The 126,804-nt window shown below is 40.0% G+C and overlaps 5 protein-coding genes and 1 long non-coding RNA gene across 19 annotated transcripts in view; 4 read left to right on the top strand and 2 right to left on the bottom strand.

Annotated features, from left to right (window-relative positions):
* Positions 1-6,494: 6,494 nt before the first annotated feature.
* Positions 6,495-18,713, top strand: DCAF4 (DDB1 and CUL4 associated factor 4). 2 transcript variants are annotated; one of them, XM_042815109.1, is made up of 14 exons: positions 6,495-6,584; positions 6,905-7,082; positions 7,530-7,627; positions 9,262-9,419; positions 10,533-10,615; positions 11,252-11,354; positions 12,330-12,473; positions 13,153-13,202; positions 14,497-14,576; positions 15,931-16,026; positions 16,134-16,231; positions 16,919-17,095; positions 17,328-17,442; positions 18,314-18,713. In XM_042815109.1, exons 2-14 carry the CDS (start codon positions 6,973-6,975, stop codon positions 18,505-18,507), a joined length of 1,506 nt encoding a protein of 501 aa, XP_042671043.1. In that variant the 5' UTR covers positions 6,495-6,584; positions 6,905-6,972; the 3' UTR covers positions 18,508-18,713. The 2 variants fall into 2 exon arrangements, with proteins under 2 accessions (XP_042671043.1, XP_042671044.1); XM_042815110.1 differs by lacking the exon at positions 6,495-6,584 and having other exon boundaries at positions 6,867-7,082.
* A 6,493-nt stretch (positions 18,714-25,206) lies between these two features.
* ZFYVE1 (zinc finger FYVE-type containing 1) lies at positions 25,207-48,805 on the bottom strand. Of its 5 annotated transcripts, none has more exons than XM_042815104.1 (12): positions 48,720-48,805; positions 47,421-48,275; positions 36,651-37,155; positions 34,514-34,728; positions 32,381-32,487; positions 31,321-31,429; positions 30,675-30,772; positions 30,443-30,560; positions 29,906-30,076; positions 28,939-29,119; positions 28,316-28,429; positions 25,207-27,325 (listed from the first exon to the last, which is right to left on the bottom strand). In XM_042815104.1, the coding sequence occupies exons 2-12, from the start codon at positions 47,913-47,915 to the stop codon at positions 27,093-27,095; spliced, it is 2,346 nt and encodes a 781-aa protein (XP_042671038.1). In that variant the 5' UTR covers positions 47,916-48,275; positions 48,720-48,805; the 3' UTR covers positions 25,207-27,092. The 5 variants fall into 5 exon arrangements, with proteins under 5 accessions (XP_042671038.1, XP_042671042.1, XP_042671041.1 ...); XM_042815108.1 differs by lacking the exon at positions 48,720-48,805 and having other exon boundaries at positions 47,421-47,957; positions 48,042-48,554; XM_042815107.1 differs by lacking the exon at positions 48,720-48,805 and having other exon boundaries at positions 47,421-47,957; positions 48,094-48,554.
* A 3,731-nt stretch (positions 48,806-52,536) lies between these two features.
* On the top strand, positions 52,537-85,768 carry RBM25 (RNA binding motif protein 25). 2 transcript variants are annotated; one of them, XM_042813863.1, is made up of 19 exons: positions 52,537-52,641; positions 59,289-59,409; positions 62,472-62,521; positions 63,513-63,683; positions 63,995-64,052; positions 65,040-65,200; positions 68,289-68,471; positions 70,651-70,704; positions 70,964-71,047; positions 74,620-74,906; positions 75,793-75,991; positions 76,291-76,380; positions 77,582-77,655; positions 78,346-78,496; positions 78,808-79,132; positions 80,095-80,369; positions 81,313-81,411; positions 83,600-83,647; positions 84,270-85,768. In XM_042813863.1, exons 2-19 carry the CDS (start codon positions 59,304-59,306, stop codon positions 84,360-84,362), a joined length of 2,508 nt encoding a protein of 835 aa, XP_042669797.1. In that variant the 5' UTR covers positions 52,537-52,641; positions 59,289-59,303; the 3' UTR covers positions 84,363-85,768. The 2 variants fall into 2 exon arrangements, with proteins under 2 accessions (XP_042669797.1, XP_042669798.1); XM_042813864.1 differs by lacking the exon at positions 70,651-70,704.
* Positions 85,769-87,581: 1,813 nt separating this feature from the next.
* Positions 87,582-112,172, top strand: PSEN1 (presenilin 1). Of its 6 annotated transcripts, XR_006167979.1 has the most exons (12): positions 89,113-89,204; positions 90,297-90,431; positions 94,938-95,194; positions 96,438-96,579; positions 99,465-99,532; positions 100,262-100,482; positions 102,589-102,687; positions 104,595-104,681; positions 105,508-105,681; positions 107,661-107,779; positions 108,062-109,776; positions 111,398-112,172. XR_006167979.1 is itself a non-coding variant. In XM_042813539.1 (11 exons), exons 2-11 carry the CDS (start codon positions 90,348-90,350, stop codon positions 108,215-108,217), a joined length of 1,407 nt encoding a protein of 468 aa, XP_042669473.1. In that variant the 5' UTR covers positions 87,582-87,670; positions 90,297-90,347; the 3' UTR covers positions 108,218-112,172. The 6 variants fall into 6 exon arrangements, 5 of the variants coding, with proteins under 5 accessions (XP_042669473.1, XP_042669475.1, XP_042669471.1 ...); XM_042813539.1 differs by lacking the exon at positions 89,113-89,204 and adding an exon at positions 87,582-87,670 and having other exon boundaries at positions 108,062-112,172; XM_042813541.1 differs by lacking the exon at positions 108,062-109,776 and having other exon boundaries at positions 89,111-89,204.
* A 5,101-nt stretch (positions 112,173-117,273) lies between these two features.
* The window catches only part of LOC122157633, a 14,785-nt gene continuing 5,254 nt past the window's right edge, over positions 117,274-126,804 (bottom strand). The window contains exons 2-4 of one of the 3 annotated variants that reach the window (XR_006167982.1): positions 122,772-123,029; positions 122,178-122,262; positions 117,274-121,908 (exon numbers count right to left, since the gene is read on the bottom strand). This is a non-coding gene — a long non-coding RNA (uncharacterized LOC122157633). Of the gene's footprint in view, positions 121,909-122,177; positions 123,030-126,804 lie in introns of all 3 variants that reach the window. The other 2 variants (XR_006167981.1, XR_006167980.1) reach the window with 2 other exon arrangements.
* Positions 118,153-126,804, top strand: part of PAPLN (papilin, proteoglycan like sulfated glycoprotein) — a 63,487-nt gene continuing 54,835 nt past the window's right edge. Inside the window, exons 1-2 of the mRNA XM_042813519.1 lie at positions 118,153-118,344; positions 120,917-121,012. The gene's annotated coding sequence lies outside the window, so the exon portion shown is untranslated. The remainder of the gene's footprint in view (positions 118,345-120,916; positions 121,013-126,804) is intronic.

Raw genomic sequence — 126,804 nt, 5'->3', positions numbered from 1 at the left:
AGCCCCAAAAAAATGCTTTCTTGCAGATTCTGACAAGTTCTTTTAACTGATTTTTTTAAATACAAAGCTAAAATCAGTCTTGTAATCGTAAGCACTTTGTGTATTAGATACCCATGAACTGAACAAATGAGCCTGGAAGAAAAATGACAAAGTTGTTAGCTGCTACCACTCTAAAAATGGTATTATTTATACCATGAATGCAACCTTCCAACACTGATTCCTAATTTGTCCCCTACAGATATGCAGGACAGCAGTATTCAAGAGAAGTTTCTTCAAAGACCAGAGTCAGAATATGATACTCTACAACATCTCCACAAGGAACAAAAGGTCCAGTGCCAGTTGTGTGTTCTGGCAGTGTAAAATTTTACCATCTTTACCTGCTTGACAAGTGATTTTGCCATCTGCAAATGTGATCTTTCACCAAAACCACATTTTCAAACAAACAAACAAACCACAAATTATTAACAAAGAGGCCAGTTATTGTTTTGAACTGACAAACAGAAGACCTACATCACCAGAGGAAACAAGGCAGAGCAGGCACTTCTGCCCTGAAACCCAGATCCTAGGTCTTCAAAATAGTATTCTCTCTATGCATACAAAAAAAGGGTGGTGTGGAATTCTTGATTTTGTAGATTGAGATACATTCACATGTGCATACATATATAATTTACACACACCTCCATCTCCTGCAGAAGAGGTAAACATTGCTACACCACTTAATAATTCTTGAATTGCACCCACAAAGAACAATGACAGACATCAAAAAACAGCAAGGGACATTTTAAGATATTAGGCAACTGATCAAAATGCAGATAAACTATATTTAAGACATTTAGCTAAAACATCAGAAGTGATCAAAAGGACTTTACAGATATCTAAATCATTGCTATCTGAGAGACAGCATACTATTCTGAAAGAAAAACAGCACTAAAGCACAGCTATTTCTGCAACAGAGACTGACAAAAACTGGCTGATACACAGAAGACAGCGTTACATCACAAGAAGAGTAAGTCTGAACCAAAAGAGCAAAGAAAATCCTTCTTTTGCCCAGAGAGAAAGTGTTTTTTTTTTTTTTAACATCACTCTAGAACCAGAGTCAACAGGAGCAACTTGAAGACATACACAGTAACACGTGCAATATTTAACACCAGTGTCTTAATTACAGCTTAGCTTCCTAGGGAGATCTCAAACAAATCTACATGTGCATAACAAAATGAGCAACCATCATGGTAGAGACACTTATATTTTGAATTCCTAAACTTAAGATTTATTTTCACCGAAAAATGTTGTTATTGTTAAAATGATGTTACAAAAGAAAAAGAAAAACACCTGTCTCTTGAAGATCAAGGCTCACAATAGAAACTTCATAAGAGAGGGATCTCCAAGCAGAGATCCTTTCCCGCTGGCACTCAGCCCTTAAATGGGGTCTAAGAGAGGCGCAGCCAGGCTCCACTCCTTCTGGTCACACAGCTGATTGCCTTCACCTGTGCTCCCAGGGCTGCCTGGCTCCTTTCCCCAGGTGCTCAATCAGTGGTTCAGGCCATGACTCAGCAATTCCCATACAAGTGGCTTTCCATAAAACTTTTTCCATAATACTGTAGACCATGCTCATCCTGCAAAAACAGCTTTCATACATAAGTACAACATACCATACCATTTACCTTGCATTCTTGAGTTCTAATACCCATAGAAGTGACAGCAGTAAATCCTTGCACATGACAAAGTCTCCCTGAAACCATTCCTTTAGAGGTCAAATAGAATTGGGGCAGGTATTTTGCTGTTGGTTTTTTTCCTCCCACCTTCTCTGAGCAGCAGCAGTAGCACAGCTCTGCCCTGGGCTGAGCAGACACACAAGTGATCTGCAGCTGCTGATGTAGCAAACAGCCCATTCACTTGTGCTTCTCACAGGAGAAAGATGACAAGTGAAGATGGCATCTCAGAAATGGGCCTTTACCAGAGAACATCTCCCGGAACACAGTTCCCATGATGTAGGCCAGCATAATAACATAGCTCAATTTCTGCCAACATAAATTGTTGGTAACTACTTATGCTTGCATAACTATAATAAAATCACCTTGTTAAGCCAAATTCATGAAGTCCATCCACAGAATTAATCAAAAGTATGAATAGAACCTAAGTGTCTTTCAGTTCAACATTCCCAAGCACTTAGGTAATTCAAAAGTAGGACCTGATTATAAGTTTCACATAAAGTAACATTATGACTTTTTATTCTCTTTAACCCTGCAGGGAAAACAAAAACAAACACAAAAACAAAGCTAAACTCATTAATCAACAGAATTCTCAACTCAGGAAAGCATATCTGAACATTTCCAACAGCACCAAAGAGAAGGCAAAGTCTGATCAAAGTCTGCTAAGAGTAACAGAAAGAAAAACACTACAGATAGTCTCAGAGTGTAGTCCGAACTTGTATCAACTGGTAACTTAAAAAACAACCATATATACAGGTGTGAAATGCTAAGAGCTGATAGGCAAAGTTACCAGGAATTGCTCATTGGCATAGAAATACTCCTAGCCATACTAACAGCCAAAGTACTGTATTAAAAATAAATAAATAAATAACCAGAAATAAGCACTCTTATTTAATTCAATGACAGACTGTAAAAGTCCACTTTCATTTGTCAATTTTTCAAGTCTTTTCACAACCTTTAGAGGAGACAAAGCTGATACCTCGGGAGAAAATTTCACCTTCTTACGCAGAGAGAACTCAAGTAATCAAATATGTAGCATCAGTACCCCTAGACCTTAAGAGTTATAAATACAAATAAATACACCCTAAGCAGCATTGCAAAGAGGCTTCCTGGTGTATTTTTGCTTCTTAAATTGATTTTTATAGAAATTCAATACTTGCTACAAAAGAGATCTTAACAAAATACCCTTCAGAGCTGAGAGACAGCAGTTTTGCCTAAGTGCACTGCTGCTCTCTGGTGGGCCTCATCAGATCTTCTTCCTTATTAGTACGCCACCAAGCAGACCCTGGTGGAGCTGCACCTCAAAGATCATCAGGACTGCTTTGGGAGCTTGAAATTTAAAAACAAATGCAGCAAGCTATTGGTACTTACAAAAACAATAATAATTCATCACCTTAAAATCCTTGAATGGTGCAGCAGTTTGTTCCTTCCTCCACGACCTGATGCAGGAGATCCCAAAAATGATTTTCAGCACCAACAGCAGAGCGTCCTGTAGGACAACAAAACATTCTGAGAACCAAAACAAAAGTCAAGCGGTAACTTTTATAAGCAAAAACGTCTAAAGCTCTGCATGGTGTCACTGCAGGGCTACTGCAGCTCCTAAGGTATGAAGCATATATATGAAGTCACATAGGATCTTTTTCACTGGAATTAAATTAAAGCTAAGTCGTGCTGTCAGACACACTCCTGCTTTTGATTTCACTTTACAAGCAGATCATGGGGCCATGTGCATATTCCAGTTACGGAAGCTTACTGAGTTGCTTTGTGTAAGTAAGGTTCTAACTGGCAGAAAGCGCAGGATTTAGTGCGCAATAAGTGTGAGGTAAAACATACAGCTTAATCCTCAGCACAGAATTTGCATGCAGTAATTACAGTTTTCAAGTGTACCAAAATGCACACAGGTTCAGGTACTGCAGCTCAGCTGAGCAGCAGCACACTGGCCTGCAATAAGCCTAACCCAGCATCTGAAGTACAAATCCCTGCGTGATTAGCAAAGCGTGCTTGTTTTCTTTTGGCTGTTGCTGTGTTTTGTTTTTCAAATATATATAATAATATTCTAATGCAATTCACAATTATATTTCAAATTTTACTAGCAAATAAACTAAGTATAGCCCTACATGCATGTGTTTAATGGACTACCCAGAAAATACAACCATAGCAAATGAGGGACAGAACTTGAGGGCAGGCTGCATTCTGCAGTCTAGTCCAAGATCTGGCCTGAGAAGAGCAGCACTCAATGGCAACCAGCCCAAGCTCAGCCAACTACATTCATCCAAAATAGATATAACTGAACATGCAGCAGTTCTCAAACTGAAATTCCCCTCATCCTTTTCAGTCATTGAGCTTCATGGAAGTTAACGCTGTTGGACCACCATAAATGCAACTCTTATATACCTGAGTACAGCCTACAACACCCTCAGAACTAGGAAATCCTTAATAGTGTGCCCAGGTTTTAGGAACACAGTTCAAGGGAACCTTGTGTTTCCCACCATAAGGGTACAAAAGAGCAAGTAAGCATGATTGGACCCAGAAGTTGCCACCTAAAGGAATTGGCATTCTTCAGCCACTGTTTAATCTAGAGACTTTAGTGAGACACCATCATCAATTTCCAAATATCTAATAAGGTTGCAGAGATAAAGGGAATAAATTGTTGTCTATATATAAGGCAGAGGAAGAAGCAGCGATTCAAATTGCAGCAATAAGCGTTCGGGTAACAGATCAGAAAAACATTTTAGGTAATGACTTAATAAAAAAAGAGGTCTTAATAACACAGACCAGGCAAATGATTGCTAAAGATCAATGGAAGCGTGATATGTGTACATGTAGAGGGAGTATTTTACTTTATATATTTTATTTGCACACATATATAGACACAGAGAGCAACCCAGTGACCTATGAAATCTCTTCCAGTCTATTCATATGTACAAGCTTCCATAAAAAGCTTGCAGTACAAGTGAAAAAACAGATCATTTAACATACTTCTCCCCTGATGGAAATCTTACTTCAGTGGAGTCCAACTCACAGCTTACAAACAGCACATTGGTCACAGAACCTTCAGCGTTGCTCACAGGCACCAGAAATTAAAAAGCTGAAACCAGGCCAACAGAACAAGCAGGTATAACAAACACTGTTTGTAAAATGTTTGACATTCTGAATTACTACCTACCAGCCAGGAAACAAGGAAACAGGGAGAATGGTATTACCTAGACTCTTGTTTACTGGTGTATCAAGCACCAAATTTACATCAAGTATCAACACCACGTAAACCATACTGGTTCCAGTCTTCACCAGCCACAGTATTAGTAACACACTGGCTCACAGAGAGGACTACTTATGCAGATATCTACAAGGTCTTCTATTCTACTCCTGCTATTTCACGAAGTTCAGAATTATCTCGTGAAAGCTGAAAATCAGTATCACCACTATGAAAAACAGACACAACCAATGAAAAGATGCCTCAGAACCAGACCATGCTGGTCATCTACCTTTTAAGGGCAAAGAAATAGTGCTCACAAACTATACAAGCTGCATGTAAGCTTTCCACCTGCTCCCACTCTCAAAAGCATGCTTTCTTTGGCCACTTAAATCCATGCATTTTGGGAACTTAAACTTCAATTCACTTAAAACACAGATCAGGTGAGTAAGGGACAGATTGAAAGAGCATCTCAAAATTATCCTCATAAGTACGCGCAGTAAGCTTGCACAAGGCCTAAACATTCAGAGGAAGGAATAAAACTGTATCGCCCATTTACCTGGAATATTTAAAATTTGAAAGTGACAAAACCAGAACAAAGGGGTTGGAAGGGACCTCTGGAGATCCATCACTTCAGCTTTCAGCAGGTTGCACAGGAAAGCATCCAGGAGGGTGAGAGACTCCAGAGGAGACACCACAGCACGGCCTCTCAGGGCAGCCTGTTCCCATGCTCTGCCACTCCCACAGCAAATCAGTTTTTTTTTTCTCAAGTTCAGATGGAACGTTGCAGTTTGTGCCCATTGCTCCTTGTCCTGTCGCTGGGCACCACCAAAAAGAGCCCAGCCCTATCCTCTCAGCACCTGCCCATTAGATACCTGTAAGCATTGAGAAGCTGCCTTTTCAGTCTTGCCTTCTCTTCCCTGTGCTGAACAGCTCCAGGTCTCTCAGCCTTTAAAACCTACATCTTTTGTTTGCGAGGAAAACAGCCACCACACAGTTTTTCCAGTTGTTTGGGGTATTTTTTGTTCGGTCGGTTTTCACACGTGAGACGCGTTTTGCAGTACCAGCAGCCCCCACTAGAGGGAGGAACACATGCACCACAGGCTTTTTGACGTTTCGCCGTACAGCAGCAGGGGGAAGAGGGCGGCCGCTACACAAAAGGGCGTTAAGAAAAGCTTCAGCAGAGAGATGTTTCCTTACAGTGAACACGAAGCAGCGGCAGCCACAACTGCAAGCTCTGCGGCCTCTGAGCGGCGGAGGTGCCCAGAGCCCACCCTGCTGCTCTCCGCCCCTCACACACTTGCTGCGTGCTTTCCTAGCTCTGATAACGCTACTCAGCTAAGCGCTTTCGGACTAGTAGAAAAAGGCTCAAAACCATGTTTAAGAATTAAGAGGTCCTTGCAGAGCCATTTCGGAATGCGAGAAGCCACAACACCAACCCCACAGCAGCTTCACCACCTGAGGGCCACCTTTGCCCGCCCAGCAGCTCTTAATCGCTTTTCCCGCCCAACAGCCCGTGTCCCCGCCCCTCCGCGCGAGAGGTGCGTGCCACGCGGCGGCCTGGCCTTCTGCTATTCGGTGAGGGAGCTGTCCATCGAACGACAGGTAGCGCGCGAGGACCAATCCCGCGCCTGTCGGGCCAAGCTCTGGCGCTCGGGTGGAAGCAGTGAGGAGCGGTGTTGGTGAGGAACGGGGGGGGGTGGTCGGCCGCGGCCTCGCTTCAGGGCACGGCTCGCGGCACCCGTCTCTCGCGGATCCGCGGGCGGATGCCTCGGCCCGCCGGCCGCGGGAAGTGGCAGGAAGCGGCAGGCCGCCGGCAGCCCCGCGTTCTGTTCCGCCCTCCCGAGCGCGTTGTGCGGGGTGGTTCGGAGCCGCCTCCGCGGCCGTGCTCGCCGGAGCGGTGCCGGCCGCAGCGCGCTCCCGTCTGGGCTCAGGGCGCCGCCCTGCCCGCTCGGAGGCGCGCCGCCGCCTGGGCCGTGTCAGCGCTTCTGGCCTCTGGCAGGAAGCGAGCGGACTGCGGCCGGGCACGCGGCTCTGAAGTACGGACCGACGTTTGGCTTACGGACAGAAATGGGGAGAAGCCACGGCGGAGGCAAAGAGAAGCGAGGGTGGGGCTACCGCAGGCGCTGCCACCGCCCCGCTCGGCGCCTGAGATCCGACGGCGGTCATTGGAGCCACAGGCGAGTGCGGGCCGGGCTGGCGTCGTTTCCTTCTCATTTATTTTAAGCTGTAAAGAGTTACCGTGCTTTCGAGATGGGCTTTTCCTTTAAGCACGGGTCTCGGTAACACGTTCAGAATTCATCTTTTTTCTGAAAAGAGTTAGAGGCAGACAGGATCAGTAACTGTCACTAACGTTTTAGCAATAGTTAAGCCTTATAAGATACTATTATCTCTAGTGTTCATTAGAGGTTTTAAGCTGAATACTTTTACTGTTCCTTTTCCATTGGTTAGTGTATGGTGATATGGCATATGGTGTGCTTATCACAGACCTGAAAAATAGTGCTGTGTAAATATGACTAACAAACTGTTTTAAAGAGGCTCTGTGCAAGAGATGTGTAGGAAAATCGTGAGTCTGTCTTGAAGGCAATACTACTTTTTTTTTTTTTTTTTTTTTTTTTTTTTTTAAGGCCTGAAGAGGAGGAAGCACAAAGCCCAGTGAATGCAGGCCCCAGCTACAGTGGACATCCTTCTTCTCCCAGTTCAACACAGAACTCTGCAGTTCCAGGTAAGAGATGCCATTTACAGGTCAAAAACCAGCATCTGTATGTTGACTGTATGAAAAACAGAGTAGTGGGTGTGCTAATGGTATGGTGTTAGAGGATGAATATAAGCAGGAAAGTTCGCAGGAAAAGATAATATCTGAAAAGGTGATCAAAAAAAGATGTAGTAAGTGAAAATCTGGAAAGCAGAACAAAATACACTTTTGGCCCACAAATCCATCTTTTATGTGAAAACTTGTGAGCTTAGCCAAGCTGATATAAACTGAAAATAAATATTTGTTTCTCTTAAAAATCAATGTTGGGGAAGAATACTAACTTTGTTTCTTTTGTATATACATTGAAGGTGTTATAAAATACATCTTCAGTAAAAATATTAAATAAGCAAAGAAAATAAGACAGTATGTAACAAATATATAACGTAGATTGAATTATCCAGCCTTTTAAAAGATGTGTTTGTCTTCCACTTTGGGGAAAAAAACAAATGCATTTCTGAGCCTTCAGTACGTTTGTCATCTATAAGATGTAAAATCTGGTTAAATGACCTGTTCATCCACTATTAGAGAGTCAGCTGGCAGAACCAGACTTGATACAGTAGCAGTGCCACTAAAGATGATGCCCCATTTGCACTCTGGTTTTGACTCATTAAACATCCCCAGGAAAAGCTGAGCCTGTGGGAACTTGAGTACCTCCACAACAGGGGAGTCCTGAAACGCTGCTGGCTCTTAGCAACAGTCAAAGCCAGAGCGTAAGGCTATCTTTTTTGTATATCACCCTTTTCTGATCAAGAGTTTGTGAGCCTGTTGGGAAATAGTACATATAATCTAAAACATGTATTGCTATGTGAGCTGATTCCATGTACTAAAGCAGTGTGCTTTTGCCCACCTCACTGATAACAGTCACTATATATATATATATTTTTTTTTTTGAGGTAAATACATATTGGTTGTTTGTTGCCAACCTGTAAGGGATGATGACAGTGAGCTGAATTGCAAGTAACATCAAACACAATTTGTAGTAGTAGATAAAGGTTTAAATAAAAATTCTTGAAGACCTTAATGTTCACCTTTTCTGAAGTAAAATTCTTTGTCTTGAGACAGCATAGTGTTATCTTGCCTCTGTCCTCAGTTCCTCTTCAGGAGGAGCCCCTGTATATTGCCTAATTGTACTCTTGCTTATATCAAGATCTCTCCTTGGTGGTGAAGAAAAAACGGTTGGTTCTGGGCAGGGAATTGCTTTGTATTTGGTTTGGGTGACACTTAGTTGCCTTGTTTGTTTGAGACCACCCTAAGTAACCATAATCTAGAGCAGCCCCTCATGATTGATTCATAAAGAAAGGTCATTTTTGTTATACAGCAAAACCTTTCTGCTTCTCTGAAGTGTGAAGTCTGTGTGAAATTCACTTTGGTCAGTGGTAGCATCCCTTCTGCATCTGTGTAGCAGCATTGTAGTTGCCAACTATAAACTTTATTCCTTTAAGGAGATGCCCTCTGTTCCCAGTAAGCATAGATAGCATCCATGGCACCAACAGGGGGCAAGAACTACGAGCTGTGTGACTAACATTTCCATGAGGATATGGGATGTCAAAGAGTAATGAATAAACTTGGTTGTCTGTCTGATTTTTTTTTTTTGGCACTTTAAGAACTGCCAGGATTTTACTATGACCCAGAAAAAAACCGCTATTTTCGCCTCCTGCCTGGACATAACAACTACAACCCACTCACCAAGGAGAGCATTCAGTACAAGGCTATGGAGAGTAAGAGACTGAAACTCTTAGAAGAGGAAGAACAACAAAAGAGGGTACGTTCTGAAAAAGATTGTAATTAGCCTTTAGCATGCTCTGTCTTGGGACAGATGAGCTGAAGCCCTTCAGTTTTTTCCTATGGTACAATCCCATAAGCTATGTGAAGAAACAGAAGTTTCTTTTTGCTGAGAATTTGTAGCTCTTGAAATCTCTTGGTTGGTTTTTTCATGCAGGAAGGAAAGCAAGTCACTAAGCAGACAAACAAAAAAGCTCGTAAAGAGGTGAACTCTCAGAATAGCAAGTTGTCTAACAGTTGCACTTCAGTCATGACATTGGGTGCCTGGTTTCAAATCCCTGCTTTGAATTGGCAAAGTGGGATGTTATTTGTAGGCTTTCTGTACTTTTGTATGCCTAAACCATGAGGAAAAGATTTGTTATTCTATAACTCTGCACAGCTCTCTGTCCTTTGCTCTCCCTAGTATTTATGAGGTGTTCATATGAAGTCTTAGAAAGGGATGAATGAAAAAGTTGTTTCACACTGCTGTACAACACTGTATAATCAGTGAACGTTAAGATGTTATAATTATGAAATAAAAGAGAAAGTTTGGCAAAGCAGATAACGATAACAAAAAGAGAATAGATAGAAAGCTTACCCGTATCCTGGGCTCACTTACAAAACTCCAGAAGAGATCATTTCCCACTGGTAGCCAGCTCTTAAATGGGTCTAGGAGAGGTGCAGCCTGGCTCCACCCCTTCCAGCAGCACAGGTGAATTGCCTTCAGCTGTGCTCCCATGGCTGACTCATTGCTCACCTCAGGTGATCAGTCAGAGGTTCATGCTGTGACTCAGCAGTTCTCACACAGACATGCAGTTAGTGGTAGTCCTGCAGTAATAGAGTTTTGCTATGTAATCAGACTTAGTGTGTTAGAGTGAAGGTGATTTCACACCTTAAGGTAATACTGTTGATAGCATGAAGTAAAAAAAGAGCTATCTGTACTTCAGCAGACCTGGGAGATGGTGCTGGAATGTGCTTTGTAGACCTGAAACATTATTATACATAGGCTAGAGGAAAAAGTTACCCAAATATCCCAAACATCAAAGACCCATAGCCATGTTTGAATCATAAACAAGCCAAAAACTGAGTACATTTTCATCCTGTTCTATTCCAGAAAACAACAAGGGCTGGACTGAACTCATCTGTGCTGTTACAGAAAAGGCAGCTAGGTTTGCTCAGCTCCACAAGTTATTGCAGGTACAGTGATTTGAATTGTCTTCTGTCTGCTGTATCAAGTACTGCTGTCAGTACAACCATTGCTGTCAGTTTTGTTTGTTTGTTTGCAATTCTCACTTTTCCACTAAGGACAGAGTGACATTATTTATACTGACAACAAAGCAGTATTTTTTAATAATCCAATTTCTAAAGTGATGAGAATTCAAATGTGAAAGATGCTTCCCAGTCTCAGATGCCAGGGGTTTAAAACTTCCCATTTTTTTTTTAGTATTTGCTCTGTTGCTATGTTGTTCTGTTTGAATACAGTATAGCATTTCTTTGGATCAATGCCCTGGGCTGACAAGGACATTTTCCCCTGGGTTAGAATCTGTGTTCAGATTCGGTAACAATGTAGGAAGCAAGTTAGGGGCTTGCTATGTTCCTGCTACTGAAGGTGTGCGGAGGTTCTCAGTGATGGGGTGAAATACCACGGATGTGGAATGTGCTGTACGGTTTTGTGGGATATATAAATGAAATTGCAGCATGCTACTTTTCAGGCATTTTATCTTCTGTGATTAAAGAAGCAGTTCTAGCTGTCTTATCCAGAATTCTTTTCATTGGCATTTAACCTAGGCTTACCCAAGTTCTTTCTCTCCTTCCTCGCCGACTGTTTTACAGGCTGGTCCATGAACTAAAAGTGAACTGCATGCAGAGGAGGAAGATAGAAATTCACAGTCCAGACTCCTCAGTTGCTGGAACCAACAATTTTAAAATAATTGTGGTATGTTACAAGAACTGATACATCTTTAAAAAGGTTAAAAAGAGCCTGTCTTCAGCAAAGATTGAGAATCTTTTAATCAAACCTCATGGGTGAAATTTGCTTTCAAATCTGCTTTGTCCCCATTGTGTCAGTTCTCCAAATATGAGCTAAGTAGTTTTGAACAGGTAGGAAGAGACTGTTCCTTTCCTAGAGAGGAAAATGATGAAAAGATTGGATATGTAAGTGATTTTTGGAGCTGACCAGTGTATTCTATTGGGAATAAACAGGAATCAAGTGAATAATTACTGCGGTGGCTTTTTGAATGGGAAAATTAGGAAAATAAAAGAGGAATCTGGGGAGTAACCATTTTGTGGTCTAGAGGTTTTGTATAATCATCAGTAATGATTTTACATCTCATGCTATAAAGGCAGTTTCTACTGTTTTTGGTTGCAGTGTGTATACAGGAAAGATCAATGGAGCAAGTAGCTTCCATTTGTCCATGTAGAAAGATCTGCAGGAGAGAGAAACAGAGCACTGCATAGATAAGCTGAAGCCAAAAGGGAGCTGGAAACCTACTGTCACAAATAAAAGTTGAAGTACAGCACCATCATTTTGTTGTGATTTGATCCTACCCAAGGAGAATCTCCACAGTTGTGTGGTGTAGCAGAATTGCATATCCACTTTTTATAAGATTTCCTTCTGTCTTTAAGTGCTCTACTGATACCAGTCTGTGCTTAATAATTAACCAGAGCAAGTGTCTGGTATAATCGGAAAGACTGTGTATTGTTGGCTAAGGATGAAATATTTTCTTACTGATATTTTTTCTTTGCATTCATAAAAAGAGGCATTGACTGCTGTTTTAAAGACGAATAGAAAGTTGATGTTGTTGCTGGCATCAGAATTAGCACATTTCTTCCTTTTAGACAAAATGCAGCCACCTCGAGCCATCGTTTTCAGTCAGTTTCCACTAAGTGCAACAGTGCTTCTGTTTTACAGGCAGACGTTGCGTGTGAGCGGATATTTACTGTGAACGACGTGGAGCATGGAGGATGTAAATACGGTATCATCAACCTCAGCGGTTTGGGGAAGGAGTCTCTCACTGTGGAGATGTATGACAACCTCTACTTCACCAACCGCAAAGTACTGTGTTCTGTTCCTGCTTCCTTCAGTTGTCACATTCACAAACACTATTGCTGGGGAGGCACAGGTGGAAAGCATGAGGGCTGGGAAAGGGTTTAGTAGGAGAGAATGGAAGAATCTAGCAGTGTGATATTTGGATAAACACAAAATTGCAGTAGACTCGTCTCTGATAGTCTGAGTACCAGCAGTAGTTCTCCAGAATGCTGTGCTACTATTGGAACAGAAGACCACACTGAAGTACCACCTTCCAAAGATAGTGCTTACTTCAGAGTTGTGTGTAGCCATAGCTGACAAAACTGTGTTGAGAAATACACGAATTTATATGCTTCTTTCTTAAAGATAATTTTGGGAAAATGTATTTATCCCTGAACAGGAAGAATATTTAGAACAGGCTTTGATAATCTCTTCATGTTCAGATCTTTTAAGGATGATCCTTTAAATAATAGGATGTGCTTGATGGCTCAGTCTGTATCTGGACGGACATCTCAATGCTTCCCTCTCTCCTGTGCATCTAAGAGGAGTATAAGGCTAAAATGAAGTATCTGTATGTCACTGCTGTGCTATTTCGTGGGCTATGGAAGTGTGCCCACTGCAGTTTCACATCATCTTTGCATGGAAATACCCATTCATGAATTGAGTGTGAGGTCTACAAAAATAGCATGTCTTCTTGTGTCTGAAGGTGAATTCTGTGTGCTGGGCATCATTGACTCATCCAGACTCTCATGTTTTATATCCTTTTAAAAAAGCAAAATTTCAGTTCTGTTTTGACTATCCTGCACAGAGCAGTTGACTTTCAGGAAGACCTCTTATGTAGTAACTGTAAAACTATTGCTTTCTGGAAAACAGGGAAATTTTAAAAAGATTGGAAGTTGCTGCATGTTGTGAGGCAGATGCATGGTGCTGTTACAGATGTGTGTAGTATTGTTCCCGTGCAGTAAAAGGCAAAAGACTGCTTTCCCTGCCCTGGAGACTTGCCAGCCCATTAATTGTGCAGGTGCCAAATCAAAAGTGGTCTAGTGGTTAGAAATTGATTGGGCAACAACAAAAGAGATTTATGGCAACTAACTTTCTCTTCTAAGAAGTGGAACATTCTGAAGCAGGTTTGGTTGGTTTCTGTTTTAAACCATCCTCATATTTATTGGGGGAAGATGAAAATGGCAGGAATTCATTGGCACTGTGCTCTGCAACTTTGAGAACACGTTCTGCAGATTTGTCTCAAAAGGAAGGCTGATGGTATAGTAGAGGAAGCAGCAGTGGACAAAGCAGAGTCACAGAAGAGAGGAACGAAAGGGGATTTAAAAGTGGGAGATGGCAGGCAACAGAAATGCTATTAAAGTGCCATTAAAAGTGGCCAGTAAAAGAGAAAATGAAAAAAAAAGCTTACACCTATGTCATGGCTTATGGGAAAAGCGACACAGAGTCAGAACTGGTCCAGAAGGTGGCAGGAATTCATCAGCTTGCTTAGAGATGGTTAGGAGTTGGGGACAGCTAGCTTAATCAGTGCTTTCCCCTACTCACCTCACAGATTTAATCAGCTGAAAAGCAGCTTTCAAAACCAGTTTATGCCTGGTATAATTTTTATGAAGTGTTAAATGAAATCTAAATTGACTCTTGAATCCTTCATATGTGTACTGCTTTCTCAAACCCATCTCCATGCAGAACATTTCTGTATCAGTGCAGTGTTATCAGCATGTAAAGATGGAAAGAATAATCCATGTAGGTCCTGCAGGTTTTTCCTATCTGTAGAAAGATGCCTTAGTATCTCTCTCAGCTTATCTTTCTGGTACTGAAGGTACAAAATCTAAAATTGGAGATCTTTCTAGCTCATTCCTATGAAAGAAAGGAGTGTCAAGACCTAATGGTAAAGTGTAAGGCACAATAACATTCTTGGAAGATGTTAAAAAAGGGAAAGTATTGAGAGTTTCAGCTGTGTCAGAGCATCTTGCCCTTCCCAGCTATAAATACTATGCAGCCTTTTCCATTTTAGGAAGAAATCTTTGTTTTCCTTAACTCACTCCAGCACGCTGTGTCTCATGGGAATTGCAGAAACTCCAGGCTGTGCCAGTCTGCTTCCAGCATCATTGTTCAGCAGCACTAATCCAGGTAGGGTGTTGTTTGGGTTTTTTTCCCCAGTTTTGGATAACAGGATATGCAAAGAGTACAAATCATGTCCACACTTCAGTAGTTGATGGGACTGTTGTGTTATCATAAAAATGTAGCAAGTTTGAAGCAGAATAAGAAACAAACAGATTAAATAACTTACCTTGATAATTAATTAACAGACAGTATTCAAAGCTCTAGTTTATTTTTAACTGCTGCCGAAGTAGTACTTGACTTTGGCATGAGAACACCTTACTTGAAACTAAACATTTGAGATTATTCATTTGAGTAGCTTGGCCTTTAACTAACATACAGAAGCTGCACACAAGAAATACTCAGATTTCCTTATAGACTATCCAGTGTCATTGCAGGATACTTTATCATAGTAGCCACTCGAGCGTGCTCAGTAGATTAATCATAGGCGGAAGGCTGGTAGAAGTCTCACCCCATGGCTCCTTGTACAGTACTAAATATCATTCTTAGTTGTGTGTAAGCATGACTCGTTTAGAGAATCCTATCTTTATAGAACAAAATTATTCTATGTTCCTGAGGGCAGCAGCTGTGCTGATACCTTCAGAAGGTACTGCACAGTCATCTAACCTGGTGTCCTATTCAGACATGATCAGTTAAGTTTATACAGATTAGATGTGGGTCTGTGCTAGAAGAGTATGGACCCATTTTAAATGTTTAATGTTATGCTATTTATGGAGCCTTGGGGAAAAGAATAAAGGAGGGATGGGGAAAATGATGCATAGAGTTGGTGTGAACTTGAAAAGTCACTAAAGATGGATGGCTACTAGGCCAGTGTGCTCTGTAAAATGTTTTAAAGCCTGCACAAATCAGGTGCCCCTAGTTATGCTCAAGTTCTTCTGTCTAGTATTTTCTGCTGACTGTTTTAGGTATTTCTAAGGGTCTTGCCTCACCACAATCTCCTGAATTCTTGTTTTAAGGGAATATTTCTAAATAGATAGTGTGAGCAAAGTAGAACTTAACCCATCTGAAACATGGTTTTAGACGTGTCTCCTGTTCTGCCTGATATCTGTAAGGTTGTGGCAGACGTGCCATAAAAGTGTTTAGTGTAAAAGTGCTATGAAAGTGTTATTTTTCTCTTCCCTGTTTTTTTCCTGCTATGAAGACTTTAACAGTCTCTCAGATGTGTATATAGACAGATAGAGTGTAAATACTAAGCTTGCAATCATGAAATCCCACTTTTGTTTCCTATATCTTGAGTAGCACAGGGATATTAACGTTGATTCTGCTTCTAATTGTAATGTTCAAAGTAATGTCCAGAGAAGCTTTCTGTGTTATCCTGTCCTTACATTTCATGGATGTTCCACATGTGGTTAATTTCTCCTAGGAGATCGACCTGGAATGCTGTGCAACTTCAAGATATCTACGGCCTGGTCCTGTGCTTGGTGCCTGAATCCACAAGCAGACAACTGCTTCAGCACAGGTGATCTGCAAGGCTAGCAACCACTTTTATCTCTGGCAAAGACTTCTTGCATAAATCTCCCACCTGCTACTCAAATCATAACTAAACAAATACAACATCTCCCTTAGGCCTGACACGACGAGTTCTTGTGACCAATGTAGTGACAGGGCACCGACAGACATTTGGAACCAGCAGTGATGTCTTGGCACAACAGTTTGCCACCCAGGTACAAAGAAACATACACCCTTTTTTTTTTTTTTCTTTTTCAGAGCACTGATATTAGTGGTCTTTCTATACTGTCTGTGATAAGACTCATCACGTTGTACAGAAGGTTATGACTACAATTATTGTTCCTTAACAGAGGTGATATGGTCCTATGCTGGCACACAGTGTAACAGCAATGAAAAAATAACTGATTTCAGTCTGTGGCAGCAGGCTAATTTTTCTTAAATATTCATAGATAAAAAGGAAATGATGAAAGTAGAAAGTGCACAGCAATCATGCACTGTAGGAGTGTTTTGTTTTTGCCAAATGACCTGATTTCATTAACACTCAGTTTATTGTCTTCATCAAGAAGAAAACAGCTATAAAATTCTAACTGACTTGTAAACAAAGACTTAGGGGGAGGGGTCTAATTGGAACATGAGAATTCCAGTTCTTATTCTGCTGTTATGTTAAACAAAGTTCCTGCTAACATTGCTGAACTTTTACAACAGAGATAAATAAGTGAGGTTTGAACAGAGCTAATGAGTTAGCTAAAAAAATGATGTACTAAAAGTTCTTGTCCTTAGTGCCTGCATTAATGATTTCACAAATGCACCAGAAAGCTCAAAACCTTGACATAAGTAACTTCTGCAGAACTCGTACGTCCTTTCTGGTGTTGCATACACCTCTTTCTCTTGGATTCTTCCAGACCCCAATGCTGTACAATGGCTGCCGTTCAGGTGAAATTTTCAGCATTGATGTACGTCAACGCAACCGAAAGGGCCAGAACTGGAAAGCAATTCGTCTCTTCCATGACTCAGCAGTTACATGTATTCGCCTTCTCAAGGCAGAACACTACCTTATGGCATCAGATATGGCTGGAAAGGTACAGTTTTATCATCTTTAGGGTATACTGTTCTTTTTCGTATCTGGGCAATAACTGAGTGCTTACCTCAGTCCTGAAGATGGATGCTGGTTCTTTGCAGAGTAGTGTGGAACTGAGTGGTAGTTCCCTGCTTGGGTCATTGCTTCTCACTGCTAAGATCCAGTTATTTACCAACAGTTGAGTGATCTCTATTCTGTTAACATGCTTTTGGAACAATTTCTTTAACTTGCAGATAAAACTGTGGGATCTGAGAACAGCAAAGTGTGTGAAACAGTATGAAGGTCATCACAATGAATATGCTATTCTCCCTTTGCATGTAAATGAGGAGGAAGGACTTTTTACAGCAGGTGGGTTGACTTTTTCTCCTTTACTTGTAAGTGCAGATTTTTTTTTTTTATCCCAGAGGAGTGTTTCTTATCTACAGATGTTGGAAGTTGTAGAGCTGGTAATTCTTTAAAATTCCACAGAAATTTACCTTTAGATGTACTATAATCAGCTACAAAATCTAAAATAAGATGTTACAGATGCACACCTACTGTAATCATTCCCATGGTGCTCTCAACTGCTTTATCCTTACAGTTCCTTTATCCTTTTCCCAGTGTAGTTTAAGAGTAGAGAAGAAGATACTTCAAAATGAAGGTCAGAGAAGCAATGTATTAACATAATACTCAAAGCAGTATTTTTATACAGAGACTAAAGACCATAAATAGGTTTCTTTGATGCTGAAGTGTGTCAATGGACGAAAGCTTGTAAGAACTCCCTGTAAATTGTCTCACTTGGGCTTGTTATGAATATATGCAGCTGCAGGTTTTGTTTTTTTTTTTCCAAAAAGGAAACATAATAAAAGAAACAAAATCCCTAAATACTTTTTTTCTTCATACTTTGACTAGGTTTCTTAAGGTAACTTTAAACATGATCTATTCTCCTTGGATTTCTCAGTAAGTGATGGAATAATAAGAGTAATTCAGTAATTTTAACAAGCTGAGTTTTTCCCCACTTTGTTTTGCTCAGGAGCTTAATAATAAGGAAAGCACTCTTAGCATACCTTTTATTGCCTAATAGGAAATACATAGTTTTTTCCTCTTTGCCTGTAAGATATGTCGAAACAGTCAAGTATTTTCCCCCCATATGCTCCTTCAGTCACTGTGATGAAAATCTTGCAGAGCCATAGAAATTATTTCTGGTGTGATGCTGACCACTGATGTCCTTCCTTTCCAGTTGGTCAGGATTGCTACACCAGAATTTGGAGTCTTCAAGATGCCTCTCTGCTTAGAACCATTCCTTCTCCCCACCCATCCTCCAAAGATGCTATTCCCAGTGTGGTGTTTTCTTCGAGACTTGGAGGTAGACGAGGAGTTCCTGGCTTGCTCATGGCTGTCAAACAGGATCTTTACCACTTCTCCTATAACTGACACCACTGATACTCTCTTCTGACCCAGTATATAATGCTGCTAGCCTATACCTGACTTGGGAATGTTTACACAAATGTTGTTGCATAACTACATGCCACGTTTGCATCTGCTTTACCTGAGAAATTCTGAATTTCTGTCAGCAGGTTTGGCAAATCTTGCTGTATACATCTCAGGCATTTAGTTAATAAAAGCTGAATGCTGATTAATATCTTGTTGGCTTTCTCTAGTGCTCTCAAATCCTTGCAAGCGTAGGGTCAGCTGCATCCTAGAAGGAGACCAGGAAAGCATCAAGTAGCAGCAACTGTTTCAAAGAGAAGCAAGAAAGGGAGGACCTGCACCCTATGCACATGCAGAGGTTAGGGATAGTGGTAACTGTCATTACCCTGAAGAGTTACTGTTCTGCCACAGCAGGCTAAGCAGTCCTATTCCTGCACTCACGGAAAATCTTTACCACCATCCTAAGCATGGTGTAATGATATTGTGTTTCTCAGCAGCATATTCTTCACCTAAAGCTTTTAGCCAGAGGAATCTAAGAAGGAACTGCATCCTACCACCTTCATTGTGATGGGCCATCATTTCCAGTCCCCCCTCACGTTGGTGCATATACAGGGAAAGCTCTTAAGCTCTAACTGAGGAGAAGGAATACTTGCAGTTGAGCAAACTGTTCAGTCACAAAAAGAGATTTTTCCTGTGTAAGCTGCAGTGTGAACACAAGTACTCTCAGTTGTCAGGAATGAGGCACTGGCTTGTGGCTTGAGCCTTCTAAGCATGCAGTATAGTTGTAGCATTGCAGCCTAGCCCTCCTTATGCAGCCCTGCTAGTGGCCTGAGTTCAATGAGCACACTTAATGAGCACCTCTGGCTTGGCTTTCTCCACAAAGGAACTGAGTTCAAGTAGCTCTGCAGTGTGAGTCCAACAGAAGAAGATTCCCTTCACAAGTGCTATGCAAACTTGAGCCTAGACTGAAGTTTTCAGGTTTTTTTGTTTGCTCACTGATTTTCAGTGCATTTCCCCTTTCAAGTGGACTTGGAAATGGGAATTACATAGAGGTGCCACAACGGGTTCTGCAGGGCTCCACATTCAATTCTCCCATCTTCACACGACCTTCAGGCCTAAGCAATACACTATGCTGGGAAACTGTCTCAGCTCTGTATTGAGCTCCTGTTGCTCAATACACTTAATTTTTCTGCGGTTATCTCCTTCCCTTTATAATTTCTTACCCATTAGTCAATACAGAAGACAAAACGTTGTGGCAGGAAAACTGGCCTCATGGGAGCAGCATGAATATATTCTACAAGAAATATGTATTGCTAGGGTACTTAAGATGCAAGATAAATTCCAGCAAATGCTCAACACAGTTTCTTCCCTGAGTATATGTTCAAAATCCTCTAAATTTTCCTTGTATTCCATTAACAGCCAGCTTCCCTTCTCTTGACAGCTCCCCTGATACACCTGGCTTTAGCATTTCTCAGCAGAGTATTTTATTCTTTCCTCACAAAGTGGAGCAGATACTGCTTGCAGCACACTATGATTCCACTTCTTTCTACAGAACACATTTACAAAGCTAAGGGTCTCCTGCTCTCATCAGATGATGAGTCCAACCTCACACTGACTTGCAGGCTTTTCTCAGTTGTTCCATTTTGGATAAAGGACCAGTTTGGCTACCATGGTCACCAATTCCTGGCTTGCCTTTCTTTTCAATTTGAGAGCATATTCTGCAGCTTATCTTGTTATCTTGGGACATTTTCTGTTGCATGCACAGCAGTCACTACATGTAGCACAAGTTTCAAAAGTATTTGCATTGGCTCTGTTAATAACAAATGCTGCAACTAAGCACCTTTTGAAAGAAGAAAACAGAACTGTAACTAGTCTTGTCCCACTGCAAACTCCAGATGTTTGCATTTGACAGTCAACTCAGGGGTGGGCAGGAACATGCTCTATATTGATATTCTTGCTAGCAAATGTATGGGGTTCAAACACTTGCAAGTGGCAAACCACAATGATCATGAACTCCCTTCAGAAGAACTAATTCCAGAATGTCTAAATAGCATTTAAACTCTTCAGTGTTCTTAACACCAGTAGGGTCTGCTCTGCAAGAACAAGACCCTGCAATAATCATGTCCAGTTGCTGTGGGAAACACAAGCTAAGAACTGTGTCAGAGTTATGTAACTAAAGAGTTTGTTTTCTTTGCTCCTTTTTAGCCAAAGCCAGCAAAACAAAAAGATACTCATTTGCTTTCTGTTGTTTCCATGAACCAAATGTGTACATGTCCCTCCAACCCCCCCCTTTTTTTTTTTTTTTTTTTTTTTTTTTTTTTTTAAACTCAACTAGTGCTTTTGCAGCCAGTGCTTCTAATGAAGCCTGCAAGAACAGCATGAGATGAGAGGGGAAGCAGAGTAAAGAGAGAGCTAATTTGGCTTCAGTAACAAACCGCAAGCAGCATGCAGGCACTGGTTGATACAGTAAAATCAACTGTTTATTTATCATGCAGAAGTAGCTAGGCCCCTAAGGTACCTTAACAAAAATTAATCTGTGCCACCCTGTCTCCAGTTTAAGTATCAAAATATCCTATTTCTTTGCCTCAGGTTCTTTGCAAGCACCACATCTAGTAGAAAGCTTTAGAGAGGCCAACCTTGCACTCCAAGCTAAGCTGTATTGTGTCTCTTCCATCCAGCACAATTTGTTTGCTCCTTTTTGCTCACTGTAACAAAAAGAGCTCAGAGCAGACAACCAGGCTCTTCTCATCTCTCCTCATAGACCACACTTGACTGACAGGTAATAGAGCAAACCTTCAGGGCTGACAAAGAACTGTACTGACATCCCTGAACACTGAGCATCTTTGTGCTTCTCCCACTGTAGCCCACAGTCACCAGCAGCTCTCAGTGCAAATATGCTACATCTTAGAAAGAAGAAAAACTCTTCCTCTAGAAAACTTAGCAAGAACAGCTACTGAAGAATGTTCATGTCGTGAACTAGCTACTGTTGCTTCATACATCTTAGTTACCTGCACTCAGGCAAACACCAGATCGTTTATGCAATTCACGGGCTCAGCACCACGCAGTGAGGCTCAGCAGGCTCCTACAGAAAATGCAAGGCCTAGAAAAATCAAGGTCATGCTGCACTTGTCACCTCCCTCAAGCCAAAGTACAGAGTGTTATTGACCCTTTTCACAGCTGAGCTAGCTTTTTTTTTTTTTTTAAAAAAAAAAAAAAAAAAAAACTTTTGTACAGCCCTTTACTAACAGTTCCTTTCTGGTGGGAACTCCCTCTACAGTTTAAAACAGGATGGGACACAGCTGCCTTGTCTCTCCTTGGTAAAAGAGCAGCAGGATTTTCCTTGTTCCTCCCTCCAGAGAAAGAACAGCATTTTTTTCTGCTAGTGGTGGACTCCCAGAATGCGAGAGACGAAGAGGAACTGGGCCACCTTTTTGCATTAAGAGCAGAAGTATGACATGGACAACAGCCTTCCTGTTCCACTGCAGTAAAGTACTTTAATAAATGACAAAAGAACTTGCAGATTGCTGGCCCCTCATCACCATGATTGTTTTGGAAACCACAGACTTGTTACACCATATAGCATTGCTCCCATTATCATGCATCTCCACCCTTTAAAAGCCCTCTAGGTCACATACAGTGAGCTTAGATTAACAGGTAGAAACTTCTATTACTCTAAGTTCGTGCCTAAAGCAAGGAGGGCATTCACTCACTTTCAGGTTTTCTGGGCAGCAGTAAGGGATTGTTTTCCTGTTGTCCCCAGTTTACTGAAATATGTGGCTTCACGGCCATCCCTCCTCTACTATCCTGAAGAAAGCCAAAATTAAGAGACTAAGCTAAGCCATTTATCAAAATTCCGCTCTGGCATTTTTACATGTTGAGCTCAATCATGACTTATTCTAATAGCACCAGAAAACAAAGCATTTCTTGCAAAGAGATGGGAATTTACACCACTATGTGTGCAGTCTTTAGATGTCCTTCTACAGCTCCTTCCAGAAAAGTTATAATATGGTAGCAGACAAATCAGGTTGTGTCCCCAAACCTTGAGCTGCTGGTAACTGATTCGGCTCAGAGAGAGTGCGTGCATGCAGTCAACATCAACCCAAAAGAACTTGCAAGACAGAGGATTCTGGGGAGAGCAGCTAGGGGTTGAGAGATGGTGGAGCAGAAAGTTTAAAGCATTTTACAACTAGCTTCATGTTTCAAAACCAGAAGCCATGGCATAAAGCAGAGAAACCATCATAGGTGAAGTATGAAAGTATAATCAAGATCACTTGGCCTTTTCTTGTTTAAACAGCTTTTTTTTCTATCTGCAGTTCTATCATTCTGATACCACATTAGCTTTCCGATTATCACAGCATACTGCTGATTTTGAAAGCTCTCATAGTAAGTTCTATTTATTTTGGCACTGCCAGTTGATCTGCCTGCACTGCGAACAAAAATCTTCTATGACATACGCTGCTATGTGCTGTGCTGACAGAATATACGTGTTGACATTGCTTTACCAAGAAAAAGTGCTCAGCTAAAGCAATAGGGAACAAAAAAACAGACGGCTCAATCGCTTGTCCAAATCACACTGTGTTCTCAAATTACTGGCAAAGGCACACCCGTTAGTGCCAAATTCTATTACAGCCATCAGCGATGAATTAAATGCAAGGACAAAGCCACAGTATGTGACACTGTATCGACTGAAACATCAGTTGACAACAAAATACAAAAGCAAGATGCTGCAAAATCTAAGACAGTAGTACTCAAATCTGCTTATGGATGGTTATACTGGAAGCAAAAGGAGAAAAAGTTTATATCAGCAGGTGGGAAGCCAGAGTCCTGCAAACATTTAAGCCCAGACTCCCCAGATCAGTGAGGGGAACATCTCAGCACAGCCACAGTAGACAGGCAGCCAGAGCAAATGCCAGGCGGACCTAATATCATGAGCATTCATTTCAACAGAAACTATTACTGACATCAAAAGCCAGTGATATCACCACATTTACCAGAACACAACCAAAACTCCAGTTCCCAAGTGACAACAGGGAGCGTATGTGATACATTGGCAAACTTCAGCAAGTGCTACCTCACCTGCAATGAACTGGGCAGGAGGATGAACAAGCATGAAATACAACAGAAAATAATATAAAAGGGTGAAAGACAAAGGTAATTCTTGTTGTGCAAGACCCCAGCAGCAGCTACATGTCACAGCTCTGTTATTCGGCCAGCTTCTTCCCTTGCTGCAAGTCTCAAGTACACCTGGTATGTATGTAAGCCAGGTTTGGATCAAAGATTTCGGGTAGATACTCTAACTGAAAACATCTGTATGAAGCTTACATATCTGCTTCCCAAGAGATGGAAACACACCACTTGTTTGAAGGTGAATCTCTGAACTGGAGTAGATAACTATAATGGAAACAAATCCATCAGAGCAACCACAGACATTTCTCCCTCTGGAAATCCTGTCCTGTTTTGTGGTATTTCATTAGTTTTTCACTTGGGAGTGCTTTCAAGAGTGTTTTGCACATCAGTTAATTCACATGATTCTTATTTTAATGTGTTTTTTTGAGAGCATTTTCTGATCAGAGGAGGTGCAGATGATGTTTGATCTACCAATAACCAATCTGATATCATTTTTCTGGCAAAAGATTTACATCAGACTGTGTAATCATTCTGTAACTCAGAACATGCTTTTATCGTGCCACATCCCAGACCAGTTCAATTCATTATCTTCCCAGTACAGCATATTCATTTTAACTACTGACATAAGAATTTCAGTGAACTCCATTTGATCCAAATGACACACTACTACCCTCCCTGATGGGTATTTAATGGTAACTCATTAATTCATCTTTGGTGAGATCTTACACAATGATCTTGTGGAAATTTCCTGCAAAACAACCCCTTCCCATCCCTGCTCTTGTCATCCTGCATTACAATTTCATTCCTCAGTTACATCTTGCTAAACCTAACCAGTAGTCACATCTCGCACAGGAGTTATACTGAAGTATCAGACCTGTCTCGTAACGCAGTAATAGCATTATGAAACACAGTTTGGGCTTCCGCAGTGCCCCAAAAAGGCTGCTGTCAAGTGCAGACACTTTGCAAAGACTCACTCTGGTTAGGAGCTCCCATACTTCCACAAGCAAAGCCTCTCTCCCAGTAGCTCATGAATACAACTGTCACACGTTTCTACTGCTAGCATTAACTTTTGTCTTCAAGCAGTCCCACTCCAAGCACAAAATGCTTCCCTGTTAATTACTTCAGTGGTCCCCACATCACCCTCAGATTTATTGACTTTAAGTTTCCTGGGGAGCTTGCTGTCCAAAGACACCATTTAAAGCCCTTTTGCTTATGGAAAGAACCCTGATAATCCCAGCACACAATAAAAGCAGAGTAGGGAAAAACTCTTATCCACAGAAAACTGCAATGAGCTTAAATCTCACAGGTATTTTTCTCCTCGTTTTGAGAAACAAAGACCCAAACAGTCCCCTCAATATTTCAGCCTGCTGCAATTTAGCCACAAAAAAAAAAATAAAAAATTGATTCAATGAGCAACAGCATAAAAGATTCAGCTTCAGGATAATTGATCAAGAATGTACTCTTCAGTTGCTGAATTGCTAAGATAGCATATGTACTAAAAATGTTTAGACAATATTTCCTCTTAGACTGAGCAGTAAATCTGTTTGTGACATGGAAAGACAAAATCAGACAAGGTGTTGAAACAGATGCCAATAATTTTATACAAGGAATGTCATGGCTGCTTTCTTTGTGCATTAACATGATAGTAAAGGCTCATGCATAAACAGCACACAGGGCACAGCCTACAAACCAAGAACACATTGCTTGCCCATTAAAATAATAAGACGACTTTGAAGCACACAGTTATGCTGGATGTGCAGAATGTGTTTTAAAGAGAGGATTTCTACCTACTCGTGCCCTCTGTTGGGCAACTGTCAGTTTATGGCAGACTTTGCTTATTAAAATGTTAGATAGTCCCCAGAAAACTTGGTCAGTACAGAAGGTGTCCTGGAAATCTTCAAATCTACTTCCACGCGCAGGCTGGATGTAGTTGCGAAGGGGCAATCACTGTACATTCTTTCAGAGACAAGTGAGAACTACTCCTTACAAGGAAAAAGTCAGAATGCTTGTTCAGAAGATAAAGTCTTTTATAGCAGTTAATTTAATAATACAGGCCTAAAACAGGTTGTTGGGCACTCATCTACACAAGAGCACATTTAATAAGCTGGGGAAAAAATACCACAGTTTCAGGACATTGCATCAAACTCCAGCCACTCCAAGAAGAGACAAGTCTCCTGTGGTAGAAGTATTCTTGACTATATAAGCCAACAACAAATAATTTTAGGCAGTTCAATCCACAATGGTCTCTTACTTCTTATAACTGGAACCACAAATCCACAGTACAAGACAGTATTAATTAGGTTAAGTCGTGGTTTTGATAATAAAAAAAAAAAAAAGTGAATTCAATGCGGTCCTTTAATAAAAGGATGAAGTCCAGTGAGTGCCAGTTGCTAGGAGCAAAGAAGAAAGGTTACCATTTTCCAGGTGGATTCGCAAGTTCATATTACTAGAAAAAAAAGTATGTCAAATCTGTGCATTTTCTATACAACCATGTCTGAGAACCCAGAGGTTCCATAGAATCAGAGATCTTTTTCAAAAGTGGGAAAAAAAGAAAAATCACAACCCAAGCAAATCAAACTTCTTATCTCAGAATTGCCTACACAACTTGTTCTCTTGTTCTGCTCTGTACAAAACTTAATTGCGACAAGCTGGCAAACCTGAAAAAAAAAACAACAAACCTGAGTATATGAGAACACTGCCAGGGAGAGCAAGACCCTGCTACCTTTTGATCTGGTATTGAAGTCAGAATGGCAAACTCAGAATGCTTTGCCTTGTGCCATATGATTTGCTTTACCTTTAAAAGCTCTACTGGTCTCTACCAGAGGGTCATTTCAACTTAATACCTCTTGCATTGCAAGACCACTGTTCATGTCATAGCTCAAACCTTCTAATGAACAGCCAGGAGCACGGCACATCCAGATGCAGGGTTGCTTGAATTACCAGGTGTAATTCATACAATCGGCGTTGGAGCTGCCTGTGATTTCCTGGCAACACGGAGTCCAGACCTTCCTCATCATGTAGCATCATGATCAGAAAGACATTCCAGAAGCAGAATCAGAAGGCTGTTCATCTGATTCAACATAGCAAGGAACACCATCATCCATCATTTGAACTAGGAATACTCAAAGCTTCATTAGCCAACTGCATTCTTAATATGCTAAATTATACCTATATATAGATATACATATATAGCTAAATTGGAATAAAATATAGTGGATTTTGGTTTGCTCATTTACAAGGGAGCTCCTTCCCTTCCCCAGTTAGTTTGAAATTAAAACCTAACAGCTGAACTGAAGTTCATTCCCAGCATTCCAAGATGGATATAATACATGAGAGGAGGCCAAAGACTGGAAACATGCACTCTGGCTGCAAAAGGTTAAGAAGTGAAAGGGAGACCAAATATTTTCATTTGTAACCCTGAGAACATAAGGAATTGCAAAGATCTGGAGATGAGCCTGGGGCTAAAGGTCACCAGGCTTTTTATTGCAGTTAAAGCAGACTCTGACTGGGTGATCCCATCCACGAGAAGGAACCGCTCTGCGGTCATGAGAGCACTCGTCACAGAATCCCTGGCCACAGGCCCGACAGTGGTGTTTAGAGAGCTTGATGCTGAATTCCTTCCGGCAGTTGTGGCAGTGCAGGATTTCATGGTCTGGTACCCAGTATGCAGGTCGAGCAGCATCTTTTACCAGACCTATGGAGGAAATGGCACGGGGAGAAGCTTTGTGAAAATAAGCATACGAAGAGCACCTCCATACCTCCTCTGCTGAAGGTGGAAATCTTCACACACTGCAAGTCATAACACTGCCATTATGGGGAATAAGATCTACTGACACTACCTCAATGTAACAGATGGACAGAACAGCCTAATGGGTAATTCCACCCCTCCTCAAAGGAACAGACTGTTTTTCCTTAAGCTCTGGCATCTTCCCTTACTCGCACTCTTTCAGAAGTTGAGACAATTACTTTTTCCTAACTTCAGTTTCAACTGTGGCCAACAAAACAGTCATCCAGCCAAACATTCAGAAACAAGTGTGCTATCTAAACTGAGGAAGATATTTACTCTTTCTTTCCTTGAGTTAACCAACGGGCAGCCCACACAGCTGGTGGTGGGACACACCGTAGGCAAAATAACAAAGTGACGATATGAGCAGTGAATAGGAGGAAATTCCAATGACAGAAGATTCAGATGAAAGGTGTTTGATGACATACCCGAACTGCTACCCAGCATATGAAACATTACTGACCACATTTCCATCATTACAAGCTTGCACAGCTCAATTCTCAGCTCCCCCAACAGAAGTACCAAATGACAACAGTTTCCATGAACACACTTGAAGGCACTCTGCACCTCTAGAATAAAATCAAGCCTGACAAAATCCTTCCTAATTGGCCATTCCTTAGGGAACTGACTGGTAGGTCACTGCAGAGATGCATCAGGGCAGCATGAATTATTTGCAGTTTACACACACAGCTTGGAACTACAGGGAGAAAAGAGAAGGTACAGACTGAAGAAACAGCACGCTGAAAATGAAGGAGAAATATCAGCTCTAGAACTCTCAACCAACAGTGGTATCATAGTGGAGATGCAAGTGTGTTGTAACAGTATCTTAAAGTTTAGTCTGAAGTTTTATCTTATTAAATCAATTAGACATAAGATTTATCAAAAGAGAGCAGAGCTCACCTAAGGGAATGTCCATGGCTGTCACCACTGCTCCAAGAGTGTTCTGCACAGCTTCCCCCACCTTCCTGGCAATAAGTGTGCCCCCTTCTTCATCTGAAGGCAGCTCAGCCACATCTGCATGGCACAAGAATAAAGGGCTCAGTGTCTACTTCTAGCACAATTTCTGCCAAATTCCAGTTCATTTGCATCACAAAAACCCAAAAACAGCAAACCCAAGCTCTTGCTTGGGATCTCTCCTCAGTCTTTATCACCTAAATCCCCAATTTTTGAATGCAGAGTTTTCAATTTTATTTCAGAAAAAAGTACAAAACACAGACTACTGAATCAGCAGCATCTCTGCTCTGATGGTCAACTCCGCACCATCAACAGGTGTTGGAAAAAGGAAGCAAAGATCCAGTGTGAAAGTAACTCTATCAGCGAGTGAAATATCTGATAACTTGTTGCAAGGGTCATCTTCCTGCCCAAAGTCATCAAGCTCTTGGGCTTCTATACTAAAAACTCTAAGCCAAATCCAACTTGAACTATGCTGTTCACACCCAGTGAGAATTGTGATCCAGGAGCCAAAGATAAAGACTTCAGACCATTTCCCAGGGATAATTCTGTCACAGTCAACTCAAAATTACCTAACTGGATGCCCCTGTTTTCATAGCAGTTGTCACACACGCGCACTGGTGCTGGTCCCCAGCCTCGCTCAGGCACAGGACGGGTCTTGGAAGAACAGCCATCACAGAAGCCCTCTCCACAGGCCCGGCAGTGATGTTTAGTGTCATTATCTTTAAAAGGCGTGTTGCACTTATTACAACTCTGATCAGGACAATGTAGAAAGAAAAACTGTTAGCTTGTTCTTCCATAAGGTTCTCATAGCAGAAAAATAAAGAGCAGAATCCCAGGATGGCATTACTCAGACTGAAATTGTGATAAATATAATTACACATAAGACTTGTGTAATGTCAGCCCCATATCAAGGAAGTGACTCAGATAGGTGTATATACAGCAGATAAGACTATAGGTTGCTACGATCCCTTCAGTCACAACCACAAATAATTACAGCCACATCATGTGGGGCTGAATGGTGGGTACTAGGTCTCATTGGGTTGTAAGAATTCAGAAGGTTTTTATCACTGAGGTAGTTAACAGTTTCCTTTACGACACAAAGAATCACTTTCTAGTTCAAATGTTGGGTCCAGAACTGTGCAACTGGTATGAAACCAGAGTTAAATCTCTGCACTTACAAAAATGCACTATCAACCACAAAAGCGAGATTTAAGATATTGATTCTTTGCTTTTAAGAGCAAGTTCATGCTAGCTAGGATTTTTAATGGTGGTTCTGCTGAGAGAAGAGGTAACAAGAAGAAGAGAGAAAACTGTTTGTATGGCAGGGCTGGGCAGAATCTCTGCTCATTCTTCCTCTGGCTAAGTCAAGAATGGGAATAGTTGAAAGCAATTCAGTTTTTCCAAAACTGTAAGACAAGGGCTTGGTGCAGTAAAACAAGTAGTATTTGGAATATACAAAATGCAAAAAGATAAGGAAAAAATTTTAGCAATGCAAAGCTTTTCTCTATAGTATGGAAGTAAGCAGCTGCTACTTACCAGGATCTGAGAGTTGGGTCTCCAGTAAGCCGGGGCAATCTGGTCTGTCAACCAAGAGGTCACAGCTTTCGTGGGTCCCAGGCTAAGTTCAGATACTGATTGTGCCATGAAATTCATCCCATCCAGTAAACGCTGAGCTGCATTGTTGTTGTCTTTCAGAAAGCCATCCGTCTGGAATACAGCAGGCATTAATTTGAGAATAAACTCAGAGAAACCTGATTTTTTTCCAAAGGCAGATGGCTCCACTACGCACTGCTGCCGTAACACTGGGCAGCAGGCATGATAAAAATTTCACCAGCTCCACTCCGAAACATAGTTGTAATGGTGCAATATTCATACAAAGTACGCATGAAACAGTTGACCTGCCAGTTTTAGAAAGCCAAAAAATGAGAAGTCCCTTGCAAAGGTTCTTCTAAACAACACAGAGAAGAGACCTGCTCTAAGAGACCTGCTCTAACGAGCATGGAGCCATTTTCTCCAAAGTACAGAATAACCACCACGCATGCTAGATTCAGAATATCCAGCAACCAGACTTACCCCTGGCCAGACATGTTCAATTTCTGTCCTCACCACAGTATTTACAGGATCTTGGTTGCCAAACCAGTACTGTCGGCTGCGGTACACCACTCCACAGTTGGGGCACTCAATCACATATCTGCAGGAGAGTATTTAAAGGAAGACAGGTGATCTCAGTGAGATACTGAAAGTCCAGCACACTAGGCAAAGTAGGAGCAACAGGCAGCACAGAGATCTTAGCTGCAGTACTCACCCTGACCAAGCATATTTGGCAAGGCCTAGCCAAGGTGAGTCAGTGGAAGCAGAGGTCTTTGGCACCACGCTAACCTCCATTCCTCGTTCATAGCAGGCCTATAACATAAAGGATCAATCAAAACTGCATTCTTTGGAATCCCAGACACTAGGTATTGCAGCCGTTTCGTCACAAAAAGCATGCAGTTGGCTTATAGTGGTCTCCACAACAAAAAGGCCACTCATTAAACCTATGAAAGAAACCACTATCAGTTATTACATCTGGTAAATATCTCTGCTGTACTGGAAACCACGACGATGGCCAAAAATCTCTCTTATCCTGTGCACATCCCACAGGAAAATTACCTAATATCAAGCAATGGGCGTAAGCAAGTGAAGAGAATAACTGCATAGAAGGATAACATCCCCCACGTTTAGAGCAGGTGGTCTCTCAATTTAGCTAGCAAGGTGACAGTTACTTGTAATGATGATGATCTTTAAGCAAAAAAAATACAAGCTCAACAGGAATTAATTTTCCTTGTCAAAGTCAGGGCAACTCTCCCATTCGAAGTAATGCAAGAAAACAGGCCCATGCCTGTGATGTTCCTCATTCATTGAGGCATCCTTTACTTCTTTATTCTTCAGACTCTGTTGTTGTCTCTACTCACCTTGCAAGTATAGACTCTGTTGTCATACTGGTGAGAGTATCTGCATCGACTTTTGGATTCATGAGGGATTCCTTCCTTTGTGTGGTTCATGCTCTTCTTACAGCCACACCTGAGTATACAAGAGCAAGCCATGAGCTGACATTGTTAGATACTGAACAGAGGTCACCAAGAGTTCATTTATGTTACTATCTTGCATTTGTATAGGTGTTACACCCCAACAACTGTACATAAAGCAACACTGTCACATATCTACTGCTGAAAGGCAGCCTGTTTGGAAGGAGCTGTAGCAGCTGTTTTGCAGTACAAAGCAACGTCACACAACAATTTAGTGCAGAAAACGATCACTGTAACCAATTGTACTTTCACGGATAATTTTTAGTAGGACAAATCAAGCTTGGAAATTGGCCAGAACAGTGTTAATACTGCAGCCTTTCTAAAGAGCTGCTAGGAATTCTCTAACTAACATAAAAAAGTACGAATATAGCACTACAGTATATTTGAGAGAGAACGCTTCTTCAGCCATAGTAACATTGTACTGCTATAGTACTTTACAAACTCAGAACACTTGCTGGCTCAGACTCCAGGCTTTTTCCACAGGGCTATGAGCCAGACTCTATTCAAACCTGGGGCTTCTCTTGGAAATAGTCACAGTGTAGTCCTGTAATGATGTGTGCTTTAATAGTGTTTATTTAATAAAAAAAAATCATCGTAGAAGGTGTCAGGTCAGATTTTCTTAGGTATTCTTTCCTTCTAAGCCCCATGTGCAGTTCTCAGTCAAGTTACTCATGAACCAACTGCGGAAAGGATATGGGCAGAAGAGGTCTGTAGCAATTCACAAAAATAGAGTAGGCAAAGGCCACACATCATATGCAGCTGGGACACAGCAATAGCAGCCATCCAATTAACATGTGTCTAATCTCAGAAGAATTCTGTCTGGGAGTACTACCTGTTATCAGACATGTCAGTTGTCAAAACATCTACAGAAGAAGAATATAAAGTTCCTGTGACCAGAGCAGCACTGTCTTCTATAAGAACGAGGGTGCTTTTGTTATCCACTTACCCACAGCTGAGACACACAGAGGAGCACGTGAAATATTCATCTGGAAAGAAAGAGCTATGAGCCATCTGGTCATCAGGGATTTCCCCACTAAACCGGTCACTTAGAGCCTATGAAACAGAGAAGAATGGATGAAACTGGAATGGACTGAGAGCAATACAAACATTTTACAAAAATTTTTCCCCACAAAAGAATGGGCGATTCTTCTGAAAGCAGAGGCAGAGAGGGCATGCAGCTAACAAATTCTGTCTTGCTAACCTGGAAACTAAGACAAAAATTAGAAACCAAGCAAGAGAGACAATTTTGTGCTTGTATTGAAATAAGCTGAATGCTTCCAAAACACTCACTGGTTAAAACTGGGAGACACCTCCAGAGGTCATCCTATTAAACACCCTGCTCAGGCAGGGCCTTTCAGAACAGTGCCCAGGATCAAGTCCAGGCAGCTTTTGAACATCTCCAGGGAGGAGACTCCACAGTCTCTGGGCAACCTGTACTATTACTCAGTCAACCTCACAGCAAAGAAGTGTTTCCTAACGTTCAGATAAAACCCTGCATTTCAGCTCTAGTCCATTGCCTCTAACTAAAAGGGGCCTGTACTGTGGAAACTTATAGGAGACTTTGAAGATCCATGAACATGTTAGAAAACAGAACACGAGGAAATGTTCTGTTCCTCAGCTCAAACTGCTGCCTTGACTTTTCCTCTGGCTGTTTGAATAATTGTTCTTCTCTAGGCTGGTGAAACTACAAAAGAAAGACAAAGGGATTTACTCCATTTCTTGGGAGCACCTTAGCCTTGACAGACAAAGATTTTTCAGTTTTTTTGGGTGTTACAACAAAACCAAGTAGATATGTAAGCACTGACAAAGCAATTTTCTGATTTCACAAAACTTCAAGGAAATCATCAGTAAGATCTCTTTCAAGCTTGACTAATACTGGCCAAAGGATTCAAAAGTTACAGGGGACGGACAAGGATGTCGAGCAAATCTTATGCCCTCAAGAAGCAAAGCAAAAATGTGAGTTTGTGTTCGGTAGCGATGTGAACACAGCAACCATCTTAACATGAACTGAGCTGTACATCAGCTGTACCCGATACTTCCTTCCTTGACTATTACAATTAGTTCTTAGAAATTCCAGTTTTACTAACCACTCCAGCTGCTTTCCCCCTGTAGACTGTCTGCACCCAGCACAAGGAACTGTGTATATGCTACCCTAATGCTTCCTTCTGCAGTTCAGCTAACTCAAGGACCACACAGTTGGAATCATCTGTTTCAGCGGTCGGAAGGCCACCAACACTGTCACCTTCTGCAGATATGCTCCCAGTGACCCCATCCCTGGCTAACAGGGATGCTTTTCCAGGCCAATAAGAATACGCTGCCAATCAGGCAGACGTAGCAATATGGAGAAACCTGTAGGCCAAACTGCAAATTTTTAAGACCTGAAAATCCCTCCTTCACTCTGGCAAGGTAAACCTTCTAAGAAAATTACCAGCTCTTCTCTCCACCAATTCCTTTTCACCAGCTTTCTGATCTGATGCTGCATTCTAAAATAATACAACATTTGGCTTAATCCTATCTGGTTTCCTAGCTACTAACATGTCTCCTTCCTCCTTTTTGCCTCCTAGCCCTTGGGTTACACTACGCCCAATGCTATGTTTTGCAAACCATTAACTCCCTCTAAGTTACTTGTGTTCTCTCCCCTTGTGCTGAAGAATTTCACCAATAATTCCTTCTGAGCCTCCTGTTTGTAAATAGCTGTCATTATATGCTCACCACTCACAGCATACTGTTTGTTTTTTCTTCTCCAGTAAGTTTCTTCCCAGCTTGCTTTTTTTGCTTTAACTTGGGCTTGCTCTTCAACTTCTCTTGACACCACAGGGCCTCAGTTATGGTGGATGGTTCTTGCTTTTTGTTGGCTGTTTTTATTATTGTTGTTTGCTCTTTTAAAGTAAAAGCTACCTAACTTACTTGGTTGTTACACAAAATCGTTACCTTCAAAGACTTGCTTTATTTCCAGATATCTGCCATTCTATTACACTGGTTCACTTACTCTAGCTTTATTAGCTGCAACTAACAGTTATCAGCAACAGTGACAGGAATAAAGATCATAATGAACTGATCTCCAAACTAGAAGACTTACCTTTAATGCTTTGTAGATAACACCAGGCTGTCTAGGTGACCGAGTTGTATTGTTCTCCAGCTGCTGCTCCACAGCTCGCCTAAGTCCAGAGAAATCTGTTGGAGGATTGTATGTCCTTGTTCCCTTGTAATGAATTGAGCTGAAAGCTTCAGGAAAACAGCTTAACTTCCGAAACCGATCTTGAATGAGCTTCTCGGGAACTTCAGAAGGATGATCTGTATTTAAAAGCATCAGGAAGTATATAAACAACTGATGGTTTAAAATACACATATTTAAATTGCACAGTATTTTCATATGCAACACTGCGCTAGCTCTCCTAATTAATTTTTCTAACACATCTGGATTGCAGCTATCATTACATCTTATGAGTAGAGAAAGAAAAACAAAAACTGTTTCCAAAAGCAGACTCTTTTCTGATATGCAGTTTTAGATTCTAAGATCAGGTTCCATAGAGACTACAAATCCACAGGTAGAACTGGAACATCTAGATTTGGAAACACAGAATCAACTTATAACATGATATAACACAAGTCCATGTCAGCACACTTGCTATACTAAGTTACAGTCTGGTGAAAAGAGCTAGCAAGCCCTAGCACCTGATAAGTGGAGGACATGAACCTTATATGAGCAAGGAAGACTGAGTCTCCACCAACCCTCAGTACAAGGTGAAGCGCTTTATAGCCTGCCACAACAGCTCATGTCTGATGGAGCTGACCACTGTCTTCTGCCTGCTGTCAAGCACCTGCTGTACATATCAGAATAAAACAGGTTTCTTCTTCCCTGTCCTGAAGCCATAAACGCGCTCATGTCACAATTATCTGTCAGGATGGATGGTTGCAAACCCACATACTATAAGTTTTCTTTCCTATTTCTACCATGATCAGAGTGATCATGAAAACTATTATTTTTTTTTTAATCCACTCCTCTGACTTTTCACACAGGAGCAACGATCATTGTGAGTCACTGAATCCGACCTGACGAAGTGTCAAGCTTCAACAACTATATAAAATTCTCCATTGCTAATAAGCAGCTACATAGCAAAAGAAACTGCCATGGCAGGTAAGTTAAAGATAATTAAAAAGGCACTCGGATAATCATCATATAGAATTTCAAGTTCTAATAGCTCAAGATCTCACCAGTTAGAAAGGCCAAAATGAGAGTGGGCCAGCAGGGAGCTATTGTGGCATTACACAATAGAAGACTCCCAGATGTTCACAGGTGGCAGAACTGAGTCTTACTGCAAGTTCATTAGGGCTTTTGCTCAAAGAATCAGAAATGGACAGAAGGAATGAAGAAAGGTTTCACCATATCTTTTGAAATACAGAAGAAGTGAGCCCAGGAGAAGAAGCTTACATTCCTGATAGTCAAAAACAAAAATCTACCTTGACATGCCTGAGTATATTTCACTCAGACATGCAAACAAATAATTGAAATACACATAATCCAGTAAAACACAAGTTAAGTTGAAAGCATTGGTAAAGAACATTGAAAGTGATGGGAATAATACTGTACCAGTCCTGCTGCTTTGTCCATGCCAAATACGCACGCAAAGAAAATGACATCAAACCATCAACTCTGCACTACCGCAATCTCAGTCCCAACCTCATACTGGCCTCATAATCACTCTGACTCACAGAATTTGAAAGAGTAGGTTGAAGGTACTGTATTGATACTCATCAGTTTTACTATTCTTTCTCTTCCCAGTATCTACATATATTCTGGCTTTCTGTATTGCCTTTCTCCTCCCCCCCCACGATCTTGTGTGTGGGTGCGTTGTTTTTGCAACAGGATCTTCTATATCCCAGCCAAAATCCCAGGGTGTCAATTTTCATCTTTGCCTGACATATCACCCACACTCAGGATCGTGCATTATGACCCCTCCCAAGGCTGGCAGAACTCCCATCATGACCAGCCAATGCCAACGCCCAGCTGGCTAAGAGGATTATTCTAGCTGATCTAGGATAGTCCACCATTATGGAACGCTCTGCTGTTGCCACAGCCTGGCTCACAGACTAGAACTACTGAGAGCAAAACTCAAACCACATCTGCTACGTGGTAGTAAAGAGCACTGAATATTCAACGCAACCTGGTAACCTATTGATAGCATCTAGCACATCAGTTTTTACTGCCTACTTACCAGAGCCCAGTAGCTTGGTGTACACAGTCTCATGGAAGATGATGACACCTGGACCCAAAGTTGACAGAGGAACATCTAGGCCACACCGGGCTGTGGTAGCTTTTAGCTCCTTGGTGAAATGTTTTAAATAAGCCTCTGAGGCATCACCAAGGAATTTGAAGAGATCATTGTGGAGCCTGTCAGCACGAGTACGGTAGATGACAAGGTCAGAGATGGCCAGGACCTTCAGCAGCAGCCGTGTTCTCTGGCTGAGGTTCACGGTGGCCCCCAGGAGGCCCTCTGTATCAATTACCACCACTTTGCGGACAGGGTCATAGGCTGCCCAGACTCCGACCGTGCAGGACTCTTGGGCTGGAGATGTCTTGAAGACTTCCCGGCCATAGAAGAAAGCGTGGTTAAGGGTGTGAGACTTGCCATCCCCTGTGTTCCCAAAGATGGACACTACCTTTAGATGCTGGTCAGGACTACAGTCCAGTTTCTTAATAAAGTCTTCCTCATTCCTTACCTTCAAAAGAAAACAACAACATCAACAAAAAAGAAATATTATAGCTATGCAATTGGAGCAGACAACTCAGACAGCATAGCTGGTTCCAGGATTCCTAAGACTAATGAGTGATTACTTTGTGTTCAGATTGTCTGAAGTTTTTGAAGCACTGAGAATTCAAAAGCAAAATACTAGAAAGCAGCTTTGTAACACATACACATCAATGGGACATAGGCAGTTTCATCACATTGCTGTTCTGAAGGTGATGCCTCACTGTAACTATCTGCCTCTACTATAATGTCACCTAGCTCGCCAAGGTAGTCTCTTTTTAGAGATAAGAGCAAAAACCTACTGCCAAGCCTGCCACATCTACCCGAAGCGTGGCAGATGCCCCCAGTAGCACTGGGCTCCTGGCAAACCTCTGAACTCAAGTGCAGAGCAGTTAAATGCTCTCATCACTTTATCTTGCACCATTCAGAGTCTGAGCACCTGTTCAAGGAAAAGAAGCTCTTTCCTTTGTTCAGCCATGCAGCATCAGACACTGCCTCCCCTTGCCAAGCACAGCCTCTTAGAGGCTCTCCAGCTGGCAAAGCCTTGTGGGACAAAAAGGAAAATGAAAGAAGCAGCAAAGCTGTGCCCTGAAGTCAGGTGACTGAAGAAGGTCAAACTGGCTTTTGCAAGTGTGCCACAACAACTGCAATAATCCATTTCATAATTTACTGTACTGTTTTTTCACAAAAAAAAAAAATAAATAAATAAAAACCATACAACAACAGAAACAACTCTCCCATGACAAGCACCATGGTATTTACAATCGGGAATAGAACATTTTCTGTTCAGATACTAGAGCAACAGGAAACAGATAAACCCAGCAATGAAACAATTTAGGCCTCTATATGGGAAACTCTTGTTTTCCTCACAGAGTCCTACCTTGACTATCAAAGATTTCATGTTTCTAGTTATGGTTGCTTAGCACTTGATGTTCCATCTTCCAACAAGCTTTTACTCCACATACTACATGACAGAGAAAAATATGATGATCATTTTTTGAGGATTTGAATGCATCTCCACCATCACAATCCTCATCTCAAGGAATCCGAGGCAGCCAGAAGGCACAGACTTCAGACTGCTTCAGTGGCTGGAGGTTCCTTGGCTACTTGCCCTCCACCCCCTCAGCAAGCAGTCTTGGCAAGTCTCATGATACCAGAGCCACACAGGCCATGAGGTAATGAATGGTTTCTTCCTGTAAGTTTATTCTTGGATCTCTAAATGAGTTTTAGGCTCATCCAGCCTCTGGTCAACTCCAGAGTCCAGACTTTGAAGGAAAACAGCCAGTGCACCAGGCTGTGGTTGGGAATCGTGTTCAGAAAGAAAAACAGCAGATTGTGGAGCCACAGTAGCTACTGACTGGCTCAAAGCATTCAAGACAGTCTCACAGTGTACAGAAGACAAGGAAATAAAGAAATAAAAATGCATTAATTATAATCTTTTCTTGTATCTGTGGGAGGCCATGGAGACACTCAAAATTTACATGCATAAGAGAGGGTCTGCTTTTTTGGTAGCTGTGATTATTGGCTTGTTATCATTACAGTAGCTGAGATGACAGGTTCAGTTTCAATCAGTACCTCTGGAGATGCCTCTGTCGATAAAAGCAAGTTCTTGACTCATGAGATAGCTCCAAAAAACAATCACTGATGTGGCTATATAAAAATATCAGTGTACATAAGCAAAGAGGAATATGATCAAAAGCAACATAATCTGGACCTCCTGCCTCCCAAACTTCTTGCCAAAAGGGTGGCAGGCTTTTTGCCACAGTCAGTGTCTGATCAGACCTAATCACTCCAGTAATTCACTCTCTAAGCAGCACAAGGAAATGTCAGTCTTCTCCCAAGCAGTTTAAACATAGGCAGAGCAACAGCTAAGATTGTCTAGGCAGCACTGGTCACTATGCTGATACCAGGTTGAGAGAACATCTGCAAAGGGCTAAGTCAGCAATGCCAAAAGATAAAAGAACCATAGAGACCACAGAGATAAGGGTAATCTGCAAAGCATTCCCACCAGTAAGAAATGCTAGTCAGCTTGCACAAACTTCACCGGATCTGAGATGGTCCCAGGCCAAGCTAATGCAAATCTTTACAACACGCATTGTTCAGTCTGCTTTAACAACAGACCCTGCCAGGGCAACTTAATGCAGAAGAAGAGTTGGGTTGCTGAGCCAGAGGGAGAGTTGATTCTAGGTCAATAATCAGCTGACTTCAGGAGCAATTCAAACATCACCTAGGAGCACACGAATACACGGAAGTGCAGCTCGTACAATATCTCATAGGCCTCTAATAGCTGAGAAGGAACTCAGATGAGAAAAGGGTGCTTTCCTGCACACTTTATCAGCTCTCGGGCCTTCCTGAGTAGCGGCTGCATCTGGATGTTCACATCTGACATAGAACCAGTAAGCCTATCCTATAGGGGTTGTCAACCTCTTCGCAACCTCTGTGCGGTTTCATTAAGACCGTTAAAGACAGGATGGATGCAATATGTGTGTTGAAGCACTTGGGGCTTCAGTTTTTCCCCCTCATCTCTAAAGAACTTTGCTGGATACCATCTTCTGCTGCATGTGCAAAGGACTCACGCTTCCATTGCTATTGTGCTCCCCTGCTCAAGAGCTCCACATCTGACATAAACAGCAGTGTGTAAATATGAGAGCTTCCTTAAATTCCATAGCAGTGACAAACAAGAATGAAAACTTTGTACATCTACCTAACATGAGTCATCTCTCTTCAATTCCTTTTCTATTTCCCTGAAGTATTTTGTCATTTTCAGTGTCAGAGACTCATTTGCACTTCTTGTTATGGATCTTAGAAAAAGATTAGCTTGTAGAAAGAAAAGTTTCTACACCGTCACAGGTTAGAATCTTGGTCAGCCTTATTTTCCAGCTTGGACCACATTTCTTTCACGATTGTCATTTGGCCAGAGTTGAATCAAACTGGAAGTGAAGGCTTTCAGCAGGAAGAAATGAAAGCTTTAGTCTCCTCTCTAAAGAGGATACAAAAACCTCACACCACAGTGCTGTGGAATGCATTTAGATCTCAATCCTCCTTGTCACTCATACTCTGAGATGCATTATGTCTAACAAAACACATTTCCTAGCTCCAGGCCATAGTAAAATTAGAATTGTTTAAGAAAAGTCTAGAAACAAGAACCGATAAAATTACATTCCTGACCAGGAATTTCTTGGAAACAACATTATTCAAACAATAACAAATTAAAGCTTAGGAACAAAACGCATAAAGTAGACCAGAGTTTCCAAAGACCTGTACTCATACAACTTTAGCTCTGCCTCTGGGCAAAACACATTAAGTGAATCTGACATTTTTAACCAGTTTTCTCCACTTAAAACTATTTATGAAGCCTTAACATTGGCTGACATTCATGGAAGTGATGCACAAAACTACAGCTGTGCCACGATGACACAGCAGTTGAAAACAAAAATCTAGGTGCACGCCTAGAGGTTGAGGTCTTACATATTAATTATAATACAATATTATTTCACCCAGCAAACTCTTAAATATTGTTACCATTTTTATTTTCAGTAATCTCATTGATTGTCAAAACAACAGTGGGTATTAGCGTTTTCAAGATCATAGTCCTACAAAGCCTCAGGACCAAAACCTGGGTGAGCCAACACTGGATGCAAAGAAGGAAAATCAAAGGTGGGGACTGACAAACCCTGAGGATTTAAGGTGAGATTCCAACACTCCTCAGCTGCTTACAGTTTTGGATCTCATTCTCTATATTGGGTGCAGGTCCAGCTCCAGTGTAAAAAGCACTTATGTCTGAATTTTAAGAAGAAATTTTTTTGGACACACTGATTTTGCCTTGACTGCAGTACCAGCCATGAGTTCTTTTGGGATTTGTTCTGTTAGGCTCTGTACTCATCCATGAAAACGCTGTTACCCAACTAAAAATCCTTTTCAGACAAAAACTATCCTGTTCCTTCCCACAGCTCTGGCACAAGAATGGGCAGTGACACGCATGGGTTTGTCCAAAGACAAACAGAACAAGTTTCAACATGACCTACAGGTCCCTGCAAAGGGCAGTAGTCGTCCCTTGGTGAAACCTTTGTCTAACAGGACTCTTACCTCTCTCTCTTTCAGGAAAGAGTTAAATCCTGCATATCAAACCTATCTGAGGAAATAGGCTATTTCAAGGGCTTTAAGACAGCATACATTTGGGGGGTAGGGGGAATAAAATAAAAGCAACTTCTATGTGTGGATGGGAGGTAATTTAATTTTATTGGAGCCCTCTCTAACCCAACAGGGAATATTGACTGAAATACTGTTTTTAGCAGATAATCTACCCTTGTAGATAACAAATGAGTTGAAAAAACATCTGAAAGCAGATGACTATACAAAAGCCTGTAAGGTGTTTGCTAGCTGAAAACCTACATTTTCCCCTCTTCCTTTTGGAAGATCTCAAAATTAACAGACTTCAAGGTAAATGCAACTGCAAAATAACGTTATTTCAAGAGTGTCATCGAACTCTTACAGAGAACTGTAAACAAAGCAGTAGAGATCATTATCCTGTTCTCTGAGTTCTCTTTCAGTTCTGTCCAGATGTTCACTTGCTCACAGTTACCATCCTCGTGTCATAGCTGCAGCAGCAGAGGCACATCCAGTTGGAGAGACATGCCCAAAAGACAGCAAGTCAGCGAGTTGCAGCCATAACAAGTAGCTTTGCTAAATACTAAGCATAATTACCTGCATGGACACTGTGATACCGCTGTCTCTGTTACAAGGGGAATTCAGAAATTTACTTACATTACAATTGCACTTTCCAGAAAATAGTTACTTATTTTCCCAACTGCAGGGTGTTTTGATGGACAGGTCAAGGGAATGTGATCATCTGCCTTTATTTGATCCCAAAGCAAGGCAATAATAACCCAAAAGAAAAGTAAAAGGTGCACTATAGTAATATCTGTGTCCCAGTGACTTGTACAAAGCAAGATGGTGCAGGAAATGGAAGTGGTAGAGGGGCTGGAGGAGAATACTGTGCCAGATCCCTTGACTTAAAGGAGCTGAGCATTTGTTGAATGAATTACTCTTTTCCTTCCTTCTAAAATCACTCTTCAAAATACTGCTGTAGGTCTGGGGAAGAAAGAGCACTCCCAACCTACTATTGCAAAGTAGTCATCCAACTGCTTTATTCTGGGGACAGAAAGCTAGTGCACTGAATTGTAGAAGATGGAACTGCAAAACTGGTAACACAGCAGGAAGGGAAAAATCCCAAAAGCACTTTTGCAAGAAAAGCTCTCCAAAGTGCAAACAGGAGGAATTCATCAATAGTACAACAGAGATCAGGAATACAAATTACAAGTTCTGATCCAACAGATCCAACAATAGATCCAACACTGACCTAAAAAATACAGATCCTTCATCATTTCTTCTTCCTCCTTTATATCCATGGCAAATACACCAGCTGTGATTCTTCTGGCTACAGGACATGGACTAAAATCCCAAGAAACCCACAGGAGACAGTAAAAAAAAAAAAAAATAATAATAATAATAAAAAAATAAAAAAGGAGAAAACAAGAACATTTTCCCAACAAGTTGAGCAAGACTGCAAGACTGTCATAGAAACTAGCAGTATGTGTTAGACAAATGTTTGGGGTTTTTTGTTTGTTTTACTACAAAGCAAGCAACAAAACAAACCAGCTCATACTGACCCACAAAAAACACTTCACTAGAAAGCGTAGCTCCTAGTGACTCTCCACTGTCTCATTTCCAGGGCTGGCCAGGCTGAAGTCAGGAGGTAATAAGGAAAAAAACAACAGTGCTTTCATCAAGTTTACAGCAGGTGCAACAGGAGCAAAGCAGGCAACATCCTGAGGAGCTATCATTCAGTACATGCAACTTCCTAACAAGAGGTGACACAAAAAGTATGGACTGTTACACTGTTAGAAGTCGGTTATTGTACAAAATGCTCTGTATTTAAATAAAGGCTGTGGGTCATTTTGTCATCTAAGCTATCTGCAGAGCAATAGATAGATCCTGCTCAGTATTTGCTGAGGGAAAGAGCTTAACCCTTTAAGTGTCTAACCCTGCCAGCCAGAATAAAAAGAACTCAGGAATGGGGCTGCATCCAGGAAACGCAGCTATCTATGCCCCACTACCTAAAGAAACAGATCAGAGGGGATATCACAATGCAGATCCAGAAATAAATGTATGGTCCTTTCTCCCATATTAATTACACTACTGGGGATGTTAAAGACTTTTTCTCCCTGTCTCCTTGATAAGACAGGTTGCAAAGTCAATTCATTTTATTTTCTTTGGAACTCAGAGAATTGATAACTTCATGTAGTAGAGAGTTTCTAGTCAAATATCAGTAACTCCAAGATAGACTAGTAACAATGAAGCATTTTCCCTGTCTGCTCTAGTCGACAAAAGACTTTTTGCCATTTGCATACATTACACATCCTCAATTACAGCTTTGGACACAGTGTTACAGCAGAAGCCACTGATGGCACAACAACAAAGTTCTGATCCTGTGGTAGCTCTTGACATCTGTCCCCCAAGATAAAGCTATCAAGTTGTTGCTATGCCTCGTTAAGCATTTCTTCTCTCTTGCTTCAGAAGTAGCAGCAAGGAGCTCACTGTACAACAAACACATAACTCTCCCCTCTATTGCAAACACGTTGTATAAAGACCAAGCAGAAACAGCTGCTGTTCCAGAAACTACGTAAACACGAAGTACAAGGAAGAAACAAAGATCAGCATAAAAGTATCACGGCTCAAACTGAAGATTCCAACCTCAATCATGAATTCATTGTTGCATTTTGTTCCTTACCAATGTAAGTGTAAATAACATTTTAAAGTGTGAAATAATTGATTCTCTAAGTTCTCTAAAGAAGTGCCTCCCACGTGGAAGGGACTGACCTAGTGATCATACAAAGGAGCTTGTTTGAAAATTAGCAAGTTTGAGGCAAGAGATGAAAGTGGGCACCTCACCAGAACAGAAGATTCAGTTGGGGAGATTTACACTCATAAGCAAAGTAGGCACAGATTTGGTATTTGTTCTAACATAGCAAAAAAGGAGAGTGGTGACAAGATCAAAGGAATTGACTAAGGAAACAGTCACCACAATATCACATAGAAGATAGAACATGTCCAAAACAATTAACAAATGGATGCTGCAGTTATCAAGAACAATTAGACTGAAGTGTCAGCTTCAGATATGTGACAGACAAGGCCAGAAATGTAATACTGTGCAAAAAGAAACTGCAAAACTATAATATAGCCTGAGGAAAAAGACCAAGAATGGGGTCCAAACAGCAAAAGATGCCAGTTTGTAAAACGTGGACAAGAGAGTTTGTTTTTTTCCAGTTCTAGAAGAAGGAAATATCAGTAGTATAAGCCAAGATGGCTGGGGACTCAGTCACAAGACATAGTGCTGTGTGGTGTGTAAGACAACAGCAGCTGGACTCCAGGAGGAACAGCCTCTCTCTGGTTCTTTTACAGATATGCAGAATGAGCTTGGATTTAACCTTCAGAAGCACTTCCTTAACAAGAGATAATAAATCTCTTTTTGAGGCACTCAGATACAGTGCTGTGATATGAACAAAGCAGCCTGCACTTCACAGGGATAAACTTAAGCTAATCAGTTCTCTCCAAACTTCTGCTGCAGCAACAATGGTTTGAAGTGGGACCTTTCCCACCCTGAAGTGAATTTCAGCAAGTCCAAGAACTCCTCAGCTTTTTGAGCTTACAGTTATGTCTGCAAAGTGCAAAAAGCTCAAAGCTATCCCTGAACAGGCTAGCACATCTATACAACATGGCACAAAGACAATTATGCAGAATGATGATAGCTGAATCAGGCTAAGAATCTCTACCTCTCAGCTAAACTAATTTACTCCTTATAGATGAAGTTACACCACTTCTGGAATTGAAATTGTTGTTGCTGACAGACTGTAAACATCCTCCAGTTTCAGAACCACCAGCTCCTGGAAGCCAAGAGGAACTATGAGATGGGACACAACTTCTTGAGCTGAAGAACTCCAAGTTTCACAAGGTAATAAAGAAATCTCTTTGTCCTGTGTTTCCACATAATTGTACTACTTTCAAGTAGCGTACACCAGCAAGTACCTTGACCAGCTGCTCTTGCTCAGAAGCAGAACCTGTTCTGCCTAATTTTGTAGGACTACCTGTGAGCATTTGCAGAGCCAATGCACCATGAACAACAAATAAGCTGTTTCCTCTCCAATTTCCTAACAAACTTCAAGTTCCAAAGGTCAGAGAACAGACAGTTGAAGATAGCTGGACTCCATTCTGATAAAGCCTTCTCCTGTCTGCCCAAGCTTATAAAGCTGCACACCCTCGAACTCTGAATATCCACATTTAAAGTTATTATGGCTTTGGGTGTTTTTTTTTTTTTGTGTGTGTGTGTGTTTTTTGTTTGTTTGTTTTAAACCACTTTTGTCCAAAAAAACTACAGACTTCCTCCACAGTAATCAGGTACCATTCTGCTAGCACAAAAAAAAAAAAAAAAACAGAAGATGACTTACCTACAGCTACATTACCTGTTCACTATTATTAAGAGCAAAAGATGCTACAGAACATGTCATCAGAGCTAATCATCTGACATCTGAGAATAAAGGTTCTCATGCTCACTAGCAGAAACACCACCACAACAGCAAGAACTCTAAGTTCCAGCTGCTAGAAAATATGTTAATTGAAAACTTACAAACTGCTTGGAGACTTGGCTGTGAGCCATCACATAAGCAGTCAGCTGTGAGAGAGAACATCACTCAAGATGGAAGAATTGACACAAGACCTCAATAAGAAGCAAGATCATTTTCAGAGAGCTTTTTCAACCCTGTTCTGATCAAGTTGTTAACACCTTATAAAGGACCATTACAGTTCCAATAAGGAAGTTGGCTTTATTGCCCATGATATTTAAATAGTAAAGCACTTGCTTGCAAGATGTAGCCAAAGGTCTGCCCCAATAAGGCTTACAGATTCATGAGTATAAAAATAACTTAAAACAGTACAACCAGAAGCAACCACAGCTTGTGAGGAGTCCTCCAGGACAGCCCTGTTCTAAGGCATTTCAGAGATTGCTCTAGAAGCTAGATGAAGACTATTGAAAACCTGCATCTTGAAGAGATAACTGCACCTGCCACAAATCATATGAAAATTTATGTGTGCTTAGAGGAAGCACACGGTTAGGATTGCTTCTAAACCTGAAACTCAATCATCCAGTCCACAGTTACCATCATTCTTTCTTCCCTTAAGCCTCAATACACCTATTTTTTATGACTGGCAGCGTAAACATGTTAAATTAAGGCACAGATACAGCCATCAAGTGAGTATGCAATTTTATTTCAGTGTCTCCTGAATGAGGTTTAACAACGAAAGCAGCAAATCAAGCCAGAACATGAAACCAAATTTACAGTTGGGTAATTAACTGCTCTGTGACTTTTACATGCTGCTGTTTTTACAGAGCGGTTTTACATTTGTAAAGTGCTTATGCTTACCAAAAATAAAGACCAACAGAAAAATGAAGTAAATGCATGCACTGCCTGCTAGACCTTAAAATAAAGTCTCCTGAGAAGCTGTTCCTAGTTCTGTGTCTATCATTACAAACCAGACCCATACCAAATGGATGGCCAAAGGCTAACACAGAACAACATTTGTGATGAGCAACATTGCTTAACCACCATCTGTAGGATTCACCTGGTCCACAGTCATGATTCCTTACCAGACCCTTACTTCTACTTGATCCTGTTCTTAACCATCAGATGGATTTACTGGTGGTGAAAGAGGTAGTGGGGTGCTTCCCACTAATGCTGCTAGGTACAGTGCCCACTCCTCGTCATATGTCACATCTGCTGTCAGCACTCCCATTTGCACTTCCCATTTGCAATCCTCTCCACACAATTTTGTTCAGGAATGACTAACACCTTGCATGTAGAGTTCTTATTTTAGTTGTGTATGGCCCAGTACAGTCAATTCTCTCACCAGCTTCATTTGCCAAGTCTCAAAGGAGGCTCTTGCCATTCAAAAGAACAAAAGAATTCTTCATGAACTTGCCTTTCAAGAAACCAGTGAGCAAGGTCTTATGCACTGGGTCTCCTTGGCCCAAGACACTCATTCCGTGCCAGGAACCAGCCATTCACAATTTGTCACTGTTGCAGCCAGTAACACCTCAAGCATTAATCACTCATCTCCCTAACACAGCAGATGAAAATACAAACAAAGGATCTCAGCTGTCAAACAGGCTACAGTACCTCTTACCTGAATCTCCTCAGTTTCATCCACCAAGAGGAAACTCACAACTTTCTCAGCCATCTTCCTTCTCCTAGTCTCCTCATCCATCTCCTCCTCTTCCTGCTCCTGGGCTTTGCCAGCATGGTACACGGTGATAGGGTGCTTCCTCCTGTTCCCCCCAGCATGCGTTCTCTTCTGACATTCTACACAGAGGTTGATTTTGCACACCTGGCACCTCACCGCTGCTATCTGCCTTGATCCCGTCATGCTGGCATGCATGATGTTCCCATTGGCACCTTTGCAGGAGTCACAGTAAGGGACATGGCCAGGCCTTATGCGGGTCCGTTCATGGTTCCGCAGCCTTTCTGGCTGGTGCAGCTCCTCTTCGCAGCGCTGGCACTGCAAGCTCCTGCACTCATCACACTCAAAGACTGCTTCATCTGTCCCACTGCAAACGTAGCTCTCCTGGCAGAGCAGGGCCGTGTTCTGGCCCTTCTCTGCAGTCTGTGTGTGGGCGCTCATCTTCAGATTTCTTCAAAGCAGCAATCTTCCCTCCTGGTTGTGCTTTAAGTAACAATATGAGGGAAAGTCAGTTCCAAATTCAGTATTTTTCACAGGGGAAAGAAACAACAGGAATTCTATCCGTACTTAATTCTAAGTTACTAAGAGACGTTTCTGTGAGATTCACACATCAACTTGCCTTCCTGGGAGCTCTCTCAGGCACAGGTGAAGTTCTTCTCCCACCTAAGCTGAAAGCATGCAGTTGGTTTAATTTGTTGTTATACACAAATGCTGGCACCTGTTCTTTCACTCCATTACTTGCTTTCAGCAGTAGGACAAAACCAGCCAGGTGCCCCTGGACAGATGAGGGCAAGGATTTCCCTAAAGCAAAGAGCAGACAGAGATGTTAGTAACACAGAAGAAAGAAAGGCATTACAAATGCACAAGTACATATATATGTACACACGGGGTTGTGTCAATACTAGAAAATTCTTTCACCCCGAGCTAAGCTCCTCCTTCAGAGTTCACAGTATTTATTTATTCGCCGGGAATTTCCCGATGCGCACTGCCAGCCCCAACTCTCCGCACACCCCGGCGGTGCCGAGCAGCCCCGGTCACAGGAAGCTTCTCTCCCCTTCCCTCTCATCTCATCCCATCCCTCCCCCGCTGCCTCACGGCCCCCGGAGACGCGCCCGCCGCCTTTGTCTGTGCGCGCCGCGCTCCGGGGCTCGGCCTCTCCCTCTGTCCGCGGCCCCGGGGCGGCGCCGGCCGGGCGGAGCGGAGCCGGCGGCCCCGTTGCGTAACGGCGGTGCACCCAGCACCTACCTCGGGCCGCGGCCGGAGCACTGCCGGGAGCCGCGCCGCCGAACAAAGGCGACCCCGAGCGGGGCGCCGCGGGCCGGGCTATTGTTTACAGTCCTGCGGCCGCCCGCCTTCCCCTTCCTCCCCCTGCACCCGGTGACCAAGGAGTCGGCTCCCAGCCGCCGCTTCCTCCGCCCCGCCTCGGCGGCCGCGGGGCGCCCGCTTCTCTTCCCCCGGCGGCCGGGGCGGGCCCCGAGCATGCAGGCGAGGCGCCCGGCGGGGCAGGGAGGGCAGGACCGGGGCGCCCGCCGCCACCGCCCTGCGTCCGCTCCGCTGTTGTCAGCGGGATCAGCTGATCGCAGGGGTCCGCGGGCTTGTTGCTCACCGCGGAGACAGGAAGCGGCAGCGGGCACGCCGGGAGCTGTAGTCCGGCCTCACGGGGCGCGCCTCGGCGCTGCGCCTGCTGGGAGTTGTAGTGCCGAGCGGCCCGGCCCACCATCTTGTCCGCGACAGGGCGGCGACGCTGCCCTCACGTCGCTTTGCTTTATGTACGTGGCCTAGGAAGGCCTGACGAGGAGCAGCGCTTGCTCTTCCTCCTCTCAAATAGATTTTGGCTGGCTGGCTGAAATGCCAATGGGTGCTCAATGGAGAAGGATCTGAGGCTTTACTTCAGCAAGCTGACACATCAGTATTCATAGAAAGGCAGCCAGAAATTGCTCTGCTACTTGTTCTAGTGGTCTGGTTGGATACAAATTATTTATAGAAGGAGTTAATTACATAACTGGATATCAATGTTGATAGCAGTGACAGAGACTGCACCTTTTGTGAAGTGAAGTACTGCCATTTCACAAAACTCACAGCACATCCAGTTCTAACACCAACAGTAGCCAAGACCTTCCTATGCCCTTCTGCATCACCAGGCATATAGAGTGGATCCACTGCTCTTCTGTGTGTTTCAGTGATGATGAAGGCAGGAATGGGCTGCCTAGAGAGGTGATGCAGTCACTCTCCCTAGAGGAATTCAAGAAACATGTAACGTGGCACTGAGGGATGTGGATGGTGGGGATGGGTCGGGGTTGGACTTGATCTTTGGAGGTCTCTTCCAACCTGGATGATTCTATCATTCTAAGATTGACATGATGTTCATTTTCCCTAATCTCCCTCCTACTGTTACGTTGATACATTTATGATCAGTATTTTGCATAAAGGATTAATCAGAAAAATTAACTGAATAGTCTGATGTCTGTAGGAATAAACTGTCGTGAGCCAAACACCTTCAGAGTGAAAAATGTAAAGATTGTGCATATATTCAATACAAAGGAAATTGAAACTTAAATGCTGCAGCACTATGGAAAGCCAGGGAGCCAAAACAGTGAATTTGACGTCTAAAGGATCTTCTTCAAAGTGTCTACGTTCAGACTTCATAGAGAGAGATTTTATGGTATGAGGAAGAGAAAAAAAAAAACTTATTAGCTTTGTAGCATTAATGAAAGCACAATTAAAGGCTACATTTATTTACAAAAAAAAAAAAAAAAGAAAAAGAAAAAGTTGCACAAAGAAACTTTCTACATTTTCAACAGTATTTGAATGCCTAGGCCTCAGTTTCTACATGGCATACTTTCTGAATAGAGCCTAAATGTTCTGCCCCCATTTTTTTTTTTTCTAATTCTCCCTTAGAAAAACTGCAGCACTACTCTCTGCCTGGAATAGGAAGTGTACGCAGTATTTCTGTACATAGCCCAAGCTGTGTTCCTCTGCCACAGTCAGGTTTTTGGCTGTGCCTTAAACAGACAGGCGGTGATGATCCCAAATCCCAAAGCCTGTACTCTTATACCAGTACATCACCACAGTGGATCTTGTTTACCCGGTGATTTTGGAACTGTGCACCCATCAAATATTTAAAATGTTGAAGAGATGAAAAACAATCTGACCTTTTTACTCTGAGAAACCACCTGGTATGTTTGGAGTGATCTCTTACACCTGAAATACAAAACAATCTGCAGACATAAATAGTCCCTATTTATTTTCAGTCTAAATCTTTGAAGGTCCATACTGGACCTTTTTTGACTGACTTGAGAATAAAATTCTGAAGTCAGCAGTGATGAAGGAAACCAAGTGAACTGAGATCAGTAACTGGAATACAGCATCTCGATTTCATGACTGAAAGGTAAAAAAACAGCACAGATAGACTTAAGTGGGAAATTTTGAAATTCGGGAGTAGAAAGAATAGAGATCTGGAAGTAATTATTTTTATTGGATACTTTCTTGATTATGAAGGGAATTGGAGGCAAATGTTGATAATTTGTATAAGTAAATGCACATTGGTAACTTTCTCCAGCTAAACAACTATGGATGAATATCTACATGATGAAAGCTATTGTCTCAGACTGAAACTGTTATCTACTTGAATTTGGATTTCACATTTTTCACGCAGATAACAATTTCTATCTGAGACAACTGCATAGAAACTGGAAACTCAGTGTTTTTTTTCCTTCTTCTCCTCCAAGCTGAAAAATGAGTGCCGTTTTTACCTACATTCCTTTAAATATTTTTAGATTATCCAAAAGATTAATAGCAGTCAGTATTGACTAAATTCTGTTAGTTGAAGGAATATATGTAGGACATACATATGAGCTGTACTTAATAGAGCAAAGACGCTATTCTCAAAGAGGAAGGAATTTAATTGAATCTTGAAGTACTTTGTAAAGGTGAGATCTCTACCCTTGCACATGAACGCTTGTAAAGCAAGGTAATGAGATGTACCTGTTCCAGTTCAGTTGTTGTCTGGTCAGTAGCAGGTATGAAATCAGTTGGGTAGATTTCATCTCCTTGGTATTGAAGAAATCAGTAGTTTCTGTGCTGTTTCCAGGTGGAGGAGATGGTTTGTCATTACATGTTCCTTTGAGCATTTTTCTTTATATGGTATGTGTGAGCAGTGGGAACACATGGTACGGAGATAACAGGACTTTCTCCTTAGCCAATCCAAACGTTCACAAGGGCTTATCTTTTGACCCACATTGTAATCACCTTCCAGACTGCCTTTCTTCCATTCACAGCTGCTTGCTCTTTCCATGTGCAACCACCTGCTGTCAGCAGCTGCACGATCTGGAGGGGAGGTGTACAATTTTAAGTTTTCTAATGCGGGAGGTTTAGTTTGAATGCGGGAGGTAAGTTGGGAAAATCCACCAGACAAGCCAAGTTGCCATACAGCACAGAGACTTTTTTTTTCTTTTTATCGAGAATACAGCATCCTAGAGCACCTGCTCTTTGTGCTCGTTATAAATCTTTTCAGGTGAGGTACAGCCTTCCATATATCGTTACGCCTACGTACTTCATAAGACTGCTTTTCTTTGCAGGCCCCTAACGTTGGCTACACCGTAACGCACCCAAAACGCGCGTTCCCTCACAGCGCGCCCACGGGTGCAGCCGACACGACCGCCGTCACACCTCGCTCACAGCCGAGCGCGGAAGCTCGCAAATGGCGGCTCCCGCCGGCGGAAGCTCTCGGGACCTCGAAGCGCCTCTGCCTGACCTCAAGATGGCAGAGCTCCACGCTAGGTCAGGCCGCCGCGGTGCCAACCACTTAGCAAAGATGGCGGCCGCACAGGCGCCGTTTCCCTCACGCCGACCTTCTAGCCACTGCATCTCTGTGGTTAGGCGCCTCGCTATCTAGGCCCGGAAGGAGGGGGCGCTCTGGCGAGCCCGTCTCTATTGTGGAGAGGCGCGGTGCAGGTCGGGCCAGTGCCGGAAGGGGAGGGTCACATGACCCCGCGCAGCGCGGCGGAGGCGGCTCGGCGCGGTGTGTTCGCGGCCTAGCGGCGCCTCGGGCCCTACAGCCCGGCCTCCGGCGGCCTAGCGGCTTCTCCCCGCGCCATCCCAGGCCCGCGCCTCTCGGAGGGGCCGCGGCGGCACTCCGAACGCGGCTCCTGCCCCACAGCGAGGGAGGGTGAGCGACATGGGGCCGCGGCGGCCGGAAGGGGGTGGGAAGGTGGCGGCGGCGCCTCGGCCGCCCGCTGAGAGGAGGCGCCTCCGGGGCCGGGCCTGACTCGCGCCGCCGCGCTGTCCTTCTGCTCTTTGGACCGCGGCCGCTCCTCGGCGGGAAGGCGGCGCGGGTCCGGCACCGAGGTTGGGAACGAGAGCGGCCTCGGGGAGGCGCTCGCGGAGCGGCGGCGGGGCCCTTCGTTTCCTCTCCCGCCCAGGAGGCGTGCGGGGCCTTCCATCCCCCGCGGCCGCGGCGGGACCGCTGGCCCGGCGGAAGGCGAGAGGAGGCGAGACCGAGAGGGAGCGAGCCCGCGGCTGCCCCCGAAGCTGCCCCCGGCCCGCGCCTGGCCGCCCCGGTCCACTGCGGCTTCGTTCGTCGGTGCCACTTCGTGCGAGAAAGCGCTTTTCGGCGGCGTCGCGGCACGGAGGGTAACGTCCCGAGCGCGGCCCGTGGCGGTCATCTCACCGCACGTGTCAGCCTGTGCTCGAGACAAGCGGGCTGAGCCCGTGATACCACCTGTGTTGTGCAGATAGGCGCGTTCTTTTCATGTTTAGGTTTTTTTTTTTCCTTCCTTAGTGGAGAAAGCCCTTTTTCTGCCTGAAGTTTGACTGTTTTGTTCGTGTTTGTTTCTCTTTTTTGTTTATTAAAATGCAGACTAGCGACATCCTGAACAGAACTAGTATTTTTTTTTTTATTTTTATTTTTATTTTTTTTTTAAATGACAGCAGATCTTACGTGGCCTCGCAGGAAATAGAATCTTAAACTTCTGTCGTTCTTGGTCTGTTCTACTTAAAATGACTGCACACAGATCTTTATTTATTCATCTGTAAAGTAGCAAGGTATTGCTACTGGTATTGCATCAGCATTTACCAAAGGTGGCCCAGAACAGCTTGAGTAGGGAAGCACTGGCTATTTTCTTCCTTCTCCTGTGGAGGAGCTGCTTTGCACATTGCTTCACATTTCTCACTTCTGTCTCTTGACGTTCCCTTACGTGTAGCAATGTCCCAGCCTTGTTTGTCTTTTGGGAACAGTCAATAGCAAAGTGAAGATGGAAGGCCATTTATTTTACTGACAAGAGCTTAATATGAGCTCAGAATTAAAAATGAAATCCAAGGTTAGAAATTCTGATAGTGTGATTAGTAGAGCTCTGGGTAAGGAGCTTTCAGACTGAGGCTTTGTTTCAGGTAAGCAAGTTGCTTTTTCAGTTTGTATTTTACAGTAATTTGGTTTCCAACTTAACTTATTACAGTGATCTTTTTATATCATTTCCAGTGCACAGGCTTAAGCAAGTACTAGTTTTGTTTGGAAACAAATATTGAGAGAAAAGAAGTACAGTGATTTTCTAACTTGACATGTCTGTACATTTTCCACTGATGCATCACTTAGTCTCAAGGTAATTTTGGAGAAAACTGTAAAGCTTTATAAGAAAGTGCTGAGCATCATCACTTAAAGAATCTGATCGCTTGAAGGAAGAGAGCCTTCATTTTTAGGGACCTTTCTGAGATGCAGTAATATAGGCAGTATTTCCAATGAGTGACGAACTGTTAAAGTTCATTTTTATTTTGGAATTATTTTTATGATGGAGTGGCTTAAAAGTCCACACACCGTGTGAAGAATGATGTTAGAAGTGGAAGTTAGTGCGGAAGTAGTGACTTCAGTAGGCTGGTTTGCTGTGTATGTTTTCTTCAGTTGTTTTTGAAAGTGTGCTGCTCAGCTCCACCTGTCCTGCCATAAAATGTGTAAAACACTTTGTTATAAATTTATATGCAGGCAGCAACACAGAGTAGACAACAGAAAAAAAATTGTATAGGAATGTTCGGTGAAACATTGGGATCAAATACCTTAGTGACTCAGGGTGTTACTACGTAGCATGCTGTTATGCAACAAGCCTGGATTTTGTCACGGCTCTCTTAATCATCTGGAAGTTAAGATTTTAATCAAAGCTGGACTTTGTTTAAATTTCTTTAGGCATGTTTTTTGTTTACTATCCCCCTGTTTGAGGGATTAGGCAGTATCTCAGTATGACTTGGTGTAAAGTCTTGAAGTGCATTAATTTTGTTTTTGCTTTATTTAGGGTTTCTGTGGTTGATTTTAGCTTTGTTTAGTTGGTAGTTGAACAGTAGATGTCATAACTGTTTCATGAGGAGCAACTTCTGAAAGCAGTGAAAATGTTTTACAGGTTTTCAATGAAAGTGATGATGTGTTAACACAGTTATAAACACTAGGGAGGTGAATTGTGTGCTGGGTGAAATTAAGATGCTGCTGAGCAGGTGGTACAGCTGCCACTTCTAAATGCAGTAGTTGCCAGTGTCTTTCACTAAACTTGTGTTCACCATATGGTGTATCTCCTCACCCTCTTACCAGAAAAAAATAGGAGAAACCAGAAATATGTTTAAAAAAATGCTATATTTTAAAAAAATATATGTTTGCAATGCTATCTACTTGTGGTTACTCTCCTCTTATCAGGAAATCTAGGAGTTACAGATAATGCATGGGGCAGCAGTACTTGAATGATAGCGACTCTTGTTTCACGGTACCTCTGAGCTCTGTGTAGCCCTGGACAGGAGCCCGGCATAGCCCCAGTCCTCTGCCCTGGACATTTCATTGTGTGCCTCAGAGCAGGCATGTGGCTGCCCAGCAGAGCTTAGGCTCGTGGGCAGAACACTCAGAATAAGTCTCAGGAGGTTTGGTAAAAACCTTTGGGCCATGAGGGCATTTTTGCACTCTGTGTTTCAGAAGGTTGGTGCTGTGGACTGCAGTCAATGTGTGGTTCCATCAGGACTTAGTAACTGGAATAGCACTGAATGAAAGCAGCTGAGCTCCTTCTGGAGCATTGTAGCTGAGCTTGTGTAGCTCCTGCCTTAGTTAAGGAGCCAGGCAGGATTTTATCTGGGTCTGCTTAGAGTAAGCTCAGATGTTTTGCTGTCCACGGCATTGTTAATTTGCAGCTTATAAAAATTGTCCAAGTGTAACAGCATGCTGCTACATTACTTTGTTAACTGAGATCAGGAGTGTGCTGTTTGAATAAGACTCACAATCGTCTTCACTTGGGAAGCCTTTTGTCATATCACCTTATACCATAGTAGTGAATGAACTGGATTCTTTCCATATGAAAACGTATTGAAAACTTACAGTTTCACCTGCAGTTTTTTGGACCTCCTCAAAGTGTAGTGGGAGCTTTGAGGTCTCAGCTCCATCTGACCTAGCAGACCCCGTGTTGTAGTGCCCTTCTTGCTGATGCAGGCATAGCCTAAATTGACTACATTTAGAGTATGAGGTTCATCTTTCTGGGTGATGATTTCAGAATTTTTAATATTATCTGGCCAGATACTTGCTGTACAGCTGCATCTTTTTGGCCACCACTAAATTCATGCAAATTGATGTCTCCCTTAAAGTGCTGCTGCTTCTTTGTAGTTGTTTTATACACCTGACTTTACATGAGCTCATACTTCTGTAAGTCAACCAAGATTTTAAGGATTCCGAGACTTCAGTTCCTTACTTGAATATTTTAATATTTTAGAGGAAATGTGAAGATCACCACAGAAAGTACACCAGACAGTGGTAACTGTGCTGTGCCTGTGGGGTTTAGGACAGTCTCTAAGAGAAAGGTACTGAGATTTGTACCACTGCTCTCCCTGGATCTAGCTTGGAGTCTCATTCCATGCTCAAGCCATAGCTTGTAGTTCCTTATGAATACATAATGCAAGTCTCCTCTACATGCTGGAGCAGAATATGTAGCTCTTGTGCTCCAGCTATTTGCAGCGAGAATGTGCTTCTTCCTTCCTTCCCTTCGTTATAGCTTCTTGTCTGCTGCAGGAGTTAGGTTACATCTTATTCTCACATCTGGATCTCTTGTGTCTTCAATGAGCAGTTTTAAGTCTTGGTTCCGACTGAGTCACAAAGTTTTTCTAATGGAGTCTGAACTAAGTTGTTTTGTCTGCTGATTTCACGTTAGTGGGTGCATAACGGTAGCAGGAAACGGGCCAAGGTTTTCTCTGCATCAGTGTCCCAGGCAGCAGAGGTGCTAGCAGTGGATCATGCAAGATTTAAGGCAGCAGCAGAGTGCCTTGCTAGCTGTTGTCGAAATAACCATACAGATATTGGGGGGAAAAAGAGTGCTTCAAGTAAAATGAAACCCTGCAGACAATTGTATGTTTTGCATCCACCTGACAAGGTGACTGAAAGACTACATTTGATCTCTGCTTGCTGCTGTTACTTTTGTGTAGTAATAATTACTTGTCTGACTCTTTGCTTTTTGATTCCAGTAAAAACTTGAAGAAAAAGCCCTCTGCCTGTGCACATGTGAGATGTCCATTAAGCTCAGTACATTTCAGCACTTCTTAATTCAAAGAACTTTTTCACTTCTTATTCCCTAGGCTTTTTTATGCTTCCCTAAAATGGTGTCTTAAATAAAGTGCTTATTAGAGCAAGAAGAGGGACTGTACCTACTGGCAGCTTGGAAAATTCCTTTCTCAGTTATTTTTGTTTGTTTAACAGACCTCTCATTTATGTCCTGTGGACCTCAAATTGCATAACTTTACTGCAGCCACTTTGGAACGTCTGACCAGCAAGATAATTACTCTGGCATCCTGTTCCAAAACTGCTTTGAATTTTTGTCTAGTTCCCTATCAACTGAAATATAGATAAGGACTAAGGACAAGGATAGGCCTTGAAGATCCTGATTTCCTGCCTTTCTGGGACTCTTGACAGATTTTGCTTTTTTATTTGCTGTTCTTGTTGAAACAGCATAGTGTAGTGATACAAAGATGAATAGTATGGGAGTTCTAGACTGTTCCATGCCATCCAAGCTTCACATTATAGAGGAGAACCTGCTGGCACGTAGACTCTTCAGTCTATAAACAACGTTTTCACATTGTATGGAATGTGGAGGAAAGATTTGCAATTTTGTTTTTTACCTTCTAGTACCATCGTAGAGACCTTGTGTAAAAGGAGTGTGTCTTTTCTCTTGGTGTGATGTGGATGAATGCTTTCTGGGGCCAATTAATGAATGCAGTCATTGCAAACCTCTTGTGACTGAAGCAATACATCTTCAGGCAAATTGTGCTATGGGGTCACAGGTGTGCTCTTGTGCTCAAATAAATAATTTCTGCAGTTCCAAAGATATGAGCGAGAACATCCAGGTTTCTCTCAAGTCTTCTCTAGTAGGCTGTATGCACTTGTCCCTCACAGCTGTTTATCAGCTTTTTGGGAATGTGGTTTTGCTACAGGGTTAACTTCTTTTTGAGCTCCTTTAATTGCATCTGCTATTATGGTAAAGTACTGATACTAGCTCTTACTTCTACTATTTAAGATTATCGTTAGGTACTTGCTCTTTATACATGTGTGAAGTCACATTTGTATCTAGCAAACTCATCTCCTGTTTTGTGTTCAGTGATAGGAAACCAGGTATGCATCATCCCATCTACAGATCTGCTTTAGTTATCAGCATTTTGTTCATTGTAATTCTTGTTCTCAAGGCCTTCTGTCATGGTTTTGACTTGCATTTGCCTGTTTGGAACACAAACTGCACTGCAGGCTACAGTACTGCTCAGTCTTCTAGGAAACATAGATGTGTACATGGGAAGCTCGCTGGGCTCTTATCTGCTACTCTTCATGACTTCTGTGTATATAATCCAGGGTATTTGAAGTTCCAGAGCTTCCTCAGCATGGTATGGATGTCCCTATGTGCTCACGACAAAATACAGGCATGAGAAGTTACTGCTGAGTAATTTAGTGTGTTTTAACAAGGGTAGCGACAGAGATTTAAACTGTATGACCAGCTGTGGGTGTCAGCAACCAGTGCTCCTTTTGGTCTTCAGGAGTGAAAGCCAAGACTTAACTGTGTAAGGTTAAATACTGGAAGCGAGAGCATTGGTTTTGCTAAGAGTGATCTTGCGTCTTATTGGGTGGTGTCTGTTGTGGGGTCAGTAATATCTGCGTAACAGTAACTGTCTGAGTAGCAAAACAATGTTAAATGTTCTATTCTCTATGATAGCACATTGGCCCTCTGCTCCCAGGCTATCCTCCATGATGAACTCTAAAAGGTCTGTGAGCTGGGAAGTTAAAAATAGATCAGAGGACCTTCTTCCAAGTGTTTAACTGTCTCCATTCTGGAGCCTGGGGTTTTCTCCAATGTCTGTGTTGTTACCTTCAATTCCTGTCAGTGCTGTACCTGAGGATTCCCCAGTTCTTTCTATGAAATTGTGCTGTGGTTGTATTGTGTATGATCGTTTCTTGTTCTGGAGAACTACTTGCCTTATTGAAGAGGGCATTCCAAGCTTGCTTCTGCTTTTAGATACTGCAAAGAAAAAAAGCTTCATTTTGAAGAAACAGCATGCATGCCATTAAATGCTGTTTAGTTCACATTCTTTGTAAAACATTGGTATGAAGAGGCACATAATGGTTCTGGTGTTTTTTTTCAGTGCTTTTTTGTTGGTAAAGAATACTTGTATTAGAGGAAACTTTTCCCTAGCTTATCGTTAAAAATAGTTTTAATTTGTAGGTGAATGTCCATATAAAGCTCAAAAGTTATTAGATATGTATCATTTGTACTGCTTTTGTGATTTATCTTGACCAACTAATACAATTTTCCTTTTCTGTCCTTTTGACAGATTGCTTCTGTAAGAATGTCTTTCCCACCTCATTTGAATCGCCCTCCAATGGGAATCCCAACTCTTCCCCCTGGGATTCCACCTCCACAGTTTCCTGGCTTTCCTCCACCTGTGCCTCCTGGTAAGTTGGTAGTATATGAAGCTGTTGCAAAAAGAAATTCCTGTTTGTTATAAGCTGCTATTTTCCAGAAGTTACTGTGTTTAAGTGTATTTCAGTAACATTGATTTGTGTGCATTGCAATCGTGTCTCTAGTTTAGCTACACAACGTGACAGGTGCACAAACTCTGTTTGGTCTGCACTGTCTGCTTACTTCTGACCAGCAATCAATCTGATAGATGTAATATCAATTTTACTGTTCTTTTGTTTAAACCTGAAGCTAGATTGTCATTTTTGTTAGCTGTTTTAAGAGTCACTTCTTTGGCAGTGTGCAGGTTTTGACTACTTTCAAATAAGCCGTTGTAATAGCTTTTGGAAGCACTTGTCTACACCAAATATGCACAGTGTGAAAATACAGGAATAACTTTCAGAGAAGCTTCACCTTCTTACGTTGTTTTCTGTTTTTTTTTTTTCTTACAAATCCATCTCAGAAATATCATTTCTTTGTGTTCTCTTCTTACATACTTTCTTCCACACATCTTGCTATCTTAGTTGTGTTGCTCATTCCTTAGAATCTTCCCAAAAGTAATTCTATTTTTTTTTTTTTTTCCTTCTTCATCTTCAAGGTCAGTTTTTCCTTTTTGTGAGTGTGTTTGTTGAAACTTCAATTTATGATCTGGGACCACCTTTTAATTTTTTCTATATGTTGCCAACAGTGTCAGGAGTCTGGATGGGAGGTGTAGAGAGGAATATTTCAGAGAATTATCCCTTTAAAATTCATAACAGAAGGGCAACAGAAAATAATTTCTGTCTGTATGGTCTTGAGCTGTGTTGTGCGCAAGTTTCTAGACAATAAAGGCTTTCAAAAACCTGGCTGGATGCAGAAATGGTTTGTGCACGCTCATTCATCGTGCTAGGCCTTACTAATGGGTTGGTTCTTTTTTTTTCTTCTTCCTCTTATATCCATGAGATTCTGTTTTTTGCTAAAGGTAGAGTTGTTGATTAGTCAGCATCAAAGACTTCAGGCTGACTTTTAAAACTGTACCTCTTATCTTTATTAGTTTTGATTTATGTAGTTTTGTATGAAAAGACAGATGCTTTTAAAAACAGCTTTCTGAAAAATATTTTACATTTCTGTTCTAAACACTTGCTTCTTAACATACACAGTTTATGCACAATTTTTATGCAGTTGCTATTTGAATTTTTATAAAAATTGTCTTGTTTTCAGTACTAATAATCCAAATAGACTGTGAATTGGAGGAGCCTGGTTTTAGGAGGGAGCTTAATTTTTCTCTTTGCGGTAGAAGTATGACTTGCTTACCTGTTGAGTTAGCCTCATAGAATCACAGAATGGCCTGGGTTGAAAAGGACCACAATGATCATCCAGTTTCAACCCCCTGCTATGTGCAGGGTTGCCAACCACCAGACCAGGCTGCCCAGAGCCACATCCAGCCTGGCCTTGAATGCCTCCAGGGATGGGGCATCCACTGCCTCCTTGGGCAACCTGTTCCAGTGTGTCAGCACCTCTGTGTGAAAAACTTCCTCCTAAACCTCTTCTGCCTCTTAAAAGATATGGACTTAATTTCTCAGCCTAAGTGTACGAATAGAGTTGAAAATGCCACCGTGACCTTTTGGAAGTCTACTCTAAAGTTATTCCATGTGTAAAATTGCAATTAAAATAGGTTTAACTAAGTGCTTAGCAACAACAAAAAAAATTAATTATCCAACTGTAAAAATAAGTCTGCTAGAACAGTGTGCTTGTGCAAAAATGAAGGCGGGAAGAGTGTTTTGCATTTCCACTCGCATTTCCATCTTGAAATGTGAAAGACTCAAAAGGGAGGTGATTTAGTATTTCTTGTCTTCTGTGAAAATCAGGTACAAGTTATAAAGCTTAAGTGTCTTTCCATAGATAAGAAACGTTCTGTGAGGTCACATCAGCAGGCCATATGGCCTGATGTTTTGTCTGAGCTGTGGGAATAGGTGGTGATATTTAGACGTATGCGTGCACCCGTCTGCTTTTCATGTCTGAAACTAAAGTCTCCACAACTGATAAATTGAGGATGTTAGAGTGTCATCTTTTTGCACTTCCTTTATCTGCTTCTGGTCTCAACCATTCTCGAGCATTTTTATGCTTTTTGAACATGTTAATACTGTCTTGACTGTCACTTCTTGTTCCAAATTCCAGCAGGTCATTACCAGCTGTGTAAAAGTGCTACTTCCTTATTATGTCTGTTGTTAAACCCCCTATCCTCCTGAATTGTGAGCATTTAGCAAATGGCATTTTTTGGTCTTTCTCATCATGTTCCATGCAAGCCTTTACATTTGGAGTATCTCAGAGAGTAAATTCTCTCCTTGCCAAGAAGCTGCTTCAAAACTCAAGTCAGGTATTTGCTCTTCTCTGAGCAGTTGATATGTAAAGGTAAACAGCATTTATTATGACTAGGTATTAGCTAAGATGATAGTGCTTAAAGCCATCAGTGAGTATTGTGGGGGATAGAAGGATATTGCATATAATTTCACACTATTAAATAGTGGTGTTAATTAGAATTTAAAGGACTTAAGCTCAATAATTAATAAGATAGTGTGTTTTTGTTTGTTTGTTTGTTTTGTTTTGTTTTTTAAATGCAACCTTTATTAAGCTATGTCATAAACAATAAAGAATGCCAGCAGGCTTCATGCTATTGAACCTCAGCCCCAAACAGTATGAAGTATTGATTATGTTGTTGGAACTGAGCAAGTAAGGAATGAGATTACTTTTGGACTTAGGATGCTTTTTTGTCTATAGAATCCTCAACCTCATTAATCTTCTAGAGCAATACTGCTGTTTGAATATGCTTTTAAAATATGTTTGTTTGTGAAGGACGAGGCCAAAATGAGAATGTGTTAAAAGTTGTCAGGATATTCACGTTCTGCAAGTGTGCAAAGGCAGTGCTTGAGTGCTTAAGGAATTACTGGTAATCAATACTCTAAAACTCTCACGTCACCAAAATTGCTGTCTGGTTTAGTAATCATGACTGCAAGCAATTCATCTGTGTTTATCAGTATTCTTAACTGGACAGATTAATATTATGTCTTGTCTTTCTCAGGGACCCCCATGATTCCTGTGCCAATGGGCATTATGGCTCCTGCTCCAACTGTAAGTGTTACCTTAGGATGAGTTTCATGCATAGATTTCAACAGGTTTTCTTTTGTCTTCTGAACTATTTCACTAAAAAGACATACTGCAAAAGGAAGTTTTTAATCTTTATTTCAATTATTGTGCTAATTAAAGTATAAAAGCTATTTATTGACCTGTAGGTGAATTACATTTTAGTGATTTTGCATAAGAAATCTCCCCAAAATACTGATATTTTTTTTAATAGTTAGCATTATCTGTTAGAGAAAGATATGTTTGTGGTAACCAGTGGTGTTCAGCAGAAAAATGCTGGAACAAATATGTTGTTCACTTTCCTGATAACATTATTGAAGCTGACACATTTAGAAGGACTTTGAGAGGAGAAGCTCAGTGCATATCTAATCTTACTTTAGTGGAAGGAGATGTGCAGCAGTTTGGAACAGACGTTTGTGTCTGTACAGTTTGTTCTGCAAGTAGTTGCTCCTTAACTGAAAGCAACTGGCTATGAGCTGTGTACCTTCCAACTAAACAAGTAGTGTGTATTTGCTCTGAAAGCTTTTAAGACCTGTCATATGTCCACTGAAGCCTTTTGAGACTTCAATCAGAGTTACTGTTATGCTTGCAGCTTTTTTTTTTTTTAAGCATCCAGCACACTGTTAGGTGCAGTGCTTCAGCTTCCAGTGACTCACGTCACAAATGAGTAATGTGTAAAACAAATGATGTTTAATATTACTGTATGCTCACCATGCATACTGTAACTTCCAGAAGCCATGTTCAGCTGTACCTTTTTTCTGTCTATCTTTATCAAAAAATGACATTCTCTTGATGTTGTATGAATATTGAAACATGTAATGTTTATTGTTTACTCGCTGTAAACTTAACCAAGGGTCATATAAAGGGAGAATTGTCAAATTCATGTCTGTCCTGTTTTGTTTATAAAAATTTAAATAGGGGCGGGAGGGACAAAAACAACAGCAGTGCTTTATTTTATATTCTCTCCTCCTCTTCCTAGGTATTAGTTCCTACCACAGTGTCCATGGTTGGAAAACACTTAGGAGTGAGGAAAGATCACCCTGGCTTAAAGAACAAAGAAAACGATGAAAACAGCGGTCCCACGACCACCGTTTTTGTGGGCAACATTTCTGAGAAGGCCTCGGACATGCTCATACGGCAGCTTCTAGCAGTAAGTGTGGTGGGCTGCCTGTTGATTTAATCCCTGGCTAATAAATAAAGTTGTGAGTAGTGAAGTTGAAACTAAACACAGAGTTGGTCATACTCCCTGGATTAGCAGTCCAGTGGGTTTGACCTTATAGCTGGTAAATAAGGGAAGAGTAATTTTTTTTAGCTGTGTGTGTCAGTGAATATAGACATGGCTTGTTTTTAGTAGAGCTTATTCTTTTCACTTATCTTTGTGTGCACCAAGTGTTAACTTTTTTTATGTTTCAAACAAAATACTCAAACATATCTTTAATATCTTTAATATCTTTAATGCAGAAATGTGGCTTGGTTTTGAGTTGGAAGAGAGTGCAAGGGGCATCTGGAAAACTTCAAGGTAATGTTCATGCTTTTCAAGATCTCTGATCAAAGTAGTGTTTTTATTACTTGGCAGATTTTGAAATGTTTGACATGCTGTTATTTTAATAGTTATTGTATTTAATATCTTAAAACAATATTTAACTGTTAAATGCTTCCTCATATAGAGTTAGAGTTTTCTGTCCTTGAAATCAACGCAGAGAAAAAAAACAAAATTGTGAAAGGTTAAATGTAAAACTGTATTTGAGGGGACAGTGTTCACTTTTCTGAGACTAAATCAGGTGTTTATAGAGTATCTGAGAGATAGTTACCAGCCCTCACTTAAATTCCAGGGGAGTGGATTTGCAGTGTTATTAGTAGTCATTTCTATCACTGTGTATCATCCTTAACCTCCTTAACAGGAAGCTTTCCTTATTAAAAGTTTTTCGTCCCTGTCCCCAGATTGTACTGATTTTTTTATTTTTTTTTCCCCCCTATAATCCTTGTCCATTGGATGTATGAAACAATTAGGGCTATTCTTCTGTTAATGTTTTCCTACATTTTTCTATTTTAATATTTCTTATAATTTAATATTATAATAATATATAACAATTGTTTTTCATCTCTCATATATGATTATTTAATTTTCACAATGTTTTTTTCCCCTCACAACTTTCTGTAACTGTTGTGAAATGCTCTAGATTAATGCTGTACTGTTGAATGATGTCCTTGATCTTCAGACAGTTGCAAATCTGAGATGTCTCTTTGTATAGGCTACATTTATTAGCTAAGATCATTTTAAATGCTTTACGAACTATAGTGTTGTGCGTTGCTTTGACTTAATTCATGAGGCTATTCCTTATATCAAAAGTTAATGCAATTAATTATCTTTCTGTATCTTTGTTTTAAGTAGAGGAGTATCTATGGTCATAGTTTGATTCAAAACATAATACTTGTTTGTTTAAACAAAGATAATTGCCTATAGAGCTTTAACACATTTGCTTCTCATTTTAATCATCCATTTCAGCCTTTGGATTTTGTGAATACAAAGAACCTGATTCCACACTACGGGCACTGAGACTACTCCATGACCTCCAGATAGGAGAGAAGAAACTACTAGTAAAAGTTGATGCAAAGACAAAGGCTCAGCTAGATGAATGGAAAGCAAAGAAAAAGGCCTCTAATGGGGTGTGTATATTATATATAACATCTATTATTTTGACAGGAAGGCAATGTAATGTGCTTTTTAGATCAGGCTGTAAGCTGGTCTGCTAGTTTCTTTTCTTGTCTCTGCCACTAATTCACTTTAGGTTTTTGCCAGAATTGAATTAATGAGTATGAAGATGTAATGAAAGGAAATGAAGTGGAAGCCCTTAATTCACAAGTACTCTTGAAAACTTATACCATGTTTACAACAAATGAGTGAATTAACCCACTTAGAGCTGTTTAAAATTTATTACCCCTTTTAGGTGAACTTACACAACGCTGTAGATTAACACAAACACAGTTATGTACAAGTTAGCTTTGTTTCACTTTTACAGCCATAGAATCATAAAATATCCTGAGATAGGAGGGACCCGTGAGGATTGAGTCCAACTCCTGACTCTGCACAGGGCAGTCTAAGAATTAAACTGTATATCTACAAGCACTGCCCAAATGCTTCTTTGAGACCAACAGCTTTGGTGTCACGAACACTTGCCTTGGGAGGTTGTTCCAGTGCCTTTTTCATCCTCTCAGTATAACAAATTCTTCCTTTCTTAAATTCCAGTCTAAATTTTCCCCAATGCAGCATTAAACCATTCTCTTTTGTCCTGTCACCAATGCACAAATGAGCACCTCCCTCTATGCTCCCTCTCACGAAGAAAATATGGACAGCAATGAGGTCATCTGTTAGGCCTCCTGTAAGTTGGAAAAATCAAATGTCTTCAGTTGAGCCTCTTTGATGATGTCCTGTGATTGCTTCATCACGTTTGTTACCATCCTGTGGACACATTGTACTGTTTTTTTAAACATCTTATGTGCAGTAGCTCGAAAGTACACACAGTACTCAAGGTGAGACTGCACCAATGCCAATTGAATTGGGACAGTCCCTACCTTTGAGCAGCTAGCTGTGCTGTCCCTGGTGCACCTCAGGACATAGTTGGCCCCTTTGGCTGCTAGGGCATATTGTTCATCACAGTTGAAGTTAAATCTGCTCAAAGTTATTTATAAAATGCAACTGAATCTGTGGAATGAATTAAAGATGAATTCTAAAGTTCAGCTGTACCATGTGGTTCTGTTGCTTCAGTTTTGTTTAAAAATTCTGAAGTTTATGAACTCCAGATTTGTTACTTTGCCAGAGTTTGCAAACTAACTGTCTGTTCTTTCTCTTTTATTGACAAATTTTCTGGAAGAAGCTAATGAAAAGGAAATAAGTTCATAATTCAGTAGATGATGCAGGTATCAGACAGTGGGCAGTCATCTCTTAAGTTTGTGTGTTAAAATTAATCTTATCTATTTTTAGCTAAAATAATGCATATTGTGTCACAGGTTGTTGAGCTTGCTCTTAACTAGCTTGAAGTACCATAGAGGCCTTAAGATATTCAGTATTTAGAACAATTACTTTCTGTAAAATGAAATTGAATAGGCTCTTGTTTGGGGAAACTCAAATCACATTAGGAAATGAATTTTTAGAAGGTTTAGGTTTGCTAATAAAGGTCTGTAAAGTGAATTGCAAACACACAAGTACTTCTAGTTACTTTTAATGAGAGTTTTTTATGAAAACTAGACGCATAGTCATCACTTGAAACACTTCCTGGTTTTGACTACGTACTCAGTGTATAGTAATAAATGCAGTAAATGCTCAGTAAAGCAGACTACTAGCAAAATGAGTTTTGAATGAAGTAATACATTAACTGTGAACCTAGATACAAATTTGTTTGCCCTCTTCCATTCAGACTTCCTTCTTTCCTCTTAGCATCACTTGTGATACTAATGGGTTTAAAACATCAGTGAAGCTTTTGTACAATTAATGAATTTCAGTTTTCGTGAGCTCCCGTGGGTTTGGGGGCAGTTGATTTAATAAAGTAGAGAGTACTATTTGCAGCTTTGAAATTGTATTTTTATGATGATAAGAGTGGGTGCCAGTTTTTTGGAAATGTAGAATTAGTGATACTAGCTCCAAACATCTTTTTCATTGTAGTGCTGTGAAGAAAGACTGAGAATTGCCAAGGAATGTTGATAAAGTATATTTTAATCATACTGCTTGAGGTTCTTTTCATACCATCATTGATACGCAGGTGCTGCATCTTTTCTTCAAAATTTTAAAGAAATCAAACATATACACTAATACAGAATTTCTTCAGGGCACATCAAACAAATCTTCATCTAGTTACCTTCTCTACCTGATCACTTCTGCTTCGACCTTTTCAGTTCCACTCTCTGTTATTGCCTTCTAGCTCTTTTCAGTTTGCTTCTCCTTGGCCTGGCATCTCTTAAATCCAAATGAATCCTCCCTTCCCCCCCTCACTCTTAGCTGCTGCTCTAACAATTCTTTTCTCATTCAGTTTACCCCCTATTGCTTAGTGACACTCAGCTGGAATCTTGGGTGAGATTCCTTTAAAAAAAAAAAAAAAAAAAGACTGAAGGGATTGAGAGGTGAGCTGTCTTGCTCAGTGTGCAGACTGCTGTTTCACCTTGTCGTATGGAATTTAGTTAAATGAATATTGTGCTTGTTCCCTTTAGTCACTAAGGTGGAAAGGGGAAAACAGAAGAGAGGAACTGTGTCAGTTCTGTGGAACTAGTCAGCAATGCTAAGAAAACGTTTGCTGTGCAAGGAATACTTATCTAACAAAGTTTATTCAGTATAATTCTCTGTTAATAACTTGCAACTTTAAAGTTATAGACAGACATTTATATTGCATGGCACCTCAGTAGGCCTTGAGGAACTGATTCTGAAACAGCTTAAAGGTTGTGAAGGAAACAGGGCAGAAGCTTTTGACCATGAGGGGAACTATAATGATTGCCTTTCTATGTGTGCTCTTTTTCCTTAGTCACACACTATCTGTTCTATTTTATTTTGCAATCCTATGTGTGCTCTCAACTGTCATTCTGCAAGTAAAACTGTGATCCTTTTATTACTGCTAGTGTGAAAAGATTTGAGTAAAAATAAAGCAGTTAGTTACTACTTGGAGGTTATTTTAGTAAAAACTGTTTAAATTAATGAGATGAACTTCTAAAGTAAAACTAATGTTATTCTCAATTTGTTGATTCCTGTTACCTTGCTATTTTTCCTTAGAATTCCAGACCAGAGACTACAAATGATGATGATGAAGCACTGGATGAGGAAACGAAGAGAAGAGATCAGATAATTAAAGGGGCCATTGATGTCTTAATACGAGAATATTCCAGCGAGCTCAATGCCCCCTCCCAGGAATCTGACTCTCACCCCAGGAAGAAGAAAAAGGAAAAGAAGGAGGACGTATGTGTTTTGATTTTGGACAAAGCAGATTTTTCTTCAACTCACCTTTAAATAATGGCCAAACCTTGTGCAAACGCTTTTAACCTAAACTCATGATGAGAAACCAGATCAAGCATTGATGTCAGCAACAGTTTCATGTTTTATGCTGAAAACTAGTCAGTTATAGAAACTGTCCTTTCAGGATAGTGAAGGAATCTAAGCACCTAAGCTTCTTGGAACAACAGTTTTGAGTCTGGGCAGGTTTGAATTGACCTTTCATCCCTCTGAAGGTGGAAATACTGAATTGAGTGCAGTTTAAACTGCATGTGCATGTAGGTTTTTCAGATGAGAACTTTAAAAACAACTGTAAAAACTTTCTGCATACTTTGCATTTCCATTGAATAATGCCAGGGCACTTTTGTAATGTGCAGGGATTTGCTCTGGTAGTTTTTGACAAATTTCTCTCTTTCCTTGTGGTATGCATTTCTTTAGTGTACCTTGATCCAACTTGGTTGCAGCTGTTTCTCCACATGTGGACAAACTTCATTAGCTATATATGTGTGATATGTGTGTGCCTCACAAATTTTGGAAGGATCCTTCAGGGATGAAAGGCATATTATAATCTTCCTACTTTACAAAATCACTTTTACACGCATGTGTCAATTTGGCTGGAATTTTTCAGCTGGTTTTACTATATTGTGTAAATGCAAAAAAAATTGTTAAGCAGGAATGAATGTTCTGGTTTTAGACCTGCTTCTGTGAATGACCTTTTTGTTGGTTTAAAACAAACTCTGGAGAAGAGGGATTAAGAATGAACAAACTCAGACTTAGCTTTTCCAGCCAAATTTCTAACCATGGGAAAATGGAGTCTTACACTTGCCATTCTGCACCTAATATGAAAGATTGGAGAATTGTTTGACCAAGATTTTTACACACTTAAGTCTTCCGTAAAGTACCTATGCCAAAGTCAATAATGCAGTTTCAGATATTTATGGAGTTTAAGTGTGGTGCAAGAAGTAACATCTCCCTCAGGGAGTGAATGTATCTTCCCCATAACATTATTAGCCATGGCTAACCCAAGGCATAAGAGTGCTGAGCTGAGAATTTGTCTTTCTTTTCTCTCCCTTCCTTTGGGAGAAGATGCTTTCTTGGATGAGAATTAACAAATAAGTCACTGTCTAATGCTATCAGCTGTTTTTTGTTAGATGCATTGTTAAAATGTAAATTGTCCTGTGAGTACATTTATATGGCGATGAATAAGGACAGGTAGTTGCATGCTGTAAGAAGGCATCAGTCTTGAAAGAGTCGAGTGCTGAGTATGTCACTGGGACAGAAAGACACTCTGCTAGTTTTCTGTGAAGTAAAATTTGACCAATCTGAGCTAGTCAAGTGGATAACATATGCTCTTAGCACTTGTGCATTGAAATTTTACCCCATCATTCCTCCCGTACTGGGAAGAAGGAAAAGAAATTTGAAGTTGCCATCATTGGCCTGTGTGGATAGAGGTGGGAGTGAAGAGATGGTCCTAGCTCATTGTTCTCTTGGCCATAAAAGAGAAGAGAAAGGAGGACTGTGGTCTGGTGGGAAAGGGAAGATGGATGCAGATATGTATGTGTGGGGGGTGGTGAAGCTTGCTAGCTTTGGGGCTTTTGTGCCCTGAAGGGCAGGGGTGCAAAGAAAACTCCCACTGATGTTAGAAACTGAGTCTGGTGTTAGTTCTTATGGGTGAAGGCATGTCTGATATGGGGGAGCTGAAAATGTGTGCGGGGAACTGAGAGTGAGTGGAATCTGTTTTTCAATTTCGAGCACGGGGGAACCTCGCTAATTCGCACTACTAGTTAGTAGGTGCAACTTACCAAATTTTGCGAATTAGCGAGTAAGTCAAGACTCGTGCACCACAAATATACTGATTGTATTGGCAAGTGTAGCTTAGTCTTGTTTATGATGTTTTCATAGCATACTAATATCCTGTAGTATACTTGATAATTCAGTGAAGTCTTAATAATACGAGACCTCACTGCCTATTGAAGTAGTTCAGAGAAGGGAGAATTAGCGAGGTTCTTCTGTAATTTTGTTGAATCAAGAAATAAGATCACAGCAATACAATATTGCTTTATAGTACAAACATACAAAACATTGTTTTTCAGAGTAGTATGCAATCTATTTTTAAAAAAAAAAATCTCCGTGGATTTTTCCGCAGATTTTCCGCAGATTTCCAGTGGCCCCACTGATACCTTATCCACTCATCACCAAGGTTCGTTTACATTGTAGGCTTTGACAATGACTGTGTTTACTGCTAGTTGCCAGATTTGTGACTCTTGTCCATCTGATTTTTTTATTTTTATTTTTTTTCACTCATTAACATCAGACTGTCAGGTTTGGTACTGCAGAAGGACTTTATTTATCTCTTACAAGACTGGTTGAAAAATTCTAACCTTCAGCTTTTCTCTTGTTCTCCCATGTCTGTACAAACAGCTCTTAATGCTTCTCCTCCTGTCCCCCTTGTTTTTTAGGAGGATATAAATGCTATAGAAATGGAGGAAGACAAAAGAGACCTGATATCAAGAGAGATCAGTAAATTCAGAGACACACACAAGGTAGTATTCTTGTTTTTGCGCTTAATACAAATTAGAATTTTTCAAAATCCAAAAAGACACTATTATAAAATTTAGCAGTACATTGCAATATCACTTAAGATGATGCTTATATTAGGTTTAATATACATGTAACTCTTTACCAGTCAAAAAAGACAATTACCACGTTAAAGTGGCCCTTGACATCTTTATGCTAAGGCTTTTGATTGCTGCTGATTATTTTTCAGTCTTCTCACTTTAACATGAATAAAGGCAACTTAAGTTTCTTCACATACATTAAGTCAAGATATTTATAGCTAAAGGCTAAATGGGGCTGCAGTATAAGGCATACACTTGAGTGTGTTTCTGTAGGTAGATTTATAACATAATCCAAGATTTTATGAAGAGTTGAAAGTTGAATTAAATTTAAGTCTTAATATCTTAATAGTTCTAAGTTAAGAGTGGGGGAAAGATTAAAAATAGGTCAGTGGTTACCAGACTTACCAAACTTTAGATGCATGGAAGAACTGTAAATTCCCATAAAGCTAATCTATTCATTGACCCCCACCATTATGATAGAGATCATATGGTGACTAATGCAAGATGAAACTCACAGCTTGGAAAGTAACATGGAATAGGATGTAAGTATGAGCTTCTGTTTTTTATTATACTTATGGATGCCCCCTCAGAAAAATATGCAAAGGGGTAACTGGCTTGGAAACGTTTGTGTACATTAAATCCCACCTTAGCTCTCACTTAAGCAAGTTTCCATTAATGCTATCGCATCTGTGAATGTTTCTGCTTTGTAGAATGAAACTTGATATATCATAATGCACAGCTATGCATGTAATGTTCTTGTTTTAATGTTTAGCTTAAAGTTGATATTATTTTTCCCCCTACGAAACTGGAATGGCCCTTGGTGTAGGGAGATAGCAGTGCACTCCTCTTTTGAGCCCATGCTCATGTCTCAAAATATCCTGTAATCAACGTTAATGAAAACTTTGAAGCTACATCAAGGTGAAGTAGTACACCCACGTTACTCAGCTTTACCATGTGAAGCTGGTACCATGTTTTCATGCAACTTAATCTGTGTAAATGCAAGTGACTGCACATTGTTAGATGTATATGCATTTGGTTTTTCACTTGATCATAGTTGTTAGCAGTGAACACGTGGGGAAAAATTCTACAAGAAATCACCTGCAGAAGCTCAGCAATTCAGCGTGAAACTGATTCACAGTGGAACTTTGGTAGAACTGTGTTCGATTCCAAGCCCCAACAAGCCACTGTTATTAAGATACAAACAAGTAATATGCTTAACAAAAACAAGATCAAACAAACAAACAAAAAAATTGCTTCATTGTTCCAGATGCTTTCGGGCATATTCTGCCTTTAATCTTTATTACTAGGGGGCTATTCTTGTTCCTTAACATCAAAGTCAAACTGAAAATAGTCACTGTATATATTGGATACCTTTAAAAGGGGCTGTTGAAACTTTAGCAGCTGGTTAGTGAGCACAGTGAACCTTTGCATGTTTTTGGTATGAGTTTATAAAACAATAACCATAGACTGTCAGGGTATCAGGATTGCAGGGGGCGTCCATTTACAGCACGGACGAGTCTGAAGAGAGCTCAAGGTAAGATTTATAATTTTTCTACCTGTTCATTTCTGTTCATTACTTCAAAATATCAGATACCGTTCCCATCCCGTTACCCTTTGAGTTCCTCTTGTTTAGGCTGATAGAAGTTGAGGTCAGATTTAGATTGTGAAGTAGGCTGATTTTTTATTTTTTTTTTTTAATTGGATTTTGAGGAAGCAGACCTACGTAGTGGGTTTTCATATACAAGGCTGTGTGGCTGTGTGTTTGCACACGTGTAAACGTTATTTTTAAGTTTGAAAAAAAAAAAAAAAAAAAATAAAGAATTTTTTTCACCACAAAGTTTGAGTGGCAAAAAAGCAGTTCTACAAAAGAAATTTCTATTGGAACATCTAAGATAACCTGTAAGTATCAACAACTTCAGTATATAAACTTTTTTAAAAGTATATGAAATTTGAGGTAAGTTGGATTTTTAGAAGTTGGCAGCCTAGTTTAGCATCTGACTAGACTGAGGTTTAATACTGTAAAGCTCCTGTAAAGTATGGTCCTTTAGAAATTTATTTTCAGCCCCATGTATCTCGTAGAATCCAAGTTTTGTTTTTCATACCAGTTTTCTACCTATTTCCTACCATTTTTAGTCCCTTTTTCCTTTTGTGATTTTAATGTATCCAATATTGGTTTGCCTGTATTTGTGCTATCGATGCAGAGTAGTTTCACTGGATACATTAATCACTAGTGAATTAGCTTTATTTCTGTAATCCTTTGTTGGTTCTCTGGTCCCCGTGCCTATGGCAGAAGAGCATTTATCAGGTAAGATTGCTTTTTAAAGTTGTCTTACATGCTTTGTTTAAAAGAAAAGAAAAAAACAAAACAAAACAGAATGCTGTTTGATTGTTCCAGTTTTTAATTTCATGTCAGTGATGGTAAACGTGGAGCCAAAGGGGATAAACATGTTTATTCTGCTCAATATTTTTTCAAAAAAAAAGAAAAAAGTGGTATTCTGGCATCTGTCAGGTTGAAATTTGGTATACTTGGTTGTTATTTGGTATATTTGTGAACCGTGTACTTGCTCTTCCTCCCAGAAACATAGCTTGTAGGCAAGGTTAATCCAGTGTTGGCGGTCCATGTCCTAGCACAGCATCTGTAAGTTAACACATAACAATTGCTTCCAAGGATGGATTTATCTATCATTCTGTTGATGTATTTTCTATTGTCTTATAGGAATTCTGGTCATAGGAACTGTTTCTAATTGAAATTTTAAAAATGGCAATTTTGCACAATTTTTAGTAAAACTGTAGCAGGTAACCCTTTAGTTTCTGTGTTTCAAAAGAGCTATTTCCAACCTTTTTTTTTTTTCTTTTTTTTTTTTTAACTCCATATTGCAGTGAAGTTAAGGATTCCATTCTGCAGAGTCCATTTTTTACCAATGAACTGTTAGATTTTTTTTTTAGGGAGGTGAAAGGTTGCAGCTCTCTTCATTGTTAAACCACATGCACCATGTGTAAGTGGAAAAATTTCTTTACCCAACTTTTCATATAGGGTTGTTTCGGTCTGCCGAGACTTCTTGCAAAACAGTGTCCCAGTAAGCATTCCACTGAAATATATTCTTGTTGAACAGGATTAAATTTTGTTAGCTAGAAGTTCACTCTGCTTGTACCCAAGTGGCTTATAGGACCAGTGGAATCTGTGGCCCATTTGAATTATGACAACTGCACACTGTGTATGTGCAGTTTAGTCAGCTTATTGAGGCCAGCCCGGCTCTGCTAAGGTTGGAGATTGCTGGTCTGTGTAGATCTATGCTTTTGCACGAAATCTAGTCTTGTGATTGCTGCATTTTGATTTTATACTTATGAGTTCCAAAAATACCCACCAAACCCTCTTTAATATTTTAAAATCAGTGGCGGTTTTGGTATCTCCATTACCAGCCTTGTGTGTTGCGTCGGGAAGGTCTGGTTCCTATAACTACAAAATTAACTATGTAAGTTCTCTTGTTGGTTTTTAGAAACTGGAGGAGGAAAAAGGCAAAAAGGAGAAAGAAAGACAGGAAATTGAAAAAGAACGCAGAGAAAGAGAAAGGGAACGGGAGCGTGAACGAGAAAGGAGAGAGCGTGAAAGAGAAAGGGAACGGGAGCGTGAACGAGAGAAGGAAAAGGAACGGGAGCGTGAACGGGAGCGAGATAGGGATCGTGACCGAACTAAAGACCGAGACAGAGACCGAGAACGGGACAGAGATCGGGACAGAGATCGTGAAAGAAGTTCGGATCGCAACAAGGATCGGAGCAGATCAAGGTAGTACACTTAAGGTTGCTGTCTGTTTCAGTTATTTCTAGTGTTCTCCGAGTCTCTAGTTCAGCCCAGAAGCTGCCGTTCAAAATAAGAATGGCCCTTTTGGATGAATGAATGAAAAAAAGGAAACTGAAATTTTAGAGAAGATTCTATCTACACTAATCAGAAGAGTACTTGGTTTCCTGCACAACGTAGGAACATAAGGACTGTAGTAAGCAGCCATCATCCAATCATGACTAAAGTATACAGGTTTAATCGAGAGTCTTTATTTTTTCATGAGTAACTTTGTTTGTCCTTGAAATGTTCTGATGTCTTCACCATCCTTTGCTTTAAATATTTTCATCTTCTTTGCATATGTGGATGTATTTTATTTTTTTTTTAAAGCAAGAGAATGACTTTTCCAGTCTTAAACTATGACTCATAATGTCAGCCTCTAGGTGCTACCATTTTCATCTTCACCATGGGAGAAATAGCAGTTACACTTTACATTTTCTTGTAAGCGGGGCTTATATTATCTGTAAGCCATGGAAATGTGAAGGATTTATTAAGCATACCTTTTGGTGTGGCATTTTTAGCTGTCACTTGTTTATAGAGAACTACAAACATAATCTAATAAATGAGTTGCTATGTGCTTACGCTTGATTTCTGTAGATATTCCTATTAAATAGTTGCAGTGCTCAAACAACTACTTACATATATTCAAGAACTGTTTATCTCAAAGTCCTGATTTATGCCCACTGCTGTATTGGCTTATCATCCTGTATAATTGCACAAGAAAGACAACTTGCAAGATGGTGTAAGTAGTGCATTATACACTTAAAAGTACATCATTTCATTGAATGGACGAGAAGGGCTCTGTACATAAAGTTGGACTTCTTGCTTCCTTCAGAGAAAAAAGCAGAGACAGGGAAAGAGAACGAGAAAGAGAACGAGAGCGTGAAAGAGAACGGGAGAGAGAACGGGAACGAGAACGGGAACGAGAACGAGAAAAGGATAAAAAGAGAGACAGAGAAGAAGATGAAGAAGATGCCTATGAACGCCGAAAGTTAGAGAGGAAACTGCGGGAAAAGGAAGCTGCGTATCAAGAGGCAAGTTGGAACTTCTTAGATTCCGTATTTACTTCTGGGTTCTAGTAACTGTTTTTCTACAAAATATGCTATTTCTTCTCGCTCTCCTTTTCTAAATATACTTTTAATCTTTTGACAGTGTGAATTGGGGCAGAGTATTTCGGTCAGTCAGAAGAACATTGGATTCTTTGTTCCGAAGTCTTAAACTATAACTAATTATGCTTAATTTTAATGTGTTTCTAAACAATAATATAGTTATCTTAAAAGTAGTTCTGCTACTTTTAATTTGCTTGAGTCTGAATTGTATGCTTCTGTTGTAGCGTCTTAAAAACTGGGAAATCAGAGAGAGGAAGAAAAGTCGAGAATATGAAAAAGAGGCTGAAAGAGAAGAAGAAAGAAGGAGGGAAATGGTAAGGCTTAGTTTTACCTGTGACTTTTTTCCCCTTGTTGTTCGTGTCCATCTTGGAAAGGAATGTTTTCTTGCGATCTTTATGCAGTGTTAGTGCTTTCATTCTGCATACGCGTGTGTACAAAAATTTGAGTTAATAGACATGAAAAAGATGTCGAATAAAAGCAGAATTACTATTGAGAGTCCTGAGTGACTTGACCTTGTGAACATAAGACATTGAGAAGTAGGCAGCTGTAAAAGCACTGTGCTTTTACCATCGTGCTCAACTCTATCTTTAACCTGTATTTTTCATCAGATTTTTCCAAAATCTATCTTCTCTATGTTATACCAATGGAACTAGAGCAGTACTTTTGCTTCCAGCCCTCTCACATGCATGAACCTTATGTAATATCTAAGCGCTGCTAAATTTCTGTGGTTATTTCATAACTGATGAACTAAAGCCAGTTACCAGTGTAACACCTGGAAATGCTGTCTGAAATCACAGCTTTAGAAGGTGGATACTTTCACAGTTTAATAGTTTTCCTTGTTTAAAAAAATTATTTTAAAGAATGATGTTCCTGTTTCACTTCATAATTATCATAATTATCCCAGAAAAGGAGAAAATACAAGAGTAGGAGTAGGTAGGAGGTGGAGTGGGATTTGCTACAAAACAAACAGAAAATGAAAAGTGGGGAAGAATAAAAAATTGAAAGACGTTGTTCTACATGAAATTAAATCCCCTCCCACTCAAAAAAAAAAAAAAAAAAAAAAAAAAAAAGGTGGTTGAGAATTGTTTTAACTCCAGTAGGCACTTAAGTCCCATACAGTTTCTTGCTCCCTCCCTTCCAGTGGGAGGAGAACTGGAAAAGTTAAGGTGAAAAAACTCTTGGGGTAAGGTTAAAGCAGTTTAATAGGTAAAACAAAAGCTGCATGAAAGTTGCACAAGCAAGCAAAATAAGAAATTTAGTGCTTCCTAAAAGCAGGCTAATGTTTAGCATTTCCCAGGGAAACTAGGCCTCATCATGTGTAGCAGTTACTTCAGAAGACAAATGCCGTAACTGAAGTTTTCCCCTTTCTCCTTTCCCCTGGCTTTTATTGTGAGCACAATGTTACATAGTATTTCCATTTTCTGTTGAAAACTCTTTATTTGAAGCATTGACTTCTAAAAATATTACTAGATTTTAAACCAGAAATAATATTATTTATGCTTTGATGTCTTGCAGGCAAAAGAAGCTAAACGGTTAAAAGAATTCTTAGAAGATTATGATGATGACAGAGATGATCCAAAATATTACAGGTATGTCTTTATGTTGATTCCAGGCAAGAAAATATTCACCTACCATTTTAACAAAATTGTGGAGTTTGTTGGCAGAGGTTTATGGAGTTTCATGTTTGAATGATTAAGTGGTGATTTAAGGCTCATAAGTGTCCAAATTATTTCAGCATTGCTTAAGTGCTGAAGGGAAAAGGCAAAGTCCTTAAGTACTACTTACTGGTGACTGGGAGTAGCTACTCCTTCCTACTACCTAACTTTCAAGTCAGGCACAGCACAGGTCAATGTAAGTACAAAATAAGGTTAGGGCAAGCAGGGAGACAGGATGAAGCTTATTTCTAAATAGTTCACTACAAGGAAGCTGTAAATTGTATCAAGAACAAGCATATTAGGGATGAGATTCAGGTTGGGACTAACTGAAGCTTGCATCAGACTAAGATATCAGAACTGGTTCTTGTCACATACAGCTTGATAAAATTTGGTTATTTTCCTGGAGAGATCAGCAGTCTCGTTCTCTGTTTAATGTGATGGGAGGCAAATTTTATACTGGAATGTAGGGATATTTTTTCCTGTTCAAAAAAAAAAATAGGGGACACAATGTGCTTTTATGCTCTAACTTAAGTGTAGTACATCAGTATCAGGTACTTCTTGCATTGTCATACAAAGCTATAACTGGAATGTTCTTTTAAAGTACAAATTTTGTACCTTTTGTAGGGGTAGTGCTCTTCAGAAGAGACTCCGAGACCGAGAGAAAGAGATGGAAGCAGATGAGCGGGATAGGAAGAGAGAAAAGGAAGAATTAGAAGAAATCAGGCAGCGCCTTCTGGCAGAAGGACACCCAGATCCAGATGCAGAACTTCAGAGGGTGAGTAGCTGTTAGTCCAAAAGGAAAAAAAAAAAAAAAAACCTTGATATTAAAATGTGCTTAGTAAGCTAAGGATTGAATGATTAATACATGATTCACTTTTTCTTAAGAATAAATAAATTCAAGCAAGCAGTTGAAGACTAGAAATGGAAAATTGTTTCAGATGCATCTCTAGATGGAGTTTGAAAACTAGATTAGCCAGTAATTGTCAATAAAATGGCAGTAGTTGTATATATTAATTCTTAACTTACATTTGTTTTTGAACAGTGCTGTTTTTAGAGAGCTTATTTGCTAATTCTGTTTCATTGTAGATGGAGCAGGAGGCTGAGCGCCGTAGGCAGCCACAAATCAAACAAGAGCCAGAGTCTGAGGAAGAAGAGGAGGAAAAAGCAGAAAAAGAAGAAAAAAGAGAAGAACCAGAGGAAGAAGAGGAAGAGCCTGAACAGAAGCCCTGCCTTAAACCAACATTACGACCAATTAGTTCTGCCCCGTCTGTTTCTTCTGCTAGTGGAAATGCAACCCCTAACACACCTGGTGATGAATCTCCCTGTGGCATTATTATCCCCCATGAAAATTCACCTGATCAGCAGCAGCCAGAGGAGCATCGGCCCAAAATAGGACTTAGCCTCAAACTAGGTGAGTTTACAGTTTTCTGTTAACATTCAAATGGGTTTGCAATGAAAAAAAAAAAAAAAAAAAGGCAAGATGACAACATAGTTTTCCAAATACATTGATCATTTTGATGTATTTTGTCAAGCATTGTTATCCAGATGCTCTGCATGTGTAGTATATATAGATTTTTCTTCTGAAATGTAGAGTGGAGGAAACATCTAGTCTCCTAAAGGATTAGCTCTGAACTGAGATTAGTTATTTTGCTTTGAAGGTTTCTAAGCACCTCTTGTAAAGATCTTTGTTAGTTTTCATTAATGTAAATATATGTTAATTAAGTCTTAGATACTTCCCATATTTATTCACAAAGACCCTTTAAACAAGGAAACTGGAAATGAGATTTTTTTTTTTTTTTCCCCCTCTTAAAGTAGTACAATGAATTGATGACAATTGCAGTTGGAACATGAGCATAGAGTTCCTTAGCTCTTCAGCAATTTCCTAGTGTTGAAAAAAACAAAATATTTTTGTTCAGAGCACCAGAACTAACGATACTTGTTTTCAAGGTTAGTTCATTTATTATTTTGAACTATAATAATGCTGTAGTTTGAGGTTGCACTAATGTTATAACATGAATAAAGAGCAACTGTGTGCTATTAGTCTAACAGTTCTAATGTTTTTCCTACAATTGGATTTGTAGTTAACTTTTACCTTGTTGCTTTGCCTCTGCCAAGTTTGAATTCCTGTTACTGTCTCCCTCTCTCAGTAAGGGATGCTAATTGGTTTTAGGGTAATAGGGGAGAGCTGCCTATTTTTCTAGAACCTTGAAGAAGCTCAGTTTGAGCTAGACACCTAAATATATGAGCTAGATATCTAAATTTTGAGATTAGGCATTTATATAACACAACCTGATATTCATCAAAAAATGTGTGAAGAGCAAATGAGGTTTAGTTACAGTCCGTGAATATGTAATTCTGTCTTATGGGTTGTAGGTGCCTGCAATAGTCCTAATCAGCCCAATGCTGTAAAAAGGAAGAAGCTTGCTGTGGATAGTGTTTTCAATAAATTCGATGATGAAGACAGTGATGATGTGCCCCGGAAAAGGAAACTTGTCCCCCTGGATTATGGAGATGAAGATAAAAGCAACATCAAAGGCAGTGTCAATACAGAGGAAAAACGCAAACATATTAAGAGTCTCATTGAGAAGATTCCCACAGCAAAACCAGAGCTCTTTGCATATCCTCTTGACTGGTCAATTGTGGATTCAGTAAGTTAATTTCTTAACCATGCCCCAAAAAGCCTGATTTTTTCCAAGCAAACCTTGGAATTTGAATAGAGGTGTAGCATTTCTAGTACCTCAGTGAATTGAAGCAGCACTATTAAATGGAATTGAACTTCAATATTCTATTTCTTTTCCATGTTCAGTTCTTTTTCTGAAGTATGACCACTTATTTTTGTTTGGGCTCTTGAGTTGATAACACTCCTGAGTTGTCTAGTAATGTTATGAATGGGGAGAAAAAAGTCTTACAAAGTCTCTGAATGGCTGTCAGAAATACCAATACCCAAATCACTGTGTTCTCAGTTGGTACTTAAACATTTGTTGGTTGCTCTGAGAGTACTGACTCCTATTTATTTCTGTAGAAAGTACAACAGATACCAAAAGCATGAAACACTATTTGATGTAACAAATTCTCAGCTACAAAACACTGTTCTTCAACATAGTCATCAATATTGGATTTGCATTTTCACCAGTGATGATCGAGAGCCTGCATGCAGCACTTAATAAATAAATAAGTCTATACATAAATCTATAAGTAAATCTATGGCTGAGACAGTCTACATAAATGTTCAGCAAGTATCATTGGGTGCAGTTTTTCCTCACTGAGAAATTCGGTTCCACATCTTTGTATCATATGTACTTTCATGTCCTGTGCTATTTTGCCAGACTGCCCCTCTGCTGTCATCTGGTGCATGTCAACAATATATAATGGAATACTGGTGGGAAGGTTCAACCTTTACTGCCATACCACCTACATCCACCTCTGACATTGTGAGCCAATAAAATATGAGACATTCGCTTTTGGAGCAGTCATCTTTCACTGAGCTGTTGTTGTGGGTCTTCTGGCTGCCTTTCTGGCAGTAATTTTTCAGGGTAATAAAATTTATGGAAATTATGGTGTGATTTTTTTATTTTTTATTTTTTCTTTCAGACGCTAATGGAACGTCGAATTAGACCATGGATCAACAAGAAAATAATAGAATATATTGGGGAAGAAGAAGCTACACTAGTTGACTTTGTTTGTTCTAAGGTTAGTATCTTCTGGGTCTGTTTGAAGTCTGGATTTTATTGCCAGTTAAAGCTGCAGGAATAGTAGCAGTATCTGTTGCTTGAAAGCAGTCTGTTCTTACCTTCTCTATAATTTATAATATTGGTGAGCAGAGATGATTGATGTACTTCAGGTTAGTATGTACACTGTTTCACAAGTTATCTCTTTGAATGCTTAAGTTCAATTTGTACATGCCATATGCTGTTTACATTTAGTACTCTACTCCATAAGGGCATCTGAAGTGACCAGGTGGCAAAAGCAGTTGTTGTACCTGATAATTTTACCATTTAATTTCAGATAAATATTTAATTTGCCATGAACATTTTTAAGTTTACAGATTTGGATGTGTGTGAATTCAGGGAAAGAGAGTAGGCAGACATCACGTGAGTTTTAAATTAACTTTTTAAAAAAATCTTTTTAGTTACTGTTATTTTTTTGGTAGTAGACAAATACCAAGGTAGCACTAGAAGTCATTCTCCCATTCCTCTTGGTCATGTGTGTCATTTGTTTAAACTAAGCTCTGCTTAGATTACTCCATCAAATTAAATACTGTTTTCATGGTATATTCATAAGGGCTTGCCTCAGTTTGTGTTTCACTGGCTGCAGGATCAAGTCCAGAGGGTGGTGGTCAATGTTTCAATGTCTGGATGGAGATTGGTGATGAGTGGTGTCCCCTAGGGGTTGGCGCTGAGGCCAATACTCTTTAATAACTTCACTGGTGATGTTGACAGTGGGGTCAGGTGCACCCTCAGCAAGTTTGCTGATGGCACCAAGCTGTATGGTATAGTTGGCACACCAGAGGGACCTAGATAGGCTTTTGAGTTGGGCCCAGGTGAACCTCATGAGATTCAACAGATCCAAATCCAAGATTTTGTTCTTGTGTCAAGGCAACCCCCATTACCAGTACAAGCTGGAGGGATGAAAGGATCGAGCGCAGCCCTGCTGAAAAAGGTCTGGGGGTACTGGTGGATGGGAAGCTGAACATGAGTCAGCAGTATATTCTTGCAGCCCAGAAAGCCAACCGTATCCTGGGCTGTATGAAAGAAGTGTAGCCAGCAGGTCAAGGGAGGTGATGCTGCCCCTTTACTCTGTGCTGGTGAGGCCTCACTTGGAGCACTGTGTCCAGATGTGGAGTCCTTCGTAGAGGAGAGATGTGGACCTGTTGGAGTGCGTCCAGAGAAGGACCACAAAAATGATCTGTGGAATGGAACTCATCTCCTATGAGGACAGGCTGAGGGAACTGGAGCTCTTCAGCCTGAAGAGAGAGCTTGCGAGATAACCTCATAGTGGCCTTTCAGTATCTAAAGGGAAGCTACAGGAAAAAAGGGATTGGACTCTTTAGCAGGGTCTGTGGTAACAGGAAAGGAGAAATGGTTTCAAGCTCAAAGAGAGTAGATTAGGTTTAGGTTAGATAGAAGGAAAAAGTCTTCTACAGCAAGGGTGGTAAGGCAGCGGAACAGGCCGCCCAGTGATGTGGTTGATGCCCTATCCCTGGAGACTTTAAAGGTGAGGCTGGATAAGGTCCTGTGCGGCCTGATCTAGCTGTGCATGGCCCTGTTCATTGCAGGGGGTTGGATTAGGTGGCCTTCAGTGGTCCCTTCCAACTCTAAGGATTTTATGCTTAAGAGCTACTGCATGAAGCAAATAGAGTGATTGTTTTGTGGCATGAGTGGTGTATGGTGTAATAGAAAGTGAAAAACAGAAAATATTTGCCAAGTTTAAATTATATTAAAAAGAATGTCATTTTCTAGTTTTGAAGGACAGCTTTATGATTACAGAAAATTGAAATCCTTAAAATACTTCAAGACAGATGGAAAACTGCACTAGAATGATAGAGCAAATTTTGCTTCACTCTTCCTGCAGAAATTCACTGCTGAAGGAAGAGGATTTTACCAAAGGTGCCAAATAGCCAGCAAATAGAGACTGTTTTGGATCTCTGGAGCATGCTAGAACTTGTTCCTCAATAACAAGCCATAAACATGCATTCACTGTAATTAAATCTAATGAACTTTAAAATTTTGCCTTGCTAATGCTAGAAACTAATGAATTGGAAACACTGTTGTTCTGTGCAAGGTGTTAAAAATTCTTAGGAAGTAGCAATTTTTTTCCCCCTGATACATTAATATAGTTTACTTTGAGTTTTTAGACGAAAAACATTTCTTTCTTTCAGGTTATGGCTCACAGTTCACCACAGAGCATACTGGATGACGTTGCCATGGTAAGCAGAAATTGTCTAACTGATGTACCTTCTGCATTGCACAGAAGCTAGTTGTCAGTTGTGTGAATTAGTAGGAATCCGTAACAGAAATATTTGGTGTTCACAGAATGTGCATACTGTAGTTACATATGAAAGCTGTTCTGATTAAATAGTTTCTGCTAGCACAGACATGATATTGTAGTTACAGCCTCTCGGTAGAAAATAGTGAACTCTGCTGAGAAACTCTTTGTATTTGGAAATGTAGAACAAAGGTTCTGTCCCTAGCAGTAGAGGAAAGACTTGACAATAGTAGAACTGTACCAGAAATGTGAACTTCTGTTGACTCTCTTATAATTACATTTTCTGATTTGTTTTATGAAGAGTCTGTTCCTAATTAATGAGTATATACAAGAGTGTAACAAAGGTCAAGTCAGATCATAAGTGCAGGACAGGCAAAACCCCTGGAAGTTTATCCAGTCCTTCACTCAATGTTAACTTTGATTATATTACCTCCACTGCATTGGAATTGGGTATTAAGTGATCTTTCTTCTGGCTGCAGATTGTGATATGTCTACTAGAATTAATCATCATTACTAGAATCCCTAACCTAAAAAATAATGTATAAAATGTGTGTTTCTTACAGGTACTAGATGAAGAAGCTGAAGTTTTCATAGTCAAAATGTGGAGGTTGTTGATATACGAGACAGAAGCCAAGAAGATTGGTCTAGTGAAATAAAGCACTCTCCTAGCTTCTAGGGTTCCATTTCAATTTTTGCTTTTTTTTCCCTATCATCCAAGGACTTCAGACCTTCTCTGTTCTCAGAGACTTGAGACCTGTATTTTTTTATGTAGAAAATGTGAATTTTTTTTTTTTGTCCTCTGCTTAGAGGCCCCTTCTGCCCTTCTCAGTTATTTGAAATCCTGCATTGGTTCTCTTTATAATTCACCAGGTACAATTACCGGTATGTTTTATAAGCTGCAGCTACTGTACACGCTCTCTGGTAATCTTATGTTACTTTGATTCTTGTAAATATTAAAAAAAAAAAAAAAAAAAAAAAAAAGCCCCTCTTTTGCAAAATATTTGCACTTAATATGGAATTATTTTCAGTTACAGATTTAAATTTAATTTAAACTAAGTGGTTAGCTGTTTTCACAGAACAGTTCTGTGTGTTTTCTGGTCTCCTTACCTAATTCTGGAAAAGGAGTTTCCTCAGACTTCTGATTCTGACACGAACCATTACTGGTATCGGTGTATCATTGCCCATTTAGCTACCAATAAAGCTGGAAGTTGATTTTCTGCAGATTACTCTGCTTCTTTCCTAGGAAGTGCAAATTGCAGGAAACTTTTAATTTGCTCTCTTAAAACAAGAAGAGGATCTCAGTAAGTGCTATTTATTTTTTTTTTTTTAAACCTTGCGTATCTTTTGCTCAGTTTCATTTTTATCACTTCTTTATAGTCCCTTGTCTCCAAAATAATTGATTGTTTTGTTTTTAAGAAATAATTTTTAAAACCTTTTTTTAGAATGTAAGGAGGAAAGAAAACGCACATGCTTGGGAAGCTTCAGAGTTGTAACTGAGTGTAGTAGTTGACAAAAACTAAACCGTAAGTTTTCAAACAAAGCTGAAGTCTTGTTTTTATCCATACTGTTAAAACTAGCCCTGACTTTTGTTTTCTACTGTAAGCAGTCTGTTGTCCACAAAAAGAGGGTTGTATTTTACTGCCTTGTTTGTATGGATTTTTATAAATAGGCTGATGTGATATAAATGATGAGATGTACTGTAAACTGCATTTTTTATCTCATACCCAGGTAAGAAGACAAATCAATAATGTGCTATGAACTGTTTTGATTGCAGGAGGACTGTGTTCCAGGGAGCAAACCATCTCAAAAACTCTTAATTTTTAAGCGAAATTCTTAATAGCAAACAAATTAAGTAAAGGTGTTCCAGCATCTCTATATTGTATTTAACTGAAGGATACAGGTTGACCTGTTCAGAAAACATAACTGTGACCTTGAGTTACTAGTTCTTTGTATCTGGAGAGGAGACTTGAAAACACTGTTCTTAACAAATGGGATCGTGTAAAGGTTCCACCATGTAAATATTTCAAATATTAAAAATGTATATATTTGATTTGAGGACTGACATGAGTCTTGTGCAGTATGCAATTTTTTTTAAAAGTGCTTTCTGAATCAGTGAATCAACGTGCTCACAAATTAGGGTGTTGGGGTTTTTAAACTTCCACCTCATTTCTTTGAGGTCACTAGAATCCTGCAAATGCACATGTGATCCCTGTGTGTTCTTTCACATCCCTGTCATATTATACATTGTGCTTTTCTTAACTTGAAGTATAATGCTTAGGTGTTTGCATTATGTTGTGCTTAAATTTGTGTTACACGCTCCATCATCCCCTTTCTCCTCTAGTTTTCCAAATTCTCAAGAAGTTCAAAACTTGCCCTTTTCCTAGTAAGTATAAAGAGGTGAGCTCCATGGGTTCTTTTTGTTCTGCTAATACAGCATTCTATCAGTAGTATTTAAACAAGCAAAAGGTAACAAATTCCCCTTAATGCCACCACGAGACAGATCGCCTCATGTCCTTGTTGAGATTATTTAATGAGACTTCTGGTTGTGAAATGTCAGCATATTTTCTTTTGCCCTACATTAAAGTTGTATATTCGTCTATTACATTATTTATGGAATGGATGTAAGCTTGTATACTCTCTAAAGAGACTGAAGGCAGCGTCTGGGTGAGAAAGATCTAGAACTTAAACTGGAATGTTAACTATCCACGTAATTGAGATTTGCATCTGCAGTGGAAGGAAGTAGGAATGATCACTGTACTGGGTACAGTGTCATAGAATCATGGGAGGATTTATGTTGGAAGGGACCCTAAAGCCCACCCAGTGCCAACCTCATGCTGTGGGCAGGGCTGCCACCCACCACATTAGGCTGCCCAGGGCCCATCCAACCTCGCCTTCATCTCCTCCACAGTTGGGGCATATATGTCTGCATATGCTACAGTACATTCCATGATCTAAATAAAGTATTTCAGCTTGTATGTGGAGGAAGAATAGCAGTGTATGCCTACCAGAGTTGGATGTACATGGCACTGATCTGGACTTAGCTTGGAGCTGGGCTTTTCCATTTAACGTGCCTGCATCTTGTGAGAACCCCTTTAACTGATACTCAGTGCTGTTTGGAACATGTGAGTACATCGTGTAATAGGAGTACTTTTTCTTCTGCAGTGCACTGGAGGGAGGAGAAGAAATCACAGACAAATTCATTACTGAGAATGATCTACTCTTATATTCTTATGGAGATTTTGTTGTTACAATATTTGCATGTTCGTGTAGTCCTTTGGTAGTTCTCACTTAAGGCTTCCTGTGATCTCTGCACTGAAGCAACAGGCTGCATAGTGGCCCACCTGTGGGCTGGGGAAGGTCACCAGCTTTGTTTAGTTTTCATTTTATATTACTCTTAGAAAAGCATTGGATTTTATTAAGGGAGGTTCTAGGTATGTGGTACGTCAGGAGTTATTTACACTTAAAACTGGAATCTGTCCCACCGGCGTCACTTCAATATTCTGTACGTTTTCTTTGGCACGAGCACAGGATATCATAATGCAAACCTGCACCATGTGCAGCGAGGATGAAGTGCGGTTATGGGGCATTGCAGCACAGGTCCAGGCAAACGGCGTCAGTGTTGACGGGGAAGAGCCGGGTGCAGCTGGACGCAGCTCATCGGTGCAGCCGAAGGAAACCAAGCTCGCGCCCAGCAGCACAACTCCGTCCTCCGCGCCTCGCGCCCACGCGCGCGGACGTTCCCGCCTCTTCCCGCCTCCTCCCGCCTCGCGCAGCGCTGAGGAGAGTCGGCTGGTCCCCTCCGGTCCCGTCCCGCCGGGACTCAAAGGCCGTGCTACGGTCCCGCCGCCACCGTCGGAAGTGAGGTCGCGGCTCAGGCGGGGCCTGAGCCGGAAGCGAGTGGGGCCGTGTTGCGGGTGTTGAGGAGCCGGTGGCCGAGACCGCGGAGCGGAGCGAGTCCGGGCAGGTCGGTGTGGGGGGGCCGCGCGCGGGGCCGGGTTGGGGCAGCGCCAGGTGCGCCGCGCTCTGGGGGCGAGCGAGGGGGGGAGGGGGGCGGTTCCATCTCCCCGCGGGCCGCTCCGGCCGGTGTGCGGGAAGCGGAGTGCTGCTGGCGGGTTGAGCACACGGAGCCGGGCCGGGGTCGCCCCGCGGGGCCCCCGGGAGGTCTGCGTGGGGCCACCGAGAACCGGCCGGGCCGGCAGCATCGGCGTCTGTGAGCGCCCTGCGCCATACAGCTGGGGCGGGGTCCCGGGCCGCTCCCCGGGCGTGGGTGGGCTGTGCCCGCTGGGGTGTAGCCGGGTTCCGGGAGCGCCGCTTTCCCGGCTCGGCTGCGCGGTGGGGTCGGGCCGGGGGCGATCGGCTGCAGCGCTGCGGCGTCGGTCCGGGAGGGCTGCGGCCACCTGTTGCTGTGCGAGGCACGGTGCGGGTTAGCGGCCGCACCGCTCCGTGTTGGCTCCCTCTTCGCTTCTGGCTCGAAAAAAGGCTCTAAAGCCTCCCAGCGCGTTGCGGCTCATTATTAGGTGGCTGCAAATAATACGCTAAAGCTACGTTGTAGGAAAGGCAAAAGGAACGAGCAAGGTTTGTTTTTAAGACAGGTGTTTATTAACAGTCTTATTTAGAAAACAGAAAGATTTGGTAAGTCCTTTTCAAGTTAAACAGGTAAAAGCATAATTTGCTTCTGCTTGCACTCATTTTATTCCTAGATTTCATTTATTCACAGTTAAGTTTCAAACTTTGGAGAGTTCATTTAGAAGAATTAAATTGTCTTTGACTATGTCCTGAAGATGTTTTCAGAGTTCCCGAGTTTTAAAAAGTAATTTCTCTAACAAAGCACGGCTTCTGGGGCCTCTTAGTGCCATTCGCTCTCTGCTATCACTTCTTATACCACCCCCTCCTGCCCTCGCTTTTTCTCTGCCCCTCAGTAGCTGGATCCACGTTTGGTGGATTTGAGCTGGTTTCTGTCAGTACTGGCCTTTAAGTGGGACTCTGAGGGTGGTGGGTTTTTTTTTTTTGCTATTTTTTTTTTATTATTTTACCTAGTTTAGGATTTTGATGTGATGCTGTGTAAAAGCCTCACTCTTCATAATCCACGTTTGGAGATGAAAGCGCAGGCATTTGTAGTGGCACTGAGGATTTACAACAGCATTGTGTATATTCTGTAGTCTCACTGAAAAATTAGAACAAAAACTTTAAAAGCAATGCAACGCCTATTTATTTTCATCTAGTCTTACATTTCATGCTTTTTAAACTAGCCATGCTTTACTTTTAATTACAAGCACAGAATAGAACCTATCTCCTAGTAAATGCTGTATTGGCTTTCTAAGTGGTTTGATGTTCCCACTAGACTGCTAAATTGATGTTGCGTTCTAATGGTCCTTCCATGTTATCTGCATCCTTGCAGAAGTCGGTAACCACTGTGAACTGGTCTTATGAGGTGCTGGTTTATTTTGTACGTGGAGAAACATCTTCTGTGTCTTCGCAGATACGAAGCTAAACTGAATGTACGTTTCAGTAAGGAGCTGTCTTGTGGCTTGCTGCTGCCAAAAGTGAGAGGCCTTGCTTCGTGCATCACCCAGATGTCACCTGTCTATAATTTTTTCTAAATTTCTCCAAACACTGACTGTAAATGTACTGTAACAGCAGAAAAATACTGTAGTTTTCTTTCCTTGGCTTTGTTTTCTGCAGTGAGTTAAACGTGCTGGAAAAAGACTGGAGAGCAAGAGCCACTTGCGGTGGAAGCAGGAACTGGCATTTCCCTGTTAGCAGCAGTGGCTGTTACTTCTGTTCAGTTTTGTGCAACCAAACCTGCAGCTTATCTGGACCTACTCCTTGTTTCTTAAAATTGTGTCTTTTCTGAAATACATCACTTCCACCATTTTTTACTGTATTTGCTTATTTCCTTTTGTTATGGAGCAGCTGTCTAGTTCTAGTTTATTCACATTTTCTTGTGAAAATATTGGCATGCAGTTGTTGTTGTTTTTTTTTTTTTAATGTAAGTATATATTAAGTTTTAAAAGCATAGGAAACTTTCAGGTACACTTAGCTCATACTTCAAACCTACCTGTAGGGTTATGCGAGTTCTTGAAGATCAGCTGAAATATTGTTTTGTGTGGCTCTTGGTTGCTTTTTGAGTATTACAGTAGGAAGAATGTCACATCCAGATTTTAAATGATTGAGTTTAGTTGGATCATCCGTGCTTGAAATTTACTGATGATTGAGCTTAGCAGTAATCCACAAATGAAGAAGTGGGATCAGTTGTACTCTGAGATGAAAACACGCAAATAACTCTTTGAGCAAGTATGCAGTACTTCTCATTTATTGCACAAGATAGAATGGAGAACTGAATATTTAGTTTGTGGCTGACTTACTTCCGTGGTTGATGAACTAATTTGATAACACCAGATACTCTTATTTTTGTTCTGGAAAATCCCTATTATGAGCTGTCTGAAAAGATGTGCTACAGTTCGGTGTTGCTGTGAAGAGAGAAAATGGTTATCTGTGGTCTGTGTGAGCTCTAAGAATTGGGCTGCAGAGGGGATGGTGAATTTGGTGATAAAAGAAAAAAGGTTTCTCACGCATCTTTTTCCTTTCAGCATCAAGATCCATTTTGTGTAGAAATAAGTGGTTCCCAGAGAACAGCTTCAATGACAGAACTGTCTGCACATTTACCCCAGTTCCAGCATGGGCAGCTGACAGAAAACTTCCCTGATAACCACCTCAGCAACACCGTATGTAACAAACAATTTTATTACCTAGTAGCAATTAAAACAGATTAATCAGTGTGGATGAGCACACAGTTCAGAACTGTGGAAATCTATTCATTGGGAGTTATTTTCTCCATCTGACTGTTGTGATCAGCAGTGCTGAAAGAAACATTATGTGAAGTTTCTGTCATTCTAAGCTCATTTTTATACACATATAGTCTTCTCCTGGTTAAAGTGATTCTGGAGTGACCAGACCCTCTAGAAAAATTAAAAAAAAAATAAGATGGGATGTTCTCATAGCAAACTTTGACTTCCAGGTGGTGGGATGACTTGAGCTCTGGATCTCATCTGTTCAATTCTGAGGTTTCAGTCATAACAGTTAATGGTTATAATAGTTAATAGTTAATTTTTTCAGACCTGGATTTTTTCCTACTACTCAGAACTACTCACTACACAGTACTCCTGTGCAGAAGGAACAGCACTGTGTTGGTTTAATTTTGAATAACTGTCAGGGTATTCTAAGAGTTCTTGAGGGTTGGGTAAAAACTCAAACCTTTAATTTTAAATCATTGCTTTGAAAGATGTAATTGTGCAATTATTACCAGAACTATTGTACGGTAAAACCAAATCTTGATGATTTACTTGGGTGTGGTTTTCAGGCTCTGGGATTTGTCACGCACAGTTCTTTGTTCCTGCTGAGTATCTGTTTTCCTCATGATAAAGAAATGCTCTGCAATTAAGTCACTCCTAGCCACGTTTATGGCAGTGATTTGAGACGATGGTATTTTGATCCTTGTTCTAATTTCTTTGTGCAGTCCAACACATTAAGCAGAAATATCAAAAATCGCTGCAACTATTTCTCAGAGCAACACTGTGCTATAAACATGTAGAACCTTTGAAAATTTGTGTTGAAATTAAGAAGTCACAATGACTTAAGACCTTGCTGATTGTAGAAATGGTTACTAAAAATAGGGAGGTGGAAACTGGCCTGTTGCATACGTTGTGCTTGTACTTCAGAGGAAAGGAAAAAAGTTTATTTTCATCTTTGACAGGTGGGAGATTAACCTTTATTGAGCATTTCTGGCACAGTGAAAAGGCAGAGCTCTGTCGTTAGCTCTGGGCTCGCTGTCCTTGCAGAACGTTTCTTGGTGCTCCTTCCCAGCAATGGGGATGGATATTTTTATTTACTTCTTACTGCCAGACTACACTAATCAATAAGTACAGCTTTTGGTTTTTTTTTCCACAATATTTATTAAGTGTAACTGGAGGTGTAGCTCCAATACTTAGGTGTAGTGATTTTTCTCTCCTACATCAATCTGCACTGTTTCTGTACGTGAGTGCAGAAATTATTTCTTCCCTAAGTATCCCTAGCTTCTGTTGGCTAATGGTCAGTATGAAAAACCTCCAAGATAGCATCTGCCATCCCCTCTTAGTTACACACTAGGAGTTCAGTTCAGGCTTCAGCGTCTGTCACTGCGTAACACCTTTAGACATAAACGGTGAATGTGAGAACTAATGAAGAAGTCTGTGCCTACTCTCAGGCAAGAGGACCTGCTACTATCCTATGCATTTAGATTCAAGAAATAAAAATATTTTATCAAACATGCTAGCTTTCTACCTGTTGGTTCAAGGGCATTGATCTGGGTTTGCTATTAACTATTTTCCTGATAGGAAAGAAAGCCGATCATTTGCTTTTGATGTTGTTTATTCGCCTGAAAGCGCGTAGTTCATAACTTACGTTTGCTTACGGTGTTACAACAGGTGTTACTGACTTTTTAGCTTCAGAATTTTCACTTTTAACTATGTCTGAGGAAAGTGAAGAGTCTGTTCCTTTGCTCGCACTTCAGCAGGAGTCCATGGCCTCTGCTCTGTTTAATACCGATCAGGTAGGATATGAGAGCACTTCCTTCTTTTAAGCAGAGGGGCACATGCATGTCACGTTTAGTAGTTCTTTAGTTCAGTAGACAGAAGGTACAACGTTTCTCTAGTTTGATGAGTGAGACATTAGTTCAAATCATAACTTACAGTATCTGTTCTAATGCTGTTCAGATATTTATGGACTATGTTTTAATGTGTAAAGACATTTTGTGATTGCATCTCTGTTCCTTACTAGTAAAGGTAACAGAATGGCACATACTGGTCCAATTTCTTCAGTTTTCCTTTGAGTTAAATTCTGGTGTAGTAATGTGTAGTTGATCAGGTTTTCCCTTTGGTGGTTTTTGAGTTTGTATTGCAAATTGTAGATTTTTATTTTAGTTTCTATGTTTGTGTGCCTAAGACAGCTCTAGGTACTGCCTCATGCAGAACTGTTGTTACCACAGAGAAAGAGCAACGTATTCTACAAGTATGCAGAAATCTAATTCTGCTTTACCTGTGAAGTGTTCAAAATCTCTGATCTTCTCCAGTGTAGAGTTACATGTGGTCATCTTAGGCAGTTTATTTAGACTGGTAAGCTCATTGTTTTCATGTTGTAGACTGAGAAAAAGAAGCACTTTCGCAATGAAAGTGAAGAATGTTGCATTCGAGCTATGATCAGTAAGAAAGAGGCTGAGATGCAGGCAGTCTGCTGAACAGTGGAAGCTTCAGAATGGTTAAACATTACATTTATTTGTGTTCTCTGCTATTCCTGCTTCTAGCTGTACTAATTGTACATAAGGACCTCACATGAAATACCAAGTGTTTTGTAATGAATCTTCCAATTTAGTAAGAAATAATCTTGAATCTGAAATCTTTTTTATGGTATGCATTAAGTTAATGATATGGAATTCAATTGAAGGCTGAAATCTGAGTTAAAAAAATCTGGTTGTCCACTAATTTTACTTGCTTAATTTAGACAATTTTGGTTGTTTTGTTTTCTTATACTCAGTTTCCTTTAAAAAAAAAAGGCAACTTGGTAGGTATTCCTACTGTGCAAAGTTTTGTGAAGGTAACTTTTTCTTGAGTTAGGGAAGCAGTAAAGCTTCAACCAGGATTTTTGCTTTGTCAGTGTTTGCAATTCAAAGTCCAGGGACTTGTACTCCTTAATCACTGAAGTGTTTTTGAAAACCATGCTATCAGTTCCTGACCACATGTTTAACATCATTTATAAGAGTGAAACTGAGACAATTCTGTATAAAGAATCTCCAGAATAGCTGTTACTTTATCAAAAAAGCTTCAGCGAATGCTTTGAAGAACAAGTAATGGAACTTAAACATTGCGTGTTTAAGGAAAAAAATTACTTGTATTTCTATTTAAGAACTGTTACACATTAGGTTATATTCAGTGCCCTATCCCACGTCTGGAACAGTTTTACTTAGTTCAATTTTTTAAGGCATTGCAAAACATCTCTCTTCTAGTTTGTTGTACTTCTTTGATATTAAGCTTCTCTACTGCACTTACTGACCCTGAATTGTCTGTAAAGGAAGTAATTCTGAAGCTTTAAGATTCGTTTTTTAAGGAACCAAGTCTTCATATTACATCTCATTTATGTAATGCCTTTTAAGTGGCAGAAATTGCAACAGTACAGCATCAACTACAGGTGATAACAGATGGGATGGAAAAAAAGGCTAATCTGCATAAAGTGTTGCATTTTAGGGCTTTGTTTAGGTTGGCTGGTAAACATTAAAAGATTCTCTGTAGTCCAGAACAGGTGAAATGTAGTTCACTCTTCTACTGTGTTCTCTGTGTGCACGCAATATATAATTCTAGATGTGCCCTTGTTAAAGAATACAGGCTTGATCATTTACTCACACACAGTATTTTAACTCGAAATTCTTTGTTGAGTTCCTGAATTATGCTTTTGCTTTTAGTTGATCTTAATTCCTCCAAGGATGACGTGGGAAGTCTCTGCCCTTGTGTTTGAATCGTAGCATAATCAGGAATGCTTGGAGGCTCTTTTGTATTTGTTGACACAAGGGTGGCAGAATTTCTTCAGTGCAAGCAAAGGAATTTGTCAGTAGTATCCTTGGGAAAGGAGAAGAATCTGCTCACTTAACTCATTGCACTAAAACTTTCTGATCGAATGTCAGTATAAAGAGTAAGAATTATCTGAGTTCAATCACTGTTTCTATGTTGTTCTTGCTAAGAATGCATGAACACAATACCTTGCAAAACTCGTTTGAATACATGGTAGTTGGTGTACTGTAGCGAGAGCTACATGGCAAGGAAAGTAGAAAGTTTCTTGGGAGTTTCATGGAATAAGGATAATAAATGTCTCTGGCGTTCTTTTCTGAAAGCAGATATAATGAATTGTTATCAGCTATAATCTGCTGTCACACAACTTTGTATCAGCTGTAGTTTGGTCAAAAGGAAAAAGCTCTCTGTTTAGCATTTCCTTCAATTTGAGGAAAAGATGTTATAGGCTATTAGATGCAGCCAGAATTACTATCAGCTGCTGTTGTTTTTGAGTATAAATGTAAAACAATTAATTACTCTGGTTTAGATCTTGTTTTTGACAGCAAATGTCACCTTAAGCATTCTTCATCTTTAGCTTAATATATGGCAATATGATTATGGATGGTTTCTGTTAAAACTGTGCTTTATGTATTGCAGAATGATAACAGTGAAAGACGACGCCATGATAATAGTGAGCGCCGAAGAAATGACAATCCTGGGTCTGAGACCAATGGGCAGCCACAGAACAACATTCAGCAAGTGGTGGATCAAGATGAAGAGGAAGATGAGGAGCTGACACTGAAATATGGGGCAAAACATGTGATTATGTTGTTTGTACCTGTCACACTTTGCATGGTGGTCGTTGTTGCAACCATCAAGTCTGTCAGCTTTTATACACGCAAGGATGGACAGCTGTATGTATCAGTTTATTCTCTCTTTTCAATGGGTCCTGTCAGATAATTTTCTTTAACTTCCACTTCTTCAGGATTGTAATTGCAACAGTGTGCTTCCTCTTGTCTCCATTTTCCCGTTCACCAGCCCAAAGATAGTTTTGTTTTTTTTCTTCTAGAAGCCAAACTCTCCGTCATAGATGAATATTTGTTGGTTGGCTTATGACCAGTCACGATGATATCTTGCTTCATAATATTTGATTCAAGTCTTGGTCCTTATTTTAAAACTGTGCTCTATTCATAAAATAAACTCAATCCCTTACCAAAGCCTTTTCAGGCATATTCTGCTAGAATGCAAAGCATTTGGGAAGGAGGAAAACCAGTACTCAATTTAGTGAAGTGCCTTATATGCCAAATAAATGGTATGTGTGTATGAGTGTTTGAGAAAGACATTCAAATACAAGAGGAAGATAATATTCTGAGGTTCACTTCTGTTGCAGTTCTGGAAACTTCCATGGCAGGTTTCCTGATATAATAATATTTTTGTCAAAATATTACCAAAAAAATACTTTCACTGAAAGATGGTTAAGAGAAAGGAGGCAAAGGAAGAGCACTGAGCCTGTCAGAACCTGCAGCAAATCAATCTTAATGTTTCCCTGTAAAAAACATTTAGACAAAATTAGTCAGAGTTCATTTGGCTTTGAAGTGTTTGTACAAGAATGTCATAAAATGGTAGTGAAAAAGAGTTTTGTCTTTTGTTGAGAGAAAGTTGTTGATCAAAAATTATTTTTCTGGTAACTTTATTTATGGTAAGTATCTATTTATTTTTTCCTGTCAAGTAATTAAGTGTGTTTTTCTCCCCAGCTCGTTTCTGTAAGAGTTGAATGCTCGTGCACTGTTTTGTTGCAGTCACTGAGAGATACTTCATTGTAAATCCACTAGATGGTGTGCTTATAAAGGTCTAGCTGCACTAATAGTAATGATTCATAGCCTGTGAGTAATTTCATTAAGCAACATGGATTTCCGCTTTTTTTGTTGTTTGTTTTACAAAGCTGAAAAGCTTTGTAGTAGTAATCTAAGAAAATAAGAAAGGCAGGTCTTCTAAGGAAGAATATACTACATTGCCTTTCAAATTTTGGCTGAGTAGAAAATATTTGTACAGCTTTGAATTGAAAGGTTACTGCAATTTCATTTCACGTTGGCATTGTGTATCAGAATAATCTGTGGAGTATACGGTAGTATTTCAATTGACCCTTTGTTGTTGTAGTATCTACACTCCGTTCACAGAAGAGACAGATACCATTGGACAGAGGGCCCTGAATTCAATTCTCAACGCTGCGATCATGATCAGTGTCATCATTGTCATGACCATACTCCTGGTTGTGCTTTACAAATATAGGTGCTACAAGGTGAGCGTAATTGACTTGAATAAATGTGTTGCTTCTGTTAGTACAAATTATCAAGGATGAAAAAAAAGAAAGATTATCAAGGGTGAGAGAGAAGCAGTGATTTTCATTGTTTCAAAATTTTGTGGCTTCTCTTTCTGTCACAGAGTGAGGAGAGAGACAGCGACCCAATATTAGCACTGCTGGGTTGTTTTATATGCTAGAATTAGGTTGGGAATTGTTTCTTATTCCCGTTAAATGTACTGAAATCTTTCTGTGCTTAAGAACTACGAAGCACAGGCCTGGTCCTACAACTTGGAAGCTGTTGAAGAATTCCAGGACTCTTTAAGGGATCTCCTCCACCCCACTTTGCCCTTGGTATTTAAACCTCCCAAGAGGCTCCCAAGTGTGCATGGCATAACGTGTCAGGTGATATCCTTATAGCAAATGCAAAGACTCAAAAGCTCTTCTGTGAAAGGCTTCAATCAAATAATGATGTGATCTAGACAAGTACAGGCTTAGCATAAATGACTGCAATGTCACCTGCCTGAGAGGTGTTGATGAAAATTTGTGATTGTCTTTTGGTCTAATGACCCATTTGGCAAAGCTTGGCATAATAGAATTTCCCAGTATGCAGTTAGTCTGTTCAAGAATTGTAAGAATCCCAGCTATGGGATTCTTGCACTGGCGCACAACTTTGCTTCTGTTTATTTTGCTTTCAAGAGGGAAAGGTTTGTGATCTTCATGGCTGTAGGTGAAATCCCTTTACAAAGCATGTGAGGAATGCCTCTGGCAGTGATTTGGAGTAGTGTTTTTTAAGGTGTGGGCTACCTCTCTTATCACAGTGTGGTGTTAACTCTGAATTGACAAAGTTTTCTTTATGAAAGGTCACTTGATTATTCTGAGGGAGTACAATAACTAATGTGCTTCAGGTAGGTTCCTTAACTGCCCCTCGCTTCTCTGCTGCTGATTTATCCAGTTTGTTTTTACTGAGCTTTTCACACTTCTGGCTTCCTTCTTGACCTTACAAAGCACTGGACATTGTCATTACAAAGTATATTATCTTATTTAAAAACTAGACTGATTAGACAACAGAAGTTTTCTGTGTTTGTATTTTATACTAATTAAAATAGAGCGTTACATTTGTTTAAGTTGTTATATTTTTATTTAATTGTTAACAGTATTTCTATGCTGCTATATGAGCAGGCTGTAAAATTGAGTTACCTGTGCAATTTTAATGTACGTGCAGTTCTGTATATAGAATGTATTGTATATTATAAGGAATTGAACTTGTAATGAAAGAATGGTAGGCCTCCAACTGGTAGTGATAATTTGCTTATCTTCAACACTTATCTGAAAACTCCTTTGAAGAAAAGAGCTTTATTGCTGTTTGCATCCCTTTTTTTTTTCTTCTACATGAAAAGTTAACCATGATCCCAGTTAGAGCTCCTAAGTCTAACAAGAAAAAAATAACTTCTTCAGTGTTTGTATATGATTGGCTTTAATTTTTAGCCCATTTTATTATCTGCATTCTACACTGGTCTGCCTGTTATTTGGCTGTTGTAATTCTCCACATTTGTCAATCCTTAATTTTCTTCAAGTTGTAGCAGGCAATTGGCTCTGTAACAACAACCAGCAGTGTTGGAGCCATCATCAAATGAAAAATGAAAATTCTTTAATTAAAAGATATGAAACTTGTGATATGCTGTTAGCAAAGTGATAGCTGAAACATATCATAGGAAATACTTCATCCTCTTTTGGTGCAAGTGGATTTTCTAATGATGTAGAAAATGTGTGTGCACAAATGTGGTGCAAACTAAGAATGAAACAAACACCTGTACATAAAATGCTGACCTACGTGAACTGCGATGGCTGTCTTCCTGAATACCATTGATGGTAGTGATGCAAAAGTGTGTAAATGTTTGCTGAACTGTGGCATTGGAGTTTGATATTTTTAGCATTTTACACTACTAGAATGAAATGTTCCTATTATGGTATTTTCTTAGGTCGTGAAATAATTTAAGAGCTTGTATTGAAGAACCTCAGATAGACATCAAGTTAATAAAAGAAATGTCTCAGCTAGTTTTACTCTTTTTTTTCCAAACGTTTTCAACTAATTTTATGGAGAAATAAAGTTGCTGTCAGATGACTAGTTATATACGTAGGTAACCTTATAAATTGTTAGAAAGACTGGATTCTGTTTCAGATATCTGTCAGTCTTCAGTTTTCATGTTCTGTGCCATTGATCTTCATTTTTAAACCACACAATAATATACAAGACTGTTAGGCTCTTTCTTTAGTGCAGAAGTCTGAGCTGATATTATTTGCAAGTTCAACTCTGTGTGCTTCTCCTCTACAAAACAGAGCTGCGGTGTTTTGGTTTTTTTAATTGTTGGTTTTGTTTATCTGCTGCCATATCATTTTGAGAGGTTATGTGTACGGATAAGTGGTAGAGAATGCAGAAATCCTAATATAGTCATCATCAATGAAATTACAATTCTGGAAGATAAACATTGAAGGTTTTCTGTGTTTTAGCATTTAATTCTGTAGCTGAATTCTGAAAACGTCTCAGAGTGAGGAAAAGGTTTTTAATAGTGCAAAAATTAATCATTTTTTCCTATCTTTGTTAGTGCTGGATGTTTCTACTCTGTTACAATGCTGTTATTATCGAAGTAACCTTAACATATATGGGAAGTAGTTTGCATTGTGTAGAACCTCTGCTGAAACATCACAAAATGCTTAAAATTAACAAATGTAAATTGAGACTCAATTTTGCATATGGGATAAATCAAAGAGAGATCTCATCTTCCTGCTTTAATCAAAAGGGAAAGTAGCATTAAAACAATTTTTAAGTAACTAATAACTTAAAAATACCCAACCTAAAAAAAATTTGGTATGTATTTTTCCAGGTGATCCATGGTTGGCTTATCATTTCTTCTCTTTTGCTGCTTTTCTTTTTTTCATTCATCTATCTGGGGTAAGTGAACAAAACCATTATGATGTAGTATTTTTCACGTAGTATTTTTGAACTAGCCCCTGTATCTTTACAGGAATGACACCAAATGAGCTATTGCTAGTGAAGTAAAATGTTTACTTTTAATATATAGCTTCATAGAGAGATTTATGGATTTTGCTGCATCTTAAAGTATGCTGCTCCTGTCATACTGATTACCTAAGTAAGTTATGTTCCTCAGATTAGCTTATACTGCTATAATTTATGGTTATTTGATTTTTCATAAGCATATGACTGAAGAGTAGCTCTTTGTGTCATGGCTTTGTAAGTAGGAGACAGGTAAGTAAGGACAGATCTGTTTTGTGTGCCTTTAAAGATTCATTATAACCTCACAAATCCCTGTTTTTAGAAAATCATGAGCATGATCAAAATGACTGTTTATTTAGTAATGTCTTCTCCTGTCCGTTTCTGATTTGACTGAAAAGTGAATGCAGATGAAAATTTGTGGAAGGGTGAAATAATTTGAATTGAGTAAACACCAGTAAAACTGTCCCCTTTCTGAAGAGTAGTTTCTAATTAAGTAATAATTGGAGATAATACTTGACATTTGTGTTATTACATTGAGTAGGAAGGTGTTTATATAAAAAAAAAAAAAAAGGAAAAGAAAAAAACAAAAAAACTGAAGACTTGTTTCCATTGTTTTAAGCAAATGCAGTCTATAAGTTTTTTCCTTCCTTTTCTTTGTCTTTTTAGTGAGGTTTTTAAGACGTATAACGTTGCCATGGACTACATTACAGTAGCACTCATAATCTGGAACTTTGGTGTTGTGGGAATGATTTGTATCCATTGGAAGGGCCCGCTTCGGCTTCAGCAGGCATACCTCATTATGATCAGCGCTCTCATGGCGCTGGTGTTCATTAAGTATCTTCCCGAATGGACCGCATGGCTTATCTTGGCTGTCATTTCCGTGTACGGTAAGAACTGCGGCAGGCCACTGTAACAGAAGCTATGGTGCGAATTTCTTCTATTTCCTAATTTATCACTTTCCACTTGTCTGACTAGGCCTTAAAAAAAGAACTGGGGGGAGGGGGATCATCCAAACTACTGGGTAAGGTGATTACAGACTACAGAAATAAAGTCATTATCTAAACCGAGATAAGTCCCCTGCAGCTAACGGCTTTGTGGCACTGTGATGCCATCTTCCTTCATGTCTTCTGAACTTCATACATTCTTTGGAGAGGAAGAAAGTTTAGAATTTAAGTAATTCAAGAAAGGAGTAGGTAAGAGACCTCTGTTGTCACATTGCTCTTTCCTGTGAAAGTGGAGAGGTTTTCTGTTTCCCATTTTAGCAGAATCCTTGGAAATGATTGTATATTCAGAGTTTAGGAGTTTCTAGTTTGGGTATAGTCCTATATAGGTGTAGATCTGCCCAGCCTACAAATTATTCATGTTTACAGACATTGGAACCACGCTGTGATCCATATCTAATAAAATAATGAAAGAAGGATTCAAGGCAGCTAGCATTGCTCAAAAGTCATTTTACTTAGAGAAGGTATTTTACAGTTTTCTTGATTTGAAAGTAAAAAGAAAATTAATTTTGAATTATTGAACATTAAACTTTTTCAGAATGGAGACTGGAAATAGTGATACCTCAATGTAACTTTTTCACAAATCTTTAGAGGGCGCTGCACACTGGAAAAAAGCTGTTTGTTTTTTTTCTCACATGTGCTTTGAATACCTCACAGCTTTTTCTTACTGCAGAGCTTTGTAATCCTGGTTTTTCTTTTTTACACTTTCACTTCTCTTCTTTAAGTGAAAATAAATGAGCTATCACTTCTAATCCATAAAAATTACATACCTGTTGTCTTAAAATTTCTTTTAGCATTAAACTGGGGTTAAGAAAGAAGTTCAGTAATAGCCAAGTTTGCTTTCTATTTCAGAGATGTTAACTGAATCATAGTTTTTGAGAATTATTTGCTTTCAGCTTGCAAAGCAGCGTGGATACATGCAGCATTTGCAGTTGCATGATGTTAAATGAGAAATGCATTTTATAATTAATTTATATATTCCAATCATACGTGAAATGGGTTTTACAACTGAGAATATTAATAAACTGGTTTGATACCCTTAGTGTCAGATTTTTCTAAACATCTGATTAAAGTGATGAAATTGTGGGAATGGCTGTTGTATGCTTTCTTAAAGTTGGTAAACTATCTTAACTTTTGCAGAGAAAGCTCTCTTGTTAATAAAAAAATAAACAGCATAAAAGTAATAGTTTTGAGTGTTACTTAAGATTTCTGAAGCCAATATTGTAAAATTGTGTGTTCTTAGAAATAAAATACTTGCTATTTCTTTCAATGACTTTTCATCTGTAAACTTCTTAGAGAAGCAGTGAAGTTCCACAGTAAGGTGTTTTTAAACTTGTCCTAAGAACATTACTTCACATTAGTTTTGTGGTCGGCTAAAGTTATGGCTTTGGAAGAAAAAAAAAAAAAAACTAAAAATCCTCAGGCTTGTTGAACCTATCTGGGCTCCTGGGGAGTTGCAGGTGATGGGATATCAAACTAAATGCCTCGTATTGCTTCTAGGTTTCAGGTAGCCACAAAACTACTTATTACTTAGGGGAAAGATCAGCCACTGAAGAGAAAGTCAATATACCTAGAGAACATGAACAGGATGAATTAAATTAATTTACCACTTTAAATTTTATATGATGATCTTTGTGTGACTGGTTTCCGTGCCTTACGTGTGTGCAAGACAGGAGACAGGGAGCACGTTCTTATATTTGTAACACATTGCCATGCAGATAGGAATGGAGAAGCAGATGAAAAGAAAAATGAAATAGGGATCTGAAAAATAACTGGTGGGCTGCAGTGACATTTGTCTTTGTAAGTGACAGTTCAAGGCAAAACATTAACTTGCTGTGTGGTGCTGACCTGTGACTGGTCACTGCCTCTCTCAGAAGCCTGTGTTCATGGTGGCATTTTACCTTATTACCAGTCTCTGTAATTGTTATACTTAAAAACGCTTCCTAAAAGTATGTCTGCGTTGATGTTAGATGTGTTTACTTTTTCTTCCAGATTTGGTTGCTGTCTTATGTCCTAAAGGTCCTCTTCGTATGCTAGTTGAAACAGCTCAGGAGAGAAATGAAACTCTCTTCCCAGCACTTATTTACTCCTGTAAGTATATGTATGTCATTCCAAAAGTAATACCTCATTTTGATTTCCACAGAAACTACAACAGATATAAAAAGCACAATAGCACTATTTGATAGAGCTAATTCTAAGCTACAGAATGCTATTTTTCAGTGTAGTCACCACTATTACCTATGCATTTTCACTACGATGAGCAAGAGTCTGTATGCCATGCTAGTTTAAAAAAAAAAAAAAAAAAAAGAAAAATTGCACCAGAAGGAATGACCTACTGTTGCTATCACTACTACTGAAATGCACCACCCTCTGCCTCATTGTGCCCGTGTCCACTGCTTGGTCTCCATAGATGTTTAGCAAGTATCAGTGAAGGTCAGTGAGTGCAGTAATTTCCGCATGGAGGAATTCACTGATACACCTTTGCTTCATGTGCACTTCTGTGTCAGATGCCATGTGGTCAGACTGCCCCTCTGCTGCCTTCTGTCACACCAACAAAATGTATTGGAATGTTGTTGGGAATGTTTAACCTCTATCGCCGTGCCATCATCTGCTTCTGATGTCATAGGCCAACATAATAAAAATAGTAGGTATTACTTTCAGAGCCCTTATATTTTATCAAATACTTCAAACTTAAAATCACACACTGAGCTGAAATGATTTTCTCTTTTTTCTTTGTTTTAACACGTTGTTTACCAGCTGGAATTCCAGTCAGTTCATCTGGGTCTCAGTTTTCCTTTTGCTTTTTACTCAAAAATATGAAACATCTTCTGGCTAAGATTTTCAGAATAAAAAAAAAAAAAATGTTTTATTCTTACAAAGTAGAAATGGGGGAAAAAAAAACAAAACTGTAATACACCAAAGTAGCATGTCATTGGCCTGTGAATCAAGCAATTCTAAAGGAGCACTTCTTCAGAAAGTATTTATTAACTTCCTGTGCTTAAATATCCTATGTGTTGCTAAAAGAAAAGGGAGAGATTGACACAGAAATTCATTGACAAAAGTGTTTTTTGCAAGGCTTGACTTTTAATATATTGTTTCTGCTATCAGTTGTGAAAAAACAACATGCGGGACACAAGTTGCTGTTATGACCAGAATATCAATCAGCAGATAATTTTGCTATCCACAAGAATAAAACTTGTAGCTGGTACCACTTGTGTTCCAGGTATTATTGTAACTTAATGAGAGTAAAACTCTTCATAAAACTCTCATATAATTAGTTATGTTCCATGTTTCTAGTTAGAATCGTGTGGATGATGATGAAATGGGTTAATCATAAATCATTCTCCTGGTGCTGAAAAAAAGTACAGGACGTGTGTTGTGTGGTAACCTTCATACTGGATAATTAGGGAACAAGCATACAGTTGACAAAGGGGGAGGTACTCTTTATCTCGTACTCTTGCTATGTTTTAATAGTAGTAATCATAGTTACATGTCTTTCTTTTTTGTGGGAGTAAAGGTTAATGCTGAGAAACAGCATATAAAATATGCCATTAAAGTGTGACAGCATTTATTTATCTCAAGACTGGAGAATTTTTTGTGGTGGGAGGGAACACAGAACAATTAACTTTGCAGAGGCAGCTTCTGATTTCAAGTTACCTTTATACCAGTCTTTATAGAACTTTTCACTTGCAGTTGGAAGAACTGACTAATGGAAAAAAGTAAAGCAGTCATTGATTCAGACTTTCAGAGTGGACCTCATATGTAGAGGTAATGCTGCTTTAGTAAGAATAAAACGTGTTTGTCAAATTCTGTAAATGAATAATGCAGCTGATACTGGCTGTGTTCCAGATATTACTGTGATTTAATGAGGGTAAAATTGCCTTGTGAATAAGACAGTTATACTACAATAATAGAAAAAATAGTGGGTTGATGCCAACACCAGCTCAGAATTGCATGCATTACGAGATATCGTTAGCTGTACTGTTTGCTTTTCATAGCAACGATGGTGTGGCTAGTGAACATGGCTGAGGAAGATCCAGAAGGGCAACGGAAAGCTTCTAAAAACTCCACTTACGATAAACAAGGTGAGTTTTTCTTTGACAAGCCTTCATAGTTGTCATTTTATATGTGTTTATAAATACATGGTTTTTAGATTTTTAAGTATTTTGACTATCGTAGAAGAGCAGAAAAAGCAGAAGCCTTATGAGGAATGATGAATAATTAAGACTGAAAAAATTCCTCACTTATTGTGCAATGAATGCTCTTGCAGTCTTTATTCTGGAATACAGGATATTGGTGATGATATGACTCTCAGTAGACAGCTATTTACTGAGCTCAGTTGGTTCTCAAAGTGGTTAATCTAGTATACTCTAACTCATGTTTGTATTGGTATGAAAAAGTGCCGTGAGAAAATGCCATGCAACTAGTGGTTAAAAACAGAACTTGTTTACTCAAATATCTCAGAGAAGAATTTCTGAGTTTGATATATAGTATGTAATTTTCAGTTATGTTTTCTATTTTAGTGGAAAATTAAACTGTCAATTCTTTAATGATTAGAGGAGCTAGTATTAAATAGGAGTTCATTCTTTAAATTATGTTGGCTGAATTCGGTCACCACAGGACTTCCAGTCTGTTATATCAAAGTACTCTTGAATACTAGAACTTTGGTGCAACCTGTAGATGCAGTGAATGCAGAGTGCATGTTGACTCCAGAGCATTTAAAGTATCAAAATCATGAGACTCTTGTAATGGTGTGTGCGAATGTTAGGTGTTGTTAAATCTTGTGGAGTATCTCTTTTTTCCCATCACTCTTCTATGATTTTTTATGTGGAGAGAGCATTATGAGTTACAAGATGCATTAAAAAAAAAAAAAAAAAAAAGATTTTAAATGCCTTTCTTTCTTCCTTTGAGCTCCGGCAAACCAGTCTCAGAATGGAGATGCTGAAGCAGATGATGGTGGCTTTAGTCAGGAGTGGCAGCAACAAAGAGACAATAGAATAGGACCCATTGAATCAACACCTGAATCACGAGCTGCTGTACAGGCTCTACCTAGTAACTCTCAAACCAGTGAAGACCCTGAAGAACGTGAGTATGGAATACCGTCTCTGAAAGACTTTAGTCAGTCTGAAGCTAGTTAATTTCAGTCATTGTGACTGCACGGATACGGTATGCTGTGAGCTAATACCAGGCTGAAGAGCTCTTCTTGCTTGTGATCAGTGTCGTGCTTTGCTGAAATAACATGTTTTTGCTGCAGAAGTGAGGTATATTGGCCAGACTGCTCTTCCATACGACATACAGATTTAAAACTTCAACAGCTTATTCTATGAAGTTGCTTTTAGACCATTATACAGTCCACTGCATTAGCTTCTGTCTCTTTCATGCAGTGTTCTGCCATGTATCACCTCTTTTGGATTTTAGGCCCCATAAATACTATCCTCAACTTAAATAACTATAATCTACTCTGGACAAAGCAGTGTTTAAAAACCTAACTGAGGACTGGAATGAATTCAGGTTGCAATGGGCTTGATCGTTTCCTCCACCACTCTGATGAAGTGCAGTATCTTTTGAGAACTCAAATGTCTATTTTAACAGACTCATGATTTTCAGTTGGAATGTAAGTTAGTATTAGAATTGCAGATATCTGAATAAATAAGGGCTCATGTGCCTAATGAATGGCTCTTCTCAGGTGGTGGTACTGTATTTAGCAGGTGTACCTGTTTTCTGTGATTCCCAGGTGCTCCTTTGTTTAAAAATGCAGGCTTCTGTTTAAGAACATTTCAGTACTTTTTTCTAAAACTTCCAAACTCCAGTTTCAAAATCTTAGGAGTTGTGTTGTTTTAGTTACCTGAATAACTAAAATTTTTGTTTGGACATTGTTAATTTTCTTCCTTCTGTATTTCTACAGGGAATAATAATAACATGCAGTAATCCAGTCAGGCATATTAGTCAGCAAATTAGCGTAATAGAAATTTGGAGAATTTGCTTGTGTGGAAGAACCTTTTCTAGCCATTTCTTCTTTACTTTTCTGTCATGCTGAAAGGAAGCATCCAAGCTTTGTCTCAGCAGTTACAGGATGTTTTAATTCTTAGCAGCTTTTTTTGCAAATGCACTGTTGCAGTGTTTGCTGTGACTTTCAGTGCCTGCTGAAAGTAGCTTCCCCCCCCCCACACTAAATGATCAACCAGGCATAAACCTCTGTTTTGGTGCTCTGAGTTCTTTGCAGAACTCTGAGAAGTAACGTTAGTGCTGGACTGTAATCAGGTGACAAAGCAGCTCATAGGCCAAGCAAAAACAGCTGGTGAACTAATGTTTGGCCTCACTGGCTTAATAACTTGGACTAAAAGCTCAGAAACTGAAGTGACACTCAGGACATTATCGTTCTTTTATTTACAGATGTAATTGAATATTGTGCTTCCGGAGTTGTTGCTGTGGTGGCAATTACAATTTAAAAATAAAACACATTAAGTCATCTTGGACTAAATATGTCCAGTTTTTGACTTTGGTACACTCTGCAATTACACACAAGTGCTTTGTAGAACTACCTTAGTAAGAATTCTGTAGAAAAACTGACAAGGCAGCAGAATATTGTGCTGTACATAAATTTCTAACTGGCAACTAAAGCATGATCTGCAAGTTATTCAGTTGCTTTCCCCCTCTTATGACCAGTTTTATTTTATTTAATTATGCTAGCATGTTCTGCTGAAGAACCATGACACAACAACCAAAACTGGGAAGAATAATCCCACAAACTATAATAAGATAATCTGAGTTTGTATATACTGCAGTTGTATTTATAGCAGGCTAGGAATACAGAAAAAATATCATTACAAGATGAATTGACTTAGTAGTCTGGTGTTTTTCAGCCACCTTGTTTCACTGGAGTTTTCCTTTATCACTTGATTCGAGTAGTACTGTTTCTGGAAAAAAAAAAAAAAAAAAGGTTATTAGCATATGATGATACTTAATGTAAATGTCTTATCCCTGACAATTACAGATACTTGATATTAATTGACTGTTTGGGGCTTAATTCTGCCATATATTCACTTATATATTCACTTTTGTAGGAGGAGTAAAGCTAGGTCTAGGAGACTTCATTTTCTACAGTGTCCTGGTTGGCAAAGCCTCTGCAACAGCAAGCGGGGATTGGAATACAACTTTAGCATGTTTTGTAGCCATATTAATTGTAAGTATGATGTAGCAAGATCATAGTGATATTTTCTTATTCTCATCAGGGACAAAGTCATGACTTTTCCAGTTGGAATTTGTATGGAATTGATGACTTGACTGCAAACTAATGAGGAATTTAGCTGTCATTTGCGTTGATTGTACATTGATTGATTGTAAATCTGTCACTTAGACCATTTAGTTTAGGGAATTATGAAATGTGATTGAAATTTCTATGAGATTTCAGGTGTCAGAGTTCCTTAATCTCTCCCTGTCTTTTTTTTTTTTTCTTTCTCCTTAGGGTCTGTGCCTTACACTTCTGCTTCTTGCCATCTTTAAGAAGGCCTTACCAGCTCTTCCAATCTCCATTACTTTTGGGCTAGTTTTTTACTTCGCTACAGATAACTTGGTGCAGCCCTTTATGGACCAGCTAGCATTCCATCAGTTTTATATCTAGCACGCTTGTTGCTGATACTTTATGTATGTTTATATTTGTAGCAAATCTGGGAGGAGGAGAAACATCTTTCCCTCAGTTCTCAAGCGAAACTGAAGTTTAATACTCAAGATTCTAAGCCTGAATCATTACAACTTCCTCCAGTTTTTTGTTTGTTTTTTTTTTTCTGAGACAAGTGCTGCATTGGGCACCACATTAATTTTCCTGTGCAAAAGTGGTTTCTTCCTGATGGCCGGTCTAAACCGGGTGTTACTGTATCAGAGTAATCTGATAAACGTATCTCTGGCAAGGACCACCTGTGTGTAAATGGCTAATGCTTCCACCAGCAACGTGATCTCTACCACAGGTTGATTATTTTCAAAGCATTAAGGGTGCTCAGGACTTCCTGTTGACAGAGGAAGCTGACAAATCACATGGAACTTGTCCTGTAAGCCAACTCAAACTTCTTCAGCAGTGGTTCTTTGACAGCTGATTTTGACTCTGCTTTGTGTGAGGAGAGAAGAACTTAGTAGCAGTTCAACAAAGGGAGAAAATACTGTCACTCTCTAAGCGTGCTCCACCACTTCATAGCCTCTGTGCCCCGGTGTGCTTGGTTTAGTACATTAAAACTTTTTTTTCCCCCCACACTGGATCTGGAGCCTATTCTGAGTTTTCTTTGTATTCTCAAGCATGGAGTGCACCTTCTGTACACCTGCTTCAGTTTATGTAGCTATTTGGACTTGGACTGAATTATATGGCAGAAGGGTTCACGAAGTCCTGATCTAAGATTCTGAAAGGTTGGTAAACTACACTGAAAGGCAATTTTGGGACTTACTGTTTGTGTTCTTCCAAATCGTTTTGCTAAATCACCACTTCAAACTCTGTTGTTGAGAGTAGCCACTAACAGCATGGACTGCATCGTTGTATGTTCGTTGTATTGAGATTTTCATGAAATAAGTAGACATTCACAACAGTTCCAGATGGAGTTGAGCTTACCAGATCTAGAGGCCAAAGTGCTATCAGTAGCACTTGCAATGTTTCACTGAAATTTTTCTCTTAAAAAAAAATATATATATATATGGTTTACGGTTCTGTTGACCTGAAAGTTGGTCATTCAATGATCTAAGACCAAGGTTGAGCAGGGAATTTTTTTTTTTCTCTGAGGATACTTAAGTTATTTGAAACACTATTTAATGTTATGAAGGAACAAAATCTGTGGCCCTCTTCAATTTAATTACCTCTCCTATGTGGAAAAGAAGACTGGACAAATGAAAAGTGACTCAAAATCACTGAAAAGAAGATAGAAGATTTTGAACATCTTACAAAAGAAAGAATTGAATCTAACCTTCAAACTTGTAAACTCTATTTTATTCTTCATTTGAAAGAACTCATGCATAATTGCTTGGAGATGAGGTCTGTATGAGATTTTTTTATTTTTCTTTTTTTTTTCCCTGTAGGCTCTAACTCTCTGAAATTTTTTTTTTGTTGTTCTTTTTTTTTTCCCCTGAGGGAAGCACAGGGAGTTGGATACTCTTGATGGTCGTTCTGCTTTACTTGCATCTCGATACTGGAGTCCTTGCCAGGTAGTACAACTGTTAAAATCCCGACACAAACTCTTTTTGCCCCTTTTTCATGGGGCTTTGTGTCAGTGCCTATAGATTCAAAGGACTGAAACACCACAGATGCTCACCAACCATTGCCCAAGTAAGGGAAGAAGGACTATGACATATAAGTCTACATTAAAACCAAGAAAGATTTACTTTCTCTGATCATCTTTGGAAACATTTGTCTTTTCCAGTATGAGTTGCTAACTGCAGCGTTAGCATAAAATGTATTGTCTTGTCTAAAGTACTTTCATTCATCTCATTTGTGTGCTGATTCATCTTGGATAGCATTAATAAAGTAATATGAAAATTCCTTACATTGACTTTTCAAGGCAAACTTGCTTGTGTTTTCTAGCTTCAGTCACTGTTCCATATTTTGCTGAAATTAAGCCTATCTTAAAACAGGCTTTTTTTCACTTGGAAGAGTCGGAAAGGCTTTTTATATGATTGTAACTTGTTCTTTTCCTGAGCATTATATTTAAGAAAATTTCCCTTGTGTATTTTATTGGGGATCCTAACTATTGCTTTATTGTACAAAACATGTTTGCTAAGAGTTGGCACCATTAGCATCTGTTTGCATATCTGAGCTGAGTCTCAGTTAAGACTTGTTATTGAAAATCAGCAGTCATCCTTATTATTTGTTTTTACTGTTTTAAATATATACCATTGGAGTACTGACTCCATTAAGAGATGCTTTAGAATCCATAGAAATAAACATACTTGAATGGATTTTAGATGTACAGCCTGAGGAAGAGTGATAGATGTTCAATGCAAGCAATCTTTGAACACTAAATTCCAGTCTTGCTCTTCCTAGAGCTGTTTCTGCTATTCTGAATTCTTAATTTCTGAGCTGGTCTGATGTTATGCTGCTGGATACTATGAAATATGTAGTAACAGATAAGCATTTGAATCTCAAATTCAGAAGGGAAATCTGATTTTCAAGCCTATTCCAATATATATGTTACAGTACATTGCTTATTACCAAGCCTTACATACATTCTCACAAAAGAAATGTCAAAAACTATTTGAAATTTTCTGGATTGGTCCCCTTACGCTGAGGCATGGTACTTTGTGTTCCAAATGAGATTTGAAACTAAAGATCATCTCAGAACTTGTGTCCATAGGGTGCAGTTAAGAAAAGTGTTCACATTTGAGTTGTTAGTGTGAAAGTTGTATCACTTTTCTCTCTTTTGTCTTAAGGCACCTATCTAATTTGAAATTGTGAATCATTTCAACTTGGTTAGCTTGGTTTAACTGAAAGAGTTGTGATATTTAGTCTGCATTTTTGAAAGAATTTGCTATTATTAAATTAGTTGGGTAATTACAGCACATTAGACTGTAGTTCTGAAAGAACTATTGTTTAACCCCAGTAGCTACATTCATTTATTTTGTGCCGCAAGCAGACTAACCAGTAATTGCTGTGACTTCTTTCCGATAGTGGTACTTTGAAATTGAGTATCTTCTTAGTTTTCTTTTCAGCTTAAATTAATGATTAGCGTCCATCTTCAGCAAAGCTACTGCAAATAAATACATGAAAAAACATAGCACTGACATATTACAGATTTGCCTAAAAAACAGCCATTTTCATTTCTCTTTTTAGCATTGAGGATTTAATCTGGAGCAAAAAGATCAGAGATGCCCAGGAACTGTTATAGCAAAGGTGTACGATGCTGTCATATCTATGGATGGCTATTAATATGACACTGAAATTCCCATGATGTATGTCAGGTGGGTCTGGAAGGTACACACTTGTATATTGCAACACATTCAGAACAGTTCTTGACTGAGCAGATAATTATTGTGACTTTAAGCCAAGTATTCAAGGGCTGTGCTCCACTAAAAAAGGCACATCTGAATGTGCAGCATGGATTCTGGCTTTTTCAGGCTTAGGAGACTGGTGCTTCTTAAATATGTGGATATGTATCTGTACTTGTATGCCCTCTGGACCTTTAGGTAGCGACTGTTCTGACATTACTGCAGTGAAGAATTAAATATGCTGGACGATAAACGTTGGGTGGACGGTACTGTATGAAGAAAATTCTCAAAATGCTTTATTTAAAAAGAGAATTATTACTTTTGGCAGTTGTGCTGTTCAAATGAGTATAATGGACTGTGGAACGTGCCTGCACTGTGATTGCATCTTTGTGGTAATCTGGTCATTGGAAACACTGAAACATGAACTAGAATGGAGTTCTTTTACACTCAAAGCATTTGCTGTTTTCATTTTTACAAACACTGGTTTATACATAATCTGAATTGAATGTGAATGTTTTTTAAACACCTTTCTGGTTCTTAGTAAGATACATTTTTGATAGATTACTGCAAAATTTCCTGTATTTGTTTAATTATTAAAATAAAAATTGCATGGACCCTGACTAACCTTGTATTTTAAAAGCCATCATTTTGTGCTGTTAGAGACCTAAACGTGGTAGCTATTTAATGAGTAAGATTCTTGTTTTAGTACACATAAGTAGCTTATTTATTTCCCAGCAGAATAGCTTCTTAAAACTAATTTCTGTAGAAATACTTTGTTCTAAATGCTATCTTTCAGGTTAAACAGTTGGTCAAAACTTGTTGCAAAACGCAACTGTGAATTATATCTAAGGCACTATAAAAGCTACACAAGGTTATATCAAAGCACTACCTTTCACAGTGAAGTTCAGTGTTACCTAGGAAAAAAAATGTGGGTTTTTCTGATAAAAAGCTTAATGAACTGTATTGTTACCTTGGTTCTGATTTCATGTAGATGTGACAGGAGAAGGTCCTTTACCTTAGCAGTGTTTTTTGTTTTGTTTTGGAGAAGTTGTCACTACAAAGTTATATTTGTCCTAGTGGACAGACTGCTGTTGAAGATGTTTCTTTAGAGGATTACCTTGTCTCTGCATGGAAGATTGGTATGGAAGACCACGAGACGGATCCATTCTGACATACAGAAAATCAAGCACAGGCAGTAGGAGGCATGCATGGAAGAGCAACTCATAACTGAACTCAGACATAAAAAGGATGAGTATAGGAGGTGGAAGCAGAGGCAGATGACCCAGGAGGAGAACAGAATTACTGTCTGATCTTGCATGAATAGGATTAAGGAAACCAAGACAAATTGAGGTGAATATGGGAAGAAGTGGAAAGGGCAACAAGAAAGGATTCTCCAATTGTTAAACAGCAAAAGAAAGACTTGAGAAAGAGATACACACCAGGATGAAGGGGGCTGGAGAATTAGTGACAAATGATGTGGAGATAGCCATGGTGGTGCCCTATATCCCTCAGTATTTATTGTTAAGACTTGTCTTAAAGAGTCTCATGCCACTGAGACCAGAGGGGTTACCTGGAGTAAGGTGGTGGAGGAGGATCAGGTTACTGAACACTGGACAGGTTGCACACGTGAATGCTGAGGGAGCTGGCTGATGTCACCACAAGATCATTTTCAGTTGTCTTTGAATTGTCTTGACAGCTGTAGATGGTTCCTGAAGACTGGAAGACAGCAAATATCTCTCATATCTAGAACAAGAGCAAGAAAGAATGCTTAGGGAGCTACAGACCAGTCAGCCTCCCCTCAGTCCCTGGAAAGGTGATTGAGAAATCATTCTGGAAAGTGTTTCCAAACACACGAGCGGCAAAAAGTTGATTGGGAGTAGTTAGCTTGGACTTCAAAGGGCAAATAATTGCCTTCTGCAATGAAGTAACTAGGTTGCTGGATGATTGGAGAGTGGTTCATGTAATTAACTGACTTTTTTTTTTTTTTTTTTTACACTTTCTTGACAACTTTTGATTCCTAGAGCAGCAGCATCAGACAGACAGACAAAGTATGTTTTAGAGAAGAGGGTAGTGAGATGGACTGAAAATTGGCGGAAAATCCAGCTCCAGAGGGTTGTGATCAGCAGCAGAGAGTCCAATTGGAGACTAGTTGTGTACCTCAGGTGTCAGTATTAGGATCAGTACTGGTAAATACCTTTTCTCTTGGTCTGGATGTTGGAGCGCACAATCAGCACATTCGCAGATTATACAAAACTGGGAGGAATGACTGGTAGAAGAGATGACTGCCATTTAGGGAGCCCTCAGCTACCTGAAGAGATGGTCAGAAAGGGATGTCGCAGAGTTCATGGGGAAACGGAAGGACCTGTACCTGAGGAGGAGTAACCCCAGGCACCTGTGCCTGCTAGGGCATGACCAGCTGGAAAGCAGCTTGGAGGGAGGGACCTTATGAGCCAACAGTGAACCCTTATAGCAAAGGAGGCTAATGGTATTCTGGGAGTGGCACTGTGAGGATGTGTCAACACATCAGTGGAGTTGATTTTTCCTGTCTGCCCAGCACTGGTTAGGCCAAATCTGGTGTAGTGTGTCCAGTCCTGAGCTCGTAAGTTACAAGGAAGACTTAATGAAGGAAATTCAATGAAGGGCCACAAAAGTGGTTAAGGGAACTGAGTATCTTTAATATAAAAAGAGACTGAGTGCTGGAACTGTTTAGTTTGGAGAAGAGAAGGCTCAGGGAAGATCTTACTGGTATATATAAGCTCCTGATGAGAGGGAATGAAGACAAGAGAACCAGATTTTTCTCAATAGCACTCACAGATAAGATGCAGTAGTTGCCAGGAAATTCAATCTCAGCATAAGAAAATACTTTTTTACTGGGAGTGTGAACAAACGCTGAAACATAACCTATTGCTGTTGTAGAATCTCTGTGGAGATGCTCAAAATCTAAATGATTCTGTGATTCTGCATGAAAGTAAAATTTGCATTGCATGATAACAAGAACAAAACAAATAATTTTGATTAATCTGTCATGAATGCAACTGTTACATCACAAATATAAAAAGGAAGCTTGAGATTTTTTCAAACTATGAAGAAAAGTATTCAGTAAAAATCTGCACTTTGTGGATTGTTTCCTTAAGAAACAGAGTGAGCACTCAAAATGGAACAATTTGCTGCTGTAGCTGTCTTTGCTGAGTGCGTTGTTTTAGCAAACAGATAAAACCTAAATTGAAGTTTTAAAAAAATTCATTGTTTTTAAGAGACTTCTTCCTTTAGTTACTGCAAGGGCTTGAAGGGTGCAGCTGCAGTTGATAGCAGTGCCAAAATGTGGATTTATCTTACTGAAGTTCAATGCTGATGTTTGAGATACGATTCCAGTTTTCTAATTTAATTATCAATTTGTTTTTTTACTCCATTACATTTTCAATGTAATCTTTTAGGAATAGGTACATAAGTTTATGTGACTGTCAGCATTAGCTTGCACGGAGAGTTCAGCTTAGTCTGAGTAGTCACTACCAAGTATTTTTTGATTACCTAGAAATTGCATTTGAAATATGCTTAAGGGCAAATTCTGCCCTGTAGAAGTCAGGAATTTGTGAACTGCAGAGAGAAAAGAATCACCTTTCGGTGACTGGAGCTAACAACTCTTTTTACAATAAGGAAACAATCTATTGCTTCCTGAGTCTGAATTTGGTTCCTCTGGGGGGGAAAAAAAAAAAAAAAAAAAAAAAAGCTACCCAAAAAACAAACAAAAAAAAAACCAAAAAATTTGCTGCAGGAAGATGATCTCAGCTTGGCACCAGTGTAATTGGATTAGACTTACTTTTTCTTTGTTTTAAAGTATGCTTTAATCTACACTGACTAGAGTAATGAATCGGCTTCTGTGTTCATATTAATTTTCTGATTTCAGTAATTTCAGATAAGGGTTACATGCTTTGATCTGGGTGATGCTGTAATCGGAATTAAGCATTGTACTACTCACTATTTTTATTGTACGAGTCAGTATGAATATGCTTGGAGAATGCCTCAGAGCTCAACTAAACATTCATAATATGCAGTAGCTGCATATCTGATTGAATCAATTGTTTATTTAGCCATATTCAACAATAAAATGCTAATTACTGATTGAATAGCATACTCAAATGGAGGCCATCCTGTTACCCTTAGGTTATCAGCAGAATTATGCCCTAGGCACAAACTGTTTCCAAATGAACAGATTCTGTGTTCATTTGTTATCTCTGAGGAAGGAGCTAATTTCAAGTGAGATGCAGTGGAATACCTGTGGATGTCAAGGGGGTGATTTCTTAGATCAGAAATGGATGGTGACTGGCAGCACTGAGCATGTGGAATGGCTGGTCCCTGGTGCATTCTTTTTAGTAAGGGACTTGGTTACTGTCAGGACAAGAAAAACACAAAATACATGCTATGTTGGAGCAGAGGTGAGAGAGCAATGTCTGTCCTGGTATCTGTAGCAATAATCGCTTCTAAAACTGTAATCACAGCCACGTGGCAGCACAGTGCCTTTTGTACCGTTATTTTTAGTGCTCATAGCAACAGATTAAAGAGCTTGATAAAAGCACACGTTTAAAAATAGTAGGCTGTTATAAAATATGATTTCCTTTTGGAAGACTGCATTTAGAACACGATGAATTGTGCAGGGGAGAGGTACACATTCCCAGACACTGCTAAGGTTTCAAAACTATTTTAAGAACCTGGTTGTTGTCATAGTAGCAGTAAACCTCTTAATCCCACTTCCTCTGGAGATGAAGCTGTTTTGAACTTAATCTACTTAGGGATTGTCAAGGCTGTTTTTGTGACAGGGAACTAGGAATACAGCACTGACAGAGATGCTACTTGTTGTCACCAGAAAGTTTAATGTTTTTGTCTACTTCGATAGCATTCAATTATGATTTGCTGAGGGACAGATCTTATTACAAGTTAGTAGGAGGGCCATCACCTGGAAAGCTCACCTCCATTTTTAGCAGTGTATTGACACTGTCAATTTGTTGGCATGGTTAAATGAAACTGTTCCTAGGTCATTTGGGGCAAGAGCATGCCAATATGATTGATCTCTCATAGTTTAAAAACATCCTTTTTAAAGAAGTCCTTTCATCCTGAATGCTTCCATTCCTTAGGGTTCCTGAGGCTTCATAAACAGTGCTGAATCTTCTTTGAATACTGCCATTAAAGTCTGTAGTCCTTGCAAAGCTAGTGCACTTAAAAATTTCTTGAAGTATTTGGGTAATATAAACTAACTTATTCTTAAATGTACAACTAGTAGTGATGTGAAGAGAAACGTGTGGAAAATGGACAAATTCTTCAATTTTATCAGTTTAGCTAGGTAGTGAGAATTTTAAATGTCAGATGAAAATAAACATTGTAACAGAATTTTGCATTTGAAAGAAAGATGATGTAAGAGATTGTTTATATGTATCTAGAACATGAAGAGACCTTCCTTCTCACCAGATCAAATTTCTCAATAATTACTGAAAAATGTTCCGTTGCTAATTAAGTGTAGCCTGGCTACAGTACTGGATTACATAACCTCACCTCAAAAAAATTAGAAGCACTACACTTATTCTGTTTGTGCCAGTGTTTTGTTTCATATGTACCGAATAATGGCAGCAGTTTGAGGACTCTTGTTTGTTTTCCTGAAGTCTACATGTTCTGACTAGATGGACCCTCAGTCTTTAGGACTAATTACATGTCTGAATAAATAAAAGGATGTTTGCAAGTTTAGTTATTTATTTGTCAATGTAAGATAATAGATATTTTCCCCTCTACAAAGTTTTGGTTGTGGGTCATAGATTTTTGCTCCTTCCCCTCCTTTTCAGCAGCCCTTAGTTCAGCATAACATGAAGAGATGTAATAGACAAACCATTGAGTGCTAATCATGTCTTTCTGTCTGTGAATGAATTGCTGGCATTAGAAAGAGGCCAACCAGTTACTACAGACACTTTGCAATACGCTCTAGACTGAAATGTCACTGTAGTTTCATCACTTTGGCATAAGCACATACCCATTTTGTGAGTTTTTTTTTTATGTCTGGTGCTGCCACTGAACCATTTGTTCAGGGTGCCTCACTCAGTGAGATACCTGAACCATAATTTGATTCCTTTGCAATCTGATCTCCCCTTGCAGGTTTTGCCTGGCCAGCACCCACAATGAGGGATGAGGGAAGACGGTTCCTTCCTCTTTACTCTTCTTTTCACAGCACTGGCAGCAGACACTATGGGGAGGGAGCAGTGACCACTTCCCAACTATGGCACAAGCTAAGGAGCAAGGCAGGGAGTAAAATCCTCTCAGCTGGTGCTGAGTTGTCTCTTGCCCAAATCACCACTTGCAGACTCTGCCAGGTCCCTCAATCTCTTCTTCTGTGCCTGCTTCCCTGGCCTCCTCAGATCTGGCTGAGCACAGTCACTGGCAGTGTATTCTTTGATTTGGTCTGTGGACTAGGATAGCCAAAAGAGTAACTGGAGATCAGTTTTTGAGAGGTGCTGTGGTATGCTTTTATCATGAAGGTGTGAGGCATACAGAGATCAGCACTGGCCTCCACAGAGATGATGCGTGCTGAAGATTACAACTGGGTTTCATTTTCTTCTTCGTGAATAGGGCTTCTCCAAGCTGCTTGTAAGGCACCATATCCATATACCCCTCTCCAGGGACTTTGCAGAGTCTGAGCAAGGAGGCTGGCTAGTGATCTCATTAGAAGATTCATGAGGTGGAGTGGAGGATGTCTTCACAGCAGAACTCTGTAGAGTGGCTTTGGAACCTTTCCAATTTGATGCTCTGAATAAGGTATTTATTTACATCAGCTTTTATTTTAAATCATTCTTAACATTTTTAAAACTAATAATTCCATTTTGTTGTTTTTTTTTTTACCTGAAGATTTCAACCTTCTCACCCAATTTGGAACTTTTTTGCCCCTGAAAACTTAAGTAGTTTTTAGGCGTGAGACAACATTTTCTTCCTCCTCTTAGGGTGATAAAAAGGCTAGTAGAGTAAGGTTCCCTTCAGTTTATAAAAACAATCTGTCAATGTTACACTACCCAGCTGATTTCTCAGATGTGACAATTTGGGGATAACTCTGTTAACAGTATCAGTTTTTCTTTACTAAGCTATATGAAGCTAAATTAAACCTCAAATACTTTGATCTGAGTGGTGATTGAATTGAAGAAGTACCTCTATATTCAGAAAATCTTTTCCATATACACAGGTAATATTGAGACATCCTATTTTAATTTTTGTCAAGCATGTTGGTCAGAATTTTGTATGAGTATCATTTTAGTGCAGTATTTTAAATTTAAACTTATAAATCATGTAATTTTACACCAAGCTAGACTCAACCTCTGCCAAGCAGTGTGAGATATGATAGTTGCTAAAGTTAATTTTGTGCATTAATATGAGCAGATTTTATCAATAGCCTGTAAGCTCCATTGTGTAAGATCATCGTTATATCAGTCTCATGCAGTGGAGTATTTTGACATGCATACTGTTTTTCTTTTCTTGGAAACAAATAGAACAGCTTGATACGAATGTCTCTCATTCTCTCGGAGGAATGGTCAGTGCCTCCGGGTGCTACTTGGTCTTTATTAGTGTTGGGTTTTTTTTCTTCAAATGGTTTTACTATAATTATAGAGATGAGAGCTCTTTATGCTTAATCTTGTAATGAGTTTGTTTGCGTAATGCATTTACCCAAATGGACTTCCTAGCTGGACAAGCACAGAGCTTATGCATACTGCACTGGCTGTGAGAGACATTGCTGGGGATAAGCCAGGGATAAATGAAAAGCTGCATGAGAAAACAGTACTGAGAGCTCTAACACTATCACTAGAGCTAGATATGCTGAACGTATTAATACAAATGGTTAAAATACTGATCATTACTAGCTGGGGATGATAAGCTTAAAACAGCTGCTATGAGACAGAACATTGTTGTCTCCTGCTGCAGTTCTCTGATGAAACTAGAAGCAGATAGCATATGCCTGAGAAGATGAAGCATTGGTTTGTAGCTGTACTTCTTATTCCTTGGGGTTTATATTGGGTAGTTGTCTGTGTCAGCCCAAGCAGTAATTTAGAAGCCTTTATTGTTGGAGTTAGCAGTTTTTTAATTCCCATGTAAAAATCTAGGTTAGTGAATTGTCCTCCTTGTGTTGCCGAGAAAACCCTAGAGAGAGAGCGAGATAGGTAACTGGTTTATTCCACAAATGTTCCCAGAACCTCTCTGAAATAATCTGGAAACTGGAATGTCTGCAGTCTGCTTTCAAACTGATATTTAAAGGATATGTTTTTTGTGTCTCCTCCTGAGAGTCTCTCAGAGGTAGGCTCATGATAGAAAGCTGCATTTCTGGCTTATGTGTGCCGCTGGGTGATAGGAATGATTGATTCTCATTGGCCCAGAGACTTGTGAGGAAGGCTCGTGTCTCACATGAACCATGTTCAGTTTGGCGACCTTCTACTCTCTCTCATGCTTCTAGTGCTAAAATCAGCATAGTTGGGTATGGTATTGCAGTCAGATGTGAGAGCTCCCAGTCCTTGTGGGAAAGCACCAGAAGTTTCACTTCCACCAGTGCTTTCTACAATTTTCCTGCCATTCACAGTAGTAGGAACACTCCTACTGTGTTCCCAATAGTTGGTCCCTTGTTTTGTTCTTGATTATCTCTGCCTTTCTAGCTTTTTTATACCTCAAATCCATGTGCATGTGGGAATGATGGGAATAGGGAAAAACATGCAAGGGAAGACAAGTAGTTTTTAGGAATGTTGTTTCTAAGTTTAATAGACTATGCTACAGTGAGAATTTGAACAGCAAGTTTTCCTGATTTCACATAACTCTGAAATAACTAGACCGATACAGTTTGCCTGAGTGCATAGAAATCATTAATGTTTTGAGAGTGCTGAATACAGAGTCAGGCCCTTAATAGTTATAGAAGCATCCTTCCAGCTGAGATGTCTTCCTTAGAATATGAAGGGACCAGGGCATAACTGTCCTTGAAATATCTTGCCATTAGGTTTTAGATCCTTTTTGCTAAACCTGCTTCCTAGATTCTACTAATTTTTTGAAATCAAAATCTTCTCTGGTCACTTGTCTCAGTTTCAAACTTGTTTTTAAACCCTAATACTAAGATGTCCAGATTGAAAAATTATTTTCCTTCTCCTGCTGGGTGGAGAGAGGGAGATGCTGAAGATACCTCATCCCTCTATGGTGCAATTTTTCTATGTAGTAGAGCCTAACAGTGATTAATATTCCCCTGCTATGTTATATCATAAATTCCCATCTGCCAGTCTGGTTATTTTCCCTCTGCCCCTAGCTCTGCTGTTTGCTATGTGTCATTTGTGCGCTGAATTCTTGTGGTTTGAATTGTTTTTCCCAGGTATGCTTCTCTGCATTCTTCCCAGATGAGTCCACTCTTGGTGATTACCTCTGCCTCCAGTTCTTCTACAACAGTAGAGTCCAGCATTGACAAAAGGTAAAAAAAAAAAAATAATAATAATAATAATAAAAAATAAATAAAAAGAAGCCCTACAGCTTGCATTAGATTTTCATAAATTGTTTTTCTCTAGATTGATTTTTTGCATCATTCTGCAATTACAATTTAAACAAGGAGGTTTTTAGTTCCTACATTTTACTTCATCGAAGAAGATTTTGAATCAAAGTAACCCTAATAATTCCCATCTTTCTTTGTCAGAAACTTATGTCATGTTACTCTTTGTTTTCAAGTTATATTGCTATTTTAGTAGCGTCTCTTACCCAGTTCTCCTGACAAGATTCTGTCTGTATCCAAGGCAACTTAAATAATTTTGAGAGCAATATAGTGAAAAGTGGCATATCAATTACTAATATCCAAGTGAGTTACCTCTGGCACTCCCTTTATGCATCATTGAAATTCTGCTTGATTTAAAATGCTTAGGTGCTTTGTGCACAGTTGTTTAGACAGGGAAGATTCCTCACTAATGAAGACCTGCTGTTTTGTAATGCTGCAACATGTTCCAGCCTATTCCAGTGCCATGTGCATCACGTGGGATCTGGGCTGACAGCCAGTGCAAATGTTTCTTCAAGGACGTTAGGACATATTCTAATTATGTTTAGATTCTCCCACTCTTTTCATCTGAAGGATGTCACTCTTTCTACTCATTTCAAAGTGCAGTGCAAAATGCTCCATCTGCCAGCAGGAGAGGGGCCCACTGGTGCACTTGTGTGAGAGGCAGTATGATGGCTGGCTTTGTGAGTGACTCTTTAACCTCCAGCTGTGAGAAGTCCTAGGCCTTTGAACACTGTCGGAGCTGGCCAGTGTCCAGCAGTGCTTTCATCCAGTGCTGAAGGAGATGTAAAATTCCCGGAAGAAAAAGCTTCATTTATTTGAGCCTAGAAAGGGGAGAAGGGGGGAATGAATTGTGAGATGAAGCATCTAGCGCTCATCATAGTTGAAAAAATGAAATCTTTTGGTTAAAGGTCAAAGACTGGAGGAAAAAGGTATTTCTAGGAGCTGTGCATATAAAATGTATTATCTCTCTATCCAGTATTGGATGTATGTGATGGGGATACAGAATTTTACCTAGTGATCTTTTTTAAGGGAACAGGCTGTAGAACAGTAGGCAGAAATGAAGGTCCTCACGCAATACTGTGCACTTAACTGTAACTCCTTTGAGGTGAGGGCAGATCCATGTCTATGCAAACAAGACTGCATTTCTGTGGGTATGTAGGCTCAGCTTGGAGTTCCTGATGTGGGGAGGAAGGAGAGAGAGACTACCCTTGTTTGGCCTTATTTTGTGAGTTATCCAAAGACAAGTCTCTTTTCTTGTCTTTGCTGTGGTCTATGCCCTCTGACCAGGCAATCAGTGTTTAATTGCATGGGCTTTTCTCTTGGAGAGCTACATACAATAACACCTTTTCAACTGTATTAATTTCTACAAGAAAATATTGTCACATCATATCTCTGAATGCATAAAACAGCCTGCGTCAAACTTCAGAAAATCAGCCAGACTCTCTCAATCCTTTGTGACTGCTGTGATCATCCTGCTGCCTGGTGTGACCTGAGTAATCATGTGTTGTCAGACTCATGCCTCAGTCCTGAGTCTCACAGGTTCACAGTAGTGTTCAACCACAGTTTGAGACCTCTGAGGGTAGCATTATGTTCAGGAAGAAATTTTTATGTGTTCAGGCAGCACCTGGCTATGATTTGGAAGCATCTTGGGAAGCCTTTTGGTGTAGGTCATGTGATATGTTACCTCTGAGCCAGTGTCACAGGTAAGTCACAGTTGAAGTGACTTCAAGAGGAGTGGAACCAAAGATTATAATCTCGAGCCTTTATGTCATTATCAGAACACAAACCACTTTCAAGTGATACATGGTCCAGCTTTTGATGATGATGATGGCAACTGTGGTAGCCTCTGATTGTGATAACCAGGTGAATAAAGTTTGTGAACTCCTTCAATAAAAGATGGTGCACAGGCTGTTGTCGGGTTAGTTGCTGGATAGAGCTGCTTCTGGAGGAGAAAAAAAAGAAAAGAAAAGATAAAGGGTGATTGTTTTGTACCTTTCATCTGACCCAAACATTAGGATTAGGAGAGAGGCAAAGAAACTGACACTAATTCTCTTCTTTGCCTACACTTGGCTTCTATTGCTGTAAGATTGCTTACCTCAATATATCTAAGATGAAAGACTGGCTCTACTCTTGGGACTAGATTTACTGGACAGGAGTAGGTGTCTGACTTGAAGACTTTTCTTTGTACTTTAATGGGCTTCCCAAGAGAATTCTTCAGATGAAAGTTGTTTTTCTATGGCAGACTGCATAGAGTCTCATTATTGCTTTGGCTTTTGCTGCACAGCGCATATGTTACTGTGGGGTTGTCAACCCTTCTTCAGTGCAATAAAAATAAGTAGATTAACCAAGCAAAGAAGATTAAAGACACTTTGGGGAAGGAAAGAGAAGGGAGGAGGATGAGCAGAAGGGAGTATAAAAAGACCACAAGATTGTGAGTGGTAGGCTTCCTGGTGCATGTTACACAGGGTTGCTCTCTTTATCCCTTTTGGGTTTGGGTTAGGACGACTGAATAGAACCGATCCTGACACCATGTCGAAAGAGAAACTAGAGTCACTGGTCAAGAATATGGAGATCATGCTCTCTGAAGTAGAGCAGCTGAAGATCCACTGCACCAAGCAGACAGAGGAGGTAAACCAGGTGGTACAGGAGCTGCGCCGGGAGAACAAGGAGCTGACAGAGAAGTATGAGCACATCTGTCAGGACCTGAAGGAAGCCAAGGAGGCTATTGCCCAGTTGCAGGACACCAAGTTTGCGTTTGAGGCAAAGGAGCGACAAGCACAGAAGCTCAACCGGCAACTGTGAAGCAGTAGGAAAGAGAAGGAACCTGCTTTATGAATAGAGAGAAATCTTCAACTACTGCAACCAAAAATCCTTGGATCAGTATTTTAAAGCAACTCTTTCCCTTCCTCCTCAGACTAAACCTGTGTGCTGGAAAAAAAAAAAATTCTTTGTGGAGGCAAGATCTCAGATGCAGCTGGAGTTCTGCCCCAGAAGGCTCTTTTGTTAACAACTAAATGCCTCGTTATACTGGGAGGGAAATCTTATTCCAGAATCCCTTGTCAGAAATCTGAGCCACAGGCATACAGCAACGGCTGCCAGGATCTGGGCACCTTCTCATGCCCTGTGGGGGTTGCACAAGGACAGAATCCAGGAAAAGAACTGTCTCTGCCTTGAGCCACTGGAGAGAGCTGTGCTGTGAGACTTCGTGGAGACAGAGGGGAAGGATCATCATCTTGACAGCCCCTGTTGCTCTGTTTCATTGCTAGCTTTTTTCTGTGCGCAGCCAGGCTGTGATGCTGTCTTTAGATGAGTGTCAGCTTCCTTGCTGCCTGTCACTGAAGGACGCCAATGAGAGCCAACATTGTGCCTCAAGCTTCCAAGTACTTGCTATCAAGGGCATGTTGGTCTGGAGGATCTTTTAATGCTGTTGCAGTCGATCTTGTCTTCTTGTAATTCCAAAGTGAAGTAAAGAACTAGAAAGGTTTCTGTCTCAATTTCCATTTCAATAGAGCTAAATCTTAATGACTCCATGTTCACCATGCTAGAGTTAAATCTCTGCTGAATATAACACATTTTAACCTAAGAGCATGTTTTGGCACTGAAATTACTTTTCTTAAGCAGAAATAATGTGTATAAGTGGACTGGAGGTTAGAAGGATAAATGTATGTGGGGCATGGGGGTGGGAATTGCTTGTCAGAAGTTTTGCTTTCAACTTTTCTTTCTTCTGTCTGTCCTAAATGGCATTTGCTGTAGTCGGTGCCAAGTCCAGCTAAGAGCAGGTGACTTCTGACTGCACAGTGAATAGCAGGAGATCTCCGAGGGGAGTCTGGAGAGATTACTGAGAGAAAAAGCTTGGATGTGTAAACAGAGAAGAGCTGGAATAGTTCCAGGAGAATCTTTCTTCGTATTGGCCGTGTTGTTGTCTTCCTTCTTCCCTTCAGAGCTTTGCTGTATTGTTATCATTGCCAGGCAAGCTCTCTCTTCTAACAAAGGCTGAAATTTGTGAGAAGCAGGGATGCTGTTATCTGTTTCTGAGGGACTCAGGGTCTGTGTTTTGTCAGGAACATAGGCATAGTGTGCTGGGGTGAGGGAGACTAACCATACTGAGAGCAAGTAGTCATCACCGAGGGAAAAGTGAAGCCTGTCTGCTTTGGTTTTTCCAGAGAACTTCAGGCAGGGGCAGAACAGTTTAGCAAGACTTTTTAGGACTCAGTCCAGCACTAGTGAAAATAATTGTCATTTCGTCACTGATTATAAAACACCAAGATCAGGCCTATAATTAGCTACTTATTGTTCTTTCTCTGCTCTGTCCTCTGCCACTTCAGTCTGGGCCTGATCCAAAGCCTTTGAAAATTAAAATCTTCAGATTAATTTGATGGAGCTGTGGTCCAGGCCTTCCAGCTAGAGGGCTGTTGTTTGTTTGGCAGTCAAAGTACAGGGGCATCAATGGGAACAGCTTTATGAATCACTGTGAATCACTGTAAATAGGAGCAACAACATGTAATAAAACAACATGTTTTATTACATTTGTGTGCTCTAAACTTTTATTTTTGCTTTTTTGGGTGGAGCAGATTGGAATATCTAGAAAACATTTGGGAGATTGGAGTCTGTCCTTTTTGTTTTCAAATCTAATCTGAATATAAATTACCAGCCTTGACTTTTTGCTACTTGCTTAGCAGTAACAGCTTGGGAAGCAAAAAAAATAATTAATCACTGTATTTGTTTGTATAAGAACTAAAACTGTTTTCTCTGGGAATTAATTTTCTAGCCCAAATCTGCTTACCACCTGTGCTTTCTTCTACTTTTTATATATAATTAAAATGTAAAATCAACAATAAAAAGAAAACAAACAGCCAAGGGATCGTCTGTTCTGGATAAGGAGTTGCCTCATTAATGCATGTATATGTTATTTCTGAGTGTGTGCGCATGCTTGCTAAAAATAATTATTCTACTGTAAATCCTCTGCAGCAAGGAGTGGACTAATGGAGATCCTCCAGATCTCTCTGTGTTCCGAGGTTAATCTTTCTAAATGAGATTCTCTGTGTGGCTGCCAAATTCACCCTACGTAATATTTAAATCCATGATGCAGAAAAAGAAAATGGGTTTGAAGGAGTCTTATCTTAAGTTTCTTAATTAGTATTCTAAGTGTCTAGTTTTAAGGAGGGCTGTGATTCCATGTAAATATTCTAGGATTTGAGATAAGACTTTGGAAAATCTGGACGCATTATCCAGTGCTAGAAAAAATTAATATAGCTTCCTCTACCTTTCCAATAGATGCAGTTATGTCCTGGTTTAGTTTACACTGGTTAAACTTGGGAATAGTTGGGCTGTTTTGAAATCAACTTAAGTCTTACTATATGCCAGCTCTCTGTTTTCATATGCAAATATCTGTGTATCCAAGTAAGGTCAGCAATGGATCAGTGCCTTTGCTTGGATCCTGAGATGCAGTATTTTGGAGTGTCTTTCAGAACAATGTTTTTCTGGAATTAGTGACAGCACTTGGAAGTTGTTAGTGCTTTTTGAACATCAGCACTATCACTGCGTGCTATTATTCTTTAAATGGCCTAAGGATGAGGAGCTGAAGTATATGTGTGTGGGGGGGGGGGGGGGGGTGGGGGGGGGCGGAAGGGCATCATCAGTTTTTTCAGAACATTGGCATGATTAGAAGACATGAATAGAAGTTTTGCCTGATTTGGATGACAGTCAAGATAAATACA

The sequence above is a fragment of the Centrocercus urophasianus genome, unplaced genomic scaffold, assembly GCF_019232065.1.
Source record: "Centrocercus urophasianus isolate 14NV4802_14NV808 unplaced genomic scaffold, USGS_Curo_1.0 seq_14, whole genome shotgun sequence".
Lineage (NCBI taxonomy): Eukaryota > Metazoa > Chordata > Aves > Galliformes > Phasianidae > Centrocercus > Centrocercus urophasianus.
Note: the sequence above shows the minus strand (reverse complement) of the source record. Positions and strands in the feature narration are given on the sequence as shown.

Bases quoted from the DNA above. Each gene is read 5' to 3' on its own strand.
- DCAF4 (XM_042815109.1), top strand. From the start codon at position 6,973: ATGGGGAGAAGCCACGGCGGAGGCAAAGAGAAGCGAGGGTGGGGCTAC. The intron at 13,203-14,496 runs ATATCCTTTTAA...TCACTCCAGCAC, and splicing joins CATCCAGACTCTCATGTTTT to GCTGTGTCTCATGGGAATTG. The intron at 17,443-18,313 runs GTGGGTTGACTT...CTTCCTTTCCAG, and splicing joins GGAAGGACTTTTTACAGCAG to TTGGTCAGGATTGCTACACC.
- ZFYVE1 (XM_042815104.1), bottom strand. From the start codon at position 47,915: ATGAGCGCCCACACACAGACTGCAGAGAAGGGCCAGAACACGGCCCTG. The intron at 30,773-31,320 runs GTGAGTAGAGAC...TTTATGTTATAG, and splicing joins ACAGAGTCTATACTTGCAAG to GCCTGCTATGAACGAGGAAT. The intron at 27,326-28,315 runs GTGAGCTCTGCT...TTTCCTCCATAG, and splicing joins AGCCATGGACATTCCCTTAG to GTCTGGTAAAAGATGCTGCT.
- RBM25 (XM_042813863.1), top strand. From the start codon at position 59,304: ATGTCTTTCCCACCTCATTTGAATCGCCCTCCAATGGGAATCCCAACT. The intron at 70,705-70,963 runs GTTCGTTTACAT...CTTGTTTTTTAG, and splicing joins CTTATCCACTCATCACCAAG to GAGGATATAAATGCTATAGA. The intron at 83,648-84,269 runs GTAAGCAGAAAT...TGTTTCTTACAG, and splicing joins TACTGGATGACGTTGCCATG to GTACTAGATGAAGAAGCTGA.
- PSEN1 (XM_042813537.1), top strand. From the start codon at position 89,133: ATGAGGTGCTGGTTTATTTTGTACGTGGAGAAACATCTTCTGTGTCTT. The intron at 90,432-94,937 runs GTATGTAACAAA...TATGTATTGCAG, and splicing joins ATAACCACCTCAGCAACACC to AATGATAACAGTGAAAGACG. The intron at 107,780-108,061 runs GTAAGTATGATG...CTTTCTCCTTAG, and splicing joins GTTTTGTAGCCATATTAATT to GGTCTGTGCCTTACACTTCT.